At 35.1% G+C, this 144179-nt stretch overlaps 2 protein-coding genes across 4 annotated transcripts; one reads left to right on the top strand and one right to left on the bottom strand.

Moving 5' to 3' along the window:
• Positions 1–15731: 15731 nt before the first annotated feature.
• Positions 15732–92359, bottom strand: LOC131151708 (E3 ubiquitin-protein ligase UPL6). 3 transcript variants are annotated; one of them, XM_058103086.1, is made up of 26 exons: positions 91871–92359; positions 88042–88139; positions 87699–87826; positions 86063–86174; positions 83591–83771; positions 71340–71522; positions 70976–71158; positions 53387–53468; positions 53095–53213; positions 52619–52920; positions 52268–52364; positions 51784–51903; positions 51443–51526; positions 51274–51360; positions 50902–51042; positions 50610–50735; positions 27981–28079; positions 26848–26915; positions 23325–23391; positions 22089–22259; positions 21912–22001; positions 19091–19171; positions 17993–18066; positions 17065–17136; positions 16898–16987; positions 15732–16351 (listed from the first exon to the last, which is right to left on the bottom strand). In XM_058103086.1, the coding sequence occupies exons 1-26, from the start codon at positions 92027–92029 to the stop codon at positions 16285–16287; spliced, it is 3081 nt and encodes a 1026-aa protein (XP_057959069.1). In that variant the 5' UTR covers positions 92030–92359; the 3' UTR covers positions 15732–16284. The 3 variants fall into 3 exon arrangements, with proteins under 3 accessions (XP_057959069.1, XP_057959070.1, XP_057959071.1); XM_058103087.1 differs by having other exon boundaries at positions 88042–88225; positions 91871–92007; XM_058103088.1 differs by having other exon boundaries at positions 88042–88128; positions 91871–92001.
• On the top strand, positions 39795–42792 carry LOC131151709 (uncharacterized). The gene is made up of 5 exons (XM_058103089.1): positions 39795–40210; positions 40309–40989; positions 41092–41228; positions 41347–41422; positions 41541–42792. Exons 2-5 carry the CDS (start codon positions 40836–40838, stop codon positions 42104–42106), a joined length of 933 nt encoding a protein of 310 aa, XP_057959072.1. The 5' UTR covers positions 39795–40210; positions 40309–40835; the 3' UTR covers positions 42107–42792.
• Positions 92360–144179: the final 51820 nt, after the last annotated feature.

Here is a 144179-nt window from a genome sequence, read left to right on the forward strand (position 1 = left end):
GCTTAACCGTGGAGTTCTTATAGGAAAGCTCCCAAAAAGAAAGGTGCACCTTATTGATATGGGTAGTAACATATAATCTTTTAAGTCTTTTCATCCATGGGGTATCATAATGTGTCCCACTTGTATGCATATAAAAACCTTTTTTTTCTCCTTTCTCTCCCTCTTCCCTGTGCTCTGTGTAGACACCCTAATTTTTACCAAGTCGTTTTAATTGTAAAATAAAGGTCCTTAATCAAAATTTCAAAGGTTGGGATTATTCATCCTTAATTGACGGTTCTTAAGTGGATAGGATTACAATTGATACCTAACCGTGTTCCTAAGTATCCCCAACTAGGTTTTTCAAAATCATGTCATGAAAATTTAAATGGGGTTAGGAATTTTTAAAATCACAGTTTTAGCAAAAATTGGTTGATTAATTGAAGGACTTTGAATTCTTAATTCATATTTGTTTTCGACTAAGTCCCTAAGTTGATATGGGTACCAATAAATTACCCACCTAATCATGTTCTTAAGTGCCAATTATTGTAAGATTAGGTTGTGGAAATGTAAGTAAAATTAACTGAAATTTTTTTGAATTTTAATTCATGTTTATTTTTATACATAAGTAGGCCCAAGCATGAATTGAAATTCAAAAATTTTCAGTTAATTACCACTTATATTTCCACAACCTGGTCTTACAATAATTGGCACTTAAGAACATGATTAGGTGGGTAATTTATTGGTATCCATAAAATTTTTTGAATTTTAATTCCTGTTTATTTTCATACACAAGTAGTGGCCCAAGGATGAATTAAAATAGTTTAATGAGAGGGCACGTGCTTAAGTCATGAGGTACAAAGTGATACAGGGAAAATACAGTATAATATTGGAGGAATACAAGGAAATACGGCATAATAAATACAAAAATATAGGAAAATAATGTACAAATACACAAATTTACGAAGAAATACAAGTAAAATAAAAATTGGATCAAAATCTCCAAAGGTCTCATACAAGCATATCTTGAAGCATCTCGGGGGGGGGGGGGGGTCCTATTTGCCACATTAGAAAGAAAAATCAGAGTTGTTAAATGAAAATTCAAAATAAACATGTGTGTCCGAATCTCCATTAATTGGAGAATTAACCGAATTGCGAGAATAGGGGAACGAATTTCTATTGGAACGAATTTCTGTTGGATGGAAAGCCAGCAATCGTTCGCTGCTGGGAAGAAAAGACCGATTGGACCTTGCCTAGACTCCTTATAAATAGGGAGTCTCGCACAGAGCCGAAAAGGGGAAGGAGGATTGTGCAATTAACACACAATTAAGCAATTGAGAGACCGAGAGAAAAGGTGCAGACTGATAGTAAGGAGGATAGAAATCTGAGAGAAAGGGGTCTTTGGAGAAACCTTAAAGCCGCAGCAATCCCTCAAAGTCTCTCGATAGTTGGAGCCATTCCCTCGAGAGGCACACCACTAGTGCCGAACTGCCACATCTGAAGAAGACACTCCATAGTGCCCCCGATTCAGAACCAAGAAGCTATCTCAGAAGGATAACCTAGAAGGACGCCTTGAACTGACACCTACAGACTCACCAAGAGGAAAAGAAGATCGGAGAAGGGGAAGACTAGAGGTAAAACTAATAGGCCTTTCCTTCCTGTTTTTACAATCCATATGTTAAACTTTGTCTAAGACTTGGAATGCAAGAACTCAAACCCAAAGTCAGGTTCAACCTTGAACCTAGATCCCTACTGAATCGTACCCTAACCAGGTCCCAAACCAAATACCACTAAACCGATTGAACCCTGAACCAACCCCTCTATACTGAACCTGGTCAAGCCCCTTGAAACTTGTACCGAACTAAGCCTTGAAGCCCAACTCACTTTTAAAACTCACAAAGCCCATCAAACATTTTTAAAACCTCAAGCCCATACCTATTTTTAAAACCTCCAGCCCATTTGTTTTAAAACAAAACTAGCCCATTCTTTTTTAAAAGAAACCGAAACCATACCCATTTTTAAAACCTCAAGCCCATTTGTTTTAAGATAAGACCAGCCCATTCGTTTTTAAAAGAAAAAGATACCTGGGCCCATACCCATTTTTTAAAAAGCCGTAAGCCCACCTGTTTTAAAAAAGGCCTGAGCCCAATATGTGTCAGGAGCCCCTAAGCCCACTAAGCCCACCCGGAGTATCTCTGAGTCCACATAAACCCCCAGGTTGACTTGTGTGAGTCAACCCCACTGTAACTCATCGGGTTTGGACAAGTTAACTTGTTCCCCGAAGCCTAATAGACCTAAAACCCTAAACCTTCTGAACATGAACCCTAACTTTCCAAATATGAAACCCTAAATCACCAAAGCACACCATAGACAATGAGCACTCAATCCACAGGCAAGCATGATGCAGCATATATACAATCACACACAAAATGCACAAAAGAGTTTAAGAGGGGGGGGGGGGAGGGGGAATAGTACTTATCTATTGCACCTTCTGGAATCGAATGCATCTTTTGGGGGGGGGGTTGCATCGAACTCCATCAGTTGAACACCTTCAGGTGTTCCACAGTCTGCCATTAGGAAGGTGAACTGAGTTAAATATCAGTGCAAACCGAGAGAGAAGGGCCATCAAATAGGAATTAGGGTTTATGATACGAACAAAGAGGTGTAAGGTTAAGGGTTTTTCTAATCTTTGAAAGAATATCGAGGTTTAAGATTTGGGATCTTCTGATTTTTGAACGAATGGAGGGTTTTTCCATAGAGGTACAAGATGAAGATCTGATCATTCGAGAGTTGGAAAGAAGAGGGAGTTGCAAGAATCTGAAACCTTAGGGTTTTGAAAGCTTCATAGAGAGCAGAGAGAATCATCGTGAGAGAAAAAAAAGGGAGTAGAGAGAAAGAGAGAGCTTAGGGAGAAAGAGGCGAAAAATGAACGAAAAGGAAAAATCTCGGTTTTTATATGTTTGGTTTTGGGACCACAGGAACGCGACACGCGACATGCTATCCTCCAAGCGTTTAGGGTGTTACGCGGCCTCTCTTAAATTGTCATATGTGTGTTCCTTTGCAATGGCCGAGATCGCTTCACGTGAGGAATCTAGACCATACTAAACTAGCCTAATCGACAGTCAACACGTGTCCTGTGCTGACTCTGACCCGTTCTTTGCCAACCGGTTGACCCCCATTGAACCGGTTTGAACTGATTTTCCTGTATTTTATTTATTTATTTTCATATTACATTATTTATTTGAGTTAAAAAAATTCAGGAAAAAATATAGAAAAATCACAAAAAAAAATAGAATATATTTTAGGATAGAAAATTGTTTTTACACATTTTTCATCCAAATTGATAGAAAATAGTTCCCAAACTCTCCCAGAAAATTTTGGAAAATATTATTTAATATCTAGAAATATTCTATAAAATAAATCTGGAAGTTATTTTTATAAAATATTTTATCGATTTTTATCCCTATGGTTTCAAAAAAGAGGCATGAGCTTTTCAAGTTTCACGTGTTCTAGTTCTGAGGGATGTTTTATTATCAGTATACTATGTAAAAATGTGAATATTTATATGTATATTATCATTTTGTAAATTTACAGAGGGATAAAATTAAATAAAAAGGCTATTAAATTTAATTTGGGATAATTGTCAATTAATTTGGTACCATTCGTAGAACGGGTGTGTAGGGGGTGCTAGTACCTTCCCCTCACATAACCGAACTCTCGATCCCTATTTTGGTATACACAGATCAATTCTAGCCTTAATTGAGTAGTAATCATGTGTTCTAATCACACTCCAAAAGGTTAGTGGCGATTCCCCCATCCAATTTTCCCGAAAACCAAACATATTTTTTATTTGCCCTCCTTGGGGCACCCTCGTGCTCGGGACGTCGCGACACTCTTTTCTCCCACTTTCTATTCTTTGTTTTTTCTCCTTATTCTCTCTCTTTCTCTTATTCCCTCTCTACTTCTCACTTTCTCTTTCTCTTTGTTTCTCTCACTCCTCACATGAATCGCTCTTTGTCTCACACTTTCTCTTTCTCTCTACTTTCCTCTTTCTCTCGCACGTATCTCACTTTTTCTCTCACCCCTTCTCTCTCTCTCTCTCTCTCTCTCTCTCTCTCTCTCTCTCTCTCTCTCTCTCTCTCTCTCTCTCTCTCTCCTTCTATTCTTGCATGAATCCTCTCTCTTTCTCTTTTTCTATTCTTTCTCTCTCACGAATCTATCTCTCCGTTTCTCACTCTTCCTTTCTTTCGCAAGGATCTGTGTGTTTGTATCTCACTCTCTCTTTTCCTTTTTTTTGTTCTTTATGTTTCTCTAGTTCTCTCCCTAATTTTATTTTATGGGCCTTGATTTAGAAGCAGGGGTAGAGAACAACAAATCCAAGCCCCTTAACGATGCGTATCTACCCTTTTTTTAATTTTCTATTATTATGTGATTTTTTAATGAATTTTCTTGAGTTTTCCTACATTTTCCTATGATCCAAACGGGTTTTAGGGTTGATTGGGCTCAAGTTGGTTTTAGGGTAATATTAGGGTTTTGTTAAGCCCAATCGAATCTTGACTAACTTAATTGGGTTAGGCCTAATTTGGGCATAGTTTTTAATTTCAAGCTTGGGCTTTAGGCTTACTGGGCTCATATTGGTTTTGGCCTAGGCCTAGTTAGAATTAGGTTGGGCTTTGAGTTCATGGGCTTTGACAGAGTTTAAGTTTGGACTAAGCCTGTTTGGGCTGTAGGCTAATTAGGTGGGCCTATTTTTAAAGGCTTAGCGTTTGGGGTAAGGGTCAAAGGTCAATGGCAAAGCTCAATATTGACTCGAATATAGGGCATTAGAATCCATGTTACTGGATTCGGATATAAGTATGTGTATGGGTATTCAGGTCAAATGTTCGATTTTTATTTTGGAATATTTCAGGAAATTTTCTTGATTTGTTCATCCCTATTTTATTCAAATTTAAACTTAAATTACATAATTTTAAATTCAACATTCATACTAGAGATTTAAACAAGACTAATGTAGACTTTAAAAACACCAACCTTTTGTTCCTAAATTTTCCAATCTGTAACCTTTCCTTCCTTTGTCAGGGCCTTCTTGAACTCTTTCACTATTGCTCCTTCACTGATTACACAATTCAAACCTCTGAATTCTTTATCTTTCTTCCTTCTCAATTTCGAATCTTTAGACTTTTCTTCCTTATCCTTACAATTCTTTCTCAAAAACTCTTAATGAAAAATTTTCTCTCTGTATCTTGGTCAATGTCTGTTCCTTACCCCCCCCCCTTCTAAAATTCACTATTTATAAGCTTGAGGGTTCTAATTCAATTAATTTTGACAGCATTTAACTGATCAATCTAATTTAAATTGATATCTCAAATTATACTTCCATTAAACTCACATTTTACACACATGTTAAGTATGCAATCCCACATGTCTAACTCCTTTTTCCTTTTGCTTGCATGTTTAAAGATGCTAGCCCATTGGATTTTTTTTCCTTTCTTGTTTTTTTTTTTTAAAATTTTAATGTATTTAATTTTTTTTTCACTTTCTCTATATTCAAAATTTTTCTATATTTTTTCATTTTATTGAATTAATTTACGCAATTGTGCATGAACTATAAAAATTGGACTAAGGGAAAAAAAAAAAAAACCAAATGGGCTATATAAAGCCCCGAACAAATTGGGGTGTCTACACCAATCATGTCCATCTCCAATCATTTGAGTAACTTAGCATCTATGTACTTCCTCCTTAGCACCATAAATTGTCAAATCACTAAATGTCTCGTAACAAGCCATCTCATGTTGTTATCAAAGCATATAAGTTACTCAAGCCACATACACTAACATTGTCAAAGTAATCAACAGTCTAACAGTAGCTACCAAACAAATCTATTAGTATGAGAAACTCCTCTCCTCAATACCTTTTACTCTCTATAAAACTTTTGCCTTTTACAATTCTTAACTATGAAGACAATTACCTTAACTTTAGGAATCCATGAATTAGAACCAAGCTATTATTTTAATAGTTAAACACTTCCTTATAGTTGTTATAACCATCATCATACGAAAATCCATCAACCTTGAAATCCTCAATTTCACCAAGAAACCCGAATTTCATCGAAGAAAGATGGAGGTTGCTTTTCCTTTCAAGGACCTATGCCACCATATCCCGAACACCTATTAGGAGATGATCCACTTCTTGCCCAAAGTCGGTGCTGTCAGACTTCTTCTTACCCTTCATGGCCGTAAAGGACTTCTAGTAACAGCCAGGATCACTCTTCTCAACACAACATACACTCAGTATAAGCATGCAGCAATTGACACTTCGCTTACCACTCTTCAAGTTGGTAGCGTCTGTCTCACGTTCTTTCCCAACTTCAATATTCCTTTGAGAGACAAAAATCTAAGGAACTGCATCAAGGTTCAACTTCAGATTACTGGTGCTCCGCGAGTCTCTTTAGCCTACATGGCTACTCTTCATCATCAGCTCATCTACAGACTGCAAGATCATGCTGTTGATCTTCCCCTTCCGGGACAAGCTGAAGATACAATCCTGATCACTGCTAAAAGAGAAGATGATGTTCCCACTATTCTTCAAATTCCACGACAAATTTCCAGAGAAGAATTAAAGCAACTTATTCCTCTAGAGTGGATTTCCAGTTATGAACAACTTCATCAGCAAACGTCACCCATCCATCTCTCAGATTCCAAGTTTCAAAGACTTCCAGATGGAACGGTAAAGACGGTGTTCAAACCAAAAGATACAGCTTCATCAACCACTCCTCCGGTGTTCCAATCCTTGATGATAAAGCCTGTAACTTTTGAAAATGACATTCTTGTAAGTCACGTTGAATCAGACGGATCCCCCATCTATACTGATAAAATTGAAGGACATTTCATTTGGGATGTTGATCCTTCTATGTGCGATCCAGATCGCACTTGTTAGAGAGAAACCAAACCATCCTGTAAATCCTTTTCTCCTCAAAGAAAACCTGATAACCCAAGCAGCCCATGGATAGGAATCCAAAGTCCAAATCCTAAACCTAAGCCCTTATGGATCTATGACAGAGCCCTTGAAACTTTTCGTGAAGAAAAACTCCTTCCTCCAGAAGAACCTGACCCAGAACCTTGCCAAACTCCAATTTCTAAACTGCCTTATTCACAACCAATTCCCTGTTTCATGGCTTCTCTATATGACAAACAGTTCCCTCCCTTGGAACCAAGATCATATACAGACTCCAACCTTCATACTAGAACTTTTGTCCAACCCTCTGAAGTCCAACCAGATGGCTTCAGAAAGCTTCCCTCACAAGCCGAGCAAGTTCTAAATTGGCAAACACAAAATGCCAGATCACAGAATACAACTTTAATTGCCATTGATCACAAGGTTGATAAACTCATACATCATGGCACTCAGATGGACCAACGATTTGGCCACCTTGATTCTAGAATTGAAGCTTTGTACACTGATCTCAAAAGAAGAATTGATTGTCTTGATGCTAAGCTTAGGCAATTTATTTCTGTAGGATATTTTGGATCCATGTTTAATGATAAAGAAGCAGAAATTAGAAGGCTCAAAGTTCAATTATCTCAGATAGAACGAGATCATCGTCCAATTCCCTCACCTACCTCCATTCCTAAAGCCTTTCCATATACTCCACCGTACTCTTTCATTCCTCAGTCACCACCAACTCCATCCTACCAACAGCCAGATGAGATTCCAGCTCCTAAGCCACCTGACAAGAACAGCCCTACTCAGGATCCTATGGATACTGATGAAGACTATCTTTGGAAGCAAAAGACTTACTATCATCCAATCCATGGAGAAATCACAGAAGAGGATTATGTCAACCTCAACCTCTCGCCATCTCACCGAAGTCCATAATGGCAGGCTACTTTATGCATTATTATCTCCTAAGTCCACAATGGTGGACCGTGTTATGTTTGCGTGTATAATAAGCTTGTATGAAAATTCAAAAGTTGTTGCATGATTAAAGGGGGTGGGTCACTCCCGCACAAATGCGGCTGCCCATGTGCTGTCACCTTTTAATTATGTCTGTTGTCAGTTATTAGGTCACCTTTGTCAGTAAGTCAGTCGACGCCACAAAAGTCTTCACCCACTTTTACTTTATGTCTTTATCATGTTTACTTTATGTCCCTCTTAATGTTTGCTTAGCGTGTAAGCTTTGGGGTCTCAAACCTCTATATAAGGGACTGCCTTCCCTTTTGTAAGGCAGACTGGACAGAGAGCAGAATAAAAATTTCCTCTTTGTGTTCTTCCATGGCCTTCTAAGTTCTCTCTTCCCCTAAAGGCTATTTGTCCAAAGGGCTTCTATCTCTCACTTCTATGAACTTGTAATATCTTTATGATATTATAAGGGATATCTTTACAGTGGATACCCGTAACCTGCCGAGTCACGATGCTGGCGCAAGGCAAACCTTTGGTTTAACAAAACTGTAATGGGTTCCTTTGATGATCATTACATGGCACCAAGTATGCTCTGTGCTTGCCTCTAAGGAGGATCCTGCACATCAGAAAGGTTGTATGGTCCCCGAAGACCTCCTCTGGTAAAGCATTTGGTTGAAGGACCCGAGTTTTCCATTTGAGTTCCCCGAAGACCTCCTCTCGACGGGTTTGCGTCGGATCAGGAAATGGAAGGTGCCGTTGGATTTCTAATTCCGCTGCCGACATTTCTGCTGGAGCAGATTTGTCGTGGGAATGGCTTAGGCCCAATTCCTGGGGAAATGTAACTTTTCCCTATTTTCTCAATTTCTCTGTAAATATGCTGTTAAATTGACGATTAGACACCATTACGGGGTTCTAGTCATTGTCGTCGTCATTTTGGCGTAGGTAATTTTTCAATTGGGGTTTTCTAGGCCCCACTCTAAAGCGAGAGTCGGATTTGGAAAATTTGGAAAATTAGTTAAATTTGCGGGTATGACTGTTAATTTGAAAATTATGACCCTAGAAAATATTTAAATAGTATTTTATTTAGGAATAATTTAAATGGAACTAGGATTTTTGAATTAGTGTCTAGGTGAGTGCCGTGGGCATCGGTGTGGGATTCCTGTCAGTGTAATTCGAGAATTCAAGTAAGGAAAAATTATATATTAAATCAGATTTTATGAATTAAAGGTAATAATTTATGTTATATTATATGTATGTTTTGGTGTGAATTATTAAAATGCCAACCATGTAAAACTATGATTTTTGAGCTTAGGACCACTTAGTTAGTTATGTATTTGTGAAAATGAATTGAACAAAGTGCAAGGAATTTTCTGGATAATTATGTAAGAAATGGAAATTGTATTTTTAGTAATTAAATATTAAATGTGGGTTGACCTATTTTACAGAAATATGTATGAATTTTATTACTAAATTGTGTGACATGAGAATCTGTGCAAAGTATATGTTAAATGTATGAGATGCAGGCTAAGTAAGTAAAGCAATGAGAATAAAATATGATATGGACAATGTTGCCTGCATATGTTAAATGCAACCATGTAAAGATACGACAGCTAAAAGTCGAGTTAGCAGATTCTAACGCATTTCTATGTGGACTAACTGTAGCAGATTCTAGCGCATTTCTATATGGACTAACTAATGACGGCTAAAGAGCGGTTGCAGTACAAAGGAATGAAAAGAAAATGTTATACAATGGAATGACAAGGAATGACAATGCAATAAAATGAAATTTGAAATGTGAATGATACAAATGGGAAAGAGTCACTTAAAGTGAAACACAAGGAAATGTTAAGTTATGAACATGAAAGAATATGAATGATTGAATAACGATGGAAAGAATGATGTATTATGATATTAGAAGTATCTATGTATGTAAAACATGTTATGATTGGGCGAGACATACTCTTCGCCTGAAGGCTTGCTGAGTAAGGCGAGTGCACTAGTAGCTTCAGATGTGGCAGTAGCTGTATAACGCACTAGGGCAGAGGGAACCTACTTGTATGGGCGGGTAGAATTCCCTATTCTTAGGGTTTCTGCTGATAAACTGTTGTTGAATGCGTGAATACGAGATCAAGTTAACACTTGAGGGCTTACTGAGTAAGGTGGGTGCTTTGGTATGCTTCAGTAGTGACTTTCAGGTTACCTAAGTATCAGAGTAGATGGGTGCTACTTGTATGGGCGGGTAATCACCCCTATCCTTGGGTAATCTCGTGGGTAAACCTTTGCATATGATTGTTAGGTTTAGAAAATGACTTTCAGTATTATGTTAATGATTTGCAAATATTATAAAATGATATGTATAATCTCATGATGGCCACACGATGAGTTTAATATATTGTTTCTTCCCTTACTGAGATGTGTCTCACATGAATATAAATGTATTTCTTTTTCAAGACATCCTCAAGGTCGAACTTTTAGAGCTCGAGGTTTTTATAGCATTTTTTGAAAAAGAAAAGGGTATATTTCTATGTTAATTTTAGGGAATGTAAATATTTATGTTTTATGTCTTTATGTTTTAAGGCTATTGAGTAAGGAATGATTGTGAAAATACTGAATTGTTTTGGGAGTTATGTAGATTTATGGAAATGCAGGTGATGGATGATTTATTATAGATTATAGTTAGAATTAGTAAACTTTGGTATTATGTTATATGGTGATTATGTTATGTTTTCCGCTGCATATATATTGGTTTATGGATTATCAGGGATTTTATCAGGTATAACGCACCGGACCCCGGATTAAACGTAAAAACCCCTAAAAGGGATATAGAAGACTAGTAGAATGATTTCAAAAAAAAATAAAAATAAAAAATAATCGGATTAAAAAAAATAATAATTAAAATTTATTTTATTTTATTTTATTTTTCTTTTTATTAATAAAATATATTATTTTTAATATTAATTAAATATATTATTATTATTAACCTACCCGAAGCTAGAAGCTTCAGGTAGGATCTAAATTGAATAGCCGCCCCCCCCCCCTCTTCCTATCTTCTTCTTCTTCTTTCTTTTCTTTTCTTTTCTTTATTTATTCTCCTGCAGCTCTCAACTCTCTCTCTCTCTCTCTCTCTCTCTCTCTCTCTCTCTCTCTCTCTCTCTCTCTCTCTCTCTCTCTCTCTTCTCATGTTCTCTCTCCCTCTCTCCTTGATTTCGTGACGGATTTTCGTTTGATCGAAAATCCGAAAATACCATTGGACTCCATTCGCCGCTACCGTCATTTCTACCAGAGCGGATCAGTGGTTGGAGCAGCGTAGGCGTATTCCCTGGGGTAAGTCATTTTTCCCTTTTTCTTTAATTTCTTGCAAAATATAAGCCCAATTGACGAACAGATACCACCACGAGAATCTAGGGATGATTCACTACAAGTTTAGCTGGACGAAATTCTCGTGGGGGTGTCGGACCAAAACCCCAAATTTGGGGTGCGGGGGTTATTAAGGGGCTTATTTTTAATTAATTAGCATTAATTTAGAAATACTAAAATATTGAGCATCTGGGGTTGAAGTAGGATTTCTGGAATTTAGGGTCTCGGTGAGCGCCGTGGGTGTAATTTTGGGACCCGCAGGAAAAATTCAGGAAATTAAATGGGGGTGTTAAATAGTAGTTTAAATATTAATTTGAGGTATATGGAACCTAGGGAAGGCTAGATGAGTATCATTTTGGAGAAATAAATTAATTAATTTTGGGAAAATATAAATGGCAGAAGTTAAATTTTGGACGCCAAGGGCGTGAGATTTTGGGTTCTAGCGAGACTCTCAGTAAGCCAGGTAAGGGGAATAAATTATAGCAGTGTTTTTAGAATTATTATTTGAATTAATATGTGAAAATGAGCATATGATATGTTGTCTGAATTATTATTATGATATAAATATCAGATAAATTGTGTGGCATTTGTGTAATTTTAAATTGTGATATTTTGGAGTGTAAAATATAACGATGAGTAATTTCTGAGAAAATATTGAAATGAGAATTATTGATGTGAATAGTGAAAAATAATGAATTATGATATTTATATGTGAGTAGAAATGTTTTGCCTGAAAAATGAGATTTTGTGAATTATTGATATTGGAAAATAATGAAATGTGGTATTTATTTGTGAGTGGAAATTATTTGCATGAGAAATGAGTTTGTACAAATTACTAATATAAGTATTTTAGGAAAATGTGAAAAATACGTGAAATATGATATATGATATTACGAGATGATGAAATGTGCACAGAAAATGATGAGAATATTTATATTGAACTGAATTGTGATATACTGGAATATAATTAATGAAATGCCAATACCACATAATGATTGCGGGTATGTGGTGGTAACCCTGTTGGATGGTTATGATATTCAGCACGGTACCGTTGCGAGTGGTGTTAGTGCAACCACACAAACTCTTGAAGCGTGTGGCATGACAGTCGACTGTGCCATTGTATAGGGTTGTTGGGCCCCTTGAGTTCGGATCAGGGTATTAGGCTGGTCAGTCGTACTACAGACGCGATATGTGATATGATATTTGATTTAATCGGGTCGGCCAACTGCGGTTAGATCCAACTTTCGGGCCGCACAACCTTGATCATGGGGGGAAGCATGGCGTGTATAGAAAGATTTTCAGTGTGGCCATGAGTTATAGACGCGATGTTGGTATTTGATACCGAAGATACTCATTAGCCGGAAAGTAAAGTGGAAATGAAAAGTGAAAGAATGATAAAATTGGCTAAAATGAGAAATGAAAGAAAGAATGGAAATTGAGAAATAAAGAATGGTAAAATTGAGAAATGGAATCGCGTGAGTTAATAATATAAATAATTGAGGCGAAATGAAACTCTCCGCCTAAGGGCTTACTAAGTAAGGTGAGTGTCCTGATAGGTATAAGATGTGGTCATACGTGGTTGCATAACGTGTTAGGGCAGAGGGAAGCTACTCGTATGAGCGGGTAATCTTCCCTATTCTTAGGAACTTCGCGGATAATTATGTGTTGGATATCATTGAATTTGATAAATGGTTTTAAAGCTTATAAAAACTTGTGTTGTATATCCATATGATTATGAAAATGTGTATATCAGTGTATTTTCGCAGATGAAATGATGATTTGAAAAGTAAAGTGTATTATAATTGTACTCATATGACCACACATTGTAAATAATTTATTCCTTCTTACTAAGATGTGTCTTATCCAAATTATCTAAATTTTTCAGGGGACAGAGATAGGCCAGGTGGTAGAACTCCGTGATCATAGGGAGCTAGGACCCTGAGATATAGGGTGAGTTTGGATTAGGGAGGTGTGATTCCCTAGGGTTGTATTATTTTTGGGTATGAGATAGTATTGTGTATTTATGTACGTTGATACTCTAGGTATTGTATTCTGACTGATATGTATATACTGTCTTTCGCTATTAGGTTGTATAATAAAATAACTTTTTACCCGGTACCCAATGCGGGTTGGGTCCTATGAATAATAGTAGGATTGTTGACGTGACCAATTTGTGGGTGTTGTGGATGACATGTAATTATTTATTATTATTGGAAAAAAAATTGTATGAAAATCGGGGCGTTACATTAAGGGTTCGGGGCGTTACAGGGCAAGCTTTTTCACTTGGGGGCTAAGGATTTTCTCCCTCATAAAATGAAGAGGACCATTTTCTATCCATATATTTGTAAGATATGTATTTATTATGAACATTTAGAAGGATTTGGATCCTCTAAAATTTTCTAAATAATGTCAAATAAACCTATAAATCATAATGAAAATTTAAAAGCTTATCAATGGATTTAAAAGGCATATAAAGTCGGGCAATACAAGAATTTTTAAAAATATTCATGCTTTTATTAGAAACTTGTGTTTTTTCCCTAATATTTGGATTCAACAATTCACCTACTATCAGCTTCTATCAATTTAATTTTATTGATAAACCTTAAAGTTGATTCTTGTTAGATTAATAAAAATATTGTCCTATGTAATTTTGGAAAATGTTACTATTCTTGTATTGCTCAATTTTATTTTACGTCTTCTAATTTTATTCATCGACTTTTAAAGACTCATTGCAATTTTTAGATTTTGTCGATGTCATTTTGAAAAATTATAAGTTCTTTGTGGATGTGGTTAAATGTAAACTATTGATCATGTGTAATGACATGTAAAAATGCATAGGTTGTTGTCTCCATTCGAAGAGCGGATCAAAAGTCACATACACGAGTTATTATAATTGTCATCTTCATCTTCGTTTTCTTCTCACCCGTCATCTTAACGTATAGTAACATAATATAACAGATATCCATGTTGATTTTGTGGTATCCTCTCTCCACTAATCACCTTCTTAATAAGTGCCACAGGTTATTCTTTAAAAATATATTAACCCAATATTTGATACAATGTAATGGAATAGACTGGAATTGAAATGAAAACGAAAAATATTATGGCAAACATGTAAATTATAGAGATCAATTCCGTTCTATTCCATCCATTCCATTTCTTAACTTTGGACGAGAAGGGTCTCATCATGATTCCATAAGGTCTCATGTTAGGATCATCACATCTGCTCAAACTATACTATTAGATTTCAAGGAGCATGATTTATGTGGGGGAGGACCCAGTGTTAAATTGAGTGTGCATAGAGGTGAGAGACAAAAAGGAAGGGTAAAGAAAGGGTTGCAAGAAAAATGTGCATGCCAAGAAAGTGAATTGGCCGCTAAATCACCATTCCATCATGTTTAATGGATGTTTATGGATAGAAAAAAAATGCATTGGAGCATATTATTCTGATTTGGTGCTCCTTGCAACTTTTGAAATGGAACCAATGAAAAGGAATTCATTGAGATTGTTGTAAAATTGATTAGTCTTACATGAAAGAGTTGTTTGGAGTAAAAAAAAAAATCTTTTTACAAATATAATTAAAGGAAAAATTATTTTATAGTTTTTGAAGAAAAAAAAATTAAGGATGCTTGTGGAATAGAATAATTTATTAGAAAATCTAGGGTTTTCTTAGTTTTCATTCATTATTTATTTTTAGTTTCTAAACAATTACAATATTTTTCAATGCTACAACATTAGTACAAAAAAATTGGAAAGCAATAAATTTTAATTTACTTTGTATATCTAACTTTTCAAATAATTATACACATGTATTTTATAATCTTTCAAATTTATATAAAAAAGTTAAAATATATTTTTTCACTTTTTTTTTATATTTCCATTTTCTCATATAACTTTTGAAATTGAAAAACAAGGTGTAAGTTTGTAAGTAATAGAAAATCTAGAGATGAAATATAAAAATTGTGCAACTAAACAAACCATTTATTTTCTATCTTTTTAATATAAAAACAATACACTTACATATTTATAATTATTTTAGAAAAGTAAAGATAAAAAATACAAATTATTTCTCATAACTAAACGACCATTAGGTTTAATCTTTTAGAAGTTCTTAATCGAACGCCCAACTTTTCCTTACTATTCCTTAAACAAAAGTTCATGCAAGATAGAAGAAATTGAAAGACACTCATTAAGAACTTGAACTTATATCTAAGATCTATTGTTTAATCTTGAGCTTCGCTAGGTGCTTGTTAGGAGTCAAACCTTTCAAAGTCGAGCTCCTGAGCTAATTGAGTATTTGAGCCCAAAGTTGAGCTCTATCTTAATTTGAGCTCCTTCCAACTTGATTGAGCTTTTAAGAGTATCAATTTATGCAGCGAGTAACCAAAAAGTTTGGCGGTCAGATTTTCATATTCTCAAGCTTCTGCTAAAAATGGTCACTAACGAAAAATGCAAGTGCACTCCAAGAAAATTCTTTCGATCCATCAAAATGCAAGCGATTCAGATCCAACAAATAAACAGATCCAACTTACATTACCAAAATAAGGAGCCACTTCATTTTTAATTTACAGATTATCACGATGAAAATCAAGGATTTGGAAGAAGTGGGGGAAGAACACATCTACAACAAATTGGAGCTGTAGGGAATAACCTACACACAACAGGTCATTCCTCCCTCACAAGCGATAAAACGAGCCTGCTTGTTTTACAGGAAAAGGAAAAGCATAAAGAAAATACAATCTAGAGCTCAACCTTGAAAGGTGACCCCCACATTATTTACATGTGAACTCTATATCTATGAGCAGGCCGGCCGCTGGACAAGGATTTATATCTACATGCTTTACGGTACAGCCATTACTCTACAGACATTTGATAATCATCCTGTACTCTTTAGTAGTCCTGACACTGGGCATTTTTCAACCAAATAGAACATGAGCGCTGGTAATCTGATTTGGCGTTATGCCTGTCAAGACTGCAAGCTTGATTTTCTCACGTTGACAAATAAGCAGTTGAGCATGCGTTGGTTGTAGGGTCAGAATGCACGGTCTCCATTCAACTCAAATCAAATCCAGCATCTGCATTAATTGCGTACAAGAGTTTTGTTTCCAGTTGAAGTTTGCTGCATCATAAACCAGGTGCTTCAAGAGTAGGAACTGTTTGCAAACATTTCATCTCAACATAGAGAAATACTGTTGGTAAATATTTCATCTCAGCATTGGAGATATTTTTGTTCTTTTTTTGGTAGGAAGGCATGGACTTGATCCAAGCTATACTTTCACATCATTTTATAGAAACAAAAAGAGAAGAAAAGATGAGGCAAAGGTATTGTGTGTGTGCGCGCGCGTGTGTGAGAGAGAGAGAGAAGAATGTGACCCCGTGCTCAGAGAGAAGAAAAAGAGAACTAGGGACGGCCCTTCCATAACCACAATACTCATAAATTCACCAACCCCATGTTTCAGAGCTGGTAGTCACAGCTAGGATTCAAATTTGCGTGGATCCGGATAAACTACACTATAAAATTTTACTCTGCCTGAAATCCACGCTGCCAAACACAGCCTAATTCCATTTTACAGCGATTGTAGCCCCATATATATGCTGAAAAAGCTTTCTAGACAAGTAAAATGAGAGAGGCATTAATTGCAAAGGATGATAAACTGGGACAAACCTCCTGTAGGGTGGAAGCTTTAGAAGATTCATGCAAGTAGCCGATGTTGGTAATCGATCAAGAGCTTCTTCGGAAGCATTACCAGCAGCCCTACAAGAACCAGCAACAAAAAATTTATAAAACAATGGCCAATAATAATGCATTGCCAGCTTTGGTAACACTATTACCTTTGTATGCAAAATAAAGGCTCAAGGTATCTGAAACCAAGCAGTGGTCCTCGAGAGCACCCAGTCACAAACCTAAAATAAACCTCTTACTGTTATTTATCCATTCTGATAGCTCATAAGCCTTCAAAAATGACTATAAAGCAAAAGTGGTAAAAATGCAGGGTCATTTACACTGGCAGAAAGGAATGGATGTAACATTCATTCAAGCAAATGCAATGTGTAACTTACTTCATATTGATTTCTCTTACCCTATGTTTGGAGAGACATTTGATTTAGATTTGGATTTGTATTGGAGTTGGATAAGATGTAATATAAAATTATATTAAAATTTGTCCAAATCCACCCAAATCCAAATCCAAATCCAAATCCAAGGTCTAAAATTCATCATCCCAAATACCACCTTAGTGAACAAAAATGTTGAGGCTCCAAAAATAAGCATACTAAATAAAATAGAGGGGAAATATCTGTATTTGGAATTAAATATAAAAACAATATTAGTAATGGAAGCACATCGTGCATGTGCAGAGTTCTCAAAAGTTCATGTACATGGTTCCACAAACAATAGTCTATCTAGAGAAGTGATTAACAACTGTAACTACAAACTGCTCAGACACAATTAACCTTCCAATGAAAAGTAAAATCAACCTAGACAGCTCCTTTAAGACTCCAGAGACTTCCATCTTTTTCCAATTTTGGAAAAGAGACATCCGTTTAGTGTCTTGTGGGCAGCACATGCAGTGCTGATAACACATAATTCCAGATGTAATCCACAATAAATCTTATTTAGTGTATATTGTATACATGTGCTTGGCACATGCAATCTCTCTCAACCTATAAATCCAAAAGGAAATTGTATACTGCCTAATAAATCAGAAATTTCATAAAAAAAAATGGTCTATCTGAACCAACAATGGATTGTATAACTCACTTCAAAAATTTCATCTGATTTTCCAATGAAAAGCTTTTGAGAACTTCCCAGAACATCTCAATAACATAATGCTCCTGCAAAATGAATAAATAAATAAATAAATAATCTTGGAAACAAAATTTTAAAAAAAGACAACAACAATTCCTCAGGTAAAAGACTAAGGTTTAGAACATGATCAGACTTGGTGTTGAATAGCTTGATGCACATTGTTGGCCTACCATATAACAGTTTTAGTTTTTAAGTCCATCAGTGATCTAACACTATCAAAGCTTTGGTTTCACAACGTCCTTGGTTTGTTTTTTTGTCATCTGTGTTTTTCCCATTATATTAGTCATTTAGTCATAGTGCGTTTTGTTCTGTGTGCGCTTGTGGACCTGTTCAAGCTCATCTGTTTGCATCTCCATGTGCAAGCTAAGGTTGCACAGGAGGAGAAAAGTTGAATAGCTTAATATACAATGGTGGCCCACAGGTCAAGTGCTGATCTAATGTAAAAGCTAAAGCTGTTAGGTGATGAAGCTATAATTTACATCAAGCTAGCAAAAAATATTTAACAGTAGGCAACACATCCAAAGCTCTTTATATTACAGGGTTTTTTTTTTTTCCCCACCTTTAATCAACAAAATAAAATAATATTATTAAAGAAAGATGTGGAGTATCAAATCCCCAAATGATAAAGCTTTTTATCGTAGAAGAACCTCTAACAAATAAAAAACCAAAGACACAGAGCTTCAAAGGATCAGTTGGACCAAATAAAAGATAATGGTGCGTAGACGTAATCATAAACAAATATATAAGCTGTAAGCATATCTTGTCCTCAAGGCATTTTTATGAAAAAATCCCACACCCATTACACCCTGCCCTGGGGCTGGGTGTGGCGGGTGCCACCATGGTTGCAGGGACACCAGGAAAAAAGAAAAAGAAAAAAAGAGAGCCAAAACTCTTCATTATGATCCCCAACACAAAAGATAATCAAGAAACCCCTTAATACTGCAGCTATTATTGATGTCTCAGCTAAGACAATATAAATATAACACAAAACATTCCTGACTAGCCACATCCTAAGTATGCGAGAGAGAGAGAGAGAGAGAGAAGGCATACACTATGATAGCCGCCAGCATAATTGGTATGTGAACGTAGGTCATCAACATCCAAGCCATCAAGGGAGCCTGAAATCAGAAGCTAGGGGCAAAAAGACAAAGGAAAAGTCAAAGAAACAGATAAAATGATGAAAACACCTAATGCCAAGGGGCAATTGTATTCATTGTAGTTATGGCAGGAGGAGAAAGGGGGAGGGGGGGGGGGGACCAATGTCTGGCTTAGACACATAGCAATTAAAATCTATCAATTCATGATTTGAATCACATGATTCACTATGACTCAAAATCTTATAGCCCTAATCAAATATCTGAAAGAATGAAGGCTGAATTGAAAAATTCCCAAGGGTTCCTCTTGGTTCTTTGTTCACCGTTTTAGTTTATCTTAGTGCTTTTAAGCCTACAATATATACTAGCTATATTAATTAAACATATCTTGTTCGCGATTGGTTTTTCATTATATATGAAATATCAATACGTTTGAGAAAAAATCATGGTGGAATTTGGACCACATCCCTTACTTTAAAAGCAAGTCCAGCATGATCAATCAATCTTTTGCAAAAGGCCCAAAAAAGTTCTTTTTTCAATTTATTTTGATTTTGAGAATTTAAGCCAATTATTATGAATTGATTCGAGTCCTGATTCCCAAAAGTGGGATTTAAATTCATGTTCCTAACCTCAATTTGACAACTATGCTTCCACATAATAATGGAAGTATAATATCAGCCTATCAGACAAGACAGACACTACCATAGGCATGGGTTGCAAGAGGGAGCTCTTGATATGACAGAGTATCATGTGGATGTTATTTGTGGGTTGGGAAGGGTAGGGGGCCAATAATAGGAACTCCATTGGGCTGTGGAAACTAAATTTAAGCAGGTTCATCATTCTTTGACAGGAATGTACTCTCTTACAGCACATGCTTTCAAAAATTGGATCACTGCTACCAGTGGTTTCAGAAACCATTAGAGGGCTCTTAAGAGGTCCTTCAATTCACAACCTTGTTGTCTGTTACAGTATCATATTGGCCATTACTGTCTGCTACAGGCCTCTGCATTATTAGACTGGCTGTGAATGACTGAAATAGGTTTTTAGTTCTATTTGAAAAAAAGGATTCACTCTTTTCCTCTATTGAAGTTTAGAAACTCAATTTCACTTAGAATTTTTTTTTAATAAAAAAAATTCATTTTTGGGCTTATTTTATTTTGACATTTAGTACATATTTATTTAATAACTAGAATTCAGATAAACCTAAATTTTTCTCTCATTAAAATTACATATTTGCATATTATAAGTTCTTTCAATTTTATTTCTTTTTTCTGTTTTTCTTACACCTAATTTGGAGAAAAAAAATACATTCTATTGCAATGCATTTTTTTTCTTGTTTAAAATATGAACATTCTATATTTAATATTTTTTTTATATTTATGATTTCTATTGCTAATACATGATTCTTCTCATCAATAGCAACAAAAGCCACCAAGATGCAGGGCCGGCTCTTCCTTTAGGTGGCTGAGGTGCTCGGCTAAGACCTCAAAAATTTTAGGGCCCCCAAATTTTTTTTAATATAATAATATTTTTTTGGGGCCCCAATTTTTTTTTTAATTAAATAATGTTAACATTATTTATTATGCTCTCTTCCCATACATTGACTTCCCAACTAACAAATAAATGAAATTGTATTTTAAAATATAAAATAAATGCAATTTAAATTTTTTTTTTTTTTTTTCAAGTCTCATTGATTTCCCAACTAACAACTTTATTATATTTTTAACTATCTATTACTCTCATCTCTCTCTCTTAGCCTCTCTAAAAAAATCTTTCCCTCTCTCACGCTCTCTCACTCTCATCTCTCGGTTTCTCTATGATTTTTTCTCCGGCTTTTGTGTTCATCATCTTCGGGCCTCCGATTCTCTGTAATTTTCATCAACCCTAATTTTGATTTCAATATTTGTGCATTATTTTTCTATTATTTTCACTCTGAATTTTTTATTTCTTTCTATTTTTCTTAGATTTTGGAAGCTTTGAGGTTAGAGCGTTGTATCCGGCAAGAATCCGATATCTCTAAAGTCTCGCTCACCGATCAATTTGCAATAATAATAATAATCAAGTTATATTGTTTCAATCTATTATTTCTATAGATTTATTAAATTTATTTTTATTTGTTTACATAATTAGTCAATTTATAGTTAGTATTAATTTTGAAATTTAATTATGTCAACGAGAAAATATGAATCCGGATATGAAAAACGAAGAAAGAAAAAAAAATATTAAACAAAATATTAAGGGTCCCTAATTAAATCTCACCTAGGGCCCCATATTGTGAAGAGCCGGTCCTGCCAAGATGACATCTAATACTTGTAGTATATGTTACATCTAAATTGACTAAAATTTACTAAAATCATTTAAAGCATTAGTATATAGGATTCTGGGACCAAACTTGTGAATCTATATGTTTTTAACAAGTTTGCTGATGCAAAACATGAATCCATGCACAGAGAGTCCATTACAAGTTAGGTGGGAGTCCATTACAAGTTAGGTAACGTCCGCAGGACATTACTATTATGTGGAATGCTACCGTTCTTTAAAATAATGAATTTGATGCTCAAACAAATATGCAGTGTACCTCAGAGACTCACATTATCTACAATAAGATGTCCTAGACATGATACTGAGATTTCATTGTTCATAATCAAACCTTTTTTCACAGAAGTCTACAATCTCACAATTTTCCAAGAAGACAAGCAAAACAAAATAGTAATCCTGCCAAGCAACGTAAGCATAATCTATGTTTTCCACACATTATTCCAAAGAGATCACAATACCTGTAGTTCATGCTCATTGAACATTTCAATCCAGTCTTTCTGTATAAGCTGCTGAAATCCCCTCAAGAAATGTGAACTTTGTTGACGTATCTGAATGTGATAACAGCTGAAACATTAGCTACAAAAAGAAACATGCAATTCAGGATGATGAATTAATTAAAGAATAAACTGCATTACCTGAAAATTCAGACGATGGTTGGCCATAAGATGAATAAATGTAATTACATTTTCATTGGTAACACGTGTGTTTTTCCCTCCAGGAAGAAGTTCTTCTTCCATTTGCTCTCCATATTCATTATTTACAATAACAAAGTATAGTTCTAACTCCGAAAGGTCACCTTCAAAATGCTGTAGAGCACAAAGAAAATGAATGAGTGCCACAAAAAACAAGGATCCAAGAGGGTGCAAGATGATACATGCTTGGAAATAGAGTGATTTCCATTTGTTTCAGTGAGTATTAAGGACATAAATCATCCCCCAGTGTTGGAAACATAAAAAAAAGGAACCTGCAAGAGATAGAAAGTAATTTTTACATAAATCACATCATGGTGTCTTAAAACCAACTCCTATTGCTTCATGTGTAAGAAAGATTCATTTTGAATGCTAAGAGAAACTAAATGGGCTTCTTTCAAAAGCTTTCGAACCAGACTTGAAGGAAGATCTTATTTCCATGTGACATCCAAATGCCCCCATGAAGGTCAAAAAATTGAACAAACCTAAAAAAATAAACATTACTAGTAAAGAAAAAATAAAACCTGAAATTCAAGAAAACAATATGCATGAATAAAATTTTATGCTTTAATTCAAATCATGAAATATAACTGAAGGGATTAAAACCTGCACTTAGCTGTACAAATTCAACAAACAGAATCACATCTAGAAATGTCATTGGGCTCTTTTTGAACATGCTCCAAGCATGAAAGCCTTTTCTATTCCTATATCAAATATCATCTCCAGCAGCTAATATAACAAGGCACACTTAATGACAGGCAAAATTTTAGTCACGATACAGTGTCCTAGCTATCATCCATGCTGTTGATTCAATGTAGATGATGAATCTGTTCCTTCGGGAGGAAAAAAAGGTAATTGAGAATATCTCCATTTCCATGCACATCATACGCAATTCAATTCAGTGTTTTGTTGTGAATAGATGGAAGCCAAATAAACATATGGGGTCTTCCAACCATCTAGGCTTGAATGGAAATTTAAAATGTTAAAAGTATTTTCTTCTTTCCTTCTTTGGGGATTTTGGTTTGTTTGTTTTCCCCCATTTAAGTTTTAGGAAAAGGTTTTCAAGAGTTTCATGTCTGAAGTAAACATAAGCATTCCACATGAGCCATGAACCTATGACACATATAAGGATTTAGAGGGATTAAGAAACCATAAAGGAGAGGGAGATGGAGAAAAAATCACCTTTAAGAAAATAAGGTGGCGATATAATTCTGGGTCTAATGAAGGCAAATCATTTAGATAGTTGTACCTGAATAATAAATAAATAAATAAATAAATAAATAAATAAATAAGCAAATATTAGGTGAGAGAAGAAACAAATGGTCTTTATAATGTAAATTCCAAATGAAAAAAATGTAACTATTTAAGTATATACCAGCAGTATTATGCATGAATAGAACTGTATATACACAAAAGGAGACGCATAAATAGATGGACACACATTACAAACTTATATCATTGACAGTTGATCTTCTTTCACGATACTGTGGCTTTTATGAGAATGGCGATCAATAACAAATCTAGAAGAACCAAAAGATACTAATGGAGGGTTCACTGTTATAAAATTTAAAACTCTTCCATCTCACCCACGAAAAGACACTAGCATTCCATGTGTTCGACATCCATATGTTGGAAAATGTTTTGAAATCCAAGGCACTTGTTCGTCTGAGCTGTTAAGTGACACATATGCAGCACATATTTGTGCATCATCTTTTTTTGACAAATCATGCGTCAACATATGGCCCAATTTTGATATATTAGCCATGTCAGCTTTTTAAAAGCATTTACAATATTTTTAATTTTCAGTTAAAAGAACAAAAAGAGCAAAATCAAGCATATGGAATGAACATGTTTTATGAAAAGAGAGTATAAAGGATGATGCCAATGACCAGGGATATGGTCACCAGTGGCCAGGCAATCTTATCTTCTCTTTCTTCTCTGCAAATACTGATACATGGGGTGCCTTATTTTTTCTTCTCAGGCTTCAAAAGAACATATCAAAATTCATAAGAAATTATAACCAAATACTGAATATCAAGTTTCCAGCACAAAAAGCTAGCTTTTTTCTATTTGGTTCTGAAGAAAAGTTCCAGAAAATTTGTTCAGGGATTACTGTTACCATATTAACATATTTGGATTATTTTGTGCCAGATTTCTATGGCAGATCAATTAAGAAAGGGTGAAACAGTGGAGGTCCAAAGAGGATTAAATTTCTTCACTACTTTTTTAGGAAGTTCTATATAGTTTTTTTTCCCAAAAAAATTAATTTGTAAAGGTCAAAAGGGTCTTTGAATTTCACTGTAAGGGCAGACTGGCAAAGTAATAATTCCTTAAAAAAGGAATATTCAACTTTTACCCAGTAAATATGTGTGCAATGGATTCCAATCATAAACTCGAAAGCACTGCAAAAAATGCACATCTCAATAATGCTATAGCATCCTTGCTTCCAAAACCAGAAAAAGAGATGACCAACAAACTCTTTACTGCTTCTGGGAAAAATCAACTTTCTCCCAAAAGCTTACTCAAACCACTTCCAAGCAAAATCACAGTGCAAAAACAGGCTTAAAACAGTTTCTGAATAGTCAAAACATACATAGCACACATATGGAGAAAGTGCCTTCGAATGTCTCCTACTCCGCAACATATTGTTGTTAACTCTATCAAGCACAACCAACCAAATAAGAGCATTAACTTTTGAGGAACCTTGGCCTTCCAAATTATTTTATGGAGCAGAAAGGAGAAATTAGCACTAAAAGTTAAAAAAAAAATTACAAGAATAAAACCCCAAAGAATACAAAGACCAAGAACAGCTATCCACTCCAAAGGAGATACAGAGGGGAAAATTTCCCAACATCATCAACAAAGATTAAAGTTCCTCGACCACCCTCTCATTAAGAGATTTGAAAAAGTGGAAATCCAAGAAGGCACAGGACCATCAGAAACCAAAAAAGATGAAAGCATTATGCCCCAAAGTCAAGTGTTAAAGACAAGGAAATGAAATGGACAAAATAGCATTTTCCACCCAGATATCTTCCAAAAAACGAATTCAAGAACCCTCCAAGAACAAACTTGGTATGAGGAATGAAAAGGGGGTAAACTTGAGAGATGGACCTCCACGGACTTTCCTAAGAACATCTAGATGGGAAATTAGTACCCCAACCATTCACATGCAATCTAAACTTACTTTAATGACTGCCAAAGAAAGAAATCCTCTAAGAAGAACCATTTGGACAAAATGACATTCTTTTTAGACACCAGCTTTTGAAGACCCAACATCCCCTCCATTTTAGACCTACACACCACTTCCCAACTAAAAAAATGATCCCTCCTCCCCCCAACCTTAAACCAAAGAAAATCACTCATAATTTTCTCTATCTTACTAGTTATACCAACTGGAATCCTAAAAATAGGCAAGTAATATTAAGGAATATTAGCAAGAAAAGCCTGAATAAGAGTAATGTGGCCCACTAAGGAAAATAATGCGCCTTTCCATCCATCTAAACACTTACACCCTGTTCACCAATGGGTCCCAAAAGCCCATCGACCTAGGATTGTTACCCAAAGGACCTATAAATAAGGCAAGGGTCAATCCAAAATACCAAAACCTCCTAAAAAGGCCAACTTACCAGATCTACTGGCACTCGTAATAGCAGAAATTTCCACTATTACCCAAGTTATTTTCAGGTACAATGTTTTAAAAGGCTCAATCAAGGCTCGCCTCAAGGCAAGACATGCCTAAAACGCCTTAGAGGCTCAATCTAAAATACCAAATTCCAAAAAGGCTAACGCATTAGATGCTGAGGCTTATGCATTTGTAGCACAAGCATGCTTTTGCGCCTTTTTAATTGAGGCTTAAGCATTTTGGGCATGTGATCCGCAAGTTAGATTTGGCTAGAAAATTTTAACATGTTTATCAAAAAGGAATGTCATAATATGAGTTGGTTTCTAAAACTTTTAAACCTCAACCTTTCCAAAATAACTAAGAGTTGTATCTTGGACTACGAAATAATTTGAATTTTGTAATAGTATAGCTATCTCTTGTCATGATTTACATCATGAATTCAAGTTATCCATTTTTGAATGGCCAACAAGTAGTTTGTAAGTATATTTAACTTTTTTTTTTTAACATTATATCTGTGATTTTCTTAATTTTGTTCTTTAGTTTTAAAATCTATGTAACTTATTTACATATTTTTATCTAAAAATAAAATTCTAAAAATACTTATGCCCCAGTGCCTTAAGGCTTACGCCTCACCTCTTAAGAGCTAAACGCCTTGCCTAGCGCCTACGCCTTTTAAAACATTGTTTAAAGCACCAGACCAGCTCAAAAATATGAAGTAGACTCAAGAGTATTCAAAAAAGAAGAGCTATGATCACCTTAGAAGAATGTGGTATCATCAGCAAACTGGAGATGGGACACAAGCACCCCATCTCTATCCACTTCCAAACATTTGACCAACCCCTTCTCCACCCCTACTAGAGGAAAACAATATAGCTTTCTATTTTGCATAAATCGCAATATAGATTTTTTTTCATAATATCGCTGAAGACAAAGTACAAAACAGTTTCCCATCCGTAGATTGTCAAAAAGAACCTTAGATACAATACCATGATACATAATGCTTTGCAACTCTATAATCACAAATAAAATTAATATATACAAAAACTCCTTCAAACCAGAGTAGAAAGCCACATGAAACCTTACTTTTGCTTTAATTTGCTCAAGAAGAATGTTGCAAATGGTATGTCAACAAGAATCCCTTCAAACATGGCCTATCAGGAGGGGAAAAAAGTAAGTCCGCAACCCAACACAGAGCACCAAAACTGGATAAATTGAGATTGGTTAACAAATAAAGAAAACAAACAATACAAATTTAAATTGTGATGGACCAACAAAACGAAATAGCATTCTTTCCAACAACAGACGACATGAATGTGCAGATTTCAATTACATATGTAGTAACAGTGTGATAGAGGGAAAATTAGTACTGTAGTACCAAACACAAAAGGTACGGGGTGGGCTAACACTAATGAAATAAAAGAATAATAAAAAAAATAATAATAATGACGGTACAAAATAAATCTGTGACACATCGACTGCCAACAAGAAAAATTAACAACAAAGCAAAAGTCCAACTAAGAGAACACCCTCAGGAAGGTAATACATTATTTAGCCCCATCTCAACTCAACAAAAGCTTTGGCCAAATACTGTTATGCCATTCTCCCCTGTTCACAGCATTTCCTTACTAATAATAACCTACATGCACAAGTCAAAATACATGCACATATAATGACATGCATCAAGTGTTTACAGACCTTTTTCTAAAGTTAAAAGATTCTCTTTTTTCTGATAGCAAGATTCTTCAAAAAAGTTAGTCAGGTACAACTGAAACAGAAGCTAAAATTTCCCATGGAATCAAGCTACTTTATTGTTCTGTTGTATAAATGGTGGAATCAAGCTATTTTATTGTTCTGTTGTAAATGGTTATAGAATTCAAAAGTCACAAACATGTATTGAATGCTTCAAACCATTTACAAGTAAGACTGCAACTGTTTTTGTTTTCATAATCTATCAGACTATCAAGTTGCACAACTTGTAGTCATCCAGGTGAAAGTCAAGTAGTTCCTTTATCAAAATGAAATTCCACTATTGATACAGTGACAATAAAACAACCTTCATCTGCTAGTATTTAATTCACATGGCATGGCATGTGATCGGTTCATTTAAGATGAAGCATATGGGCAAAGAAGCTTCCAAAACCATGCCATTATTTTCAAACTTCAAAAGTCATGCCGATAAATTTTACATGCAAAAGGAAGAGGAAAAGACACCATACCTTTCCTAAAACAGTTCCAAGAAAATGAAAAAACTGGAGATGCTGTTCATGTATCATTCCTGATCCAGGATTAGGGTAAAGCATGTGATCAGCTGTTTCCTGGATATACGAAACCAACTAGCAAATTAATAAACATACTAAAGCATAAAATGATTATTTTAAAAAATAAATGAATAAACATCAATCAGTTTATTTTAAAAATAAATAAATAATAAAATGTAATTTATTTATTTAAAAAATAAAAATAAATGAAATTATAAGGGAAATATTTTATTTTTAAAAATAAATAAAAATATAAATTTTAAAAATATCATTTTCATGGGTCTCTTTAATGATAGGAGGTGTTGGAGCTTGCATCATTGTTATGTTTATTGGAGGGTAACTGTCCTGGGATTGACTATCGATCGTGGATCCTCAATTCTTCAACAGAGTATTCCCAAAAATCTTTTTTTGAGCATTTAACACATAAACATCTCTTTTCCGCTTTATCGTATCATTTAGAAGGACAAAGTACCCTATAAGATTAAGGATTTTTTTTGTTTTTTTTTATAACAAGGCTTTTATTTGGTTAGTAGTTCTCACTAAAGATTGTTCTATAACAGAATAGGAGGCCTTTTCAGGCTTTATCTCAAGATACATGTTGCTTATGTTTTAACAGCTCAGAATCTGTTTCTCACTTGTTTCTTCATAGCTCTTTTTCATGGAGGGTGTGGAATAATTTATTTGTTTTTTTTTTTGGGGGGGGGAAGAGGGGGGGGGGGGGGGTGGAGATAATTATGTGTCTGGAGTTGTTGGAGGATCTTTTGGCTATCTCTATTGCTGGATTTGGGAGTAGTAGAGATGGTTTGGCATTACGGAGGTGTGGGTTTATGCTGTTTTATGGGGGACTTGGTCAGAGCAAAATGCACATCTATTTTCAGGAGAAAGAAGATATCTTTGTCATTGCTTTGGGATAGATTCAGTGTTTGGCCTTGTTGAGGGTTTCTACTGCTGGTTGCTTCAAAGGATTATAGTTTTCAGAAATAAGGTGACTGGTGGGCATGGCTGTTTTGATTTTTATTTTTTTTAGTTATTTTATTTTCTAATAGGATTTCTTGGGCTCCTTTTTTATGTTCTTCTATTCACTTAATAAAATCTCTCTTTTTTTTCTATAAAAATGAATAATTAAATAAAAACGTAAATCAGTCAGGCTAGTACAATTATACATAAATATGTGCATCGAATATGGATGACATTTCAAATTAACCACATTATAACCTAAAAGAAACCTATATGCAATTCCTTGATGGATGCCTAGATATTAAGAAAAATATATATATTCATAAAATTCAAACAAATGTTCCCAGGAGTGATGTCACAGATGATAAGGAAAGCATTTGCTCAAAAATAAAGTCTCAGATTAAAGAATTCGAAGTTCAGAACCATTACTTAATATGCCAGACAAACACCACACCTTAACCTTTTTCATTTTCCCACAGCTTCCTAATCAACTGCCTAAGTTAAACAATACCTTTCTTCTAAATGAATCTTGACCAATACAAAGTAAATTAAATCAGTCAGGACAGACAATTTACAAGGCTTCCATGTGACCATCCATGAAGCAATTGCATCAGATATTGCATATTTCCTCTAAAAAGTACTTTGAAAGAATAAGCACTATAATCTAATACAAATTGATGAGACAGCACTAAAAATATTAACCATCTCAGCATCTAGCATCTAAATCCAACTCAACAGACAAAAATCATAAGTTAAGCTGGTTTCTTGAGCTACAAAAGCTATAATACCATCAGTCACATTTTTTTGTTCTAGTATTCCAGAATTTCATAACTAAAGCATCTGTTTTGGAGTACAGTTCATTCCCATCAAATAAGTAGGTTTAAACCTCTTTTCTTGGTTCTTAACATACAAATCATATGTGCTCACCTACTTTATTAAGTTTGCTAATGTCATAAATTCACCTGAAAGACCGTGATTGCGACACTGCAACCATCACCATCATGCCGACCGTCACCATCTTTTAAAACTATGCATTGACCTAAAGATAAGGTGCTACACTCAAAACCTGAATGTCAAGCTCATGTCACAGAAATAATCTCTCCAAAAAGTAGAGGTAAAACTGAGTACATCATGTCCTCCCTGTCCTCCCAATATGCTGTGAGAACCTTGTGCACTAGCAGTTATATTTATTCACTATTTTTTTTTTTGAAAGAAGCAAGCACTAGAATACATTAGCACAGGGAAAATTATAGAGCTAGAAGTAAGCATTTATTTGTGACTGATTATTGTGAATATTAGGTTTTAATTTTTTTAAAATAATAATCATTTAGGCTTATTATTAAATAATATTAACTGGAAAAATATGGAAAACTATAAAAGAGTTCAAAAAATAACTATCAGTTACCAATTTAATGAATAAAAGCAATATTAAGTTACATGATAAATTGTTTATAAAAACTAGGTCTAGCCTAGATTTACTTCAACAAATGATATATCATTACCCACAAAACTCAATGATTTTTTTCCCTGACAAAGTGAAAAACAAAAAAAAAAAACTCAAACAAACAAGAAAATCAAAAACAGAAAAATAAAAATAACAATACAAAGCTAATGAAGTTTCACTCCAGTCTTGCTATATCTCTACTATTAATGTAACAAACCCAATACAGTTTCGAACATCTTTTTCCATCAACCCTATTTTCAAACACTCTTTCAATACCCCTGAAAATTTATACATTTTCAAATAATAACTAACTTTTAAAATAAGGATAAATATTTAATGTATATTATGACTTAATCTTTTTTTTTTAAATAAAAGATGTATTGAGAGAGAGAGAGAGATTAAAGCGATATTAAGTTACATGATAAATTGTTTATAAAAACTAGGTCCAGCCTAGATATACTTCAACAAATGATATATCATTACCCACAAAACTCAATGAGTTTTTTCCCTGACAAAGAGACAAACAAAAATAATCTAATGAGAGAGAAGGAAGATAAAAAGTATAGGTTAAAACATCCTCCAAACAAACAAGAAAATCAAAAACAGAAAAATAAAAATAACAACAATACAAAGCTAATGAAGTTTCACTCCAGTCTTGCTATATCTCTACTATTAATGTAACAAACCCAAAACAGTTTTTGAACATCTTTTTCCATCAACCCTATTTTCAAAAAAACTCTTTCAATACCCCTGAAAATTTATACATTTTCAAATAATAACTAACTCTTTAAAATAAGGATAAATATTTAATGTATTTTATGACTTAATCTTTTCTTTTTTAAATAAAAGAAGATGTATTAAGAGAGAGAGAGAGAGAGAGAGAGAGAGATTACTTCATATGCGAGGACAATAATTCCTCAATAAAGCAAAAATAAACAATAAATAAATAAATAAAACAACACAAACATTACCCAAGAAAACCCCTCTTTAAACCCTTTCTGTCATAATTCACCGAACAATTCAATTTTGCTAATTCCCTCTGACCCTTCTTAACCTTAGATTTGCTAGCATCCATCCAAATTTCATTTCCTTTGTAATCTGACATGTGTAGAGCCAATTCATCCAACAAATGCTGAGTTTGAAGATTATCCTCAGAGACCTCTTCTATAGGTAAAAACAAAATTCCGTCTTTTCCCAATTGCTTTTCTTCCTTACCATCATTTTCAAAAATACTAATTCTCTCCAATCTTTCCAATGGAGGAGGTGGCACAAATGTAAAATCCCCAAGATTATCAGGTGAATCAGAAACATAACCACTGTTCCCAAATTTCATCCAAAAGCAAACCCCAATCATACTCAAAATCACTTATGTCCACACTGTCATTATCTGAAAAATCTCCCCAATTTTTTTTTCCCTTGCAGCTTCTCAACCCCTCAATGGTCCCATCCTTCTGGCCAAGTGATTCTTTGATTATGCTAAAACTACCTCCTGCATCTCTTCACAACACTTCTCTTGTTATCTCAGCAGAAATAGTTCGCTTTTCTTCAAAATTTTCCCTCATTTCAGCACCCATAAATTCTGCTCACCAACAAGTGTAAACCCTGACCATATCAGAATTTTCTTACTATTTGATTTATCCCCAAACCAACATTATTCCCCTGATTTTCGACCTCACAAGAATCATGAATTTTATTGAAACCCCTTTGTCAACCACACTAGAAGAACCACTGGAGGTCTTTTCTACTACTAGAATCCCTTTTCTCACTAAAATGAATAGAATCATCAACAAAAATTTCAGAATTGCTTGAAACAAGATTTTCCTTTATCACCACTTTCCCTCAAATCCTTTCGGTACTTTTGCTTCTTACTAATAAAGAATGAAAACTATCTTGATCATTATGATTCTGCTTAGGAAATGAGCATTGCACGATAGGGTTTGTACCTAGATTCTCCTTAGAATACAACATATTTGTGAAGTCCCTTGACTGTCTACACCAATTAATGAGTGAAAACACGTTCCAAAGAATTATGTTCTGAATGGATTCGCCACACTGTCAACACGTTCCGAAGGCTCACCTTTACTGAGGTGAATCTTCGAACCATCTTACATGAGCGGCAAACTCGAAATGTGAAATTGGGTGTTTGGGGATGAGATGTGGATCAAAAATATATCAATGGAGTCGCCACTACCCTACTTTGTCCTAAGTGAGGTTAGAACACCTATTTAATTACAACAGATTAATTTGGCCAACTAGCTATCTCTAGGGTCCAAATAACCGATGGTCAAAGTCTACAAACCAAAGAACCAACTTAGGGAGTACATTTATGCAGGGGGAAGGTTGCACCCTCTACTCACTTGTTCTACGGATAGTACCCACTAAGCCTCATGAGTACCAATCCAGCATTATTGTCCTTCCTTTTATCAAGACTATCTTTCTATTAGATATTGTTCCACCTTGCATTCCCACAGTATTCCGATTTAGAGTGCAAGGCTTCCTTCACCTAAAGAAAATCGATAGGGAGTGCTATTGTGCCCCCCAATGGAATCCATCGACAGATTCATTAATTAAATGTTTCCAGGTTTTTAAAAATTCAAATCATTCTTATATTTAGACAAGGGATCAAGCATCAACGTCACAAAATGGCAATACATATCATTGAAAGCATGCGTGAAACTCAAACTAATCATGGATTTCTCCAAATAAGCATCCAAAGAGTGTCGGACATTCCAGCATAATTAATCACCTAAACATTTGCAAATAGACAAATGTGTACAAAATGAGGTACCAGGGGCTGTCAAGGTTCAGTTTTCATATATTCCTTGATTTTATCACTCAAATTGGCATGTTTTTAAAATCTCAAAAATAGAATGAAAACCTCTCTGTAAATTTTTTATATTTTTTCAGGAATTTTTCGCAATTTAATGAATTTTTATCAATTTATAAAAAATGCAAGAAAAACTAATAATAAATATTTAAAAAAGAATAAAAAAACCAACCAACAATCCCTAATGCTGCAAAGGGGCTTCTTAAATTACCAAACAGAAAATTGAAGAAAAATCTACAAGAAAATATTTTTTTTTTAATTAGAAAAAGCCCAATTAAAAGAGAAACAATAAAAATAAAAAATAAATAAATAAAATAAATTAAGAAAACATTTTTAAAATAAAATATAATTTTTTTTAGGTTGTCTCCTATATTATCATAATTTTCTGAGATCAAAAAGTATTTTTTTACTGATTTTTTAAATGAAAACAAATTTTAAATTAAATTAAATCAAATAAATAAATAAAATGGTCAAACCAGTCAAATGGTTGGCCCAGACCCGTCGACCAATACAAGGGAGGCAGCACACATGCAGCACGTGTGGGGAGTTGTCGCCGGAGTTACTATTCCAGAGTCATCTGCGACGACAACACGGGAACCTAAAACTTTAAACAATCATACCTTTTTCGTTTGAACTCCAAATTGAGCATTGTTTCTTTTTTTTTCGACTCCTTTCGACCCTAGGAATCATTCCCAAGCAAAAAATACTAAAACCCCAACAAAATACAGCCTGTCTCAAGCTTGGCGACCATGGTGACTGCCGGATTTTGGGTACTCTGGGGCCTTTCTGACCTAGCTTTTTGTGTGTTTTACCCGTCTTTATGTGTTCATTGCCATAGAAGGTTCTGGTGACGTTCTATAGCAACGAACATGTTAAGATCCAGACACTAATTTTGGACTAAGATCATGACAAATAAAGACTCTGAGGCTAAAAGAGACCTAGTCAAGTATGCAAGTATTAATGGCAGTGCATGGGTTTTCAAAGATATGAATAACACATTATGGTGTCATAAATATAGAAGGATTGATTTATCTATTTATTTATAATTTTCTTTGAGAAAGACTATCAGAGATCTAGGTAACTTTACAACCGTATCCCTGATAGACACTGAGAGATAGTGAGCCTTTTGACATGGGCAATGAACCGTCATGTCGTTGGTGAGAAAAACACTCTAAGGTTTTCGGGGGGATAAGCCTCTGGCAAAGGCAACTAACTGATGTACCATTTGCGAGCAAACCAGCCTAGGTTTTCAAAGGATGAACCTCTCTAGTAGTGGAGAAGGATTGAAATAGTAGTTCTTATTATTTTAAAATAAGGTACAAACTGAATGTCTTATAAACTACAAGGATAATCTAAAAGGAAAGAATAATAAAGGAAAGAATGACAGTTGCTAACAAATCTCCTAGAATATCTCCTAAGAATATTTACATAATTACAGAAATTTCTCCTATAATCAAGGAGAGTTGACTGAATAAATTTGGAAACTTTCCAACACTCCCCCTCAAGCTGGTTTGAAGATGTCTTCCTTAGCCAGCTTGCCGATCAAATTTTCAAATTGCTTCTTCGGTAGTCCTTTTGTAAGTATATCTGCTACTTGTTCAATAGTAGAGATATAGGGTAAACAAATCAGTCCGCTGTCCAGTTTCTCCCTTATAAAATGCTTGTCGACCTCAACATGTTTTGTTCTATCATGAAGCACTGGATTGTGAGCAATGGCTGCGGCAAATTTGTTATCGCAATACAGTCTCATAGGTAATCGATTGGTGGCTTTCAATTCTTCCAATAATTTTTTAATCCACAACACTTAAATTTCATGAGCAACTGCTCTAAATTCTGCCTCTGCACTACTCCTAGCTACCACATTTTGCTTTTTGCTTCGCCATGTAACCAAATTGCCACCAACAAAGGCACAATAACCAGAAGTCGATCTTCTATCGGTTATACTCCCAGCCCAATCTGCATCAGTGTATACCTCAACTTGTAGATGTCTATGGTCTTCAAACATTTGTACCCTCTCTTACTGGGAGCATATCCAAGAAACACACATTTTTCAGCCCTAGGATCAAGTTTAGACCTAAGATGAGCTGGAATATGAACAAAAACAGTGCATCCAAATACTTTTAGAGGCAGGTCAGAAATTATCCTATTATCAGGAAAGGATTTTTTTAGGCATGCCAAAGGAGTGATATACTGCAGCACACGGGTAGGCATTCTATTAATAAGGTAACAAGCAGTTAGAATAGCATCCCTCCACAAATATTTTGGAATACGCATATAAAACATTATAGCCTGTCCAACCTCAAGTAAATGACGATTTTTTCTTTAAGCGATGCCATTTTGTTGTGGGATGTCATGACACATGGATTGATGTTGAATCCCTCTTTCTTTCAAAAAATTTCCTAGAACTTGGTTGAAATAGTTTGTACCATTATCTGTACGAAGTATGCTTATTTTTGTGTGAAATTGACTTTCGGTCATACTATAAAAATTCTCGAATAATATTTCAACTTCAGATTTTCCATTCATCCAATATACCCAACAAATTCAAGTATAATCATCTATAAAAGTCACAAACCATTTTTTTCTAGAAAAGGCAGTAACCTTAGGGACCCCCCAAACATCATTATGAATCGAATAAAAAGGTTTTGATGCACGGTAACCTTTTGAATTATAAGGAACTCGATGGCTTTTTGACAAATGACAAACGTCACAATGAAGAGAAGTACAATCCAAATTTTTAAACAGACTATGCAGAAAATATTTATAAATAAGAAAAACTAGGATGTCCTAATCTAAGATGCCAAAGCATTATTTGATCACACACAGGGATTGGACTAGTACTACCACTCAAGCCTTGAGCTTGTTTATTGCTAAATAGGGTATCATCAAAATAATAAAGGCCATCGATCATCCTAGCATTGCCAATCATCGCCCCTGAGTTCTAGTCCTAAAATTCACAGTGAGAATCAAAGAATATGATAGGACAGTTAGAATCGCGAGATAATCTACTAACAGATAGAAGATTGCAAGTAAGTTTAGGAACATGACAGACATATTTTAATTCTATTTTCCCAAAAATTCTAATTGAACCTGCTCCTGCAATGGATGAAAGACTCTCATCTGCAATCCTAACCTTTTTATTACCCGAACAAGGACAATAAGATTGAAACAATTGAGATATACTACTCATATGATCGAATGCACCTGAATCAATAATCCATGGTGCAAAGGCTAAAGAACTGGAATAGGCACTTGGCATATTACCTATTTGGGCAAAGGAACCAAGAGAAGTACCGGATATTGGATTGGATTTCCGCAATTGAAGAAGTTGATCCATCTGCTTTGAACTTAGAACATTGATCTAGGCTTCATTTGCTCTAGGAATCACTTGGTTGTTTCCAGGTCTAGGTTTGCTGCTCTTTCAATTTGCTAGTTTTCCACGTAGTTTCCAGGAGGTTTCTCTCGTATGATGTGGCTTACTACAATAGTCACACCATACTCGAGATTTTTGATTGGGATATGACTGCTGTACAGAGGCATTAGCAGCAGCCAAAACAATAGGATTAGCAGCAACCAAAGCCGAGTTCTCCACTGTTCCATCAACCCCTTTTTCTTTAGCATAACATTCCGACGATAATCTTCACGTCATGGTTTTAAATAACGGCCGTTACGTAGCGTAACGGCCGATACGTAACGGAAATCGGAAGCCCCGAAACCGATACGGGCCGATAATGCGGTTCGGAAAAAATTCACGGCCGTAACGGCCGTTACGGAGGCGTAACGGCACGTAACGGCCGATTCTCCAACGTTACACTTCGTAACGTCCGTTACGGACCGTTACATGGCCGACAGTCGCAGATTTGCTGAAGGATTTCTGCTGCAGGCAGCAGGCAGCAGCGCTGCTTTCCCCCTCCCCAGTCCCCACACTCATCTGCCATTCAAAGGGTAAAATGGAAAGTTACAAACTGACCTTGAAAATTTGTTGGCGCCTGGCGGAAGCAATAAGAAGGCTTCGAAGCCTGAGAGTGAGCACACCGAGGCTACCGAGCAGATCTACTCATCTTGCAGTTCCAGCAACTTGGCGAGTCACCAGCGACGGCGAAAGGTCTGCAGCAGCTCCGCCAGTCGTCGCAGTCGGCACCTTCCTCCGCCAGTCGTCGCAGTCGCCACCAGCCAGCCTCTCGTTTTAAGCTTCGGAGGCTCAGAGCTTGGCGTCATCTCTGCTTTGTGCTTCGCAGTTCGCAGCCTTCGCTCCTTCGAGCTCCTTCGAGTTCCCTCGAATCCCTCCCCTCTCTCAGTCTGAGTCGACTACCAGGCCCAGCGTATGAGACACTCTAACACTAACACTCAACACCCACAGCACTTTTCATTATGTTTTTTTTTTTTTAAATTATATTTTGTTGTTCACAACACTTTTCATTCTGTTTTTTTTTTTTAATTATATTTTGTTGTTCCCACAGCACTTTTCATTATGTTTTTTTTTTTTTTTAAATTATATTTTGTTGTTCCCACAGCACTTTTCATTCTGTTTTTTTTTTTAAATTATATTTTGTTGTAAAATAGGTTTGTTAAATTGAATTAAAAAAAAAAAAGTAATTTAATAGAGTAAAAAATTAGAAATCATTAATAATTATGTAAAATAAAATTTTCTTAATTTATAAATATTTTAATTGTATTATATTTTTTGAAAGATAATTATGAAAATTAATTCCATGACATAGCAAGCAATTATTAATAGTATATAATTAATATTTTTTAAGGTTAGTAAATAATTAATATTTACCAATAATAATTGAAGCCTTTTTTATAATAATATTTGAATATCAATAATCCACTACTGCATTCACCATCTAAACAAAGCATTAAAATAATGTATGTACACAAGACATCCATGTGATGGCATTTTATATTATCTAGGCTTAATTGAGCTATATTTTTCACCATTCTTAAAGAATTCTAAGGAATACTCTGCACAATTATTATAATATTTATTTGCCAAATTCTAAGGAATACTCTGCACAATTATTATAATATTTAGTCTTAGGATTTGCCAAACTTATAGAAATAAAATTAATTCATGGCACCAATTGGCTAACATACTATTTATGTCAGCTGGACAAAGTGGTTATTTTGATAAAGAAGATATCATATTCACTCCCATCTATTGAAAAAATATTGAATAATGTTCATATTATAAAATAAAAAAAAATTAAATAACATCTGTCACCCATTTTATGTTACATGTGTATCTACTTGCCATTTCTTGAGTAGGGTGACCCTGTTTATTAATATTTTTTAAGTTTTAATACATCATTTTGACCTTAAATTTAAAATTAGGTAAAATAAATGTTTACATCTATTTTTTGTTTTTAGTTATCAAATAAAGTAAAATTTGATAACTTAATAATAAAAAAATTAACCTAATAGTTAATACATTAATAAATCTGATTTTTACTAATTACTACTGGAATTTATAGAAAAATTTAATTTTAATCCATATACTGAGAAAATGCTTAAAAAATTAAATAGTCAATTTGTAATGTATGGATCTCTATTTGTGATGCTATGATGTATATGAAAGTAGAGCAAAAATCTTTTTCACCTGTTAATTTCTTATAGTTATAAATGAAAATAAAATCAAGCTATGAAAAATAATGAAAATATCTTTTTAAAGATAAAGGAATATATTTTTTTTGTAATAAAATATCTAATATTTTATAATTTTGTTTATTTAAATATAAAAATAATAAACATTACTTATTATTTTTAATCAAATATTATACTTTATTTTTACGTAATAAGTATTTAAAATTAGGACTATTTAGTACTTATTATTTAATATTTACTAAATTACTAATTATATTATTCCTGTCATTGTAGAAAGGTTGTAACTTTGTATTTTCTTTATATTTTGTGTAGAGATCATCAAATTAAGTCTATCAATATGTCACGTGATAGAGGAAATGAAAACTTACCTAGTGAGGATATTGGATGTCATTTTGGTACTGCGGTAGACGGTAATAGACATGTTATTATGTGTAAGTTATGTGGGAAGATAATCAAAGGGGGCATTACACGCTTGAAACAACACTTGGCACATAAAAAGGGTCAAGTAGCTGGATGCTCAAATGTGACCACACAAGTAAGAGAATAAATGATGAAACATCTACAACAGTATGCTGAGAAGAAAAGAGACAAACAAAAAAGGCAAGAAGAAGCAGAAGCCCAAATTAGAGGAGATTTTGAGAATTTGAGCGATGAAGAAGACTTAGAAGAAGAAAGTATGAGATTTGCTCGACAAGAAAGCATGCGATCACAACAACAATGGGAAGAAAGACAAAGATTTCGAGCAAGAACAACTGGAAGGGGTAATATTTATGAAGAGGGAGGTGGCTCTGGCAGTGGTACTACCAGTGGTTTCAATAGAGCAGGAGCTCGATCTTATAGTGGTCGAGAAGCTGGAGGTAGTGGACGACAATGGATCAATCCTGATGCCCCTGAAGCTAGACTAAAGGCAATGGATCCTATTTTAGAAAGAAGCAAGAGTGCGAAACAACCAAAACTCAACACAAAGTTACTGAAAGGTTTAAGAAGTAAATTAGGAAAAGCGGTTGGAAAATTCCTAATTTATAATCGGATTCCAGCGAATGTAGCTGACTCTCCATTTATGCAACCTATGCTTGATATTGCTGCAGAGGTTGGAAAGGGGGTGAAGGGTCCATCACCCTATGAGATATCTGAAATTTATTTGGAGCAAGAGTATCAAGAAATGAAAAATTATATAGCTTCTTTTGCTGGAATTTGGAAGGAAAGAGGTGTAACACTTATGTGTGATGGTTGGTCAGGACCAACTAGAAAACACATTATAAACTTTTTAGTTTATTGCGATAGAGGCACCGTGTTTCACAAATCAGTTGATGCCTCTGATGTGCCAAGCAGAACAGCTGAATATTATTTCAGGTAATTTTCTAATTTTAATTGTATATGCAAATAGTATTATGGACTTGCATGTTTTTAATTAAATAGTAGTAATTATTGAATCTATAATTTCATTTCAGATTAATGGATGAGGTGGTTGAAGAAATTGGAGAGGAGAATGTTGTTCAAGTAGTGACTGATAATGAAGCTGCAATGAAGGCAGGAGGAAAATTATTGATGCAGAAGAGGCCCAATCTCTATTGGACAGCATGTGCAGCTCATTGCATAGACCTTATTCTTGAAGATATTGGTAAGAAAAGTAACGTGAAGAAGGTCTTAGAAGATGCAAGAACAATAACCTCATTTATTTACAACCACACATGGACAGTGAATTTCATGAAGAAATTCACAAATAATAGAGAGTTACTTCGCCCTGCCATCACTCGATTTGCCACAAATTTCATTGCTTTGGAGACTATTGTCAGGCATAAACAAGCACTAAGGGAAATGTTTACATCTGATGCTTGGAAAAACTCAAGATTTGGAATGGCAAAATCAGGCCCAGCATATGATTCGAAGAAAATTATCTTAGGCAAAGAGTTTTGGCAAAAGGCCTCTGATATAATTAAAGTGCAAGAACCCTTGGTGAAAGTTCTTAAATTGGTTGATGGTGATGAAAAAACCAACCATGGGCTTCATATACGAGGCAATTGATAGGGCGAAGTTGGCCATTCAAAAAGATTGCCGGTTTTACAAAGATTATTGGAAAATTATTGACAACCGGTGGAGTTTTCAGTTGCACCAAGATTTGCACGCTGCTGGTAAGTGTAAATCAAATACAATTTCTTATTATTTTAACTTTTAAATTATGCATAGTTGCATTAGAAAACTATTGATTAATATGTTTCTAAATTTAATTTTAGGGTATTTTTTGAACCCACAATTTCTTTATGGTGCCCCACCCTCTCCTGAAGTTGCTAGAGAAGTCATGGATGGAGTTAAAAAAGTGATAACCAAGTTGGTACCCGATATAGATACTCAAATTCGGGCTATTAATCAAGTAAGTATTGGTTCCATTAAATTGAATAATGAATTGTTCTAGTATTCTGTAATACTTTCAAGAATAATTATTAATACATCTAATTACTTAATTTTATTTCACAATCATCCTTTTTTAGTTGTTGCTATATCGAGATAGGCAGGAGACTTTTGGAACCCCATTGGCTCAAAGGGCAGTGAAACAAACAAATCCTGGTAAATATGACTATATAGCTAAATAATGGAAAATTACTCTATTTTCTCTCTTTGTGTTCAAATTTGACTTTTGAAATACGCTATACTAATATAAAACTCTTTTTAATTATTAATGCAGCTGAATGGTGGATTCATTATGGCTTGTGTGCTCCTGAACTCCAAAGAATAGCAATTAGAGTTCTTAGCCAGACCACATCAGCTTCGAACTGTGAGCGTAATTGGAGCACCTTTAGCCTCATCCATACGAAAACAAGAAATAGATTAAAGTACATGAGACTACAAAAACTTGTTTTCGTACATTACAACATGAGGTTAAAGTTAAGACGTACAATGAGAAGAAGCCAACGAGAAATTGAAGAGGGTTTCAATCCTATCAATTTGGACTACATTTTCGAAGAAGATGATCCTTTAAGTCAATGGTTAGAGGAGAGAGAGACACCACTACTCGACGGTCAGGACAATTCAAATTGGTTAAATGAAGAGGTTGGTGGTACTACAGAAGGAGGTGATCAACCACCAATAAACGCGCATGATGATTCAAGTTCAAGCCCTGAACGTACACAAAGTGATGACAATCTTGGTTTGAGCCCACCAAGTGATGATGATGGTAATAGTGGTGCTGGAGCTGGGGTTGGGGGGGGGGGGTGGCAGTGGTGGTGGTGGAGGCGGCGGTGTAGAATATAATTATGGATATGATACAGGGACATCATTTGGAAGGGATATATATCCTTCTGATCCTTATGGACTACATGACATACCTGAAAATTATGACTTGGGTATTCCTCCAGGGAACCAATCTTCACAACCCAGGAGAAGGAGTGCTCGTGGTGACCCTAACGATTCTACTGAAGATTCATATGGTGTGGTTCGTAGTTTTGGCGACTTTGGTTTAGATGGTTCATCATCACAATCATATGGATCTCATCCAGCATATCCACATTATGCATCTCGTGACTCACATTTTTATCCCAGTGGATCAGGAATCTCAGGATCTAGTGAGTCTTCTTCTACACACTACCCAGAGCCAGCCCCTGCCCCAACTTATAGACATTATTCAGGAGAATTTTCATCACCAATACATTTTCAAGAGCAACAACAAAATGACGTAAACTTGGGTTCATTCAACTATGTATTTCCACAAGGATGGGGAGATAATTTCCCATCCCAATCCCAAGATACAGATGCAAATTATGAAGACCCTCCACGTCATTCTTTTTGGTGGTGACATGTGTTATGTTACAAATTTGTAATATTGTATTCATGTATTTTCAACTATTTATTGATATTTGATATTAATCACTTTTTAAATTCATGTATGTGTAATGTGTATATTGAGTATTAAGTCTATTGAGTATTGATTCATTTTTAGTAACTTTATGACTTTAATTAATTGATTCTTACATTTCTACATCTTTTTACTCATTAAAGTAATGTAAACTATAAAAAAAATATGCTTTTTTTTGTAAACAGCGCACTAAAATTAATATAAAAATCATAATGCCTATTAAAAAGCATTTGTAGGTTGAAAAAAGCCTTCAAAATTCATTAAAAATCATGTATTAATGGATTTCATGCTTATTTTTTAATTTTGGCATGGTTGTGCATGCGTGAAAAAAATTCACGACCGTTACGCCCGCTTCCCGTTACGTAACACCCGCGTCTCCCGCGACCCGCGACACCCGCGACCGTTTCGCGACGTTACCCGCGACCGCGATTTCGAACCATGCTTCACGTCTCACTTCAGAAAATACCTCTCTGATTGGAGACAAAGGTTGTCTACCAATAATCTTCCCCCTGACCTCATCAAACTCATCATTGAGTCTAGCCAAGAATTTAAAAATTCTTGCATTTTCCACCATCTTCTTGTTGTAGTTGCAATCATCAGGGCTCTTGCATTTATAATCATTGAATAGATCCAAGTCCTGCCACAGTTCCTTAAGGACATTAAAATACTTAGTCACATTGTCTTCCCCTTGTTGGGTCTTGCCAATTTTTTTACTGCAATTCATAAATCTGAGAATATTTTCCAAGGTCAGGATACATCTAACTAACATTATCCCAGAGTTCTTTTGCAGTAGGATAGCACATGCAATTAGCACTAATATCTTCATCCATTGCATTCACAAGCCAAGCCATAATCATGGAATTTTCAGCATCCCATATAGCATATGATGGGTCTACTCTGTCAACGACCTTGGTTTCACCAGTAAGGTACCCAAACTTACCTCTCCCGCGGATATACATTCGAACTGACTGAGAGAAGTTGGCTTCATTGAGATGGATATTTGTGATTTGGACTAAATGGGGGTTCGGTATGGGCTACTTTGGTTTCAATTTTGGTGTTGACCATAGGTTCAAGCCTAGCCATGGTGGAAGTTTCCGGAATTTCAAAGTAATAAAGGCTGAACAAGCTTAAGGCAATAAGGCCTAGGTTTTAGAGGCTATGATTGCTGAAAGGAAAATAACACCAAGCTTTGATACCATTTAGAAGTGGAGATGGATTGAAATAGAATTTCTTATTATTTTAAAATAAGGTACAATCTGAATGTCTTATAGACTACAAGGATAATCTAAAAGGAAATAATAAAAAAAGTAAAGAATGACAATTGCTAACAAATCTCCTAGAATATCTCTTAAGAATACTTACATAATTACAGAAATTTCTCCTATAATCAAGGAAAATTGACTGGATAAATTTGGAAACTTTCCAACAACCTAAGACATAAACAACGAACCGTTGTGTCATTGGTGAGAAAATGACTAGAGGTTTTTTGAGGGATAAACCTTTAGTATGGGCAACGAACTATTGTACCATCAGCGAGAAAACCAAACCACTCAAGGTTTTCGAAGGGTGAACCTCTGACATGGGCAATGAACAGCTGTGTCATTGATGAGTGAGGAACCACTCTAGGATTTCAGGGAGATAAACCTCTAACACGGGCAACAAACCTCTACACCATCAATGAGAAAACCATTCTAGGTTTTCAGGGAAGGGATAACTTTGACATGGGCAACAAACCATTGCGTCATTGGTGACAAAACCACTCTAAGTTTTTGGGGGATAAATAACCTCTAGCATAGGAAATGAACATTGTACCATTGGAGAGAAAACCACTCCAGGTTTCTAGGGAAGGGGTACCTTTGACATGGGTAATGAACCACTGCGTCATTGGTGAGAAACCCACTCTAGGTTTTCAAGGGTTGAACCTTTGACATGGGCAACAGACTGATATACCATCGGTAAGAAAACCAGTCAATGTTTTCAAAGAGTGAACCTCTAACATAGGCAACAAGCCATTGTGTCATCAGTGAGAAAACATGTTCCGAAGGTTCACCTCTACTAGGATGAATCTTCACACTTTCAAACAATCCACCTCCCTTTTCAAGTACCAATCCCTTTTTTTTTTCCCTGTAGAGCGAATTCTAAAATATTCCCACCATTACTCACCTTTTCCATAAAATATGAAATTTAAAAACTAATTTTAATTTTAAACTACTAAAATATTCCATAATTTATTAACTTTTCTAAATAATAAGACATTGAAGGGCATAGAGCGCACATATAGTCCGCTAGGCCTAGTGTTAATTAAAGAGATGAAGCCATGCTCAAAGCACCAAAGCACTGCAATTGATATTCAAACCAGCTTCTTCCAATCCAAAGTAGTAATACTACCCTTGAAGATTCTAGTATTCTGCTCCAATCAGATGCACCACACAACTCAAGAATATCATAATGTAATATTTCTAGTAAAAAAAAAAAAGAATAAATCATGGAGTTGCATTGACTCAACTATTTACTTGAACTCAAGAGTGAAGAATTATAAATAGCACATGTGAATTGTTGGCTTTATTTGTTAAGAGTTAAGTTACACTTAAGTCCATAAGAATTATTCTTCAAAGGTTATCTAGGTGCACATTCAGATACCAAAAATAATTATGGAAGTTTAAAGCTCAAAAGAATAATAACTATTACATTACATTTGGTTCATGAAATGGAATAGGGTATATATGGAAAAGCAATTGTACATGCATATAATAGTTCACTAACAAAAGCACTCCATATCTAACACTTATTGTCTTTATTCTTTCCACACACACATGGTCTAAAGCCCGAGTAAAGGAAGTTGCATAATAACTATTACATTACATTTGGTTCGTGAAATGGAAAACCAATTGTATATGCATATAATGGTTTTTCAAGGGAAAAAAAAAACTGCCTTTAATGCACCTATTGTCTTAATTCTTTTCACAAACATGTTGATTGGAGCCCGAGTAAAGGAGGTTTGCACCAGGTAGCTAACAGCGAGGATAAAACTTGTCAAATATATATAAAATGAATCCTTATCGATTATTTGTTGGGGCGTTCCAAACGAGCAACGCGTTGCAATTTTACCACCAAGATGTAGTCGCAAATTGGTAAGGGTTGGCTAGGTTGTTGTCCCAAAACAATGTGCCATGTTGGCACCCAAGTATGATATCAAATATGTGAGGGTTCCCACATCATTCTGACCGAGGCAGATATAGAAGCTAGTTGAGGAAACTAGGGTTAGATTTGAAAATTGGTACGAAGGGGCACTTAGCAGTAAAAAAATGGAGGTAGTTAGCACAGTTTTTAAGAAGAAAATTTAGCATAATCTACCTTCAAGAAACAAAAAGTGAGCAGGCAAAAAGGCTAGAGAAATTGAAAAATCAGGATTTGAACTTCGCACACTTGGAAAGAAAAATATAAGAATGTGATAGAAATAATTGTAGGCAAAGACCTAAAAGATGGTGTTGTATATGTTAAAAAAAGGTAGGAGACAGAATTACAAAAATCAAGATAGTATTAGGACAAAAGATAATAAATGTCATTAATGCTTATGCTCCTCAAAAGGCTTAGAGGAAAACTTAGAATACAATGTTGGGGAGATATAGATAATATCATACAAGAGATATTAGGGACTGAGAAAAAAATTCAATGAAGAGGATTCAAATGGTCACATGGAAAGAACATGTTATGAGAGGATAGATGGAGGACATGGATATGAAGACAACAATATGTTTGATGATATAATCTTAGACTACACGTCATATGATCTTATAACAATGAACCCATGCTTTAAGAAGGGAGAAGAACACTTTAACAACCTTCAAGAGAGGACAAAATAGAAGTCAAAAAAGATTTTTTTTTTTTTTTTCCCCATTTGCTAGGAAGGTAGATTTTTATCATGAGACTATAATCAGGTGAAAGTTTAAATCTACACACCATATATCTATATATATATATATATATATATAGATATAAAATGAGTCTGATGATATGATCTTAGACTATGCCACATTACATGATCTTATAACAATGAACACTTGCTTAAAGAAGAGAGAATAACACTTAAATAACCTTCAAGAGTGGATAAAATAAAAGTCAAATTGATTTTTTTCTAAATAGGGGGGCAGATAATTTATTATGAAGGATGGTCAGCTAGAAGTTTAGCTACACAACATAGACGGTATTATATATAATATAAATATATAAATGGTAGAGAAGGGGTAACATGGATCAATGTAAGATAAGTTTGTGGCAGAATATAAAGGGAGAAAATATAATAAAATACAAAGGTAAAATGATAAAAGATGATCGTGACTGCACTAAAGGAGATAGCTTTGACACAAACACTTTTGGAGTAGGATAGCTAGTCACTCATTCTAGTTCTATTAAGGAGATGGCAAAAGACCTTTTAGTGAATCCAGAGGAAGACGCTCAACTAGCAAAAATGGGGGTGGGTAAATACGTCCAAAAAGTCACCAAGACAAAAAGAAAGTGATTAAGGCATGTGAAAAGAATAGAAACATGGAAAACTTGGAAGAAGTATAAAGAGACGAGAAAAGATGCAAAAAGGTCATTGGTGAACTAAACATAGAGCATATAATAATTTATATGCTAGATTAGAAGCTAAAGAAGGAGCAAATGACATATTTAAACTTGCTAGAGCTAGAGAGAGAAAGAGCAAAGACTTAGATCGAATGCTCAAAAAAAGAGGATGACAATGTTTTTGTTAAAGAAGAAGATATAAAAGAAAGATGGAAAAGTCATTTTGATAAGCTATTTAATGAAAAGCAAGTAAAACTGCAGAAGGCTTAAACTTAGAATTGAAAAATAAGGAAAAAAGCTAAAAACTCGAGATTTATCTGGAAAATAAAAAGGTACTCCAGACATGTGCGATTGTAGAATATCCTTGAAATTAAAATGGAAGTTCTGTAGGACAGCTGAAATACCAGCTATGTTATATGGAAGCAACTAAGAAACAGCATATCCAAAATTTAAAAGTTACTGGAATGAGAGTTCTTAGATGGACTAGTATAACTCTAGATAAATTACAAAATGAACACATACCATTCGTTGTGAGTTAAGGATAGCACCCACAGAAGAAAAGAACTATTAGATAAAAGAGGGGCTGCAAGCAATTTAGGCCAAATAACACATCAAAGTACGGAGTGAGCATTTAGTGCATTAGGAAGGGGAGAGGTAGACCTAGAATAATTTAGACCGATGCACTAAGGATCTAACAACCCTCCATTTATCAAAGGATATTGCCTAAGATCATGCATATTGGCGGAAAAGGATACATGTAACTGAACCTTTTTAGTGAGACTAAGGCTTTCTTCTTGTTGTTGTTGCCATTCTAGATCAAATGACCATGCATAAAGATGGTGTCATTCTAATAAATTATTGGATCAAACGTTCCCATGATGAGATTTGAGAATAGTTATTCTTTGTCTATCCAAGGTTAATTTGTAACACCCAACTTCTGCAAGTTAATTCATATAATAGCAACTTTTGCATGATTTTTTTCTTTAAAACAGTACCACCTTCTCTTTTTAAAACTATTATTCTCCTTCGCAAAAGTTGTTCTACTCCAGCATCATTCCATACCGCGAATCAAACTTTACCTTATAAGCTTGAGTTCCTGAATGTAGGAGACGTAAATGGCATTACCTTGTCAAAAAATGTTTCATGTTTTGTAGATGAGGCAGATGATAGGTAGACAGAATGTGTTCTTTAAAAATAAAAAAAAGTTAATAAGAGAAAAAGAGAATACAAACTAAATAGGACAAGAAATCCTCAATAAAGAAACTAAGAAAAGAGCAGGGCAAGGACAGTTAAATTCCCAGTTTACCTAAAAGCTTAAGCTATTAGGTTGTGGGCCAACAATATATATTAAGCCTTAACACTCCCCTGCACGTGCAGCCCAATTGCATGTAGAGAAATAAATGCACGATAAACAACACCCGTTACAGGGAACAAGATAATTCTTAACAAACAAACAATAAACACAAACAAGACTAGAACCCAGCACCTCAACTGTGGCTCTGATACCATGTTAGATTATCACTTCACCTAAAAGCTTAAGTTGTTAGGTTGTGAGCCAACAATTTACATCAAGCCTTAACACGAACCCTACCATCTAAAAAATCAAACAAACGCTAACGAAGAAACCCCTTTTCAGTCACTCTCCATTGTTGTTAATAAAGCATTGCAAATTTGTCAATTCCCATTTTCAATTCTTTGCCTTGCTTTTACCATAGAAGTGAACTTCTTTTTCCTCCAAATTAGCTAACCAGAAACCCATTCTATCCAGCAAATATTGAAAACTAATAGAGCTACGGACAGGCTCAGTATGCTAAAACTTGTCTTTTTCATTGCTCATTCCAACATTCTCTGAACCAGAAACTCCCTCTAAAACATCAAATGGAGATGGAGGCTTAAAAGAAGAATCGCCCAATGTATCAGAAGAAACCCCATAAAAACCCCTGGAAAGCTCATCAGTTTTCAGAACTTCCCCTCCATAAGCACCCTGCCGACTAGGAACCCCTCATGCTGCCCAGTTGCAGAAACCACCATCACCAGAAAGGATGTACCATGAAGCTGTATCTCCTCCACCGGCTCATTTTGCCAAAACCAGACCTACGTATCCCTCCTTTTCAAATCCAACCCCCCCCCCCCCCTCCTCTGAATCACCAGCCTCACCTACATTCCCTATATGCTGAAACAAGTGTTCAGCTTGATGTCTGCTCATTTGTACAGCCTCTTTACTAGTTCGTTGGCCCCTGAAACACAGGCCTATGAAGAAGAAGCAGTCCCACTCTGGCCTGGTGAAATCCCTAGTGCATTAGAGAGCTCAAAAACCCTTAAAAGCTCCCTTAAAAGCCCAATGAATTGCAAATGGGCCGAATTTCCCTCAAAAGACCCTGGCTTATAATCCAACAGCTGAGCCATATGTATTGTAATGTCAAGAATCCCTGCCCAGATCATTAGAATCCCACTCTACTCTCTGGTGCGCTTGCAAATCCGCGATCATCCCCTTCCTCTTGCAAATCCTATTTTCCCCAAAACCTCCTGGACTGCTCCAGCACTCACTCTTTGGGCACCTCCACAATTCCGACATCCCCATCCATCCTTTGCTATATCTGAACAACTGGTCAGTACTCCCTTCCAGCTCCCACAATCAGGACTCCCTGACAGTTGACCCACAACTTTACTCATCTTCTCCGAACCCAAAATCGCCAGCAACACTCTCAAAAACCTCCACCAACCCTCCCCTTCCTGACCTCCAAGGATGAAGATCGAATAACCCTTGCCATTTGATCATAAACCCAACTCCATAAATCTGATTTGATTTAGTAGCTGCCCAAAATTTTACCTTACCAGACTTCCTGTGACAAGTGACCTTCTCCAGTTCTGATAAAAGCAAGGAAAACACTCACATACGCATCAAGCAACTCATAAAGTAATCCTAATCCACCACATGCATCTGATTTTTCTCCTTCGAACAAAACCCTCTACCCCTTTTTCAGTTGCAGATCAAAAGTTTTTTACACCGATCACTGGAGATTCTCTTCCATACTTATTTATGAATGAATCCATCAAGACAAACAAAATGGCAATGAGTGCAAGAGTGAAGGAGGTGTTCATTTTTCAGGAAAATACACAATGACAACTTAAATGTTACTGATGTGTAAAAAAAAAAATTGGAATGTTTAAATGCTTCCTTTCAATCATAAAGTAATCATCTAATAGAATAAAAGTTTTGTTGAAACCATAAATATGTAGATAGTTTTTGTATGCTCATGAATGTGTCCACCCACATGCAGAGAGAGAGAGAGAGAGAGAGAGAGAGAGAGATTTAAACATTTAGCAGATTATAACCTTAAATAACCCATACTGCACATTGAATGCTGCACGTGTAATGTTCTCCATGAAATCTTTGAAAATCCCACCACCATCTATACCAGCCTCCTCAACTCCAAATTCATTGACAAATGTTACACGAATCTGCAAGTAAAGAGCAGCAAACAATTATTTCATGGCTCTCAATAAAAACCAGGAAAAAATAATAATGATAATTTTCTCCCAAGGTTACCATCCTCAGAGAACTGAGCAGATTTTCTAAATGTCGAATGAAAATTTATAAGGACAAGCATGCAAATGCATTCATTACCAATCCTCGAAGATCATCTTCAGACAAGGCGCTCAACTGACTAAATGCGTCTTCCAAAATATGATCCCGCCGTATTCTGAATCTGTTTCTAGTAAAAACAGCATGAGAACCATTTCTTTGCCTTGCTGCTGTCAACTGTGACTGTTACATGGTTTCAACAATGCGGTCATGGAAAAAGAAACAAATAAGTGTAACAGAATTTCACTGAAATTTATTTGGCATGGACGAAAGATAAATAAGTAATTCCAATAATAACCAATCCAAACAATAGTACTGTTGATAACATTCGCAACCACTGTTACTTCCCACAATGAAGGACATGCAAGCACAAAAATTAATAGGTAAACTGTAATCAGCCTATCAAAAACTCACAGTGAATATCTTAACCCTGCTTGTGAATGGGACCAAAAATGGAGCTTGTTTCAAAACATCATTGGCTCTGGTGTTTTCCATCACAGCCTGGAGAAAGATTATGTTAGAAACAGCTAAAGCAGGAAAATGTTCTTCACTGTGACCAATGGCCAAACGAAGTGGCTATTACCTGAGAAATAAAGTGCTCATTGACACCATCAGCATGGAAGTCACTGGGAGATGTAAACTGTCGTCTGTTGTTCCAATCTTGCAACTACAATAATAAACAGAATCAAAAGATAAGGTAGACAAAATGGAGCATATTATTTCCAATATATCTTCAACTAATGAAATACACATTTCTCTTCAATGTGTAGATAAACAATAGTTAAACTCTTAGAGAAGCAAACCAGGAGCTATCTTAAATCAGAATATCATAAAAAATCAAAAAGCATTCACATATATTCTACTTTAAAAATAGGAATTTATCAAACTAGAACCTCAAAATTCACAACTTATCCTTGCACGTACCTGTGAGAGGAGCTCAGCAGCCACAATGCTAACCCTATGATAAATAAATTCTACAGGGCGTCGCTTATGGGCAGCGGCCCGTCCAGTCACAGGACTGACCCATAAAAGATGCCATAAGGCCTGCAGATAACAACAATTGTGTGAATTATGACAATATTAATTGGAATGAAATACTACTGTCTCGAGAAGCTATGTTTCCATAAGACATAAAACTGATAAAGCCATAACCATATATGGGTATCATCAGCCAAATTTGAAATAGCAGTACAGAACAAAATTGATTCTGGTTTTAGAAGTGCTGTAGGAAAGAATGGATTTGTGAGCTTTGGTAAAACCATTAAAGGATATGCATACTGCATTTCAACATTGAAGAGGCATCCAACTGTGCTGAATCTTCTCTCAGAAAAAAAAGATGTACAACAGATTCGTATGACATTTGCTCAGTTTTAATGACCTACAAAACTATAAATTAACAAGATGCTACCTGTCTCAGAATAATAACTAGGCTTCTGATATCCTTCAGTGACAATGGCTTCTCCTTTTCATAGAATTCCTCATTATCAACTATCATAAGGATGTGCCTGATTCACCACAAATTAGGATAGAGTTAGTTATGTCTTGAAACCTCAGATGGCTGCATACAGACTAAGCATCTTGTGGACATCTATATAATACAAAGAATAATTTAATCAATGAGGATAGACTTAGTTATGTCTTGAAACCTCAGATGGCTACATATAGACTAAGCATCCTGTGGACATATGTATAATACAAAGAAGAATGAAAAGATTAACAGTATTTAATGAACAGTCAGAATTCAAATAAGCAGTCTTACTTATACACAGGACAGAAAACAGCCAAAGGTAATAGCCAACCAGGAGTATCTCCAGACAGATATGGTAATAGCTCTGACAAGGATGACCATTTTTGATTCTCATGGCATCTCTTCATAAAGTTCCAAAGAACCGGAACAAGTTCAGTACGATAAGCTAGTACAGTCATAATACGCTCAAGGGGTAATGTGTTAAAAGTAACATGAAGAAAGGCACATGCAGCACCAACAGCTGCCGCCTCTTTATTGTCCGGTCCCTCTTTATGTGAACCATTGAAAGAAGATCCTCCAAATAAAACATTTGTCTGCTCAGAAAGCACAAAAATCAAGACTCTTTTTCAAGGTACGTCTTATTTATATATATATATATATAAGAAAGCACAAAAATCAAGACTCTTTTTCAAGGTTCATCTTATTTATATATATATATAAAAGAAAGGTTTCTAAAGACTGATATCGCATGTATTAGGGTATCATACCAATTGCAAAAGCAGGCGTGCATCTATTGCATTGAATATCTGCTGCTCCAAATCACTATTTAGACCTTTTTCCACGACTTCATCACCCACAGTCATTTCATCTTCAGCCACAGTGGAATCTGAAGTGCAGTTACATGATAATTCATTCAATTAAGCAGTTTTTCAAAAAAGTAAAAATCATAGAAAAATCATTTGGAACACAAAATCCCCCACAAAGGCACATAAAATAAAATAAATTAATAAAAAGAAAAGTACTAATGAACATAAATGGCTTGATCATCACAAAGCATACTTTCTCTGCTTTCTCTATTTGATGTTGTCATAGGAGGAAGTGCCTCCAATAAAAATGTCATAACAGCTGCAAAATCTTTGGCCTGATATAGATTTAAAAAATAGGTAAAATTAGCTTCAAACCTTACTAGATTGTTACAATTGAATATTCAACTTTTGCACACTCAACAACTTAAGACACATACATGGAAAACAGCAATCATTGGCAAGCACATAAGTAGGGGAAAAAATACCCAGATCTAGAAATCCTAGTCAATCAAAGAACTAGGAAAAAAATGAAGGTGGACTTGAAGAATGCCCCTCATTTAGGAAGCATTTGGCTCTGGTTATCCTAAATTCTGCCCTTCTAGAATCCCTTCCCTGGGTATCTTATGCCTGTAGGATTACTGTCTCACAGGAATAAATTTGTTTAGTTCATAATCCGGATCTTAGTAATACAAGTGTTTGGCATTACATGGGTATTATAATTTCTAATTTTATTAAAATGAGATTACTGGAATACCCCTAACTTATAATTAATAGTATTACATATATTCTTGTAATATGCATATACAACAACAACAAAACCAAGCCTTAATTCCCACTAGGTGCATATATATAACAATAATTGTAATAATATTTTTAAATAAAACATCATAATAAAGAAAATAATAATAAAAATATAATATAACAATAATAATAGCAACAACAACCAGAAAAAGCAACAAGTATTTAACAGAAATAATTTAAATAGATAACAATAATAATAATAATTATTATTATTATTATAATTATAATAACTTAACTATGCAGTTACTGTAGAGTAGCAGATCTACTGAAGTTCTGTTGCCAGACATGTCAAATGCGGTAATATTTCCTCACTTATTTACTCATTGTTCTTTTGCTTGGAACTCATGGGACCTCCTTCTGGAGTATTGGAGAATTATGGTTTAGACCAAATCCAGTGGAAGGTCTTTTGACTATATCTTTTCCGATTTACAAAAGTAAGGATGCTAAAAGGCTGTCGAGATGTGCTCTTGGGCTGTTTTGTGGGAATTTGATTGAGAAGAAATGCTAGAGTTTTTATCGGGAATATATTATCAAAGGGGTTTATTTGGGACAGGATTCAATACTTGACTTTTCTTTCAGTTTATAGTGCTGCATGCTTTAAGGATTGCTTTTTTCAAGGCATTGTCAGAGACAAGAATTCCTTATTAGGATGATGTTTTTTCTTTATTGTTCTGCTTGAGGACTTCTGATTCTCTTCCTTTGTATCTTTACCTAATACTTTTAAATAAAGTTTCTTTTTTGATCAAAATAAAAATAATAATTTTATGATAATAAAAGTTAAAGAATGTTAATTTAATTTTTTATATATTTTTTATGACAATAGTCATAATATTGAAAAAAAAAACAAATACTAATAATTTTTTATAATAATAATAATAATAACAATATGTGCCATTAAAAATAATAATTAAAATATTCAAAAACCACAACAATAAAAATATATAATGTTTAATAATATTTTGAATAATAATTTTTTTATGATAGCTGATTGGCTAGTTGGAAGGATTGCTTTCTGCCGCTCCTTCTTTATAGAAAAAAAAAATTTCATTAATAGGTAAGAATTTACTAGGGAGAATAAGATATCTCCCAAAGAAAATCTGGTTCAACCAGAAAAGGAACTGAAACAATAAAAAGAGAAACATCACACCAGCCAATTCCTCCAATCCCCATGCAACTCCTGAAAACTAGCTTCCCAAAACTTCCAAACCCAACACACAAGAAGCCAGTTACTGAAGCCATAAACCACATAAGACTGCAAATATGCCAATCTTCCACAGCATTGCCCTATCCTTCCTTCTTCCAAAGCCAGCGAATGAGATGGCTAACAAGTCTCCACTGAATGGGGGCAAACCCAGCTCTCTTCCATAATGCCAAACAGTTTGTTCCGTATCCTCAATGCAAAATTACAATGCAAAAAGGAGAACGGATGGTGTCTCGGAATTCCTATAACAGAGCACGCAAACATCTGGAGAGAGAGCCTTCAAAGGTCTCCCAATCTGCATCAAGTTATTGGTATTAATTTTGTTAAGTGCAACCAATCATGTAAAATATTTGATTCTTGGGGGGACTTTAACTTTCCAAACAATAGGATAGAGAGAAAAAGAAGAATCGGAAAAGGTCAAGAATTCATAGAATGATTTGCAAGTAAACAACACCCCCCCCCCCCCCCCGGGGGACCAAGATGTAACATCCCTTCCTAAATATAGGCAATTATTCAATAAAGACAACAAGGAAGATAACTCCACCATTGCCCTAACATTTAGAGGTCTCCTAAGATGGAGATTTCAAGAAACCAAAGAGCTACTCAAATTGTCAACAAAAAAAGGAATCACTGTATTCAATTCAAAACACACAAAAAAAAAAAAAAAAACACGAGTAAAAGAAGTGGGAAAAAAAAGGCCTTCCCAAGCCATGGGTCTTTCCAAAAACGAATCATAGAACCCCTTCCCACCTCAAATTTAGTGAAAGGAGTGAAAAGAGAATAAATCTGGCAAAAATAGACCCCCACGAACTCCCCAAATAACACCTCAAACAAGCATTGGTGTCCCACCCATTTTCATCCAACCCAAACTTACTTCGTATGACTCTATGCCACAGGGAATTTTCTTCTAAAGTGAAATGCCATAACCATTTAGCTAAAAGAGTGATGCTTTTATTTTTAGACACCAAATTACCAAGATCCAAACAACCCCCCCCCCCCTTTTCTCCTTTTTAGTCTAACAAATCTCTGCCCAGCTCACAAAATGGTCCTTATGACTCCCCACACCAAACCAGAAGAAATCTCTCATGGTTCTCTCAAGCTTACTAGCCATCCCCACTAGAATCTTAAAAAACGGACAAGAAATACAACGGAATGCTAGAAAGACGGGCCTGAATAAGCATAATTCTACCCCCAAGAGAGAAAAAGCCCCCTTTCCAACCACGTAATCTCTTCGTCATCCTTTACACTACCGAATTCCAAAAATCTGCCACATTAGGATTCCCTCCCAAAGGAACCCCTAAGCAAGTCAAGGACCAATCCCATAAACTACTCCCCACGTCTATAGCCCAATCACTAATTCTCTCGATGGATGTGTTTAAGGATGCTAACCCACTCTTCCCCATATTATTTTTGAGCCCTTAAGCCCTCTCAAAAACTTCAAGAATACCCAGAATTCTCCAAAACAAAGGGCTATGATCATCAAGGAAGAAAATGGCATCGCCAGCAAATTGAAGATGAGAAACCAAACCACACCTAACCCTTGCACCAACCCCCTATCTACCACAAATCCACCATCCTACGCAAGACATCAGCTGCAAGGACAAACAAAAAGGGAGATAACAGGTCTCCTTGTCTAATGCCCCTCAAAGCAATAAACCAAGATTTGGGTTCACCAATCACAATAACTGAGAGCCAAACATTAGACAAACAACCCCTATCCACCTACGACAATGTTCACCAAAACCTTTTTTTCACAAAAGCCTCATCCAAGAAGCTCCAACTCACTCTATCGTAAGCTTTATCAAAATCTATTTTGGAAGCAACTCCCTCTCCTTATTACAATGAATATCCTCCACAACCTCATTGGCCACTAGAATAGCCTCCCCTATTAGTCTCTCCCCCCCCCCCCCCAAAAAAAAAAAATCCACTCTAAGCACTCGAGATAATGTTGTTGAGCGCTGAACTCAACCTATTACCTAGCACTTTAGTGATAATCTTATATAATAATGAAATCAAATCATAATAATAATGATGATAATATTTTTTTCATAAGAAAACAAGATACATTAGGAAAACAATAAAAAAAAGATAACCTTAAGCAATGATGGGAAATCCTTAAAAATATGTTTAAACATAACGATAAAATTAAAAATAAATAAAACCTTAACAAGAATTGACCAAGAAAAACCTCTCTTTCAACCTATTACATTGTATTTATCAAATTTTCTAATTCTTTTGACCCTTCTTTACCTTACTTTTACCACCATCCAGTTGAATTTTGTCTCCTCCAAAATCAAATAGCAACAAGCCCATCTTACCCATCAAATGCTAAAGCTTCTAGATCCTTCTTAAAAATCTCCTCCACAGGGATGGGCAAAATTGCATCCTTTCACATTTGCTTCTCATCAATTCTGTCATTCTTAAAACTAGAAAGCCTCTCCACTCCTTCCATTGGAGGTGGCAGCATATAAGATAAATCCCCTAGTAAATCAAATGAATAAGAAACATATCCATATTCCTGAATCTCACCCCAAAGCAATCCCCAATCACAATCAAACTCACTAAGGACTTCACTATCATATGCAAAAGATCCCCCTTTTCTTCTTTTCCCTTCCTTCGTTAACCCTCACAATTGTATCATCCTTCTAAATATAAGGCTTTTCCACAACACTTAAATTTCCTCCTGTATCTCCCCTTAAAATCTTTTTCATCAATTCATCAAGAATTTTCTCACTTCACTTCAAATCTTTTCCTTATTTCAACAACCATCTATACTACCTTCTGACCAGCATAAACTTTCACCCGTAAACTTATCAAAGTTGATTGCTTCATCAACAGATTTTTACGCCAAAACAACATATTTCAATGAATCTCACCTAAACAAGATTTTTGGTTCATTATAAACCCCCCCCCCCCTTTTTTATCAGCCACCACCAAGGGCTCACTGTTCATTATCTCCTCTATGCAGATTCCCTCACCCACTAAAGGCACGGAATCATCAGCCAAACTCTCTGAAATGTTTGAGACAAATCTGGTTTTAACTGCCTCTTCCCCTTCAATACCTACTCAACTGATATCTCTTGTGAAGAGGAAGTAGCTTATTGCTCCAAATGCAAAAAACAGAGCTAAATTTGGCCCCAGCAAATTGCAATCTCTGAGATGGAAATTGGGTCTTCTTCGAAGAAGAAATTTCAGCCAAGTCCACGGGCTGCCCATAAAAATTACTAAATGAACTCTGGGCACAACTTGTAATTGAGTTGAGAACTAGGCATGCATCAGAGAAGTTAATTGAGATTGAATCCCCATCCTCAAGTTAAAATTGGGATGAATACCTAAAAAATTAATAATAGAACATTGGGCCTGAGATTCCAGGTCCATTTACCTCTACCTTATTCTGAGCTAAAAGGGCCTCATTACCAGCCAGCTGGCTGATACATGGGCCCAATCCAGGTCTAAACCAGAAGAAGCCAGACTATCCAACAATTATCTAACAAAACACACAGGCCCAGACCATCCCATCTACAACCCATAGATTGTTTCTTACAAAACCCTAGCCACTCAGCTGTAGGTAAATTACAATTGTTTGTCCAGAGTCGGTGGAGGATCTGTTGGTCATTTCATTTTCTGGTTTTGGTAAAAGGAAGGATGTACATGCTTTGTTGAGACATGTGTTTTACGTGGTTCTTACAAAACCCTAGCTGCCTCAGCTGTAGGTAAATTACAATCGTTCGCATCTTTTCTTATATATAACAAACGAAGATCAATTCATTAGATAAGGAAGAGTATACAAAAAGGAGAATAAGAAATCCTCCCAAACAAAAGAAGGGGAAAAAAAGAACAAAAAACAAAACAATAAGACAAGAAATGGCAATCAAACTAACAAAGCTAGCCAAACCCATTAAAAATCAGAAAGCTTCAGTCCTTTAAGCAACCATCAGCAGCACACCAAAGTGAGGCTAAATAATGAATATTCTCCCATAAAAAAGCGGAATTCATCTTTTCTACATAAATATACGAGCATTTCTTTCCAGCTATAAACCCCACAGAACAGCGAAAAACGCACAACTCAACAAAGCATGTGCATCCTTCCTTTTACCAAAACCAGAAAATGAAATGACCAACAGATCCTCCACCAACTCTGGACAAACCCAACTTTCTCCCAAAAGATCAAAAGGCTTCTTCCAAATATTCCAAGCAAAAGAGCAATGCAAAATCAGATGAGAAGCTGTTTCAGAACTATCAAGACATAAAAAACACATGTAGAGGTAAGTGCCTTCGAGGTCTCCTACTCTGCAACAGCTCATTGTTGTTAACTCTATTAAGAATGACCAACCGAATAACACATTGATTTTTTTAAAGAACTTTGGCACACCAAATCATTTTATGGAGCAGAAAGGATATATTAGCATTAAAAAATCAAAGAAGGATTAGCAGGAATAAAATAAACCCCCCAAAGAATCTAAAGGCCAAGAATGACTAACCCCGTAAATGGAGGACAACAATTATCCAACAGCATCAACAAGGAAGACAGCTCCTCCACCTTCCTATCATTTAGAGTTCTACAGAAGTGGAAGTCCCAAGAAAATGACTATCACAAGTCAAAAAGGAGAAAATAACCACTTTATGCCCTGAAATCAACTGGTAAAGACGAGGATAAGTATTGGACAAATCAGTATAACTCACCCAGATATCTTCCCAAAAACGAATTTGAGAACCATTACCAAAAACAAAATTAGTGTGAGGAAGGGTCGAATCTGAGAAATATACCTCCATGGACCTTCTAAAGAACATATAATTCCCAAATTAGCATTCCACCCATTCACATGCGAGCCAACTTTACTTTTAATGACTTTATGCCAAAGAGAACTACTCTAACGGAAGCCGCCATAAGCATTTAGCCAAAGGAGCAGTATCTTTAGAGACAGTAGATGCCAACTTACCAAGACCCAAACCCCATCCAACTTAGGCCTACATAAGTACAATCCTTTGCATCTTGTTGCTCCAATTGCCTCACATCATCTCCCATAGTTGTCACCACAATCTGCACAGAGTTGATTAATTTCTGGTGACACAACTTCCTTCAAAGACTGACTTTTTCGCAGCCCTGCCAAAAATATTTCCATCCTTACAACTATCTTCCTCGCCTAAATTCGGCACCAGCTCCTTAGAGAAACTCTGCCATCCTTCATCACAAAGACCACCCGGTAAAAAAAATAAAGAACCTTTTTTGATTCCACCCTAACCCCCACTCCACGTACGTATCCTGTCTCGTCAACCTAAGTACCTAACTATCATTCAATATTCACCCTTTTGGAATCTTATATTACAAGAGAAAATCTCCAACTGCCCAGACACTGAAGATAAATCATTGGCAATCCAGTGTGCCACCACTACAGAAACCCTAACCCATCGATTTTGAACAAGGTTTTTTTTAAAAAAAAAATTGATAGAAGACAATTTTATTAAAAACAAAGAAACATACAACATAATGGAGGAAAAGGAGTCCTCCCTAGATAACAAAAGATACAAAAAACTATATACTACTAAAAGAACTGGAAAGAAACAGTACAAGCAAGAATTAAATGAGCACAGCCCTCCAATCTCTCATGAGGTCAAACAGCAGTAATCCCCAAAAAAATCCAAATAGATGCTAAGAAACTCGTTGTATCCCACAAAGTAACCGTGAGCAGGTTGAGCAACATTTAAAAACCCTGATGTTCCTCTCAATCCACGAATGATGGCGAAGACAGCCGCAAACCAAAGAGCTCTGCCAGCTCTATTCTTTTTTAAAACCCCTGAAGTTGACACCAATGACAAGTCTCCCACCTTTCCTGGAGCCACCCACTCTTCCTCCGCAAGTGAAAAAAGGGCATTCTAGAGCTCCACTACTACCCTATAATGCACAAAAAGATGGGCATCTGTTTCGTTGCTTGCACAACACACAAAACACATGTTAGGACTGAGAGCTTTATGGGCCTTCTCCTCTGAAGCAAATCCTGTGTTCATCCTTTCTAGGATCACAGTCCAGCCAAAAGCCCGAATCTTCCCAAGGACCATAACCCTCCAAACAATGTGGTCCAAGGAAGGTAGGGGGAGGGAGGCTTTAAAAGGTGAAAGATAAAGGATTAAGAAGTGAAGGTACCCAAGGAATCACCCTCCCACACTCTCCCATCCTCATGAATGGTACATGATGGTCCAATAAAGAAAGAAGGATAGTGAGCTTGACCTCTCTTGCATTGAGATTCCACTCTCCCATCCTCATGAATGGTACATGATGGTCCAATAAAGAAAGAAGGATAGTGAGCTTGACCTCTCTTGCATTGAGATTCCTAAAGATATGGAAATCCCAATAAGGACCCTCTCAAAAGAAACGAATGAATTGATGGGAGCATTATGTAGCAATGAAAGATTGAACAAATAAGTAAATTTCAACACCAACGAAGACTCCCCCACCCACACATCCTCCCAGAAGCGAACTTTTTTTCTATTACGCACTTTGAACCAGATTAGAGAAAAGAGAAAAGAGCAAATGAGCTACCTGGATCTCATCTCGACAGTGATGAGAATCATGAGATCTTTCTTTCATGGCAAACAATGCCATGAGCAATCACAAACCATGATCAAGGACTTGGAGAGAGGAGAGAGGGGAGAGAGTATGTGCATCCATCCGAATCTAATCCACTTTGCATTTGTTATAATAATAATAATTATTATTATAACAATGTATTGTCATTATTATTATTAGTCAACAAAGAGATTTTCATCCAAGAGTTTGGTTCATGGAAAGCTTCATCGCCATCACGTCCCTCACCGCACATCGTCGACACTGGCGAATCCCAACAAATGTTGCCACTTCCTCTTGCCATTGTAGTTGTTCCGAGTTAGCTGCAAAATGGTTCCACACGCGGAGGAAGCGGCCCAGGCTGATTAGGGTGGCAGCTACGTGTCTTCTTGATCATTCATGCTGTCTTTGTCTCCCAGACCTGGTCAAGATCAAGCACCAAGAAGAAAAGAAAGACTCCCGCTCCCACTCTTGCATAGTGCCTCCATCTCCTGTGTACACGAAACAATGCCTCCTCCTCCATCAAACGCCCTCCTCCATCAAACGCCGCACAATGTCACTTTCTCCGATGCATCCTTGGCAGACAGCATATCAGTCCTGCGCTTCCTCTCATGGCCAGAAGCATCTCCTTCACATGCCTCCTGCACCGCAGCTGCTTCTCTTATGGCAGCCTCACACGGCCAGTGTGAGGGCCTCTTTCGCGATAGCCTCCCATGCTAGAAGGTCCAGAACTGTCATGAGGATTCAGGATCACTGAGGTCGTCAACGAGGACGAACAGATCTGACCCCAAATCTGTCATATCCAAGTTGTCAAGAACTGTGGTACCATCGGCTGCAGCGGCGCTCGATTGAAGGCCTTGCTGCTTCGACTTGGGAATAGATGACTTCTTCGCCGACACCTTCCGGTTCGTCACTCGGGGAGGCATCGTCGCAGATAGCTGGCGGCCACCTTTGGTTCTCTTTTCTCTGAACACTGAAGAAAGTGGTGTTTGCTAGTTTCCCACATCAGTCTTGTCGATAAGGAAATTCATTTAATTAAATCTAATAATTTCAGTTTCATATTAAATTTTGGATTCATTATATACAAAATAAATAAATACCTACCAACTAAATTACTCTTCTTTTCTTTTTTTTACTTTTACTTCTAAAGGTTTCTTTTCTTTTTTATATCTTTCATTTGCTGTATTCTACTCTCTTTTGGTTTTGTTTCTCACCAACCAAACAGATCCACTCTCTGAACTTCCTTTTTTTCCTGTCTTTTCCTTTCTTTTCTCCTAAAGACTCAAACAAATCCAAGGATTCTTGTTTCCTCAATCCTAAAATCATGAAGAAGAAATAAAGATTTATGGGTAGAGGAATTCTATTTCTTCAATATTCTTGGATGTGATTCTTGAATTTAGAGTTGAAGAATACTTGCAATCCCTCGTTGATTAAATATTCTTTGAATTGATTTTCATTAGCAGCATCAAAATTTATTGCGTCAGGTACTTGCGATAATATTTTTAAAGTGGCTGTCGTTACCTTTTTTAGTTTCAATCACCGGTGAGATAGTCTCCTCTCTTGTTATTTCTGTTCTTAATACAATTATTAAGAATTTTTCCAATATTTGGTTAGTGGTGAAGATTTTGTGTTTTTGATTTTTAGGATTAGTATATGCATTTTTGTGTTTTTTATTTGCAAGTTTTAGAATATACAAAATTTTTCAAAAAGTGCTATTGCATGATTTTTTAATTTTAGCCTGGCTTGGATTAACAAGCAAAATTGTATGCTTTAAAGTTTTTTAATGCATTGTATTGCGTGCGCAGTTTCTATTAGTTGTAGGGTGTGACTTAGAAAAATGTATAGGTGAAACAAGTTTGCAAAAAAAAAAAAAAAACGCAAACGTGTACTTTGCCTATGTAACACAAATCCTTTATACACACAGCCAGTCCCAAGTCCGAACAAAGGAGTAGGGTTGTGTTAAGTAGTAAGCAACTAGCATTAAATTTTGTCAGATCTTATTATCATGAGCTCTTACCAAATTCACCTAGGTCAAGGGAATAGACCAAGTCAGTATAAATGGGAGAGGGTTAATAAGTTAGCACAAGAAACTAAAAAAATTAGCAACTTGAAATATAGGGACTCTTCCAGGAAAAATTATGGAAATAGTGGAAATAATGTTTAGAAGAAAAATTAACTTAATCTACCTTCAAGAGACGAAATGGATAGGACAAAAAGCTAGAGAAATTGAAAAATCAAGATTTAAATTTTGGTACACTGGTAAAGAGAAACATAAAAATGGGGTGTGTATTATTTTATATAAATACCTAAAAGATAATGTAGTAGATGTTAAAAAAAAAATAAGGGATAGGATCATGAAAATCAAGATAGCTTTAGGCTGGGTCCTAGGAGATAGTGAATGTCATTAGTGCGTATGCTCCCCAAATAGGCTTAACAGAAAATCTGAAAAGACAAGGGATACCAATGCCTATAAATACGTTCATAGGAGCTGATTTGAATAGTCACATTGGCAAGGATAATATACAATATAAGAGGATACATAGAGGCCATGGTTATGGAGATAAAAATGAGGCCGGTGATACAATCTTAGATTTTGCTATGTCTTACGATTTGGTTATGTTGAATACTTGCTTTATAAGAAAAGAAAAACTTAATAACTTTCAAGAGTGGGTATAATAAAAGCCAAATAGATTTCTTCTTAACTAAGAACAGGGGTCGTCTATCTTGTAAAGATTGTAAAGTTATTCCAGGTGAAAGTTTGGCTACATAACAGTCTTAGTACTAGATATACATATTAAAAAATCAAAGAGTGAGTAATATAAATCAACACAAGAGGACTAGATGGTGGAACTTGAAGGTAAATAATATAGAAAAAATCAAAGATAAAATGAACAAAGAATGTGATTGGATTGGATAGTAGGAAATGAGGTTGATGCAAATACTGTTTGAAATAAAATGACAAATTCTATCATAAAGATAGCAAAAGAGGTTTTAGATGATCCAAAGGAAGATGCTTGGGTAGTAAAGAAAGTTGGTGGTGAGATCAAGAAGCCCAAAAAGTCATTAAGACAAAAGGATATTGGTATAAAATATGGCAAAATTGTAAAAATATAGAAAATCTTGAAAAATATAAAGAAGCAAGAAAAAATGCAAAAAAAAAAGACTATTAGTGAAACTAAACATTGAGCTTATGATACTTTATATACTAAACTAGATACAAAAGAAGGAGAAAAAGGCATTTATAGACTTGCTAGAACTAGAGAAAGAAAATGCACGGATTTAGGAGATGTAAAATGTATAAAGGACTAGAATGATAATGTCTTAATTAGAGAATAAGACATAAAAGGGAGGTGGCGGAGATACTTTGATAAGTTGCTTATTGAAAACCAAAATGAAATATTGAACTTGGAAGTGACAAAAGAGGAGAAGACTAAAAATAGGAGATTTATTTGCAAAATTAGAGTCCTTGAAGTTAAGATGACATTAACATAGCTGAAGAGTGAGAAATCTATAGGACCAGATAAAATACCAATTGAAGTTTGGAAATGTTTAGTGAATAAATGAACTATTTGGTTAACTAACCCATTCAACAATATTATAAAAACCAAGAAAATGTTAGAAGAATGGAGGAAAGGTTCGTTAGTACCTTTGTACAAAAATAAAGGCGATATTCAAAATTGTAATAACTATCATCGAATTAAGATGAGTCATACGATGAAATTATAGGAAAAGGTAATTAAACATAGAATAAGATTTGAAAAAAAGATTTCATAAAATCAATTTGGTTTTATGTTTGGGAGATCAACAACAGAAGTTATTTATCTTTTAAGAAGTTTAATGGAAAAGTTTAGGAAAAAGGACTTACAGTATTTATTGACCTAGAGAAAGCTTATGATAGAGTACCTAGGGAAGTTCTTTGATGGGTATAACAAAAGAAGAGAGTTTGCAGTAAATATACGGAGGTCATTAAGGATTGTATGATAGAGTAGTGACTAAAGTTAAGACTGTAGGAGGAGATTCTACAGTGTTTCCAATCAAAATAGGTGTACATCAAGGTTCTACTTTGAGTACTTATTTTTTACTTAAGTGATGAACTAACTAGGCATATCCAAAATGAGATCCCTTGATGTATGTTATTTGCAGATGATATCGTGTTGTTTGATGATAGTAGAAGCGGAGTAGAATCTAAGCTAGAACTTTGGAGAGCCATTTTAGAGTCTAAAGGGTTTAGGATAAGTAGGAATAATACAGAATATATGAAATGTAATTTCAGTAATATAAGGAGTAGCAATAAAGAGAAGATACTGGATAATCAAGAGATAAATGGCATTGATAGATTTAGATATCTTGAATCTATTATGCAAGCTAAAGGGAAAATTGAAGAAGATGTAGTTCATAGAATTAAGATAAGTTGGTTAAAATGGAGGAGTGCGTTAGGTGTATTGTGTGAACGTAGAATACCCTTAAAATTAAAAGGAAATTTTTATAAGACGGCTATAAGGCCAGCTATGCTTTATGGTTCAGAATGTTGGGCAACTAAGAAACAACATGTACAAAAAATGAAAGTTGCAGAGAGACATATGCTAATGTAGATGAGTGGTTTAACATTAAAAGATAAAGTAAGAAATGAGCATATACACAATAACTTAGGTATAGCACTGATAGAAAACTAGACAAGGAAGGGGCAACTTAGATGGTTTTGGCATTTGAAACGCAGGCCAAGTAGAGCACCTATGAGGAGGAGTGATTAAGTTAGTGTCTCTAGCATGAAAAGGGGTAGGGATAGGCCTAAAATAACTTGAATGAGGTAATGAGGAAGGATTTAATAGCCCTTAATCTAATAAAGGAAAAGGCTCTAGATCGGGTGAATTGGTGGGAAAGGATTCATGTAGTCGACTCCATATAGTGGGACTTAAGGCTTGTTGTTGTTGTTGTTGTATCCAAAAGCAATGAATGGTATGGATATTTTTGTCCATGAAGTTGGATCCTATGGGAATCCAAGATTATCTAGGCCCTAGGGAAGAGGCCTACATTGAATATCCAAGTTTTGATGGCATCTTGCATCCACAGGAACTCCAAGATGCCTGTGAAATAGGATCCCATCAGTTCTTAAATGCAGGCGACTATATTCCCAAGAATCAATACAAATGCTTTCTTCTTCAAACTCAACTTCTCTCTCTTATTGGAAATGAAAGGATTACATTGTTAATGAAAAATTTCAACCAAATGGTTAAGACAATATTTTTGAGATTTTATATAAATGCCCATGTTCATAATAAGTTCACAAGTAAGTGACAGCAAAGATCAATGTCACAATTGTCACAAGGTTAAGTATTTTATTAGTAATGGGGTTAACTATTAATTAATAACAGTAGGGAGATCATTCGTCAAATCATTATTCGTCCATGGCTCTGTAAATGTAATAGGCATTTTATTGTTATAAAAGGGTCAATCCAAAAGAGTAACAATCACTATGTTTGTTCTCCTTAGATTTGCCCAGCTCTCCTCTCTCTCCACTTTCTCTTCCCTTTCTTCTTCTTCTAACCTAAGCAACAATGATACTGGGAATCATTTTGTAGTTTCATTTACAAATAACTCACATTTCCAATCACATTCTTCATGAATTTCTCAAAAAAGTAATTGATATACCAAGATAACCATTGGTTTAATACCCTCCAGTAGCTTCATAAAAATGAATAGATTGAAATTTTAAAATCTTCAAGTTATGAGCCACAAGAATGAAAATAAAAAAATTGAACAAGTGAACACCCGCGCATCATGAAGAGAATACACAATACTAGCCACATATTATCATTTTGTAGTTTCATTTACAAATAACTCACGTTTCCAATCACATTCTTCATGCATTTCTCAAAAAAGTAATTGATATACCAAGATAACCATTGGTTTAATACCCTCCAGTAGCTTCATAAAAATGAATAAATTAAAATTTTAAAATCTTCAAGTTATGAGCCACAAGAATGGAAATAAAAAATTGAACAAGTGAACACCCACGTGTCATGAAGAGAATACACAATACTAGCCACATATTCAACAACTTCTTTATCTTCAATGATGATAATTAACCTTAGAAAGACCCAAAATGATGGCGATGCCAAGTGAATGTCAGTCATTCTCCCAGAGAATTACAAAAGACATTAAAGATGACAATTTTCTCCTCAAGTTGGCTTAGCAGAAAATCTTAAGAGACAATTTTGGGAAAATATGGATAGTATTATACAAGGCATACTAAGGACTGAGAAAATATTTATAGGAGGAGATCTGAATGGATACGTTGGAAGAGATAATAAAAATTATGAGAGAATACATAGAGGATATGGATATGAAGACAAAAATGAGCCTAGAGAGATGATCTTAGACTTTGCTATGTCATGATTTTAGTATAATGAATACTTGCTTTAAGAAGAGAGAAGAACACTTAATAACCTTTAAAAGTGGACAAAATAGAAGTCAAATAGAATTTTTTTTAACTAGGAGGGTAGATCATTTATCATGCAAGGATTGTAAAGTTATTCCAAGTGAAAGCCTAACCACACAATATAGAGTCTTAGTATTAGATATATGTATTAAAAATAGAAGAAAAAGGATAAAATAAACCAGTGTAAGAGAACTAGATGGTGGAACCTAAAAGGAGAAAATATAATAAAATTTAAAGATAAAATGATCAAAGATGGGGATTGGACCATAGACAATAGGATAGACACAAAAACTCTTTGGAACATATTAACTAGCTCTATTAAAAAGATAGCAAAAGAGATTTTAGGTGAATCAATGGGAAGATTCTCGAATAGCAAAGAGAGTTGGTGGTGCGATAAAGATGTACAAAAAATCATAAAGACAAAAAGAATTTCGTATAAAACTTAGCAAAAATGTAGAAACAAAGATAACTTTGAAAAATATAAAGAGGCAAAAACAGATGTAAAAAAGACCGTTAGTGAAGCTAACTACAGATCATTTAATAGTTTGTATGATAGATTAGGTACAAAAGAAGGGGAAAGAGATATATTTAAACTTGCTAAAGCTAAAGAAAGGAAGAGTAAGGACATAGGAAATGTAAAATGGATAAAAAGTGAGGATGATATTGTCTTGGTTAAGGACGAAAATATTAAAGAAAGATGGTGAAGTTACTTTAGTAAGTTGTTTAACGAAAACCAAATAGAAGGCTTAAACTTAGAATTGTCAAATGAGGAAAAGACTAAAAATATAAGATTTATTCGCAAAATTAGAGTTAACGAAGTTAAGTTTGCACTAAAAAATGAAAAATGGGAAAGCTATGAGACCAGATAACATCCCAATTGAAGTTTGGAAATGCTTGGGTAATAAAAGAATTATATGGTTAACTAATTTATTTAATACAATTGTAAAAACTAAGAAAATGCCAGATAAATGGAGGAAAAGCACTTTAATACCTATATACAAAAATAAAGGAGATATTCAAAATTGTAATAACTATCGTGGAATTAAACTTATGAGTTATACGATGAAACTATGGGAAAGGGTAGTTGAACAAAGATAAAGGTTAGAAATGAAGATCTCAGAAAATCAATTTGGTTCAATGCCTGGGAGATCTACCACAGAAGCTATTTATCTTTTAAGAAGATTAATAGAAAAGTTTAGGAAAAAGAAGAGAGACTTGCATATTATATTTATTGACCTTGAGAAAGCATATGATAGGATACCTAGGGAAGTTCTATGGTGGGTTTTAGAAAAAAAGGGTGTATGTTGTAGGTATACCAATGTCATTAAGGATATGTACAATGGAATAATGACTAGTGTAAGGACTATAGATGGAGAAACAAGAGAATTTCCAATTACCATAAGTGTACATCAAGGATCTGCTTTGAGTCCTTATCTTTTTGCTTTAGTGATGGACCAATTGACTAAGAGTATTCAAAAGGAGGTTCCATGGTGTATGTTGTTTGCAGATGATATTGTATTAATTGACGAAACTAGGGACGGAGTAGGGGCTGAGTTAGAATTATAGAAAGAAGCTTTGGAATATAGAGGCCTTAGGATAACTAGAAATAAAACAGAATATATGAAATGTAATTTTAGTATTGATAGGAGGAATACTGGAGACAAAATTAAACTTGATGATGAAAAAATAAATAGCACTTGTAGATTTCAATACCTTGGATCTATTATGCAAGCTGAAGGAGAAATTGAAGATGATATAATGCATAGAGTTAAAGCAGGTTGGGTAAAATGGAGAAGTGCTTCAAGTGTGCTATGTGATCGTAGAATACCCTTAAAATTGAAAGGGAAGTTTTATAGGACAGCTATAAGACCAGCTATGCTATATGGATTGGAATGTTGAGCGACGAAGAAACATAATATCCAAAAAGTAAAAGTTGCCGAGATGAGAATGCTTAGATGAATGAGTGGTATAACATTGAAAGATAAATTAAGGAATGAACATATTCGTGGTAAGTTAGGTGTAGTTCCTATAGAAGATAAGATAAAGGAGGGACGACTCAGATGGTATGGACACTTGCAACGTAGGCCACATAGTGCACCTGTGAGGAAGAGTAACTTAGTTACTGTGAGGGGTAGTAGAAGGGGTAGGGGTAGACCTAAAATAACTTGGGAGGAGATAATGAGTAAGGATTTAATATCCTTAAATTTATCAAAAGAAATGGTCCATGATCACATAAATTGGCAGAAAAGGATTCATATAGCCGACCTCACTTAGTGAGACTAAGGCTTGGTTTTGTTGTTGTTGTTGTTATTATTAAAGATGACAATTTTGACAGCACTCATATACATGCACGTGTGGACAGTCAGGTTACAGAGTGAAAGAAAGGATTCAATAAGAAAAGATGAAAAGCTTCATTCACTATGCCAAGCACAAAGTGATCTGTTCTTGCAGGTCCAAGTTATAGGTGCAAATATATATAAATATATCTATATATATATATATATATATATATATATATGGAAAGAGAGAGAGAGACCACCATCTTTTATGTTCCTAGAACCCATTAAATTCTGCAATAAAAAGCTGTGTATATGTGTGCTTTATGTATCTACAAACATGCACGCACATGCACCCCCCCCCCCAAAAAAAATATATATATATGTAAATAGAGAGAGACACAAAATTATAAGTAAACAGAAGCTCATACTTACAAACAACAATAGATAAGTCAGTCAAGAATTTCCTTGGTCCAGTATCAAAGATAAAAAATAATGGTGCCATAATCTAGTGACCATACAAATACCATAGAAATCTAATGAAATAATACACCGCCACTTACGGATTCAAATGAGCATTCAGGCTGGGATAAGGCAACAGAAACAGCTTCTAATATATTTCCAAGAAGGCAGGCATAACCAGGGAATTTGGGTGCCATATCATTAGGTAAAACATTGGTGTGATTCCGGGCACACAATGCCATTTGATGAATATAATGTTGACTTAGTCCCTGGGTTGCAAAAACCTGGTTAACAGAAAAAATTATTTGGCTTATTTTCATTGCATAGTAAAAAATCTTCACGATAAAACCTACAAAACCAAAATTTTAGTTGATGCCTATTAAAGCAATTTAAGCCACCATTATGTGGCCTACTCAGGTACTCTAATTTCTCCCCTAATCTCAATCCATAGTATAACATAATTACCTCTTTTAAATAAGGAAAAAACTGCCATAAGAAAGGAACTGTAAGAATCTGGGATGAGAAACTCCATCGCAAATCAATACTTGGGCAAATACATGGCTTCTGACCAACATGGCAAATAAGAAGTGCAAGCACACGCTCCAGAGAAGAATCTTTCACAATGGATTGATAAGTCTTCACACTTCCCTGCACAAGTTCAAGCAAATGATTAGACAGTTTCATCATTCGCATGAAAACAGCCATCAACACCAGGCCACAAGTTTTGAGTGCAACATCTTTGTGTGGCACATGGGGAAAAACTATACTGAAGGAAGTTAGGATAGAACTAGTTAAAAGCAAATGACCAAATGTGCAGCACGGGGTACACATGAATGATAAGACAGTGAATGTCCAAAAGAAATAAATGCAGCACCCAGCACACAAGGATTCCACACCACATTGAGGGTTTGAGGAGGGATGTACACAGCCATATCTCCATACTTGGAGAAGCTGTTGACTGGAATGTGTGACCTTCAGGTTTGCATGAAACATCCTTGCGCCATTGGACAGAATGAATATTCATAAATATAAAAAAGAGAACACTTGTAAATGGGACCATAAATCGACATTAAAGAATTCCATGCACAAGTTAAGTCCTGATAATTTGAACCCAAAAGCATATCACACGCAACAATCTTTGATATTTCAGCCAGTGAATCAAGGAAAAAAAATGGAGAAAAAACATGTAAATTGCCTTTAAACCCAAATCATTGCGCAAACTCATGAACTTTATATCATAGACAAAATCACAGAGCAGCAAAGTAGCAAACATTCTTCTTCATGAATAAAAACTTATTAAAAAAACAAAAGTCATCAAGCCCAAATAGGTTAGATTAAGAACAGAAAACTATTCTGTATATAATATAGTTATTCTTAAATCGAGTATAATATAGGTATTCTGAAATTGAGTTGAATCCTGACAAATTCATGATATCATCACATCTCTGAGTCTAGAATAAGAAAGAGAACAAGATTGAACTTCACATGACTAGGGGAACATCCCAAAATAAAGCTACAGTGCACACAGCTTTGCAATATCCTTCATTTCCAATTTGTAGGCAGCACTAAAAAGTCATACAATGGCTTACCATCCAAAAGTTACATAAACTTCTCAGTAGTGCAAAGATGCTCAAAAATCCATTTTTCACTTTCAACTCTATATAGAACCTTAATTTCTATTAAATCATAAACCATTAGTTTAAAGACACTAACGCATAGTTACCATATACTGCTAACAGTGTAGCAAAATAAAAATTGGTACAAATGTTATTTTCATTTTAGAATGCGAATTCTAGCCATCCAAAAATTCTTTTTAAGAGACAAAAAGCACAAATTAAATTAGAATAGAGAACAAGCAGTCCTCCTGAAACTGAAAGTAAAGCCAAAACAATATAAAATAACAAAGCCCACCTGTCATATGGCATGTCAATATGCCACACCCCAGAAACAAACCAAAGGCAGAACACCATAAGGAATCCAAAAGAAAAGAACCCTACTCCACACCAAATCTGGTTGCCTCACCCTATCCATAAAAATTTAGAGTTAAGCCCCAAACAAGTACTCCACACAACAGCAAAGTAGCACATATCCAAGGATCTTTTACCTCCTTACACTCCTCAACTCTTGTATATTTGAAAGAAGCCTTCTAAAGAGGAAGGGAACGCCCAGTTTTTCCCAAACACACCAAAAAAGCGGCTCCAAATTCCCCAACAAAGGACAATGCAAATATAACAGAAAGATAACAATAGAGACAAATTGCATTAAGAATCAAAACAATGTACAAAGGATGAGGACAAGATGTTCTCTAGATACAATGATCTGCAACCAGAAAGATTACAATAGAGCTTCTTTCCAATCCCTTCGAAGATCAAACAGCAATAAACCCCAAAAAATAAACCAAAAGAATAAACCCAAAACGAAGCCAAGAAGACCACTCTATTCCATAAGACTCCAGGGCAAGTTGTGTGGCCCTTAAAGATTCTCACATACCTCTCAATCCAAAGAGTACATAAGATAGCGAATACTGCTGCACTCCATGATACAGCACATTCTACTTGATCCAAAACCGTGATGCCACAACAAGAGATCTCCCACATTTCATGGCACCACCCAAGCTTTGCTAAAGTAAGAGAAAAGAGCATTCGAAAGGTGTGATGCCACCTTACAGTGCAGAAAAAGGAGGGCGTTCGTTGTTTTGAACTCATGGAACATCAAGCAAGTGTTGAGAGACATATAAGGCCTTCTTATCTGTAACATATCATGCATATTAATCCTATTCAGAGTCACAGTCCAGATAAAGGTCCAAATTTTCCAAGGACTTTTATCCTTCCAAATGATGTGGCTCCAAGGAAAAACTTTGGGAGAAAGGTTTTTAAGAGATGTGAGGAAAACGATTTTGAAGAGAAAGGCCCCAAAGGATCATGCTCCCAAACTCTCTCATCCTCCCTATTGGTCGCAACAAACCAGTCCAACAAAGAAAACACAGTGGTGAGCACATCCACCTCTCTTCCATTGAGATTCCTGAAAAAATGGAAGTCCCACCCAAATGAACTGGCTGTTAGGTGCATTACAGAGAGAACAAAGCTCAAACAAATGATGAACTTTCAGCTCCAAAGAAACCTCACTGGTCACCACCCAAATATCCTCCCATTGTGAACCCAATTTCCATTTCTCACTTTGAAGTGGCTGAGAGGAAAAAACTAACATGCATGAGAAATGATGCTACTTCCTCTTGTCTGTTATATATATATATATATATATATATATATATAACAAAAGAAGATGAATTCATTTTCAAATAGAAAGAATACACAAAGACAGGAAAAAGAAATGCTCCTAAGTCCTAAACAAAAGGAAGAAAACAACAGAAAAAAATAATAATAAATAATTTTTTAAAAATAAACAGAGAGAGAGAGAGAGAGAGAGAGAGAGAAAACAGCCATAAGACTAATAAAGCTAGCCAATCCTGTGGAATATCAGAAAACCTTACTCCTTCAAAACAACCAGCAACAGCAGAACAAAGAGACGCTAAGTAATGGATCTTCTCCCGTCACAAAGAGGAATTCAGCTTTTTCTCCATAAAAATTTAAGCATTATGTTCGAACCACAAACCCCACAAAACTGCCAAAACCGCACACCTCCACAAAACAGTTGCTTCTTTTCCTTCTTCCAAAATCAGACAAATAGATGTCCGATGATTCCTCCGACTCCAGATAAATCCAACTCTTTCACGGAAGACCAAAAAGCTTAATCATGGATTTGGGTCTACAAACAACCTCCCAACTTACTAAACAATCTTTCTCGTTCTCCCCATAACATGACCTGCCCAAAGAAATTCACGCAGCAACCTCTCTAAAGCCCTAGCAACTTTTGAGGGTACTCTAAGAAGAGAAAAGGAAATAAATAGGGATGTTGGAAAAAGAGGCACTAATGAGTGTGAAACAACCCCCAAGAGAAAAATACACCCTTTTCTAACCCTCCGATCACCTACCCACCTTCTCAATCATAGGGTTTCCAAAAGGCCATGGAGTTTGGATTGTCCCCAAGTGGGAGAATAAGATAAGAAAGCAGCCACTCAAGGGGAATACACTCCACCAATGATTTAAAATTCAAAGTCCGTAACACCCAAATTGATATAAGCTACTCCTCTCTTGGACAAGTTGATCTTTAAACCCAATAAAGTCTCCAAAGAATTTAAGCAAGACAATGGCTTTATGGAATTTCACAACATAGCCCACAAGAAACATGTTATCATCAGCAAACTAAAGCTGAGACACCTCCACTTCATCCCTCCCCACGTGAAGGCCTCTTAACCCCCAAGCACTAACGTTTATGAGCAACTACTCAAGGTATTCACAGCTAAAGTGAACAACTCCTGTCTTAATGTGTCCTTCAACTCCAGTTTGTCTAAATCTTTCAAGCAACACAAGATTTTTGACCGACTCTTAGTATCGTGTAGAGAAGATGATTGATTCTGTTCCTATGCTATTCGGTTCAATTTTCAGCGACATTTCTCTTAGAGTTGCACTTGGTTGACAGGAACTGAGATCCTTCATTCTTCCTTAACTCTCTGAATCACTACACGTTCTCTTTGCAGTTCAAAAATCATTCCTTACATCGGTTTATATGGTTGACTTATTTATGTCATCTTCAAAAAAAAAAATTGATGCTCTGCCTCTCTTCTGTTCTCGTCAGAGTCTCTGTTCTGTATTAACACTCCCCTTCTCTGTTCTGTCCTTTTCTTCTCCTCTTCCTCCTCCTTCTTCTACATTCTTCCTTCTCGTCTTTCCTCTCTCTCTATTTCCCTTTCAGCATTCTCTCTCTGATTTTTCTCTATTCTGATATTTCAGTTATTAAAAAAAAAAAAAAACCAAAACTCTCTTGTTTTCTCTCTTCCATCTTCTTTTGGTGAAATTAGGAATAACGTTTGGAAAAAGCATATCCGCAAGAACGAAGCTCAAGAGTTCGCCATGTTCATGGAGGACGATAATCCCAAAGGTTCCTGCAGTTTTTTGAGAAAGTTTGAAGATTAACTTAGAGTGGTTGATATATGCTCAAGAATGGGGGGTTCTATTTTCTTTTTCATAGAATCCAAGACTTTTGAATTCTCAGTTGAGGAGGGTGGTTCTTATTTTATGTTACGCATTTTTGAGCGAAATCGATACTCTCTCCGATCAGTTTGCATGGGCAAAGAGAGTGCCAAACGTTTGCTAGATAGTGTGGAGGAGTGAATGTCCAATGTAATTCCTGGTAATTTTGCACAAACATTCAAAGATGGTGAGAAAGTATTTATTTTGCAGTTGGGATCCAATGCACATGGTTGTTTTTTAATGATCTTGGAACTTATCCATGGCCGTCGAAAAGGATTTCTAGTGGTGCCAGAAGGAGAACTGGGCAGTGGGTGGGGAGGGTTTGGATTTCATCTTCGGAAAGCTATTGCTCCTGAGACGTTAGCCACCAAACAGTCCTTAGCCAGCAAAAAGACATCCAAAACTTTTCTGTTGGCAGCGGTGGAGGGGGGTCGGAGAGACGATGGTGGTAGCAAGAAAGGAAAGCAATTAATGCCATATTCTCAAAATTCAAAATTGAGAAATTATAGCCACGATATACGTGATTTGAGTACTAGGAAGGAACAAGCAAAATCAAAGGCTAATGTTTCAGTGGCACTTATTGAGAACGTTAGTGGTAAACACAAATGTATCTCTGAATATAAGCTTCAGATTACATAGTGGGCCGGATGGAGAATGGGAGGTAATATGGTCCAAATTTACTCAAGCTCAGGAAATGGGTTGTACAGAGAAGATCAAGGAAAACAATAAAAGTTTTAAGCCCAAAGCTCCCTTCAAGCCAAAGCCCATACCCAAGCCCAAGCCCATCTCAGTATGGCGGCCCAAACCAACACAAGCCCTTCAAAACAATATGACCCAGACTCCAAAATCGTCATCTTCAGCCTTGGGGAGTTTAGGGAGAAGGGACAATGCTGTGGTTTTCGATTCGAAGCAATCTGAAGTTGATCACCGAAGTGCGTCGATGCTAGCTCAGTCGATGAAATCTTCCAATGACATCGGGACTGACAATATCGGCATCGATGAGCCCGATAATGAGCTCTTAGGCTTCAACGAGATCGATAAGGAGCACTTAGGCTATGATGAGGCAGATAAAGAGTCCCTCGACACGATGAGTCAGCAAACACAGCCGATGGTGAGGAAAACTTGCAGCGAGACATCCAGTTGATTCTTCAAGAACATTATGCAAATATTTTCAAGAAGTGGGGAAATTCTAAGCAGTGGGTGCTTGAGCTGCAAGATGGAAGAAGATTTGCGGTTCCAATTCAAATTTCTTTGCCACCTGATGAAGTCATAGAGGGTTTGGAGGAGCAAAACCAAGTGTCGTTGGTTCCGTTGAAGTCTGTAGATATTTTGGAGGATTGGGCCTCGAACAATGACACAAAGGTTGCTGAGCTACCTAACGAGAGGGGTTTGTCACCTTTAGCAGTGGAACCACTAGCCTATTCTTTACCCTTGACCATGGAAGGACAGGAAGTTGTGGATGTGGAGAGTCTAGTGAGGGAAGTACCTTATTGCGAGTGGTTCCAAAGAAGATTTAAAGGGTTTGAAAAATTTCTGGGCAAGTCCTTACAAGGTTTGGAAAATCACGTAAACACTTTTTGCTGACGGTTGAACCGTAGGGCTACTTTGGGAAAAAATGCACGTGACTTGAAGAGAATTGGTGCGAAAGGTTTAAGAGAACTGAAAGGTTTATTCAGTTCAATTAATTATGGTTCTACTTCATCTAGGCGCAGTGAAATTAATAGGGAGCGGGCTCTCTTTGTTTCTAAATGAATCTGAAAATACTTTCTTGGAATGTCAGAGGATTGAATGAGGTTGAGAAGAGGCTTTAGATTCGTAATTTGTTGCGTACATGGAAACCTGATATTGTATGTTTGTAAGAGACTAAACTTGAATGGATTACTAGAGGAACTGTTCGAAGTATATGGAGTTGTCCTTATGTAGACTGGTTGTATTTGGGTCCAAAAGGTGCTTCTGGAGGTATTGTTCTGATGTGGGATCGAAGGGTAGTGGAAAAGGTGGAGGAAGCAGTGGGGTATTTTTCTGTTTCATAAAAATTTAAAAATGTTGGTGATCAATTTGAGTGAGCTTTCACAGGTGTTTATGGGCCAAATTTGAAGAAGAGGCGTAGGAAAATGTGGGAGGAGCAGGCAAGGCTGATTAGTTGGTGGGATTCGCCATGGTGCCTAGGAGGTGATTTTAATATTATTCGCTTCCCATAAAAAAGACTAGGGGCTCTAAGTTATACTCGGGCTATGCATGAATTTTCGGATTTTATCTCTTTTCATGGGCTGATGGATATATCTATGGAAGGAGGCCTTTACACCTGGTCCAATTCTTCCTCCGCTTCTAGAATAGATTGGTTTCTTTTCTCTCCGTTCCTGGCGGATCACTTCACTCAATTTTCACAGAGAAGGCTATCCAAAATACTTTCTGATCACTACCCAATTCTGTTGGAGGGGCAGAGTCATCGGAGAGGTAGAACTCCTTTTCGCTTTGAAAATATGTGGTTGAGGGTGGAGAACTTTGTTGATAAAGTGAAGGAGAGGTGGGCATCCTATTCATTCCAAGGAAATCCTAGTTTCATACTAGCTAAGAAATTGGCAGCATTGAAGTTGGATTTAAAAAAGTGGAACGAGGAGGAATTTGGGAATGTCACTGTTAAGATACAGCAACTTCGGAACAAATTGAATTACTTGGATGTTCGAGAGGAAACTCACCCTTTAACAGCTGAGGAAAAGTTAAAACAAGCTACTCTCCGCAACAATATTGAAAAGCTCACTCTTTTAGAAGAGATTAGTTGGAGGCAGAAGTCTACGGTGTTACATTTGAAGGAGGGGGATGCAAATACCAAATTTTTCCATAGAATGGCTAATTCTAATAGAAGAAATAATGGTATTGAGAGCCTTGTGGTTGATGGTGCCTTGTCTTCCGATCAAGGTATGATTGCTGATTACATCACTCAATTTTTCATGAATTTATACTTTGACCAACAAGTTAGTCGATCATTCCCAGAAATCTTAGTATTTCCAAAAACATCCAGTGATAATGCAGATTGGCTAGATAGACCATTAATTTTTTATGTCATACAAAATTTTAATGGTGATAAATCGCCTAGACCAAATGGATTTACATTGGCTTTCTTCCAAGCTTGCTGGGGAATTCTCAAACCTGACCTTATGGCCGTGTTCCATCATTTTTTTGCTAAAGGCCAATTTGAGAAAAGCCTGAATGCTACTTTCATGACTCTCTTTCCTAAAAAAATGAAGCAATTGAAGTAAAGGATTTTCACCCTATTAGTCTTGTTGGGGGGGTTTATAAGATCATTGCTAAGGTTTTAGCCACCAGACTTCGCACGGTTATGAAAGATATAATTTCAACTTCACAGAATGCTTTTGTGAGGAACAGGCAGATTCTTGACCCTGTACTTATTGCTAATGAATGCCATGATAGTAGATTGAAAACTAGGGTGCCAGGGCTACTTTGCAAAGTAGATGTTGAGAAGGCTTTTGATCATGTAAATTGGGGTTTTCTTATAAAGTAACTAGAACAGGATGGGTTCTCTGCCAAATGGAGGCAGTGGATTTTCTTTTGTATATCTACAGTTCGTTTCTCCATTCTGATAAATGGCACTCCTTGTGGGTTTTTCGAGAGCTCTAGGGGGTTAAGACAAGGTGACCCATTGTCTCCTTTGTTGTTTGTCTTGGTTATGGAAGCCCTGGGGAGAATGTTGGATAAAGCTGTCCATGATGGTCACATGTCAAGCTTTGGTGTGGGGCGTATAGAGGGAAGAGCTTCGGTGGTGTCTCATCTTCTCTTTGCAGACAATACTCTAATTTTTTGTGACGCTGATCTGGATCAGATTTTGTTTCTCCGTGTGATTCTTATGTGTTTGAGGCGGTCTCTGGTTTAAAGATAAATTTGGGCAAATCAGAGTTGGTTCCTGCCGGTACAGTGTTTAATTTTGATTTATTCTTGCACGTCCTTGGCTGTAAACAAGGTAATCTTCCTATGAAATATTTGGGTCTTCCTTTGGGAGCCAAATTCAAGGATAAGATAATATGGAATCCAATTTTGGAGGAGATAGAACGAAGGTTAGCAGGGTGGAAACGTTTGTACTTATCTAAGGGAGGTAGAGTTACGTTAATTGAAAGCACTCTATCTGATTTACCCACTTACTTTCTATCTTTATTTCCTATTCCAGCTGCTGTGGCTAACCGTATTGAGAAACTTCAAAGGAATTTTTTATTGGGTGGCATTGGTGATGAACCAAAATTCCATTTGGTTAAATGGGATACTGTTTGCTCTCCCATTTCTTCGGGTGGTTTGGGGATAAGGAAGGTAAGACAGTTTAATGAAGCTTCGCTTGGGAAGTGGTTTTGGAGATTTGGGATGGAGAAGGCTGCTTTTTGGAGGTAAGTGATAGAGGTGAAATATGGCTGTGAATGGAGTGGTTGGTGTACTAGGCTTGTTAATGGTCCACATGGTGTTGGCTTTAGGAAAAAATTAGTCAGGGATGGCCTTCTTTTTCTGGCCACGTTCTATACGATATTGGAAATGGGTCTAAGGTGAAATTTTGGCAAGACCATTGGTGTGGTGAGACGTCTCTTGCAGTCAGCTATCCTGATTTGTATAGATTTTGCCGAGATAAAGAAGCTAGCGTGGCTGAGCTTATGAAGTTTGATAATGGAGTCTTGTTTTGGGATGTAAGTTTCTTTAGAGGTATGCATCTTCAGGAATTAGAAGCCTTGACTGGTTTTATGGATACCATATATGGTGCATCGGTGAAGGGATTCGGTGAGTATAAGATGTGCTGGAAATCTGATAGAGAGAAGGGCTTCTTGGTTAAGGGTTATTATGGTATTTTAATGGGCTCCAAAGATTGTGGCTATCCTTGGAAAAGTATTTGGAAACAGAAAATTCCATCTAGAGTAGCTTTTTTCGTTTGGACTGCTGCTTTAGGGAAATGCTTAACGACTGACAATTTACGAAAAGAAAGGTTTGGATATTGGATTGGTGCTACGTGTGCAAGTGTAATAATGAGACGGTTGATCATCTTTTTATTCATTTTCCGGTTGCAATGGACTTGTGGGTTATGGTGTTGGGTTTGTTTGGAGTGAGCTGGGTTATGCCGCAATCTGTAGTGGGACTTCTAGCATGTTGGCAAGGCAGATTTGGTCGTTATCGAAATGGGTTTATTTGGTTGATAGTTCCTCATTGTTTATTGTGGTGTCTTTGGAGGGAGAGAAATAGTAGGTGTTTTGAAGATAAGGAAAGATCCATTTCAGACCTGAAGCTATTTTTCTTTACAACTTTGATGGATTGGTTGGCTGCTTTGTGAAACCAATCATTTTCTTCTGTTTTTGAGTTACTAGATTCTTGTAATTTCTGTTTTTGCGAAACCTATCATTTTTGCGACTATATCCCCCAAAACCACTGAAGTCTCTTTGCTAGGACCTTGGAGAGAATTTTGTACAAACTAGACAAGACTTATAAGTCTTAAGTCATTCAATCTCAAGAATCTCTACTTTTTTTGGGGTTTAGGTAAAATGGTACAATTCGCACTATAGCTCACCAGTCACCACCCTATTAGGATGAAACTTCTCAAAAAACTTCAAGGAATCTTCTTGCGAGGCCACCTAGTTCTCCATAAAGAAAGACATCACGAAACCATCAAGATTGAGAGCCTTATCCCTACTCAACTTGAACAATGCTTTTTATTTCCTCCTCAAAAGGTCTCTCAAGCCACTGAGTTGAACTTGCCTCAAAGGGGCTCCAATCGAGACCCTCCACAATTAATCTATTCGAGGACTCCCCACTAACATTTGTTTGTAAAAGTTAGTAATCACAGCCCCAACCTGAGAGTGGCCCCCTCACCACATGAATCTAACTCCAACCACTTGATATAGCCTTTTCTCCTCCCAAATGCCACCGAAAAAAGCCAGAGTTGCAACCCCCCTACTTTGAACCACTTCACCCTTGCTTTCTATCGCCAACTCATATCCTCCCTTGATAAGAGCACCACCAACTCATTACATCGAGTGGACCACCTAGCCCTAGCCTCCTCATCTAACAAACCACTCTCCTCAAGAATATCCAGCACAATAATTTATAAGATGATGTTGTTTTTCTTTCTCTTTTTTTTTATAACAAAAGAAGATATCATTAATAGATAAAGAATTTACAAGAGAGAGAGTGAGATATCTCCCAAGACAAACTGAGACACTCCAAAACTAAACAAATAAAAATACCAAAGAAAAAGAGATTATCAAGTCAGCGTGTTCCTCCAATCTCTTCGAAACTCCATAACAGTGAGGCCAAGTACTTAATTTTTTCCCAAACCAGCATCTGGTTTAGTTTTTTCCCAGAAAATATCTCTGAGTATTACGTTCCATCCATAAACCCCATAATACCGTGGAAAAACCACACTTCCATAAAGTTTCCGTAACCTTTCTACCAAAGCCTGAGAAGGATATTTCTAAAAAATCTTCCACCAAAGGAGGACAAACCCAGCTTTCTCCCATAATGCCAAAAATCATATCCTATATACCCCAAGCAAATTCACATTGCAAAAGAAGGTGAGAAGTTGTCTCAAAGTTCTCGTAACAGAGCACACAGACATCGGGAGAGAGAGCCTTCATAGGTTTTCTAATTGCAACAAGTTATTAGTATTTATCTTATTAAGCACAATCAACAAAGTGAAAGCCTTTATTTTTTTAAGGGGAACCTCAGCCTTTCAAAAAGTAGAGTAGAGTGGGAAAGAAGAGTTGGAACAAATCAAAAATTCAAAAAAAATATTTGCAAGAAAACACTCCTGACTGGTCTAAATACCAAGAACGAACATCCCTCCCTGAAGAAAGGTTACTCCAATTCAATAAAGATAATAAAGATGACAATTCCACCATCTCCCTATTGTTGAGAGGTCTCCTAAAGTGGAGATTCCAGGAAACCAAAGGACGGCTCAAGTCACCGAAAATAAAAAACAGAAATGGCTTTATTTTGCTCAGAACTTAGATGAAAGAGATGAGGGAAAGAAGTGGAAAATGGTATGTTTTCCAGCCAAGGGCCTTTACCGTTGAGAAGATGTTTTTGTCTCTAACATTTACAAAGATCTCTTTATTCCTCTCTTTCAATTTCACCTTGACATACTTCAGCTTTTTCATAAAAGTATAATTCTATTTTCAGTCATTATTAATCTGTTTCACAAAAGAAAATCTCTTCTAGATTTAGAAACATCTCAACATCCTCACTGAAATATGCAAGTGCAATTACACAATTTTCACCAATAAATCAACAAGTATATCCCTAATGTTCCACATTTTTTAGCAAGTGTTGTACCACAATCTTGTTCCATGAACCGGAATGTTGCACATTCTATGTAAGATAACACTAACACGATGTTTGGTAAGGAAGAATGGAATGGAATTTAGTCATTTGATTTCTATATATTCATCATACAATCTCATATTCCATTCTACTCCCAACCCATTCCATTACAACATATCAAGCATTATGAAACTGCAGAAAATGTGTGCCCATTGCCCATGAGAAAAAGAAAACAAAAATGCTGAAAAGATATAGCAGGTATGAAGTAAAAGGTATTGAGAAGCAAAAATTATGAAATGGACATTAGTACGGGATGAATACCTTGGCTGTAAGAACAATATCTCTCAACAGAGAAAACACATTTCTTTGCAAGAGATAGCCAACTATCTTACAAACCCATGGAAGTTTGGAATCTACCAACAAGACTACTGCCTCAAGCAAGATGACTGTTGGTGTGTTGGATTGGTCAAATGTCATCAGAAGTTGATCCTTCAACTTATCTCTGTCCAAGGAAACGGAATAGACAAATTCTGTCATTAAAAATTAAAACCTAAACAAAGAAAACATGAAGAATACACCCAAAAATATAACAAAGAAAATGTTTGCAACCCCACCCCCCCCCCCCCAAAAAAAAAGTTTTTCCTCCAAGAGAAAACAAAATGAAAAATGGAAAACAATAACATAAAAACCTCCTATCTTAACAAGTGGCAGTCAGTGGCAAATGGAAAAGAGAATGGTTCAGTTGAAGGTTCAGAATAAAAATGATCTACAATTTTCCTGATTTTTTAGGGAATCCAGAAACATATAGGCCTAGAAACTGCCAATGATACAAGGACACCAGCCAAAAACTTATATCAAGGGAGTCGCCCAGGATAAGCCAGGCATTGAAAGGAGTAATTTGTAAGTATCTGGAACATTGACACAAAATGTGCTCAAAATCAACAATCCTACCAAATCCCAGCATAGCAGCTACCTCTACCAACCACGTCAAATTTCACCAATGCCGGTCTATAATAGTATCTATGTCTCTATCTTAGCATAGAAGACCTCACTAATTGCATGGCTAGTCACAAGCCATTCCTCACCAACAGATTGATATGTCAACATAAGTGTGCTGATCCGTGCAATGCTTTAAAATGGCCATATTTCACAGTTACATAACAATTTTGATAACCATCCGAACTAAGATTTTGTACGGTTGAACCTACCAATACAAAATTTGCAAATCATTCCTTAACAACATAATGAAATATCAAAATAACTAAATACCACTGCTTTTAAAGTAACCACATTTTACAATTGCATAATATTATAAATTAACCATACCAAATAATAACTCTCAACAATTTTGACTACATTTTTTTTTTCATTCACAATGACAACAACAAAAAAATGACACACACAAACAAATTACTTCTTTTAGCTCTTAATGATGACAAACTCCACCATTAGCATGTCCAAAACCCAAAGAAGCAATAAAACATCCAAGCCTCACAAAGCACATCTTAATTTATGGGATAACAGGTTAAAGCTTTTCCCTCAAGAGGTTTCGCTCTAATTTAGAAGATCTCACCAAAGTATTTTCATTTTTCAACATTTAGACAATATGTGAGTGCAAGACAACAGAGTTTCTCAAATAATAAACGTTTGAGTTGCAAAAACTATATTATTGTTGCTAGCATCAGCACAGGTCAAGAAAGCAAGTGTCACTTGTTTAAACTCCAAACAACCACTGAAAAGGCTCCTCCACTTACCCATCCTAACTGAAAAATAAGAGTATTTTACATAGCAAGATACTGCTATAGAGGAATGGTGCGCCTGTGCTCATTTCATGTCTGTGTCTACTCTTCAGATACCTTTTAGCATATATCCAACACTTGATAAACATCTCCATAACTAAAACGCTTAAAGTTAATTTTGCCACTTCCTTGATGAGCTTGAAACAAAATAATGACATATTTTAGTATGACTTTTCTTTCACCCATGAAAGAATGATACAAATAAAAAAAAAAACATATAATAATTCATTTAAAGTTAGAATTAAATCAGGTGCATACTAGAATAAGTGTGTTTTAAGAATTCAAGTAGAAAGAAAAACAGGAAGGAAGATGCACATTTAGACCAGATGTTCTGAACGTGTAGTGCTAAAAAATGTTTAAAATTTTAATATTCATTATGCATATAATATATTTACAGATAGCTATGTATTTTTCCATTCCCTTGACATGTTACACCCTACATTATAGGGTTTGTTTTGTCGTTGTATCTATGAATCTGTGTCGTGCTGTACTAGTTTTCCATGTACACTATCCATCCTTCATTGCCACACATGAATAGATTGGAACAAATCCTTTCATCCTTAACTCCAAAAGTCCACACAGGTGTCCAATATGGCAATATCCATGCTTCATAACTGCATTGAGTAATTGGAACAAATACTTCATCTCCTAAGTCCATGCACTCTCCTAAAGGCAAAAGAGTCACCGTTCTAACCCATAAAGGACCATTCTTGTGGTCTACCAGATATCATGCCCTTCTGTCTCAAGTCACACATGAATCATATAAGGAGCAAAATTGATTCATATATAAAGAGCATTACTTGCTTACATTCTCCATTAAGCTACCATGTTCAAAACCACCAGATGATCAGCAAGGATGCAAGCTAATTTCCATTCAATGAAAACTTTATTTTTAAATTCTATGTGTTTCCTTCTCTGGACCTAAAACCAAGCTAAAAAGAAGATAAAAATGTGATACATCATACATTCAATTCAAGATGTGCATGCAACTGACCTGTTCTGATGAACAGCCTGAATGCAATCATATGCCAGTTGCTTTACCCTGTAGTCTACCAAAGCCTGCTTGTGTGAGTAATCCACACCTGCAAATATGCTTACAATATCCCCTGTTGCAAAGAAAAAATATATGAAACAAACCATTAAAGCCCTCAGAACCAATATGATAATATAAATATTGCACAATAGCTGATATTGACGCCACTGAATCTATGAAGCTTATGTATCTAGATCGCATTTCTTGCAATCAAGTACAGGAAAAGATATGATGCAGATGCAATTGAATACCTAGAAAGTATAACAATAATTTTAATGATGCAAACTCCACAATGGGGTGTACACGAATTTATTTACCAATGATAGTTTAATGACAAAAAGATGAGGATGCTTGCACATGCCAGCAAGTATATGTGCATCACAAATTCCATCACATCATATCATATTTACATGTCATGCATATAAATGTATCAAATGAGCACCAAACACAATTTTACCCCCACAAAGTTAAAAATGTATATTAGTGCTCCCAAACCTCTATCACACTGCTTAAACCAACAACTGGTTTCTGCAAAAACTAAACCTACACAGCGTATAAGCTAAATATATAAATCAATATTATAAACTTTATTTGTGCAATTAAAATAAGATAGAATAATTTTCATATTTTTTTAAAAAAATAAAATACAAATAATTTTCATAATCTTTACTCTGCTTTAAAAACACAATGACCTTGTGAAAGAGGGGGCTTTGATTGTGCAGTGGTGATTATGTGTGTACATGTTTGTGTGTGCGTGTGTGAGAGAGAGATAGAGACCGTGTGTAGCAATAAGGAAAAGAAGCACTTCAAACTCAATTCCAACACAAAATCTGCACAACAATTAAGCATGCTAGATATTAACAACAGTAATTAAGCCCCATTAACATGCCATTAGCCATGTGTAGTATTTAAACCAATGTTTTAAAAGGCTCAATCGACACTTACTATGAGGCTCGTGGCTGCCTAAAACTCCTTCAAGCTCAGTCTAAAATACCAAATCCTAATGAGGCCAATGCATTACTAACTGATGCTTATGCATTTGTATGAAAAATGCACCTTTTGCACCTCATTAGCGGAGGCTTACGCATCTGGGGTGTGAGAATCTCAAGTTAGACTTGGCTAGAAAATTCAAACTACATGTTTAAATGAAAAGAATGTCATAATATGAGATGATTTCCAAAACCCTTAAACCTCAAACCTTCCCAAATAATTAAAAGTTTTGCATCTTAGTTTTTAAAATAATTTGAATTTTGTAATGTTATAGCTATCTCTTGGCATGATTTACTAAATGATTTCAAGTTAGTAGGCCAACAAGTAGTTTACAAGTTATAAACCTCCTTTAGGCTTATGCCTCACCTTTTAAGGGTTAAAAAAGCATTGTCTTATGCCTCCGCCTTTTAACACATTGATTTAAACCTAAAGGTCAAGCCACAGGCTCAAGTCATGGAAACAACCTCTCCAAAAGTTCCTTGGACCAAACAAAAATATTAAACAGGTAGAATTTGCTATAAGGGGAACAAAAACAAAAAAAAGGTATCTTAGTCTGACAATTATTCAAAGGAAAAATTCATTGAAAAAGAGTAATGATCAAACACACCAGTATATTGAGCATACTGCCGAAATAATTGGCAAGTCTCCACAAGGGCTGAAAAATCACCAACATTTTGTGCATTAAAGAAAAAGAGCAACTGGCGGAAGAACTCTGAATCTGGACTGAAACAATTCCTAAAAATGAAAGATAATTGAACAAAATTAATATAATAAGTGCAAAACCCATCAAGAATATTAATGCAGCACGCATTTGCAGAGATATCATTATTAAAGCAAATAAAGGCATAGAAATTTGAGGAAACTAAAAGTGGAGAGAGAATTTTAAAAAATAAATGTAGGTGAGCCACACAGGTGTTATTGACTCAAGGTTAAAGATCTAATAATGCTACCTGTCTACATTTTGGCAATGCTTTCCATAAGTAATAAAAAATTCCTCTCGCACCTTAGAATGCTCAACTTCCACTGCCATTCTCCCTCTGAAGCATTTCTGTAACTAGTAATTAGTCAAATTCCACTCTTTGCCAAAAATAAAATACCAGCAAGGTTTTAAGATGCTTCTCCAGAAAATAAGCACTGTGAAAAAGAGATAATAATAAAATAGAATAATGCAATACCAAATACATAATCTTCCTATTTACAGCTTAAAAGGTTAAAACATTGATACGGACCAAAAGAATCAAAAATAGAATAAAAATATGCTGAAGGAATTACAAGATGCACACACAAAAACAAAGGATTAAAGCTCATAGCTTCCGGTTACCAGGATCGCTGCACCCCTGGATTGTGATCCAGATCACATGTACTGATTAAAGACATGTTTGCAATCTGGATTGCTTGGGGTCATGATAGATCACTGGAAGTGGTGCTGATGACCCAAATCGATGGACATTTAAACAAAAATCAGATGCAAAGATTTATTAAAAAAAAAAAGAAATGATTCATCTGACCTTATTTCTTGCTTTTGAACAGAAAACTACAGAGAAAGAGCATGGGGAAAGTGAGCTTTTGGAGCACAAGAAAAGTCATTCATGGCAATTTGTGCCCTGAGTCATTGGTTATTTGTCATTTGCATGCAACATACAACATGACACAGAACCTGATGCTAATCACAACTCACTGGATATTTATTTAATGGATTTTCTTAATAACCAAACATGGGCACTAAGATGAAATACTACAGACTGCATTTAAGCCAGTTTAACAAAATTTAATTTCATGAATCTCATTTTTTTCTGTTGCTATTGCTTATATCCATGAGTGTGCGTGTGTGAGATCCTGTCATAAGACAAGATCTTTCCTCATCTGCTCTCACTAAGATTCTTGCATACTTCTCCCACAATGAAAACACAAATAAGATTAATAAAATTATTTGAAAAAACTAAATAATACTTCGTACATATATAGGCAAAATGAGAGAATTTCATATAGTGTGTAGCAAGATGAAACTAAAAACAACCTTCCAAAATTGTTTTGTATGTTAAAATTGTAGTCTACAATTTTTTATTACAGGTTGTGCAATTTACAGCTGGACCACCTTAGCAAGTGGGCCAATGGCCCAGTCTAAGTCGACCAGCACCCACAAACCAACCTTGTTGCCTATAAAAAGAAACCCACCATGTATTTCATTCAAGTTGAATCCTATACAATAGCAATTGAAGTTTTCTGTTTTTAAAAGCCATCTCTGCCTTCACCTTGAACCAATGTGCTCCCTCAATTTTCAGCATTCTATTTTTATTATTTTTCATTTGAACCCAACAATTTAGTGATATCAGAGCCAAAATGAGCTTGCTTTCAATTATTCCCAACAAGTTCCAATCATTGTTGGGCAAAATTACAATTTATGGAGCACTCTTATTAAGACATTATATCTCCTAAGATCTTTGAGACATTATTGAAGAGGATGAAGAAGTACCATGCCCAAAGATTCCAGCAACTTGGTCCACTGCAAAGCCAAAAGAGCATAAAGAGAACAAACTGAAGGGGGCAAGAGCCTTGTCCTTTATGCACTAGGGGTAAGTAAAGCTAATTCTTCTTCAAATTACAGGCACACTTACATCTAAAGATACATCAGAAATTTCAGTTTGAGGGTTATGATAAGTTAATCCCCATTAGGCTTCAAAAATGCATAGCAAGAGTCCAATAACTTAACTATGAAGGAAATTTGCTAGAGTTTGTATGGTTATTAATCAGTATAGAGGCTGTGGACATACTATAGAAGATAAGAAAAATTGGTTAAAAAACTATGGGAAGCTTGCCAGGAAAATTTGAGCATGTAATTACTACAATAGAAAAAAAAAAACTGTCAAAGTTCACTCTAGATGAGCTCAGGGGAAGTCCTGAAGCCATGAAAAAGGAATGAACACATTTTCAAGCCAAAATCTAGAGCAAGCCTTTCAATCAAATATAAATATTCGAGAGCAAGATAATAAAGAAGACGATCAACTCAAAGAAATTCACGTGGAAGTGGATGTGGTAAAATTCCAAATTTTCAAGCTCAATGTAGAGGAAAAAGAAGCAATTTCAATCAAAAGAATTTTTACAGTGCAAAATCTGTAGATATTTATATATAAATAAATATGGGCATAAGACAAAATATTGTCGTTTTCAGGGTGGAAACAACCTCTTGCAAAAATGAAAGGTAAGGTTGTGTACAAAAGACCCTTTGTGATCTGCCCTTTCTTTGGATCCCGCATATGCAGAAGCTTTGTGCACTAGGATGTGCTTTTTCAAAGTAAATAATTGGAGGTGGGAAGCTGCATAAAATTGCCAAGGTAAGGAGCAATAGCAGTCCAAGCAAAGGGAGGTAACACTGCACTCATTGCTTTATGTTCCTATTTGATTCAAAATTTATTGTGTTCCACAACTGCTACAAAAAGGATACAAGTTACATTTTGATAATGGAGAATGCCTTAGCAACAACAATTCTAATTTACGGCATTTACATGAGGGTACCTACATTTTAAAGCCTTAAATTGTTGAAGGAGAAATATATGGCTGTTGGATTGCCTAATATTTCTAAACAGAATAAAATTTGTGAAGACTATATCATGAGAAAATGCATCGTTTTCCATTCCTGAAGACATCATGGAGAGCCAAAGCTCTATTAGAATTAGTATATGTAGATATTTGTGGACCTAAAAGAACGCCACCTCAACAGATATTTTATTTTATTGTTGACGATTATAGCAGAATGATTAGGTATATTTTTTGAAGCAAAATCCAGAAGCCTTCTCTACATTTCTTTAATTCAAAGCACTAATCAAGAAACAAAGTTGAAGAAAATTGAAGATTCTAGACAGATGGTGGCGGATAATCTCTTTCTACAGCATTTAATGATTGTTGCCAAAAAAGGAAGGCATAAGAAGACAACTAATGGTGCAATGTAGTCCCCAACAAAATGGAGTAGCAACATGAAAGAATCGGCTCGGAATATGTTAAAAGGTACTTCCAAATAGTTTTTGGACAAAGGCAGTTAATACAGCTATCTAATTCTTGAATAAATCCCCAACAAATGCAATTCAAAATAAGACTTCATATGAAAAATGGAATGGACACAAGCCATAGGTAAATATTCTGACAATTTTGTACTGCATAACTTATTGACGCATTCCCTCATTGTTTTGAGAAACGTTGGATGAAAAAGGAGAGAAGTACATTTCCATTGGATATAGTAACAAATCTAAAGGTTATAAACCCAATGACAAATTATCTTGTAATTTCACAAGATGTCATTTTTTTATGAAGTGCCATCATAGAGTTGGAAAGAAAATCCTACATACATATAGAATACGCATGTTCCACCAGCAAACTTAAATAATCAAAATCTTAAACCAACGAGAAGCCCAAATGCAAGTCCAAGTTCAAGTCCATCGCATGAACTGAATTTTCATTGCGTGACATCTTTCTAGGAACAGTGGAAACAACGAAATGCCCCTTGTAACAACCAATGCCGCAGTTGGTTGTGTGGTAGGGTTGGGGGAGAGGGGGAAGGAATCAAAACGAACATTAACACAGCCAATCTCCTCGCCATGTGATAGGTTTGAATTCAATAAAAAAATTTGAAGCAACAGCCACATATCGGTAATATTAACTGCACTACACAATTATTCCCAACATCACCACGCAATTCACTTCTTCACCAGAAAACACCTCGCATGCATTCATAAAAACCCAACCAATATCAACAACCCCAACACAGATACATGCACGGAATCGAACCTGAATTTTGAGAGCTGCAGAGTTTTGCTGGCGCAACCACAACCGGCGATTCCTCTCCAACCGAGTCTGTTCCAAAAGCTTCTGCCTGTCCCTCTCCTTCGAGCTTCGCCCGCCTAAATCTACCCGCTTCCGCGTCGAAGCATCGCCAGTGAAGAACATCCTCCCGCGCCAAACTCGCAATCCAACAGTTTCGCCCTAATTTCCACCGCAAGAGATATGGCACAAACAAAATGCCTCTCGAACCGCGGATTGAGGAACGATCGTAAGATAAGAAGATACAGGACTCTTTGCCCTAGAATTCGAGCACGGCGAGGGAGAAAATGAGACACCGTTGACGCTGCACAGATAGAGAGAGAGAGAGAGAGAGAGAGAGAGAGAGAGAGAGAGAGAGAGAGAGAGGGAGTGTAGGAACTAGGAAGCAGGAAGGAAGGGGGCTTCTCTTATTTTTTCACTTTTGTTTTGGGCTGTAGACTTGGAAAACCAAACCAGGAGGAGACAGGGAGAGGTGTAAAACTTTTATTTATGTTTTTGAAGGAGTGTTTGGTTGGGAAAAAATGACCCGCGAAAAAAAAATATTTATAAAGCTCAATTTATAAATTTATAAATTTTATAGAGCTCAGTAACCCCCGAAGAAATTTATAAAATTTACAAAACTTAATTTTATTTTATTCTTTTATATCAAACTAGTTAAATAAATTCTCCTACCTATATTCTCATAAGATTTACAACACTGAAAAATCGATCTTTTGTATCAGAATTTTTTTCACTTATTCACTTACATTACAACTTAAGGTTCTTTTTAAACTGATGATTTTATTTGAAGAAATGCATTATTTCATATTTTCTCTTTATTTTTATAATATATTTTTTTAAAATTTTAAGTGAGACCTAAAAATCTCATGCATGGAAGATATTACTTAAAGAACAAGACCCTCGAATGTCCATGAATATGAACTTAGAGGACAAAACAATCGATAATTCTGTGTGATGCCTTCAAGTAAAAATAGATGTGGACCGACACCTTAGTTATTAAAAAAATAAATAAAAAATCAAACTCCTTTCGATAATATACTAATTAGCCATTTAAAAAATAAAATTGAATTTGCATAAATTATCTCACAAATTTAATAAAACTTTATATTAAGCAATTTAAATCCATATAATTGCATACAAATTTAAACCTAAACATACAAATTAAAGCAAAGATAATTAAGATACCTTCCTTTGGTGTGTACCCCAAGCATAGTCACAAAATTGATTCCAAAAATCTTGTGTTGGGTTTGTGGGCTAACTCTACATGCCGCCCCTCAAGGTGGAGCCCAAAAGGTAAATGGATTTGCCCATGGGCCATGGCTGCGATGTTGACACCCTTGTCAATGATTTCTAGGAACCCCCGGGCCAATCCAACTAAAGCCCGGCCCACACGCTTTCGGCCTGATTAAAAGGCCCAATCCAAGCCAAGGCTTGAAGTCTCTTGAAGCCTTTACTCATCACATCTTACCCTTTTATTTTTTTTATTTTTTTTTCTCTCTGTCTCATTGATTTACTCCATACAATTTTTAATAAAAGGAATATTTTTGAAAATAATTATTAATTCATTATAATAGCCTCACGTCGAGTTTGAGTGACACGAAAGCAGCTAGTTTATGTTCCGAACCATATCCTTATACTTCCAAATTTTGAACGACTCAACATTTCAAAAATTCCAAATTCTAAAATTTCATTAATGGGTCTAGTGAAAACTTATTTTTCTAATAAAGTTAATCTCAAAAGTGTACAAACTGTCAGATAAAATGAATTATTATGTATTAAATGATTATATTATCCTTTCATTAAAATAAAAAATATATATAAAATACATCGTAATGACTTCGATCTTAATTAAATGATACGAACATATGAGTGTACAAATTCTAAGCTAGGCCAAGAAACTAATTAGTGGCTATGGCTTAATCAAATGCAACCATGGATGATAATTGGAAAGTTCCAACCCTAATGTCAAATGGTATTAGGGTTTTGCTGCGGATTGACAATTTTAATATTTTATTTATTTATTTTTTGAGTCATGGGTTCCAACTCAAGTACAGAATGACAACATTAAATTAGGGAAGACCATCCCACTACTACTACTACTAGAATTGCTTGTTGAGCTAACCATGCGCGGACAGTCTTGACCCCATAAGAGATAGGTTGATTTTTAAAAAAAAAAAAAAGAAAAAATAGAAAAACCCTTTTCACATTAATTGATGATTATTAGATTTAACACCGTTTTAAAGTATGATCCATCTCAAGTTAAAGCATATATATCTACAATTAATTATTTAACTACGACGAGAGTAATTTTTTTATTAGCTTTTTCTTGATTAATAATAAAGCGCCATGAGTCTTATAAGTTATTATTTAGTACTAGCTACCATTTATAGCAATTATACCATACGAATATATATATATATATATATATAAGTAATTTAATAAAAGGATAAGTCTTCTTATGATGAATCCCGTTTTTAAAATTTTTGACAAGTAGAGAAACAAGACAAACATATAACAGGAAGAAGCAAAAAGAAATAAGGAAATTCGAAATCTAACTGGCCCAAATACTTATCTCTAAGCACAATCATTAGACCACGCTTAGCACAAAATTAATTTTGAATTTATGAAATTCCTATGCAACCTCTTTTATTCGCATAATTTTAATTCCTTTATAAAATAGTAAATTTGAGACTAGAGACTGTTTCCTACACACGTAATGTCTACCTATAGCTGCTGTGTGTGTTTGATAAATAACTCGAAAAGGAAAAATGCTAAATTTTCTTGCAAAAAAATGATGAACAATTTTTAAAAATAAAATTTTAATTAAAAAATAGAATAGGAGGAAGCAAAAAGTGGAAAATGTCTTCGATCGAAAATGCCGGGAGAGGGATAGAAATATTACTTCGCTTGTTCAAATCATTGATAAATAACAAATGATTTATGACAGGATACTCTATTATTTGTGTGGGAGATGATAATAAATTTATGAAGGCGTGCGCACTCAATTCAATGGAGACTAAAGGAGGTTGACGTTAAAAAAAAAAAAGAAAATCAAGAGAACATTGGTTTCATTATTCACTCGGTGTGTTTTACTTCACCGAGTGAATAAGTTAGCATGACTAAGTGGGATATATAAGTAGTAGCATTATTATTTGTGACAATTGTTTTGAAGTGATCATCTAAGGGTAGCTTCATTCATAATCAACATACAATTAAACAAAAGACTCGGGAAGATAATTTTGCAATAAAATGTAATAAACTTTATATTGATAATTGTTCACTTTCTTCTCACTCTTATTCACAATAGTTTTTATTCTCCCGTTGTCATTTAAACAGTCACTCATCGATTCTCATGTGAGAAATTATTCATATATTTTTAGTTTATAAACATATGGAGCACATGCTTTTGACTTAGTATATATACTATATACAGTAAAAGCTAACGAGTCGAATATAAAAGTAATTTTTTTATATTTATATATAACATGCATTCACGTATGTCTTTTCTAACGTAAATGTGATAGTTGTCTCCTTTTAATGCACATAATTTTGTCATATTATGTTTTTTTTTGGCATACCCATGAATTTTTTTTCTTTTAATGTTTGTAATTTACTCAAACACGATCTTTCTTATTCATTATATTATAATTATTCTATATTTGATATGAACATGACAGTTGTCTTTTCAGTATATAATAAATATTCTGTATTTAACATGAACATGATAGTTGTCCTTTGCTAATGTACGAAATTTTGTCATACTATGTTTTTTTCATTTAATAAACACGACAATTCGCTACTTTTAATGTACGAGACTTCGGTTTCGGTCAATGCGTCAATTATGATTTCCTAAAAATAAAATTATTACATTAAACATAGTAAATTCAAACTTCACAAAGATATGATTAATATAATTATCACCACATTTGGAATGTTGTTGGAATTTTGTGGGGCCTTTGGGTTAAATAAAATTAAATACAAATTGGATTGTTTTTTTTTTGTTTATTAAACAATCCAATATATATATAAATGAATATTATAATTTCTTTGTTGACAAGGAAGGGGCACCAACGGTCAACTACAAGACAACCTATAAGTGGCTTTATAGCCTTGCCTAGGAGTGTAGGGTTTGAAATCTTGATGCTCAATGCACTTCCTAGGAAAGGCACCGCGGCTTGAGTTGCTTTATGCATTTCAAGTGTATGGACGTGCTTGATTAAAAAATAATTTTTTTTACAAGAAAAAAAAAATCTTTTTACGGCAGTAATCGCAACGGTAGGAATTAAGGTTGTAAACAAATAAAGTTACTTCCAAGGATTTAGAAACTCGACTGAGTGAGACTCGTTCAGATTTACTCATTATAAGTGGTTTCAAACTTAATTTTTAGGACTCATTTAGGGTGTGCTTAGTATTGTTGTTGTTTTCTATTTTATTTTTCTATTTATTTATAGTAAAAAAATAAATTATAAAAGCGTGCTTGCTTCTGTTTTCAGTTTTTGTTTCTGTTACCGATTTTCAGTTGTTTTGGCAACCGGTTGCCAGTAATTTTAATATTTAGAAGCAGTTTTTTTAAATTAAATTGTTCATTTCATACACTTTTAAATTTAAATTTAAATTTAAATTAAATAATTATATGAATTTAAACATAATTAAAATAAAAAGATGCATAAATTTTAAAAAATAATAATAAATCAAATCACAAAATACTTTTACTATTTTTCAATTGTCATGTCCAATAAAAAATTTATTGAAAAGTAAATTTTAAAAGTAGAACAATTAAGTAAAATAATTATAATAAATTTTATTTTTGTTATAGTAATTTTTTTAATGTGTATTATTATTTGTAATTTTATTATTTGTAAATATTTTGATTTAAAGATGAAAATGTGCATTTTTTTAATTAAGTTTTTGATTTGTATTAGTTTTATAAATGTCAACCAAACATGTTGTTGGTTGCTAGCTCTTAGCTTATGTTTTCTGATTTTTAGTTTTTATTTCTGGTTTTGGTTTCTTTAATTTTTCATGGTGATATCAAATGACCCCTGAATAAATGAGTCGAACTTAGAGACGTATAGGACTCGACTTGTTTCAACTATTGAGCAACTCGATTATAAGTTTGGTTTGAGCTCATATGGTAGGTTTGGATTAGGTTTACTCATCATCAGTTCATTTAGCAAAATTGAATTAGACTTGAAAGATTGCCATGTGCTTAAAGTAGGGAATTATCCACAACTAAACAAATATTTTATTATCTTATTTTCTAATACATGTTTTGGAAACTAAAAAATATGGTAGCATTTTATTAATTCATTGGAAAATTAAAATATAAAAAATAGAACTGACCTTAAAATTTTCAAAAATATTATAATAACACTATGCTCAAGCCCTTTTAGGTCCCTTATCCTACTGGTAAATCTGTTCATTTATTTGCAAACTTCGATCAGATCAAATGGGTTAATATTTTAAATATGAACCACAACCAAATAATAACCATGAAAACAACAATGAAAATTACTATAATAATAATTAATTAGTATAATAATTAATTAATTAGTCATCTCTTTTGATTTAACATTTCATGACAATGTGCTTATTTTGGTAAAATAAGAAAATTTAAAAGACACAATTGATAGAATTTAAATTGTTGGTTGAGTAAAAGTGAATATATATATATATATATATATATATATATATATATGTATCAATTAAAAAGGTACGAAATTTCCTATGAATATTTTTATTATTTTGCTAAAAATAAATATTTAAAATTAATGTAATAAATTCTAATAGGATAGGTGAGGTCTTGCTTCCGTTCGTCGTTAGTTCATCTCTAGAATTTTGTTTAGTATATTTCGTTTTATTTTTTATTATTTTTATGTTTTTATCTCCTCTATTAGTTATGTTTAATTTTGTTTGTCCTAAAAAAAAAAAAAAGTAGTTCATAACACTCATAGGGTCAGAGAAATACTAATGAGATAAGTTGGACACTAATAATATAAACCAAATTACGTACACGTAAATCAATATGTATCCATCACTTAACCTTATGACAACTTGTCTAATCCACTCTAACTTATGATTGAGTTTTTATTTATACCTCATTTATCAATGTGCAACGAGCACGCGTGGAAGGAAAAACAAGAGGGAAAAATAATTTAAATTCATTATTTGATTAAGAAAATATTAAATGTAAAAAATAATTACAAATTTTAAAAAATAAATTATTTTTAATCATTTTTAACTTTAAAGGATTAATTAGAATTGAAAAAATCATCGAATGTCCATTTTCATTTATTCTATTTTCCTTATTCAGTTCTCAATTATTTCAATTGTTAATTAAAAGAAGACAATATGATTTTCAATCAACAATTTTCTTTCTTATTATTCACAAAATACCATTGCCCTTAAAAAGTTATGTCATTTCTTTACAAGATCTATCTATGACCCACGAACACATAAATAATTTAATAAAATAAATACTATTTAAAATTTCAAAGTATTTTAAGACTCCCTTTTTATCTCCAATACAATATTATTATCTATATAATTTTTGCTCGTTCAAAAAAATTATAAAAATAAATGAGTAGTGCATATTATAAGCTAATATTATACAAACAAAACCCGATTAAGTTTATCACCAGTATTTCTCTTTCACATTTTTTCTTCACTCTTGGTTCTTATAGTTTTGCAATTTTTTAAACAACAAAAACTTTTAACATGAGAAGAACAAGGGGCTAGAGGCGTTCATATTTTGAATATAAAAAAATGGATTTCAATCTTATCTAAAGTGGGTAAGATAATGCTAATTAAATTAATTGTACCATTCAAAGCACAACAAGACCATGCGTGTGACACTAAAATAATATCTATATACATGGCTGCTAAGTAAAGAGAGTTCCAAGACCCAAAGTCTTGTTTGGTTGAGCTAAATGTGCATGATGGTGTTGGGGCTTTTCCCAACCAAATGTCTCCTTGTACCCATTCAATCCCCAAGAAATAATAATGCTTTCTAAGTAAGAACTATTGCCCGGCGGAAAAAAGGGAAGTAAAAGTTGAAAGGGCATGTTGATTATTATTTACTATACCAATGTTTTTAAATTAATAATTTTAATGCAAAGTAACTCAATTTATAGCATTTTTTGGGGTCCAAAAGATGCCCAAAAAAAAAAAAAAGATCTTATTTTTTGGAAGTATTTTCAATCTTAAAATTTACTTCTTGTTTATTTCTTCTCGAGTCTTTAGTACATTACGATAGCATTGGCATTCTTAATTTTTTAGGATAATTTCTCCTTTTTAAGAGTAAACGTTGGACTATAGGTATTGTTTAATAATGTTTTTAATAGGTTGCCAATTCAAATATCAAAATAAATTATCAATTTTTTTATGTAAAAGTTTTTAGTAAATCTATAATTTTATTTGACGGCCTCTACATGATTGGTTTTGGGTTCTAATCACAAAACTTATTCACTCCACTAATAATAATTCATTTTTAGTAAGAAATCACAAAGTTGTTGAAGAGTAAGAATGAGTCTGAGTGAATCAACCCAAGAGCAATATCATTAGTGGTGGATTGATCTAAGAAAACAACCGACTAGGTTAAGAACTTGACAAAAATTTGAAAGTATATTTGAACTTAGATTAGATGTTGTGATGAAATGACAATTTTATTGTGCAATCACGCCTTAAGGTTAGCCACACACATAGCAATTGCGAAAAAATAGAGAAAATCAAAAGTGAGAAGAATAATGAATGAATTTATATAGTTCGGTATTGCGTCTATGTTCATAGAACTATTACGCAATTTCTACTACCATCAAACAAGATGTGTCTTAGGGTTTCAACCTATAGCTACAATAAGTGTATATAACCTCACGCGAAAACTCCAAAATATTCTCATATAATAATACGCTTACACTGTGCCCTGACACAAATATATTATACCATACCATAAGGGAAAACCCTCTAATGTGCTCTTTTAGAACTTGGTTAAAATAGATAGGGATATTTTGCGTATGAAGTGGGCGAGCCCTTCCACTTGTAGCAGACTTCAAGTGGATAACATTTCTAAATATAAAACATAGATTAACAAATTTGGGAATCCAACACTTACCAACAAAGAAAAATTAGTTCTCTCTTTCTAAGTTTGATAGAATCGTTATATCCTTCAACAACTAAGCAATTAAGAAGCATTTGTAGCAAAAAGAAAAAAAGAAAAAAAATTTATTAAGAAGCAAAAAAAGAAAAAGAAAAAATGTTATTAAGAAGCATGAAAGGATATTCTATTTTGTAAACCTTTTCATTTCTATATAATAGCTAGGCAGTTTTTCTTTTTTTTTTGCCCTAATTTTGTAAGCCAATTGTGACTTTGCTTGCCACATGGATCATACTCTTAAATATTTTTTGACTTAAAAGAAGGCTAATCAATTAAATCCAGCTAGTTTCTCTGCAAAACTAATGGTTGTGGTTGATTGTACAAAATTTATGGTCTTGAGAAAAAAAAAAAAAAAAAAAAACCCTACTTATTAGGTATTAATTGCTTGATCCCACACATTATTTTCACATTAAAATTTCATGAATGACGAATTTTATGATCGGATTGCTTTAACTTAAATATCCGGTACATAAAAATAAAATAGAATGAAATGAAACTCATACTTCTATTTATATTTCAAAATGATTTCCAATTATATTCCACCCTTAGCTAATTCTGAAATTACTTTTATTTCATTAAATTACTTTCATTATAAATACCTAAATATTAAAAAATAATTATATATAAAAAAAACGCATAAGGGAATGAACACATCATGGCACGAAATGGTGCACTATATTTAATAGGGTCCATGCCCCCAAATAACTTATTCTATTACAATTATTGGTCACACATATCTTACATGGGTTAAATTTAATTAATTTATTTTTTTTAAGAAGACAAAATATCCCAAAGGGGCTAGAAAGTCTCTTTTTGGAATAGGTGCCATTGAATCTGGACCAGTGCATCACAATCTCCCCCACTTCCTTCTTCATATTCAGACGCCAATAATAATAAATAATAATAGAAATGTCATGTTTGGAACATCACCATCAAAACTCCTTTTGCTTTCCCTTCATTTCTCTAGTTTTCCTGTGGTTATCCAAACATGACCCATTGGTCGTTCTCCTCGTCATCACCATCGTTTCTCACATCGTCATCCTAGGTGTCATCGTCCCATGCTTAATGTTTGATATGGGGTGCTGTATTGCGCTGGTATTGTTTGTTGCCGAGTCCTTTACCCTGTGCAAACCAATTTGAGAAATTCGACATAATTTCGTTCTTAATTTATATAATTTTAAATTTAATGCTTATAATTCATATTTTCAAACATAGGATTAGTTTAAACTTGAGAATGAAAATGAATGGGATCGAAAATTTCAGTTTCCATTGATTGATGTGAAGGAGGGTGGTTCATTTTTATTCAAATGCTTGGATTGTTTAAATACCAATCAAAACTATTGTGCGAGATATGATATTTTTTTATTTTGTTATTCTAATTAATATAACGACCATATTAGTATTTTAACGCATAAAGACCCATTATTTTGTATTTTTGGGATTCTCAATCTGAAATACTTTACTTAGGGTTTTCAATTTGAAAGTTTAAGAACGATAATCTAGGTATATTGTGTTGAGAATTCCACTTATAAATTTGTCCCACATTGGAAAAATTGAGGGATGATGGATGCTTATATACATGGTTGGACCCAAAACCCAATAGGTTTAAACTTTTGGATCAAGTTGACACTCACTCATGTGTATTAAGCTCATTCATGGACTCCTCCAGTGCCCAACAAGTGGTATCAAAGCTGTGTTGGAAGGTGTCTGACAAGTGAAAATGACTTCAATAGGAGTGATACTCGGGTTGACGTTTTATGTTGATGACATGTTGATTGTTGGACAGGATGCAGGTATGATTACCAAACTAAAGCAAGAACTGTCCCAAGTTCTTTGACATGAAGGACCTAGGCCCAGCTCAGAAGATATTGGGCATGAAAATTGCTTGTGACAGTAAAACTAAGAAATTGTGGTTGTCCCAAGAAAATTATGTTGAACGGGTGCTTGAAAAGTTCAACATGAAGAATGCAAAGTTAGTCACTATTCCATTGACAAATCACTTCAAGTTAAGTAAAAGAACATGTCCTTCGAGGAAAGAAGTGGAAGAAATGAAAACAGTTCCATATTCGTAAGTAGTTCGTACTCTGATGCATGCAATGGTTTGCATAAGACCGAATATTGCCCATGCGGTAGGTGTTGTGAGTAGGTTTCTTTCAAATCTAGGAAAAGACCATTGGGAAGCACTTAAATGGATTTTTGGTTACTTGAAGTACACATCAAAGATGTGCTTGTGTTTTAGAGGAGCTGAACCAATCTTGGAAGGATACACTGATTTCGATATGGCCGACAAGTGATCTTGATAGTAGGAAATCTACACAGGATTTCTTTTCACTTTTGAAGGGGGAGCAGTCTCATGGCAATCCAAGTTGCAAGAGTGTGTTGCTTTATCTACAATAGAGGCAGAGTACATTGTCGCAACAGAAGCTAGTAAAGAAATGTTGTGGCTGAAGCGGTTTATCCAAGAATTGAGTGTAACACAGAAAGAGTACAAAGTACATTGTGATAGTTAGAGTGTTCTGGACTTGAGTAAGAATTCAATGTATCATTCCCGAACAAAGCATATCGACATTTGCTATCATTGGATATGCAAAGTGATGGAATAACAATTGTTAAAGCTAGTGAAGATTCACACAAACAAAAACCCTGTAGACATGTTGATAAAAGTAGCGACTCGTGAGAAGTTTAAGCTATGTAGAGACATAGCCAAGATGGATATCAATTGAAGAATGGTTGCATGCATTCTCCTCTAATAGGTATGGAGAGGGAGAATTGATTGGTCCATACCCTAATTAAAGTAGGAATTAAGGTTGGAATTATTTATGTGGCAGTTGAATTTCCATTACTCACCTGCGGGTTATTCTTCACAAAATCAGGAGAAAAATTCAAATGTGATTGTGACAGTTTTTCTTGAGTGTTTAATCCTCCTCTATGTATAAATAGGTGTGTGTTGTGAATGTAAGTGGATCATCAGAAAATAACAGAGTTAAGGGAAGTGAGTGGGAAGGTAGAGAGAGTTATGAGAGTTGAGAGAGTTTTGAGTGAGAATTTTATCTCCTCCTCTGTATTTTTCAGAAAATACACACGGTACCTATCTCTCCCGTGGACGTAGGCAGGAATCAGCCAAACCACATATATCTTGTTGTCCTTTTGTGTGTTTTTTTTATCTCTATTTTTGTTCAGGTTTCCTAACAAGTGGTATCAGAGCCAACGGTTTGTAACTCTAGGTGAGCGACATCGTAAAAGTGGAGACGTGAAACTAATTCTCCTGACGTGCTAATAGCTGGAGGATCAAGTGTGTGACTGAGGCCAATAAGGATCATTTAGGGCTAAGATGGATCCGAATAGGGTCAAGACGTGGGAAGTAGGATTGGTTCGGAGGCACGTGGAATGCAATACGAAGCACGTAAGACACTAGTGGTAAGGCCCACTTGAGCAACTGTTGGGGAATTGGGATTACTCCCATAAGGGAGATGTTTTCCGTTCAAGGGGGGAGTAATTGGAATTCACAAGTGAGGAAGAGATTATTGAGAATTCCACTTGTGAGTTTGTCCTACATTGGAAAAAATGAGTGGATGATTGGTGTTTATATACATGGTTGGGTCCAAGATTCAATAGGTTTAACTGTTTAAGCTTTTAGGTCAAATTGGTGCTCACTCATGTGTATTAAGCCCACCCATGGATTCCTCTGGTGCTAACATACTGATGAGACTCTTTAATATATGTAAAACACGAATATTAGATTGAATTTACTTTCATTGCAAGCGTTCTCCGTTTCAACGTATTAATTCTTTCATAATACATTATATTAAAAATAACTTTAAGTCGAAATATAAAACCTCGAAAACCTAAAATAGGGTATTGATAAAAACAAATGCATTTTTATATCTTAAAATGATAATATTTTTTTTCTTACCTATCTCATTGTAAGTTCCAAGGAAGGCTTAAGTGAAATTACACTTAAGTTAAAGACTAATTGAGATCATAGCCCAATATAGCAAGAAATTATTTATATGTTATAAACGAAATTGTAGATGAGGACTCTTCTTTTAAATAGAAATTAGATGCCGGAAATTTCTTTAATGAACATGATAAATTATATGTTTGGTTATATAGATTATGAGTTTTAGACCCTTTGACATATAGAATAGGATTGCGACTATATTAATTTACTCATTCTCACAAATTATATTATGATTGGCTTTTTAAAAATGAGACACTAATTATCATTTTCTTTATTTATTACAAATAAAAAGTGATTTTGTCTAATAATTGTCCTGCAAAATACACAACCTCAATGGGTTAAATTTAATTATTACTTGTCAATAAAAGTTAAGGTCTTTTTGCAATTGGAAAGAACTCAAAGAATTTAAGGGTCATTTTCAAAATCTCGGAAAGACATTTATAAGGAAGATCATAGTTTGACACAGAATAATCATTTAGTTATGTGTGTGAAACTTAAGTTTTAACAAATAATTTTGGAACGAACTTAGTATAATTTATATTATATTTTGTTCAAACCTAAATTATGTCTTTTGAACTTTCCCATTTCATCTTCCGACTCATTCTAATTACTTCATTCCATATTTTGAGTTTTTCTCATTATACACAAATCAGCATGTCTGTTTAACTTCTCCACTCCATCTCTTGAGTTCACTCAATACTTACAAATTCACAACACTTCTTCCCTCCCTCAGTAACTATCTTCTATTGACTAGCCTGCGATTTAAATGTGAACACGCGTCGGAGCATGTGGTGACCGGTGTCGAAACACGTGGTACCACCTAAGAGGTCCAAAAAACAAAAAAGGAAAGCAAAAAAGAAAAAGAAACCCAACTCAAGTGTGAACTCCATGAACAAGAAGGAGAGAGGAAAAAAAATATATATTAAACTCCCAGAACTTATCATAAACCTTGAACATGCATGCATGGGGGTGGCACTCTCTTTTTCCTAGGTTTGAAAATTTTGCCCAAAGTGGTGGTACTGAAACCACAAACAGCAGCAACACGCTCGTCCTGAAAAGCAGTGTCAAAATGGAAAAAGAAGAAAGGGTGTGTAATAATTGTAAGTGTAGAGTTAGAGACCAACACAATTACGCATTTATAGTTTTAAATATATATATATTTATAGATGGAAAGGACCAACACCCACGTACGAGAGAACACAAAATTAATGACCTACTTTAGTTGAATCAATCGAAAGTAAAGTTTTAAACAGGGAAAATTAAGAAAGAAGACATGGGCCGATAAAAGAAAGGGCGTGCTTTTGGGGGGGGGTGAAAGTCTTAAAAGGAGTCTCAGAAGGATGAGACATTGGTGCTTGTCCTCTTCTTGATTATATATACCCAATTGGCGGCTCCTCCATACTTAAAAAGAAAAGATGCATATAATAGAGTACCTTATGCGTGTGTGTGTGTGTGTGTGTGAGAGAGAGAGAGAGAGTTATATTGTTAATCTGAATTTAAAGTTTTAATTGAGTAGTATAATGTTACTGACTGATGTTTTAATTTTCGGGTATGTGGTTTAACTTGATAATCGGCTAATAATGTCATTCATAATTGTCAAAATTAGTTAAAACTTGTTGGTTCATTTGAGAAAATCATGGTCGGAGACTTTTTAATTATTTTATTTTTACATTAAGTTGCAAAAAAGTTACAAGTCTTTAGATTTTTAATCGCTTTTTGTTATTATTAGCACCTCAACTTCTATCATATCGGCGTGCTTTTTATTGTTTTTAGCTAGAGTCCAAATTAAAGTCCTTTATTAGTTAGAGGGGAAAACGGTAATTCAAAAGATTCTAGTTATGTGGTTGTCACATCACTTCGTTAATTTTTATTAGGATTGTTTATGGGTTGGGTCGGGTTCAAAATTTTAATTGAACGTAGTGGGTCAATTTGGACATATTACTTTGGATTGTTTTGGGTTCTTATGGGTTGGCTTCAGTTAGTTATTTAATTTTCATTTTTTTTTTTCTTTGAAGAAACAAATAACTTGGAAAATTATGAGTGGGATTAAAATTTTGTAGAATTATGTGCAAGATTAGTGAAAAATTAGAAAAGCAAAATGGTTAATGAATATTTCTTGTCAATTAGAGAAGCAATGGTCAAAAATAATAATGCAAAGAATGCAATCTTCACTATTGCTAACCAAGTTCATCTGTTTTGAAAATAAATATGATAAAACTCAATTGATAATGTTAACTTTCAAAATGACTTGTGTAAACACCCCATTTTGTCTGGCCATTATATCGCCAAACTTGAGAGTTTTTTGTTTTTTAATTTAGTCTTTCTAGTTGTTTTTTTAGTCATCTGAGGTCTTCACCTAGAGCGGTTCTCTCATTTTTCAATTCTCTCAACCTTACCCGGCAAAAATGAGATTTCATTAATTGAGTGTTTTGTACAAAAAATTTACATTTATTCATCTACGAATAGTACAAATACGTCATTCTAAACATAAAATGGGTCTTCAATCATGGGGTGCCTTCTCCATAGACCTATACACATGAGAGAAATTATGATGTTACTTCACATGCTGAGCCAATTGGACCCATTTTCGGCCAATTTTGCAAATAAAAATCTATATGGCATTACCAAAAAACAGGTTTTCAGTTACGAAATTATTAGTGACGAACTCAATTTCGTCACTAAAAGTAGGTATTAGTGACAGTTTCAGCAACCGTAACTAATAAAACACCATTAGTGACGGTTTTAAAACCATCACTAATACTTTCGTCACCAAAAAACGGTTTTTTTTCTCTTAAACTATCGCAAGAAACCATTTTTTGTGCTAAAATTATTTAAAAAAATATTAGTGACGATTAAGGGCTATCCACGACAAATTCAATCCGTCACTAAAAGTCACTTATTAGTGACGATTAAGCGTCACTAATAGTAGTTATTAATAAATAAAAATAATTTAGTTAACACTATTAGTGACGAATGGGGAGATTCGTCACTAAAAATAGGGTATTAGTGACGGTTTAAATTCGTCACTAATAGTGTTTTTATTTTTTAAAATGTAAAAATAATTTAATTAACACTATTATTGACGAATAGGGAGATTTGTGACTAATAATAGGGTATTAGTGATGGTTTAAATTCGTCACTAATAGTGTTTTATTAAAAAAATATAAAAATAATTTAGTTAACATTATTAGTGACGAATGGGAAGATTCGTTACTAATAATATGGTATTTGTAACGACCCCAACCCGCCATGTGGGCCCAGAGTGCTACTTTAGTGACGTCAGTGTATCTGATATTTTATTCATCAAACATAAAATACACATACGCAGCGGAAATAAAATATAAAATCTTCAAATTACATTACCAGAGTTTTAATTATCTTTATACACAAATATATCCATTTTCACATAATTATATCCGACAAAACTAAACAAAAATAAAATCTCCCCACAAAACTAAACAAAAATAAAATCTCTATCTACACACTACCTACATAAAATTCACACCACTAGCCCCGCTTCTCTAGCCCGCTAGACCCGATCTATAGGACTCCCTGAAAAGACAATTTGTAAAGTAGGGGTAAGGCACAACTAAGTAAAGGAAAGACTAAGTTAATATCAATGTGTGACCAACATGCATTTAGTGTACAGAAAATAACCAGTTTACTAAGCAAATAAACACATTTATGAAAACATTCTCATTTTACACTCACACGCACAATTAGCCGAGGATAGGGAAAATTACGCTCATACAAGTAGTTTCCCTCTGCTCTAGTACCATTACTGCTATCAAGACACTCACCTTTCTCTATAAGCCCTCAAAATTATCTTATTAATTAACCGTATTCACATAAATTAACAGATATGCATATAAGACACTCCCTGTGACAAACACGTCATTTACATCCCCATGGCACGGATTGTGCGGCCCGAAAGCTAGACTAATGTCTTAAGGGATCCACCCAGACAGTAGGCATCTATACTCTCCGCTAACATACTTCGCGGGTACATGCAGCTCCGACTGCTGGTCTGATTGCCCTCACCTAGGGGTGCATTCTCCTCACGTAGGCAAATCGGATAAGGCCACCCTACACCTCTTAGCACAGGTGTGGGTGCACACAGCCACATAACAAATCTCTAGTAATGGTACCGTGCTCACAATACACTGGTCTCCAGGGTTCCTAAAGCATATCATGCAATTTAGATAATAGAAATCACCATTTAAAACATTAATTCACATATATTTCCTGTTATTCCAAAAACCAAGCCCTAGACCACAAAATACAATTCGTCATATAGCCATCAATTAAAACTCGACCCTCGGCCATCAAATAATAATTCTGGCCCTTGTCCAATCAAACAATACCCGGCCACTAGCCATTAGTTCAAACACCTGTATTTCATAAACAATTTCAGTATTTTCACAAGCATTTCCAGTATTTCTCAAACAATTCAGTATTTCAAAATCCTAAATCCAGATATACAATAATCCATACAAATTAAATCATCTGCTATACAATTTTTCATATTTTAATATATTCATATAAACAAACAAGTTTTCCATCGTTCATTTTATTCAAAAATACCATATCATATATCCTAGGTTTGTAAAACCCATTTCGAAAGGTTGGTTTTCAAAATAGTCTTTAAATTCCCAAATGAATAAATAAATAAATAAATATATATATTTATATAAACATAACAATTAAATGAATTCAAATTTCATAAAATTACTGACTTAACTTAATCCTCTTACCTGATTCCCGAAAAAGTCCGATAACACCCCGGCCTACGTCCCAGGTGTTCAAAAACCCCTGAAATCCTGAAATTCCAATTTCACTAAATTATTCGTCACAATCCCTAAAGTAACTTTCCCTAAAATTTCCCTAAATTCTGATTACCCTAAATATCCTAATAAAAGCCTAAATTATTAAACTTACCCCTGATTTAGGATCGGTACCCCAAAGCTCCAATTCGAAAACCTGCTCCGGCTAGATTGTAGAGAATCTCCCCACGAATCTCCTGGTAATTTCCGTTCGTTAATTAGGCTTATGGTTTAAAAGAAATTGAGATAAGTTTGAGATTTGGCCTTACCCTAAGAGATATGCCTACACCGCTCCTACGACAGATCCGCCAGTAGAAATGTCGGTGGCGACGAGCAGAGTCTAATAGTATTTTTGGACTTCCGATCGGCCGAATATCGAAGACAAGATGGAGGAGAGTGGGAGAGAGAAGATGCGAAGACCAAGGACGCTGAGAGAGACTGAGAGAGAGCTGAGAACACATAAGCACAGGAAGTTGAAAAAGAAAATAAAAAGAAGTAGCTTCTAAAAGAAGCTTAATCTATTGTATATACATATATATAACGTAACTTATATAAATTACATATATATTATAATAACTTACTTATATATATATATATATATATATATATATATATCTTGTTTCAATATATTTTTTTCCTTATCATACTATTCATTTCACTGGCTATTTAATTAATTAATTTCATTTATTTATTTATTTTGGTTTTATTTCATTATTATTATTATTATTATTATTATTTTAATTAATTATTTTTTTCCTAGTTACTACATTCCTCCCCCCTTAAAAGAATTTCGTCCTCGAAATTTGTTAAATATTATCAATCACACTCTTAACTCACTATCCCTATCTACAAAAGAGTCGGTAGCCACCCACGTAGCAGCCCTGTCCCACGTTTATTAACTACCCTCACTTATGGCGGAGGAATACCGTGGTTACAATATTGCCTTTGGACAGTTACAATAATCATAACAAATTTTCCCAAATACTATCCATAGTTAAAACTATACACAACTAACCACACAACCTACTCTAATCCCTTTATATACAACCATACCCTTACCCATCTAGCACTACCCTCGCTGAACAGTTGCGGGTACTTCTGACGTATTTCTATTTCTAACTCCCAAGAAGTCTCATCAACTGCATGATTCTGCCACAAACCTTTACTAGCGGTATATCTTTAGCACGCAGTTCCTGTATTTTCCGATCCAAAATTTGAACCGGAGCCTCCTCGTATGCTAGAGTATCCCCGATTTCCAACAACTCATAACTGATCACATGTGAGGGGTCTGGAACGTACCTCCTCAACATGGACATGTGGAATACGTCGTGTATCCTGGACAGCGCTGGGGTAGCGTTATCCTATACGCTGCTGAACCAATCCTCTCCATAATCTCAAACGGTCCAATGTATCTAGGGCTCAGCTTGCCCTTCTTTCCATACCCCATCACCCCCTTCATCGGAGCAATCCTCAATAAAATCATATCACTTACTTCGAATTCTAGCTCCTGCCGACGAGTATCCACATAACTCTTCTGCCGACTCTGGGCTACCTTGATCCTTTCCCTCATAAGTTTGACCTTTGCAGAGGCCTACTGAACAAGTTTTGGCCCCAAAATCTGCCGCTTGCCTACTTCATCCCAGTACAACAGAGATCTGCACCGGTGACCATACAAAGCCTCATATGATGTCATTTCAATGCTGGCCTGGTGACTGTTATTGTATGCAAACTTAACCAACGGCAGATATCGAATCCAACCGCCTCCAAAATCTTACACACATGCTCGTAGCATATCCTTGAGAATCTGAATGGTTCTTTCAGACTGTCCATCCGTCTGAGGGTGAAATGCTATACTGAAAGTGAGTTGAGAACCCAACACTCCCTGCAAAATCTTCCCTGGAAGTGAACCGCGGATCCCGATATGAAACAATAGACACGGCCACGCCATGTATTCTGACTATCTCCTGAACATAGAGTCCTGCTTGCTTATCCATGGAATAACTGGTTCTAACCGGAATTAAATGGGCAGTCTTCGTCAATCTGTCAACCACTACCCATATGGTATTCTGCCTATGCAACGCTGAAGGCAATCTCGATACAGAGTCCATCGAGATATGCTCCCACTTTCACATAGGGATGTCCAGTGGTTGAAGTGGTTCCGCTGGCCTCTGGTGTTCAGCCTTCACCTACTGACATGTTAAGCACTGACCCACAAATTTAGCAATTTCCCTTTTCTTGTTTCACACAAGTTTCTATACATTTTCGTGCTACCTGGGTGAACAGTATAAAGAGAACGGTGAGCTTCCCCTAGAATCGCCCTCTTTATCTCTATGTCGTTTGGCACACACAATCGAGTGTGAAATCCGAGAACTCCATCCTCAGCAACATTAAAGTCTGCGTGCTGCTCATCCTGTATCTTCTCTACAATCTCCATTAACTCTGCATCTTTCAACTGAGCTATTTTGATTCTCTCCCGTAAAGTCGGTTGAACCACCATACTAGAAATGAACGTCTGATGATTCCCTTCTACCAACACCCAACCTCTCCAAGTCCATCACAATCTGGTGCGAAGCTATAATTGCTGAGGCTGACGTACCCCTAGATTTTCGGCCCAATGCATAGGCTATCTCGTTCGCCTTTCCTGAGTGATAACCAATGGTGCAGTTGTAATCCTTTATCAACTCGAGCCATCTGTGCTACCTCATATTCAACTCCTTTTAGGTGAAGAAATACTTGAGACTCTTATGGTCAGTAATGATCTCGCACATTACACCATAAAGGCAGCGTCGCCAAATCTTCAACGCAAACACAAGTGCTACCAGCTCCAAGCCGTGCGTAGGATAGTTCTTTTCGTACTCTTTCAACTGACGAGACACATATGCAATGACTTTCCCCTACTGCATTAGAACACAACGAAGTCCCTTCTGCGATGCGTCACTATAAATTACAAATCCACCCTCACCTGATGGAAGGGTTAACACTGGGACAGTGACTAGACGTTGCTTCAATCCCTGGAAGCTCTACTCACATTCGTCAGTCCAGCCAAACTTCACATTTTTCCTCGTGAGTCATGTCAAAGATCCTGATAATCTAGAGAACCTTGAAAAATCAACGGTAGTATCCGGAAAGACCTAGAAAACTTATGATTTCCTACACGTTCTTCGGCCTTGCCCAGTCAACTACAGCCTCTACTTTGCTCGAATCCACTGAAATCCCTTCCTTAGATACCACATGACCAAAAAATGTAGCCTGCTCTAGTCAGAATTCACATTTCTTAAGTTTAGTAAATAACTTATTTTCTCTAAGCACCTAAAGTACTATTCTCAGATGGGCTTCATGCACCTCAGGGCTCCTCGAATAGACCAAAATATCATCTATGAACACAATAATAAACTGGTCTAAGTACTCGTGGAATACCCTGTTCATCAGATCCATAAATACCGTTGGAGCATTTCGAACGACATAACTAAGAACTCATAATGGCCGAACTGAGTCCAAAAATCAGTCTTCGATACGTCATCTAATCTAACCTTCACCTGATGATATCCAGATCGCAGGTCGATTTTAGATAAAATTTGCGTACCCTGAAACTGATCAAACAGGTCGTCAATTCGGGGTAATGGATACTTGTTCTTCACTGTTACCTTATTAATCTCTTGGTAGTCGATGCACATCCTCATCGACTTTTCCTTCTTCTTCACAAACAACACCGGTGCACCCTAGGGTGATACATTCGGTCTGATAAACCCCCTGTCTAGAAGCTCCTGTAGTTGCTCCTTTAACTTCTTTAATTCAACTGGAGTCATTCTGTATAGGGCTCTGGAGATTGGTGCTGTCCCTAGGATCAAATCAATTGCAAATTCCACCTCACGATCAGGAGGCAACCCCAGTAAATCCTCTGGAAAAACATTAGAGAACTCTCTTATCACTGGGATATTTTCCAACTTAAGCTCCTCCTTCGGTGCTTCCTTCAACACTGTAAGGTAACCCTGGCATCCCCCCAAAAGTAACCTCTTCGCCTGAATAGCCGAAAGGATCCGTGGTGCCAAACGCACACACGACCCAACAAATACAAGCTCCTGCTCCCCAAGAGGTCTGAATACCACCTCCTTCCTGCGACATTCAATGCTTGCATAACTGGATGCTAGCCAATCCTTGCCTAGAATAATGTCAAAATCATACATATCAAGGACTATCAAACTAGCAAACAGCACTCTCCCCTGAATCTCTACCGGCTAATCCCAAATTACCTTACTATATATTAACACTGACCCTGTCGGTGTGCCCACTACTAACTCAGTTTCTAATAGTTAAGCTTCTAACCCACATAGTTTAACAAATCCATGAGACACAAACGAGTGGGTTGCACCTAAATCAAATAATACAATGGCACTATTTGACAGTATGTAAATAGGATATAACCCGACTTAGAAATTTTACCTTCAACATAATTATTGCAAATATGAAATAATGGATTTGATATAATATATAGGTTCCAATTTAATAATTCATATTCCAATTCTATCACCAACCCATTGAGATAAAAATCTCCATCCTAACATGAACTTCACACATATACCCACATCCTAACATTCCAACCTAAATTTTCTGAGTTCGAGTCCCTAAACCTAGAAACAAAACCATTGATGGATTTACCATGGTTTTCTGAAACTCGCGACTGATTCAGAAAAGCACAGAAGTCCGTCTATAGATTTTTTCCTCCAAGCTTCCAGAACAAAACCCATCTTAACCTACCCAATCCTATCCCTATCTTATCTCAACCTATACTCTAGTAATTATCAATCCTCAAATTCTGTAGAACCTAACAAACCTAGGCTCTGATACCACCTGTAACGACCCCGACCCACCACGTGAGCCTGGAGTGCAACTTTAGTAACGTCAGTGTACCTGATTCCTTATTCATCAAATATAAAATACACATACGCAGCGAAAATAAAATATAAAATCCTCAAATTACATTACTAGAGTTCTAATTATCTTTATACACAAATATATCTATTTTTACATAATTACATCCCACAAAACAAAACAAAAATAAAATATCTATCTACACACTACCTACATAAAATTCACACCACTAGCCCCGCTTCTCTAACCTACTAGACCTGATCTATAGGTGTCACGACCTGCTCATTTTTCCACGTATTTTTTTTTCAATAATAATACCATCATAAAATCAATACTACATATCACACAATCCAGCTCAGTAGCTCACCATTTACCTGGACCCGTGGGTACCAGGGATATAACAAAACATACAGCAGAAGCCTACGTAGCAGAAAGTATAAAATCATATACATCTCTTCATAATGTGCATAACATATACCAGAGTACTACAACCACTAATTCTCAGTATATACAACCCAAAAATAAATTTAGGGACAATTCCCTCAAAATCTAACTGTCCCTACCAAAACTTACCCTTCGCAGAGGGCAGATAAACAACACTAATTCTGTAGGGCTTTTCCCGCTCTCCTATCCGAGGCTCCTTCAAAGTTAATGAAATTTAGGGGTGAGACACCTCAGTAAGAGAAATAAACTAATACTAGTGTGTGGCAATATGAGTAATTTGTGTTCAACATATATCATATATAACACATTTAGTACTGTTTCATCAAATCTGGGAAAACATATATATATAAATCAACATGACAGAACATACTGCATTTTCATAACATATCTCAACTCATGTCATAATAATAATAATAACATAAAACAATTCTGGTAGGTTAGCTGACTGTTGTCATGCATTACCCCCACATGACTGGTTTGTATGGCCCTAAGGCGGGACCTGACAATGGTTGGCCGACCACTACCAAGTCGATAGTTTAGTTTGTAGGTCCGATGGGTCTACCCAGACTGGTCCGTACACCAGGGGCGATAACAGCACACTCCTAGAACATAACCACATCGACCATCTAATCTCACACCATTTCATACAGCGGCGTTAACACAAATATCATGATCACGAGGACCATGAACACGTAGCAACGGTACCATGTAAGTGCTAGCCTAAATCAAGCCAACCAGGTTCTGATATCATATACATATACTGAAACCGTGATACATAAATATCTTATTTCATTTATTTTCACATCAATCATATCATTTCACATATATACATGTATCATAAAAATCATCGGCTCGTATGCTGGTATTTCACATTTTATCATAGCTCGGCCCGTACGCCAGCTACACATAGCACAACTCGTATTCTGGCAAACAGTAATCACATAGCACAGCCCGTACGCTGGCAAATCACATAACACGGCCCGTACGCCAGCATATCACATAGCACGGCCCGTACGCTGGCAAATCACATAGCACGGCCCATACACCGGCAAACATATCCTCATATATATATACAAAAACATCTCGGCCCGTACGCCAGTTTTCCATCATAAAAATCCACATCATTCACATTCCCAAAAAACTGCATTTCACAACATTTTTACTCATGCCACATAGTAGATTTTCCACATATTCAACAGACGATTATTTTCACAGTATTTTGCAAATATAAGACATATATATATATATATATATATATATATATGTCTTATATTTAATCATATACATTTTCCATAAATCGAATGATAACTATATATATATAAGCATTTTCCAAAACAGTACTAGCATAGTTTATTCCCTTACCTAATCTCTGGAAAGCTCCTAATAAAACTGCCCCACACCCGCAGGGTTCCTAACTCAACACCCTAAAAATGAAAAATCTCAGAATTAAAGTTCAGTATTTCGAAGCATACAATATTTTCCTCAACTGCCAAAAACCAAAATATTGAGTAGAAAGTTTTTACTCAAAAGTATTCAAGTTTAACACCTGAGGGGTTCCTAAAACATATCATGCAATTTAGATAATAGAAATCACCATTTAAAACATTAATTCACATATATTTCCTGTTATTCCAAAAACCAAGCCCCCGGCCACAAAATACAATTCGTTATATAGCCATCAATTAAAACTCGGCCCTCAGCTGTCAAATAATAATCCCGGCCCTTGGCTAATCAAACAATACCCGGCCATTGGCTGTTAGTTTAAACACCTACATTTCATAAACATTTTCAATATTTTCATAAGCATTTCCAGTATTTCTCAGACTATTCAGTATTTCAAAATCCCAAATCCAGATATATGATATTCCATACAAATTAAATCATCTACCACACGATTTTCCATATTTTAATACATTCATATAAACAAACAAGTTTTCCACCATTCATTTTATTCAAAAATACCATACCATATATCCTACGTTTGTAAAACCCATTTCGAACGGTTGGTTTTCAAAATAGCCTTTAAATTCACAATTGAATAAATAAATAAATATATTTATATAAACATAACAATTAAATAGATTCAAATTTCATAAAATTACTGATTTAACTTAATCCCCTTACCTGATTCCTGAAAAAGCCTGATAACACCCCGACCTCGCCCAAGGTGTTCAAAACCCTTGAAATCCTGAAATTCAAATTTCACTACATTATTCGTCACAATCCCTAGAGTAACTTTCCCTAAAATTTTCCTAAATTCTGAATACCCTAAATAGCCTAATAAAAGTATAAATTATTAAACTTACCCCCGATTTAGGATTGGTACCTCAGAGCTCCAATTCGAAAACCTGCTCCTGTTAGATTGTAGAGAATCTCCCCACGAATCTCCTGGTAATTTCCGTTCGTTAATTAGGCTTATGGTTTAAAATAAATTGAGGTAAGTTTGAAATTTGACCTTATCCTAGGGGATATGCCTACGCCGCTCCCACGACAGATCCGCTCCTGTAGAAATGTCGGTAGCGACGAGTAGAGCCCAACGGTATTTTCGAATTTTCGATCGGCCGAATATGAAAGACGAGATGGAGGAGAGTGGGAGAGGGAAGACGCGGAGACCAGGGACGCTGAGAGGGACTGAGAGAGAGCTGAGAACACGCAGGCGTAAGAAGTTAAGAAAGAAAAGAAAAAGAAGTAGCTTCTAGAAGAAGCTTAATCTATTGTGTATATATATATATCTTGTTTCAGTATATTTTTTTTCCTCATCATACTATTCATTTTTTTGGCTAATTTAATTTATTTAATTTTTTAAGTTTTATTTCATTATCATTATTTTTATTTTATTTTAATTAAATTTTTTTTTGGTTACTACAATATTAGTGATAGTTTAGATTCATCACTAATAGTGTTTTTATTAAAAAAATGTAAAAACTATTTGGTTAACACTATTAGTAACGAATGAGGAGATTCGTTACTAATAATAGGGTATTAATGATGGTTTAGACTCATCACTGATAGTGTTTTTATTAAAAAAAAAAAAAAAGTAAAAATAATTTAGTTAACACTATTAGCTAGTGACGAATGGGTAGATTCCTTACTAATAATATGGTATTAGTGACGGTTTAGATTCGTCACTATTAGTGTTTTTATTTAAAAAAATACAAAAATATTTTACTCAAAACTATTAGTGACGAGTGAGGAGATTCATTACTAATAATAAGGTATTAGTGACCGTTTAGATTCGTTACTAATAGTGTTTTTATTTGAAAAAAAATGTAAAAATAATTTAGTTAACACTATTAGTGACAAATAAAGAGATTCGTCAATTGTGTTTTTATTAAAAAAAAACGTTAAAATAATTTAGTTAACACTATTAGTGACGAATGGGGAGATTTGCAATGCCCTGATTTTTCATACAATTTTTTATATATATATACAATATTCAATAAATTAATCATCTGTCACGTCACAAACTCTGATACAATATCAATATAACTTGACCCGAAACAGGGTACCGGTTGATGAGCTCATCATGTGATGCCCCGATTCTCGTAACTATTCTTTTTTTATATTATCAATAAAAATTAAATCATACACATCACGTCGGCCATATCAACACCTCTGATACCACTCACATGACCCGACCCGCATTAGGCACCAGGTAAATAGGCATTTCATTTATATTAACCTAATAGCGGAAGTCATAAAATACAAACTATTCAAAATACAATACCCAAGGTATCATTATACATAAACATATACATTTCTATCATACCCAAAACAACACAACCTTAGGGGCATTACACCTCCCAAGTCCAACACTCATCTTGTATATTAGGGTATCCGCTCCACACTATCTCGAAGCCCTATCACTTGGTCTGTCTCTGTTCCCTGAAAAGTTTAGATAATTTGGATTAGACACATCTCAGTAAGACGGAATAAATTATCTACAGTGTGTGGCATTATAAGTTCACATATATCGAAATACTCATTAAAATGATTTCCATCCAAGAAAGTATACGAGTTCATTTTCATACTCGTATAGATATACATCACAAGCTTTTAAAAGCTTTTAATTTTGTTTCCAAAATCATTCGTACACAACTCATGTTTACCAGCGAAGTTCTTGAGAATAGAGAAGCTTACTCGCCCATACAAGTAGCTTCCTTCTACCCTGATATCATTTGCAACCTTACCCGATTACTCGTGTTCAGCTGTAGCTGATAATTATCAGGGCACTCACCTTACTCAATGAGCCCTCAGGCGGAGAGTTTTACTTCGCCGCATTCATTTATATTATTAACTCACACTATTTCTTCCCTTATTTTCTTTCATTGCATTTCCATTTTCATTTCATTTCCATTTTCATCTAACTCATGAGTGTCCCTAATAACCAATATACTTGTGTCTGTAACTCATGGCTGCCCTAAGGATATTCACTACACCATACTTGTGATACCCCATGGATGAAAGGCTAAAAAGATTAGATGTTACTACCTATATCAACAAGGTGCACCTTTCTTTTCAGGAGACTTCCCATAAGAACTCCAAAGTTAAGCGTGCTTGATTTGGAGCAATCTTGAGATGGGTGACCACCTAAGAAGTTTTCTCAGGAAGTGTGTGAGTGAGGAATAAAACACACTGAAAAGGATATGTGTTGGTTTGTGGGGCCAATCATTAGTCCGATAAGGCCCGCACCCCTGTTGTCTGATTCAGGTGTTGGAGGAGAGACGCAGTGCTCTCTGGTAGACCCAGGTTGTGGCGTCACAATACTTCCCCCCATGGTCAAGGTTGTAGGGCCCAAAGGCTGGATCTAACCGCAGTTGGCCAACTCGGTTAAATCAAAATATCATATCACAAATCTCATATCTATAGTACGACTCGCTGACCTATAGCCCTGATCCAGACTTAGGGGGCACAACAACTTTATTATATAGCTCAGTCAACTGTCACGCCACATGCTCCACAAGTCCGTGTGATTGCACTAACACCATTCGTAACGGTATCGTGCTCAATATCACAATCTATCATTAGGGTTTCCACAACCATCCATCAGGGTTATCATTACCACACACCCGTAATCATTATGCGGTATTGACATTTCCTCAATCATATTTAAATAATCCCATTGTAGCTTTCGCACTTTGCAATGTTCACATTTCCCTAGTATTCACAATCAGTATTCTCATTTCAATCATCACATTTCAATTTCCATATTGCATTTCATATTTCCCATATTCACATTCCAGTATACACATTTTAGAATTCACGTTTCAATATTTTCATATCAATATACACATTTAATCTCATATCAGTATATCTCAATTCATCTCATATCAGTATATCTCAATTCATCTCAATAAAAATGTTCTCATCATTTTCTGTGCACATTTCATCTCCTCATAATAGTACATATCATGTTTCACGTATTTCAATATTTCTCAAAATACCCATATCAGTAATTCACACTTTCTCATTTTTATATAAATCATTTATATTCCCATATAAATACCACATTTCATCATTTTCCACTAACATATCAATAATTCTCATTTTATTATTTTCTCAGAAACTACCCATTATTATATTTTACATTTTCCAGTGTACGTCATATGCCACACAGTTTTCATCTAATATTCATATTATACTAATTTCACAGGGAAAATACCATAACTTTATTTTCCACATATTCATTCAATCAATAATATCAAAATACTGTTATAATTTATTCTCCTTACCTAACTTACTGAGAGTTTTGTTAAAACCCAGATCCTACAACCCTCGGCGCCCAAAATTCGAATCTTACGATTCGTGTTTTCCTAGATTAATTAACTCATTCCCCAAAATAATACCTATATAACCTTTCTTAGGCTCCATGTACTCCAAATTAACATTTAAACTAATATTTAACACCCTTACCTAGTTTCCTAAACTACGCCTGCAGGGTCCCAAAATTACACCCGCGGTGCTTATGTAAACCCTGAATTCCAAAAACCCTACTTCAATCTCAGAATGCCCAATATTCTAACATTTCTAAATCTACACTATTGTAGAGAATCTCCCCACGAATTTCCTGACAATTTTCATTCATTAATTGGGCCTATAGTTTAAGAGAAATTGAGGTAAGTTTGAAAATTGGCCTTACCTCAAAAGATATGCTTACGTTGCTCCCACAACAGATCCGCTTCAGTAGAAGTGTCAGTGGCAGAGAACAGAGTCCAACGGTATTTCCAGATTTCCGATAGGCTGAATATCGAACATAAGATTGAGGAGAGTGGGAGAGAAAAGACAGAGGAGACGTGACTGCGCAGCTTCAGTTGAAGATTTCTTGAAAACTTGTATACTTATCTTACCTTATAATATAAAACATTATATTAATATATTACATTATATAATTTAGTTCATAATAATTATTATTTAATTTATATTTTATTTATTTTTTGAATTTTTTTAAATTTTCATTTTCATTTTCATTTTTTTTAGATCACTACAGAAAAATACCATAACTTTATTTTCCACATATTCATTCAATCAATAATATCAAAATACTGCTATAATTTATTTGCCTTACCTGACTTACTGAGAGTCTCATTAAAACCTAGATCCTACACTCCCGGCGCCCGAAATTCAAATCCTACAATTCGCATTTTTCCCAGATTAATTAACACATTTTCCAAAATAATACTCATATAACCTTCCTTAGGCTTCATGTACTCCAAATTAACATTTAAACAAAAATTTAGTACCCTTACCTAGTTTCCTGAATTATGCCTGTAGGGTCCCAAAATTACACTTGCGGCGCTTACCCAAATCCTGAATTCCAAAAACCTTACTTCAACCTTAAAATGTCCAATATTTTAACATTTCTAAATCTACATTAATTAAATAATAATTAGCCCATTATCCTAATTTTGGAGTTATGCCTACGATGACCTCATGAGAAATTCGTTATGCTAGACTTGTAGAGAATCATCCCTAGATTCTCGTGATGGTATCCGAGTGTCAATTAGGCTTAAGATTTACGAAAAATTGAGGTACGAGTGAGAATTTAGCTTATTCCATGAGATATGTCTACGCTCTTATGACAATTCTTCTTCGGTAGAAATATCAATGGCGAAGAATGGAGTCTAGCGGTGTTTTCTAATTTTCGATCGACCGGGTATTCGTCGAGAAAATGAGGTGAGAAGGAGAGAGAAACTGAGGAACACGTAGGGAGGCGCCGCCCTCTGTAATTCAGAGATTTCACCTGAAGCTTCAACTTCTTTGAAGCTTGAGGTGATGTTATAACATATATATTATTATTATTATTATATTATATTTTATTATATTATTTAAATTAATTATTTTTTTAATTTTAATTTTAAATTAATTATTTTTTTTTATCACTACACCTAAATATTTTTGGGGTCATTACATATCATATACACACATTCCTAACAGCGGAAGTCAATATTTACAAACCATCGAGAATACAAATAACCAGAATTCTATACATCAATACACAACCCAAAAATTCATATCATTCACTAGGGGATTACATAAAAGATCCCAAACACAAAACACTTATCCTGACTGTAATAACCTCAAAAAGGGATATAGAATATTAGTGGAGTGATTCCAAAATAATAATAATTAATTAAATAATTAATTAATTAATCAAATTTATAAAAAAAGAGAAAAAATAAATAATTAAATTTATTTTTATTTCTATTAGTAAAATATATTATTATTAATATTAATTATTATTATTATAACACTCCTGGAGGTTTGAATTTTTTATTATTATTTTCGTTTGTTTCTTCTTCTTCTTTTCTTCTTCTTTTTACCGCGTGCACAGACTCTCTCTCTCCTCTCATTCTCTTTCACTCTCTCGATTTCGTAATGGATTTTCGCCCGATCGAAAATTGGAAGATACCGCTGGACTCCATTCTTCGTAGCCGTCATTTCTACCGGAGCGGATCGGTGGTAAGAGTGGCGTAAACGTATCTCTTAGGGTAATCTAATTTTTCCTCTTTCTTTAATTTCTTGCAAACTATAAGTCTGATTGACGAACGGACACCACCACGAGAATTTAGGGGTGATTCTCTACAAGTCTAGCACAACAGAATTCTCGTGGGGTCGTCGTGAGCAAAACCCCAAATTTGGGATACGCAGGTTATTAAGGGGTTTATTTTTAATTAATTAAAATTAATTTAAAAATACTAAAATGTTGAGCATCTGGAGTTGAAGTAAATTTTTTTGAAATTAGGGACCGGGTGAGTGCCGCAGGTATAATTTTTGGACCCATAAGTAAAATTCAAAAAATTTAATAGGGGTGTTAAATATTAGTTTAAATGTTAATTTGGGATATATGGAGCCTATGAAAGGTTAGATAGATACTATTTTGGGGAAATGAATTAATTAATTTGAGAAAAATGCAAATTGCAGGATTTGAATCTCGGGCGCCAAAGGCATAAGATTTGAGTCCTAACGAGGCTCTCAGCAAGCTAGGTAAGGGCAATAAATTATAACAGTATTTTTAGAATTACTGTGTGAATTAATATGTGAAATTGAATATATGAAATTTTGCTTGAAAATTATTATGATATAAATATTAGATAAATTGTATGGCATTTGAGTAATATTAAATTGGATGCTTTGCAGTGTGAAATTAACATATTATGAATATTAGATGAAAATTGTGTGGCTCATGACATGTGTTGAAAAATGTGAAATATAATGATGTGTATTTTCTGAGAAAATATTGAAATGAGAATTATTGATATGATATTTGTACATAAGTAGAAATTATTTGCATGAAAAATGAGTTTGTACAAATTACTAATATGAGTATTTTAGAAAATGTGAAAATACGTGAAATATGATATATATTATCATGAGATGATGAAATGTGTACAAAAAATGATGAGAATATATATATTAAATTGAATTGAGATATACTGAAATATAATTGACGATATGCCAATACAACATAATTGTTGCGGGTGGGTGGTATTCATTTCCTACTGATGTCGTTGTGGAGGTATGCTCAGTATGGAGACTGTGTGTGTGTGTAAGAAGTTCCTACTGATACCATTGGGGAGGTATGCTCAGTATGAAGACTATGTGTGTGTGTGTGTGTGTGTGAAGTTCCTACTGATGTCGTTGGGGAGGTATGCTCAGTATGGAGACTGTGTGTGTGTGTGTGTGTGTGTGTGTGTGTGAAGTTCCTACTGATGTCGTTGGGGAGGTATGCTCAGTATGGAGACTGTGTGTGTGTGTGTGTGAAGTTCCTACTGATGCCATTAGGGAGGTATGCTCAATATGGAGATTGTGTGTGTGTGGGTGTGTGAAGTTTCTACTGATGTCGTTGGGGAGGTATGATCAGTAGAGAGATTGTGTGTGTGAAGTTCCTACTGATGCCGTTGGGGAGGTATGCTCAGTATGGAAATTGTGTTGTGAAGTTCCTACTGATGTCGTTGGGGAGGTATGCTCAGTATGGAAATTGTGTTGTGAGATTCCTACTGATACCGTTGGGGAGGTATGCTTAGCATGGAAATGTGAATGTGTTGAGAATTGAAATTATGTGATCTAATGTATTATGTAAAGTACATAAATGTGAATTTATGTATACATAGATATGTAATGAGTTAAAATGGGAAATGATTATGAGAAATGAAAGAGTGTGTGTTTTATAAAATAAATAATTGAGGCGAAGTGAAACTCTCCGGCTGAGGGCTTACTGAGTAAGGTGAGTGCCCTGATAAGTATCAGATGTGGTCATTCCAGGCAGCATAACATGTTAGGGCAGAGGGAAGCTACCTGTATGGGCGGACAATCTTCCTTATTCTCAGGAACTTCGTGGGTAGTTATGTGTGTTGGAAATGAAAAAACTTGAGAAATGATTTTAAAGCTTATAAAAGCTTGTGTTATATATCTATATGATTATGAGAATGTGAATATCAGTGTATTTTCTCAGATGAAATGTTATTTTGAAAAAAAAAGTAAAGCATATTATAGCTGAACTCATATGACCACACACTATAAATAATTTATTCCTTCTTACTGAGATGTGTCTCACCCAAATTATCTTAATTTTTCAGGGAACAGGGATAGATCAAGTGATAGAGCTCCATGATCATAGGGAGCTGGGACCCTGATATACATGGTGAGCTTGGACTAGGGAAGTGTGATTCCCTAGGGTTGTATGGTTTTTGGATATGAGATAGTATGGTGTATATGTGTATGTTGATACTCTAAGTATTGTATTCTGGATGTTATAAATACACTGTCTTACGTTGTTCGGTTGTATAATGAAATAATTTTTAACTCGGTACCCAATGCAGGTCTGGTTGTATGAATGGTAGTAGGATTGTTGACATGACCAATTTGTGAATGTTGTTTATGACGAATGAATATTCATTTATTATTGGAAAAAAAATTTGTACGAAAATCGAGGCGTCACACTAACTATCAGGGTACCAGCTCCCCTCTATCACGGAGTTCTATCTTCTAGTCTATTACAGTTCCCTGAAATATTTAAATAATTGGGTGAGACAACTCTTCGTAATACAGAATAAATTATTTACAGTGTGTGGCATATGAGTTTAATTATATCATAATACACTCATTTTAATGATTATATCTTTTGAGAAAATATACAAATATTTACTCATAATCATATACTTATAAAACGAAACTTTAGAAGCTTTGATACCATATCTTATACTCATACATATACAACCAATATTTATAACGAAGTTCCTGAGGATAGGAGAGATTATATGCTCATACATGTAACACCCCTCCACTTTGATATCGTTTGTAACCTTACCCGATTAACTCGGGTGTGGTTACAATTGATACTTATCAGGTCACTCACCTTACTCAGTAAACTTTTAGGTGGAGAATTTTACTTCACCTTAATTACTTGTACCGTTAAATCCACACTCTTTCATTTCTCATTTTCCTTTGACAATTTAACTCATGAGTATCCATAGTAACCAATACACATTATGTCTGTAACTCATGATTGCCCTGAGAATATTCCCATCATCATGCTTCCCCCCATGACCGGGTTGTGCGGCCTAAAGGTTAAACCTAACCACAATTGGCCTACTCGATTATATCAAATAATGAAACCACGTGTCTGTAGTACGATTAGCCTACCCACTCCTGATCCGGACGCCAGGTGGCAAAACTACCCATCTCATTAGCTCAATCGACTGCCATACCACACTCTCCACGAGATTGTGTGGTTGCACTAACACTTCACTAGCAACAGTACCGTGCTCTCTATCAACAACAGTCTATTAGGGTTCTCATTTCCATATTTCCATATTCACATTTCAATATTCACAACTCAGAATTCACATTTCAGAATTCTCATTTCAATATTGTTGACCTTATCGGTAACGCCTGATTTTGATTATGACAAATACTCTTTGTATCTAATGGGTGTTTGGGGTTTTGTGTAAGAACTAAGATTGTTAAGATCAAGATAGGCACAAAGCAAGTAAAGCCTGAAGACCAACTATTGTTTTCAATTGTATTATATTTCATTTGTGAAAATTGGTCTTTAATAGTAATTAGGGGTTTGGTTTGTAATAAGCTCACACACATCACATGCATGATTTATTACGTAAGCTAAAAAAAAACCATAACCTAAAGTGACCTAGGACACTCACATTTGGACATAAATGACCCTAGGACACTCACATTTGCACATATGTTTGTTAGGCACTTGAATATGGTTCATAAGTTTCGAAATGGCACCGAAATGCACACTTGGTGCACTTTCGGTCGACCAAACCAGGCAGTTCATTCTGCGCTGGTCGACCGAACCAGGCCTGGGCCAACTGTTGACCAAGGCCCTGGTCGACCGAACCAAATAGTTCAAAAAGCCCTTGTCGACCGAAACCTCCCTGATTAACATTTTGACCATCTGATCGACTAAGCCAGTTTTGTACTCCAACTACTTGGTCGACCAAGGGTCCTCGGGAGAAATTGCAACGGTCTAGTCGACCGAACCAGCCAGCTCAAAATGGTCTGATCGACTGAACCTCAAAAATTTGAAAAATCGCCTTCTCCTCATCAACCGACCACTCAGTTCAAAATTTCTCTCTTCAACCGAACCATATAAAAACTGGTCAACTGTAACAGTTCTGGTCGACTAGACCTCTCGGGTTGCCCTGATTTTTATCGCAGTTAAATATTTTTTAAATAGGGTTAAAATACTTTAAACATCATTAAACTTCGCTAATAATACCCAATAGGTCCCCAACGGTCATATTTTCTCCCATGCCTATATATATGAGATCATTTGTGAAAATGAAATAGGATTAACTACTTTGATTAGGGGAGAATTCTCTGAAAACCTAAAATCCTATACTACTCATTTTTTAGCCTCATTCACTCATGCTTATTGTTTATTAGTGCCTACATCATTTGTAAGTGGATTGAGTATGTGTTTAAAAAGGTTTGCTCTCTCTTGTTTTATTTGCTTGACACAATTCTATTTGAGAGCAAAACCTAAGGATTCTTAGGGGACTTTGTTGATAAGTGTATCCTAAGAAGACTTTGTTTGATCTTCTAAGCTTGCACCTTCATTGTAATTTATTGAGAAGATCATATAGTATTTTGTTTGCAAAATCTTTTCAAATATCTAGTGTAATTTATATTGATAAATATATTTGAAGAGATATTTGTTTATGAGATAGTGGTCTTTGTTGCAATATTCTTTCACTCATATATTATTTGCTGAGTACAAAGATTACACATTTTTGCAAACCAAGCATATACTTTAATTGATACTCACATGCTTGAGATACCCTACTGATTGAAATACTTGAGACTTGACGTCTTTGTGTGAATTTATTGGCTGAACATCTTGTGATACAAAGATTGCTTGTTTGACACTCTCACGTATGCATTACACTGATAGAAAATACTTTTGAGAGTTGAACCATCTAGACCACATTGAGCTTATATATTAAATCATATTGTGGTGTATGTTATTGTGCGCATTTGGGTACATATCTGCTTTACATGAAAACACAATCACTGTACCACCTGATTATATACACATTTGTTGTATATCCAAGCACGGGCCTGAAGACGGAGACTAGCCCTGGAATAGTCCCAGATTGGCTTAAACCCGGTTAGGAAAGATAGGTGCGTCGTCCTGTTAAGGCGTGTAGGTTGAGGTCAGCCCCGCTAATTGACCTGGTTAAGGTTGAGGTCAGCCCTGTGTTAATTTGATCTGGTTGTAAACGGTGTTGCTCCACCCTTAAGTGAGCTATTAGTGGAATCCTCTGGCTTGCGTGTTAGAGGCGGGGACGTAGGCACAGTTGGCCGAACCTCGATAACATATCTTGTGCCTTGACCATATTTATGCATTTTACATTTACCGCACATGTATGTTATTGTGTAAATGATGCGCTTGATTTAAATTTCCGTATACTATATTTATTAGCGCATTTGGAATTGCATAATAAGACCCTAAGTTTGTGTAATACTGATTGTAAGATTAGTTGAACCTAGGAAGAAAGTTTAAAATTCCAATTCACCCCCCCTCTTGGGAATACACCTTTTCTAACAAATATTCACATTTCAGTATGTTCATTCATCTCATCACATCAATAATATTCTCATCATTTTCAGTTTCATTCTCATTATTTCAGTACACATTCCATTCTCATAATAATATATATCTCATCTCACATATTTCAATATTTCTTAGTAAAACTTATCAATATACCACATTTCATTATTTCCCCGTAAAAATATACCTCTATATATATATATATATATATATATATATATATATATTTCATAATCTTATTACCTCAGTGTAAATCATATATCCCAATTTAAATTACATTCCCAATAATAACATGTTATATCATATTTCTCATGTCACACAATTTTTATCTAATATTTATAACATAAGAACCACTGGCAAAATATCATATTTCATTTTCAGATACTTCAAATCAACAATTCATTTCCCAAAATAGTTGTTATAATTTATTCCTCTTACCTAACTTACTGAGAGGCCTGTTGAAATACCCAATCCCACGCTCGCGGCGTTCAAAACTCAAAACCCTAAAATTTACATTTCCTCAAAATCAATCAATTCAATTCCTAGCATAATAATTATTTTAATATTTCCTAGGCTCACACACTCCTAATACTAATTAAACCTTTAAAATAATTTATGGATATAATTCCATTATCCTACCCTAACCTTGTAGGGGTGCCTGGGAAACCCAAATTAAAAATCTGCTCCGTCTAAAATGACGAGGACCGGAGCCAGCACCCTGTGGTGGTGTCCGATTTTCAATTTGGAAAAAGATTTAAGGAATAATTGTGAAAAAAGTGAGAGTTTACTGTACCCCAGGAGTGGGGCCTACAACGCCCTAACCACGAATCCACTCCGATGAAAATGTTGGTGACCGAGATAGGAACCCAGTGGTATTTCTTGTTTTTCGATCAACCAAGTATTGGAGAAAAAATTGAGGAGAGGGTGAAGGAGGGACAGAGGAGAGAGAGAGAGAGAGAGAGAGAGAGAGAGAGAGAGAGAGAGAGAATGGAGATTAGCAAGTAGTGCTGTTCTGAAATTGAAATTTAAGATTGAAATTTCCTTAAGCTTCTTTTGAAGCTGCAAGCTACTACCTTATGTATATATTATATATAATGACCTAAAAGATGGTTATACAAGATTAGTGGGGTGATTTCAAATAAATAAATAAATTATTATTATTAATTAAACAATAATAATATAATATACATTAGATATATATACAACAACAACAACAAAACCAAGCCTTAGTCTCACTAAGTAGGGTCGACTATATGAATCCTTTTCTACCAATTTATGCGATCATGGACTATTTCTTTTGAAAGATTCAAGGATATTAAATCGTTACTCACTATCTCCTCCCAAGTTTTTTTAGGTATGCCCCAACCCCTTCTATTGCCTCCCAGAGTAACTAAGTCACTCTTCCTCACAGATGCACTATAAGGCCTACGTTGCAAGTGTCCATACCATCTGAGTCGTCCCTCCTTTATCTTATCTTTTATAGGAGCTACACCTAACCTACCACGAATATGTTCATTTTTTAATTTATCTTTCAATGTTATACCACTCATCCATCTAAGCATTCTCATCTCGGCAACTTTTACTTTTTGGATATTATGTTTCTTCGTTGCCCAACATTTTGATCCATATAGCATAGCTAGTCTTATAGTTGTCCTATAAAACTCCCTTTTCATTTTAAGGGTATTCTATGATCACATAGCACACTTGAAGCATTTTTTCATTTTACTCAACCTGCTTTAACTCTGTGCATTACATCATCTTCAATTTCTCCTTCACCTTGCATAATATATCCAAGGTATCGAAATCTACAAGTGCTATTTATTTCTTCATCATCAAGTTTAACTTTATCTCCAATATTCCTCCTATCATTACTAAAATTACATTTCATATATTTTGTTTTATTTCTACTTATCCTACAGCCTCTAGATTCCAAAGCTTCTTTCCATAATTCTAACTCAGCCTCTACTCCATCCCTTGTTTCGTCAAATAGTACAATATCATCTGCAAACGACATATACCATGGAACCTCTTTTTGAATACTCCTAGTCAATTGGTCCATTACTAAATAAAAAAGATAAGAACTTAAAGCAAATCCTTGATGTACACCTATGGTAATTGGAAATTCTTTAGTTTCTCCATCTATAGTCCTTACAATAGTCATTACTCCATCATACATATCCTTAATGACATGGGTATACCTACAACATACACCCTTTTTTTTTTCCTAAAACCCACCATAGAACTTCCCTAAGTATCATATCATATGTTTTCTCAAGGTCAATCAATATCATATGCAAGTCCCTCTTCTTTTCCCTAAACTTTTCCATTAATGTTCTTCAAAGATAAATAGCTTTTGGGGTAGATCTCCCAAGCATAAAATCAAATTGATTTTTCTGAGATCTTCGTTTCTAACCTTAATCTTTGTTCAACTACCCTTTCCCATAGTTTTATCGTATGATTCATAAGTTTAATTTCACGACAGTTATTACAATTTTCAATATCTTCTTTATTTTTGTATATCGGTATTAAAGTGCTTTTCCTCCATTCATTTGGCATTTTTTTAGTTTTTACAATTGTATTAAATAAATAGTTTACCATATAATTCCGTTATCACCCAAGCATTTCCAAACTTCAATTGGTATGTTATCTAGTCTCATAACTTTCCCATTTTTCATCTTTTTTAGTGCAAACTTAACTTTGTTAACTCTAATTTTGTGAATAAATCTTATACTTTTAGTTTTTTTCTCATTTGACAATTCTAAGTTTAAGTCTTCTATTTGGTTTTCGTTAAACTACTTACTAAAGTAACTTTGTCATCTTTCTTTAATATCTTCGTCCTTAACCAAGACAATATCATCCTCACTTTTTATACATTTTACATTTCCTAAGTCCTTGCTCTTCCTTTCTCTAGTTTTAGCAAGTTTAAATATATCACTTTCCCATTCTTTTGTACCTAATCTATTATACAAACTATTAAATGATCTATATTTAGTTTCACTAACGGCCCTTTTTTGCATCTTTTCTTACCTCCTTATATTTTTCAAAGCTATCTTTGTTTCTACATTTTCCCCACGTTTTATACCAAATTCTTTTTTTCTCTATGATTTTTTGTACATCATTATCCCACCACCAACTTTTCTTTGCTATTTGAGAATCTTCCCTTTGATTCACCTAAAATCTGTTTTGCTATCTTTTTTATAGAGCAAATTAATCTATTCCAAAGAGTATTTGTATCTATCTCATCCTTTAAGGTCCAATCCCCATCTTTGATAATTTTATCTTTAAATTTTATTATATTCTCTCCTTTTAGGTTCCACCATCTAGTTCCAACACTGGTTTATTTTATCTTTTTTCTTCCATTTTTTAATACATATATCTAACACTAAGACCCTATGTTGTGTGGTTAGGCTTTCACCTGGAATAACTTTACAATCCTTGCATGATAAATGATCTACCCTCCTAGTTAAAAAAAATATATTTGATTTCTATTTTGTCCACTTTTAAAGGTTATTAAGTGTTATTCTCTCTTCTTAAAACAAGTGTTCATTATACTAAAATCATATGACATAGCAAAGTCTAAGATCATCTCCCCCAGTAATGTACATATGATGAAGCAGATTAATGATAGGGGCCCTGAAATAGCAGAAATTCTTGTGGTTCAAGGAAAAGGGGATCATACAAGGCAAAACTCTGATATATCGCAAAGAGGATTGGAAAATAATGGGAATGAAGGTTCAACAAAGGGGAATGAAGGGGAGTGTGAGGAAGTCGGGTGTGATGATTGTAACGACTTGCTTAACTTATTCTATAATAAAACATAATAAATAAAATAGTCAACCCAAACCCGTGGATAGCGGGGACACTTGTCATACACAGCGGAACCTAAGCAGCAGTAAATGCAAATCATCATTCTCATAACCACAAAATATATATACTGGAGTTAACTATATTCCAAAACACTGTATTTATATACAATCTCCCAAAAATACAAAAATATTACTAGGATCCCACATCACAATCTCCTGATCTTAGTTCAAACTTACCCTCCTAACGGCGTAGCACAACAGACTCAACAAAGGCCACGACCCGCCGGTCCTTCTTGGGTTTCTTGAAAATTATTTAAGTTCGGGGGTGAGACACTTCTCAGTAAGAGAAAATAAACTAAATACAGTTGTGTGGTAACATAAATATTTGATGCAATTATATATATATATAGTACATTTCATATACCTGAAAACACTCATCATAACATACTACCATATATTTTCGTATTTTCTAATAAATCATACAGTTCATAAAATGTCTGATATAGCTAATAATACTGAAAATTTACCCAGGATATATTTTAACGACCTGACAATAAAATAAAATCTTTTTCCCTAATTTTAAATCCAAACATTAACCTAAACATCGAAAGCCAAACATATAAAATAAACCCACATGTAATACAATACTTGAGTGTCAAATCAACACAAGATATACAAACATCACTGTTCTCTCAAAACTACCCTTACTGATACCAAGGGTTACAAAAAAAATGCCACCCAAAAATACTCACCCTCAAAAGGGCAGTACAACAGCCCTTCTACCTACGAGCCTGCTCTGCTTAACTAGCTGGTTCACCTGAAAAACAATTCAACACTACGAAGAGCCAACACTTAGTAAGACGAAACATGCTATTATTAGTGTGTGGCCACTAAGCTATAGTTTGCTAAAAATAATCTAATTTAAGAATAATACGATTAACTGAACCTGAAAATGCTGATATTACATAACATATAATAAAACCATTAACTACATAACTTAACATGACAATTTGTATGAAATTACTTTTCATATTAATACTACTAGTCTTGAAAGTTTGATAGTACTCATAATATCTGAGAAATTTCCCTAGATGGCTGTATGTCATGATTTAACCTCTCATGACAGGGTTTTGCGGCCCAAAGGCGGGACCTATCCTGGCTGGCCTACCAGGGTAAGTCAACTGAACTTTGACAGTCTGATCGGGCCTCTCAATCCATATCTGATGGAGAGTCTGTCCCGACGTGGGCACGGTCGACCGCATATCACTTACTGTCTAAGTAAAGTGGTTGAACTCTTAACTGAATGTCTGTAGCTACGGTACTGTGCTCTGCTATCTAATCCATCAGGGTCTGATACTATATAGGTAGCTGATATCTATAATATACTGCTTTTATTATGGTTTCTAAAATAACCATAACCCTATAAAGTGTATCTGAAAATCTAAATAAATTGTCGGATACTCTAATTTAATATATATATATATATATATATATATATATATATATATATATGAGCTACTGTCTAAATAACTAATTTCAAGGCATTATGATACTATAAAACATAATATTCTGGAACCACTCAGAATGAATATTTCCATTGTATTTCCGTTAGCAAACTGTAAACATAGTGTTCATAATACATATTAGTACAATACTATTATATGAATAACTCATGCCACACTAATAAATATTAATATTATCAGGCTCTAAAAACTGGATATTTAGTTTGAATAATAAGCTAATACAAGCATATAATTTGTACTGAAATCATATAGAGTTGGCTAGTAAAACATGTTTCCCTTACCTGACTATTGAAAAGCCCCTATTGTATACTGGTCCAACACCCGCAGGGCTTCCTACTCAACACCCTGAAAATAACATTCATCATAACAGAATATCAATATTTCTTTGTCTCCATCATTTCTTATAACTGCTAGAAGGCCAAAAACTGAATAAAAGGTATTACCCTGATTCTAGGGAAAAATTCAACTCGATCCCACCAATGATCCGCCCCAGCAGACTTGAAGAGAACTCCGCCAGGAGCGTCGTGGTGGCCACAGATTATCAATCCAGCATCTAACGGGGCCAGAATCGAAGAAATAAGGGAGAGGAACCATAGGAGAGAGAAAGAGGGAAGTTTTAAAGGGTAAAAAAAAAATATATGAATTTGATATAGGGAAGGTTTAATAACCCGAAGAATAATAGTATTTAAATAATCAAGCAAAGGGAAAATGGGAAACAGTAATAGAAGGAGGCTTCACATTCGTCGACGACATTACATACTAGACTCGTCGACGAAGGTGTGTCTCGTCGACAAGAAGATACCAAGAGAAAGTTTTGGGCGACTTTAAATTTCGTCTACGAAGGGGAGAGTTCGTCGATGAATTTCCTCTTGACCTCATCGACGAGGTGACGTGGCTTGTCGACGAGGTTCATAGTATAAATAGCCTAAAACCTAGATTTTAACGCAAAAAATTCAAGAAAAAAAGATACTCTATCTCTCCTATACGGTTTCTCTCTTCTCTCTTTTTGATTTCGGCTCCGTCGCTTAATGGATCAACGATCTGAGACCACCACGACGCTCTTGGGGAAGTTCTCTCCAAATCTACAAGAGCGGATCGTTGGTGGGACAGAGTTGAAATTCATCCCTGATTTCAGCTAAGACTTTTTAAGCAAAATTTGGTCTTACCGTAGTTATAGGAAATGTTATTCACGGAAAAATACTAAAGTTTAGTTCCGAGAGTTGTCAATTTGAGGGTGTTGAATAGGGAACCCTGCTAGTGTAGGATCGGTATTTTAGGGGGGTTTCTTTTCAGTATTAGGAAAGGGAATAAACTAAAACAGTTATTTTCCATGCAAATTTTTTTATTATTATTATTTATCAGCAAGTTTATTTTCAGGAAGAATGTATAATATATATGAAGAGATTGGTAATAATGGATGTTTGGGAAAATATTGCTATTATGTTGAAATGTATATATATTAGTATGATAGGCCAAGAAATATGATTTTTAAAATGGAATGTATAGTTTATTCAGCATTGTATGGTATGAATATTATTTTACCTGAAAAGTATTATGTTATGAAAATTTTGCGAATAAAGCGTGTTTTTACAAATTATGAGATAATGCAGTATATTATGGTTTCAAAATATATAATAAATGAATTATTATCCAGAATGATATTTATGAAATGTTTGGCGCAAGGCCGTGTATGATATATGATTTCGGCGCAAGGTCGTATGTATGATTTTGGCGCAAGATAGATATGAAAGTAAACGGCGCAAAGCCGTATGTTTTTACATTATTACAGAACATGCTATCAATCTTTTTACATTAAACTGTATATTATGATGTATTATGTATTATTAAAACTTGGATGATAGTTCAGTTCAGTTACAAGAGCACGGTACCGTTGCTATACAAATCAGATATCTATGTTCAAACTTGTGCTAACCACCCCACAAGGGGGTGGGAGATGGATAGTTGGTGTGGCTTTCAGTGTAGGGTTGTATACGTCCACCTGGCAGTCTAGACCAAGGTGTGGCGGGCCCTTCGTACTTACAGACATTTTTGACTCGGCAACGGTCGACTAGCCATTGTCGGGTATCGCCTTCGGGCTGCACAACCTGTCATGGGGGGTAATACATGACATCAGCTAGCTATACATCCTGGGTGAATTTTTCAGTATTATCAGTTATATCAGACATTTTATGAACTGTATGATTTATTAGAAAATACAAAAGTATATAATTATTTAGTATGATATGATGAATGTTTTCAAGTATATGAAATGTACTGTATATGTATAATTGCATCAAATATTCATGTTGTCACGCATATGTATTTAGTTTATTTTCCCTTACTGAGAAGTGTCTCACCCTCGAACATTAAATAATTTTAAGGAAACCCAGAAGGACCGACGGGTCGAGACCGCCGTTGAGTCTGTTGTGCTACCCCGTTAGGAGGGTAAGTTTTTACTAGGATCAGGAGATTTTGATGTGGGATCCTAGATTTATTTTTTGTATTTTTGGGAGATTGTATATAAACACAGTGTTTTGAATTATAGTTAACTCTAGTATTATATATTTTGTGGTTATGAGAATGATGATTTTCATTTACTACTGCCTAGGTTTCGCTGTGTATGACAGGTGTCCCTGTTACCCATGGATTTCGAGTTGATTATTTATTTATTATGTTTTATTATATGATAAGATAAGCAGGTCGTTACAACAAGGATGGATTTCTGTTAAAAATTTTGTGAGGAAATCTCAGAGGGTTCTCATCCGACCACATAAATTAAATTTATGATGAATACAACTCTTTTATAGAATATTAGGGGATTGGGCATGTCTAGAGAAAGGTTAAAGAAGCTAATTAAAAAGTTTAATGTTGGGTTGTTTGCTATTTCAGAACCTTTCGCGGTTGAGAAGCGGATGGTAATGCTTGGTAATTTTCTGAATTATCACCATTTTATATCTAATGAAAATTAGGGCGGTAAATTGTGGTTGTTTTGGAAGGATATAAATACCTTTGAGGTGATTTCAATCACGACTTAGAAGATTTTCAGGTGGTTTTTTAAGGACGGACAAAGAATTTTGGTGAGTTTTATCTATGCCAAATTTTCTTATGTTGAAAGAAGAGAGTTATGGCGGCAATTAGAGGAGTGCCAATCAGATTATCCTTGGTAAGTCCCGGGTGATTTTAGTGTTATTCGAATGGATACCGAATTGGTGGAAATCCAAGACCTCTGTTACCTATGATGGAGTTTAATGACTGCTTACATAATTGTGGTCTCTTTGATTTATCAAACACAGGCTCACGAATGTCGTGGTGCAATGGCTATGAAGGGGTGGCTTGTAGTTGGACTAAGCTTGATCGTGTTCTTATTAATATTGGTTTTTCCAACCTATATGGTTCGGCTCATTTCAAATATCTTAGTTGAAAATCCTCAGATCATAACCCTATGGTGGTGTATACAAATACGTATTTCTCTTGGTATGGCCCTACCCTATTTTGGTTCTTGAATACGTGGAGCTCGCATGATATGTTTTTGTCATGCATTGAAGATGCATGGATTAGGAATAACTCGGCCTCGGGTCTTTTGAAACTTGCCATTCACCTTAAGAGAACTAAAGTTGCATTACGTGCGTGGAATAAAAATGTCTTTGGGAGAGTGGGAGAAAATTTAAAAGCTCTTGAGGAAAGGATGAAATATTTAGAAAATCGACTGCAAGTAGGTGTTTTTGAGGACATCGAAGTTGATTACTTGACTAATAAGTTGGAGATTCAGGTGTGGGAGAATAGGGAAGCATCTCGCCTAGGATAAATTGCGAAAAAAAAAAAATGGTTGATTGAGGGGGATCGAAATTCTAAATTCTTCCATTCAGTTATCAATCAAAAGCGGAATAAGAGTCGTATTTACCGTATGGTTTTGAACGACGAGAGGATATTAGAGGGTGCGAAAGCAATTCATAATGAAGCGGCTGTTTTTTTTCCAGAAATTTCTTTCAGAGTCTTTAGTGGTTGAACCATGCGATCTCTCCAAGTTAATTCAAAGGCAAATTTTAGATGTTGATAATGATTTCCTCTACACCGAACTGACCGAAGAAGAAGTTAAAAGAGAGGTGTTCTCTATCCTCAAAGAAAGCAGTCCGGGACCTGATGGCTTTGGCTCTAAATTTTATAAATCTTTCTTGGACATTGTAAAAAAAGATCTCTTGAATGTGGCAATGGATTTTTATCAGGGCACTACTCTTTCCAAGTTTTTTTCCTCTTAATTTATTATTTTAATTCAGAAGGTGGATTATCATTCTAACTTTGATAAATTCCGGCCTATTAGTTTATGCTCTGTGACTTATAAAATTCTTTCCAAGATTATTGTTTTTAGACTAACCAAGGTTGTTGATAAGTTGGTCTCGCAAGTACAAAGCCCTTTTATTCCTGGGTGTAGTATTTTTGAAAATATTACACTTGCTCAAGAATTGGTTCAGTCTTTGCACAAAAAAATGGCTGGCAGCAATGTGATGGTAAAACTCGATATGGTTAAGGCTTATGATAGAGTGAATTAGAATTTTCTTCTAGAGGGTCTTAAGGCTTTTGGTTTCTCTGAGAAGTTTTGCAAGCTCATAAAAAATTGTGTGGAGTCCCCATGGTTTTCTGTTTTGATAAATGAAACCTTTAAAGGGTTTTTTCAATCTACAAGAGGCTTGTGACAAGGGGATCCACTCTCTCCTTATTTATTCATCATAATGGAGCACGTTTTGACAAGGTTGCTTAGGAAAAACTATGAGACTGGTCGGATTGGTCAATTTAATCATCCTCCTTGGGTCCCATTGGTTTTGCATTTGTTATATGCGGATAATATTCTTATTTTTGCGAATGGTGGGAAGAGGTCTATTAGAAATTTAGTTTACACTCTGGAAATGTATGAGAAGTGGTCGGGTCAAAAAATCAACAAGACAAAGTCAACGTTATTCCTTTCGAAATACATCACTCCTGCTCATAAGCATGGTTTATTGAGAATCATGGGTTCATGGAAGGTAAATTCCTAGTTACATATTTGGGTGCGCCTTTGATGTCTGGAAAATTGTCTTCCAAAACATTGGAGCCTCTTGTGGAGAAGATTAGAAAGAAAATTGTAAGGTGAAAATCTAAATTGCTCTCGAAAGGTGGAAGACTGATTTTATTAAGACATGTGTTGTCTAGCATGCCTATTCATTTGATGTATGTTATTAAGGTTTCACAGGTCACATATTCTCGCATTAATTCTATTTTTTTTTTTTTATGGGGAGAGGTGAAAAATAAAAGGAAGATTCATTGGCGCTCTTAGGGGAAAATTTGTAAACCTACCTCGGAAGGGGGTCTAGGTCTGAGAGATCATAAAGAAGCTTAGAAATCTCTTCTCATGAAATTTGCCTTCAGATTGCTCACCCCTAACAATTTGTGGGCAGGTTTTTTCAGGGCTAAATATTGTATAAATGATCATTTATTAATAAGGAATGGGAGACCAAATGACTCTCGGTACTGGAAATCAATTATGGCCACCATTACAGAAGTTATGGATAATGTTAAAATTTTTGTAAGAGGTTGGAACTCTTCTTTTTGGTTCGACAAGTGGCTATCATCAGGCCCGTTATTTGTGAGCACTAGGGATATTTTGAACAAGGAATTGTGTATTAAGGATTGCTAGCTAAATAATAATTGGAACTCTGATTTAGTACTGGAATTGGTTGGTGCCGGTTAAACAAGGGGAATTTTGTACCAAGTGATGGCGGGTAAAAGTAGGCAGGATATTTTTGTCTGGAAGCCTACCCCTGACGGTAATTTCTCTACAAAAACAACTTAGGAGGCAGAGAGGAGCAGAAGTGATAATTTGTGTGGAATGACTGGTTTTGACATTCTTTATTTCCCAGAAAAATCTCAATGTGTTTTGTGATTTCTGTATTCAGAGAAGTCAAGAAAACATTGATCATATTCTTTCTTTAGGTGAGGTGGCTTCAAAGGTTTGGCGTCGGGCTAGTGTTGCGGTTGGCATTCCTTTCCAATGATCCCTTCCCTAGAAAAACAAAATGGCAAATTGGTTCCACTATGCTAAAAAATCATCTATTAAAGGTATTTTGATCGGGTTGATTCCGTGTTTGATTACGTGATGCCTCTGGAATTGAAGATGTAAAGCGAGAATGGAAGGAGTTTATCAAAGTGCAGATCAGATGTGGAGAAATGTTCGATTCTATGTAAGTTTTATTGCTCAGAGCAACAATTATTTTCAAAAATTGAAAAAGTCAGACATTAAGATTTTGAATGAGTTTCAAATTAAGCATCAGGGAGTTTGCGACAGGCCTGGAAAAATTATTTCGTGGGTTAAACCTCCAGTAAGGTGGATAAAACTTAATTGTGATAGGAGTTGTTAGGGCAATCCGGGTACTTCAGGAGGTGGAGGAATTATTTGGGATTGCCATGGCATGGTAAAGTAGCTTTTTCAAGTTATTTTGGCAATTGTACGAATAATAGTGCAGAATTAAAAGCAATCAGAGAAGGAATTCGTTTGTGCAAACGATTGCATTATTTTAATGTGATTAGTGAAAGTGACTCGCGAATTATAGTTGATTGGCTTTGGAAAGGTAGATGTATTTTGTGGTATCTTTGGAAGTTTTGAGAAGAGCTCGTGGTGGAGTTAGAAGGAGTGAACGTCATGGTGATGCATCAATATAGGGAAGGCAATAGTGTGGCTGATTTTCTTACTAAAGAAGGAGAAATGGGAAATAATGTAATCTACGAAAAACAACACCTTCTACCATGTTATCTAAAAGGTATTCTTCGGATGGATTGGTGGGGTCTCGTTTCTGTTTATCATTAGTTCAACTTTAGAGTTTCGTTTGGTGTATTTTGTTTTGTTTTTGGTTGTGTTTATATTTTTATTTTCTTTGTTAGTTATGTTTAGTTTTGTTATCCTAGTTTGGTTGGTTGTTGGTGTTGCTTGTTTGGGAGGGTTTTTCTGTACTCTCCCTTTTGTTTGATCTTGTAACCGCGATTTTCCTCCGCCAAAAGTGGGGGTATATTAATAAATAAATGGAGGCGTCGCCATCTTTTAGTAAAAAAAAAAAAAAAGGTTTAAGTTACTAATATATAACCTATAGCATCCAAGCTCCCTACAACCTTGGAACTACCTATATTTTGCTGGCTATTTGTAGTTGACTCCTTACTACCACTAGGTTATTTATGACCTTCAACCTATTTAGAGTGTGTAGCCTACTTATCGCGTCTAGGTTTCTTATAACTAACCTTAGTCAACTTATACTCACATAGGCCTCTATAGCTTCTAGGCAATTTATAGCTTTTCAACTTCCTAGCACTTTTGTAACTTACAATTTTTTAGGTCTCAAAAGCCTTTTGGATCCTAGTATACTCCAAACTATCAACAATATTCAAACTACTTCCAACCTCGAGATTACAATTGTAACCTCCTTTGCAACCTCTAGGCTCTTCAATACTTTTTGTTATTGATTGTATATTATGCAACTACAACTCTATTACTTTAGACCTTCTACAATCTCTGAGCTCTTTACAACCTCAAACCAACGTGTGATTCTCAAACTTATATAACTGTAGCCTATGGGTTTTGCATAGACTATTCTATTTATTGTCTCTGAGTCCCCTGCAATCTCTAAGCTACTTATATCATTTGAGTTATTTACATCACCACATAATTATTGCAATTTCTTATTCACTTCCTAACTTTATTTTATCTATATATAAACATATGCCCAACATCGGAATTATAACCCCTCAACATATGGTTCTTGTCTTACTCAAAATCCCTACACCCGGGAGGGGTGTAAGTGTCTTGGGTATATGATGAGAAAATTGGTAAGTAGGATTTGAAAAAAAAAGTTTGCAATAACATCTTAGGATTAGTTGTCTTATAATAAATAATGAAATCTTTAAAAACTCACAGAGTTATTACTCGATAGACCTATGCTACCCCTAAGTGATTTAAAGGAAATTTAGGGTTACATCATTCATTCAAAGAGCTTACCTCTAGGTAGGTGCTCCCTAGAAAACTTCCTGGCATCTAGAAGGTCAAGATCCTTGTGGAAAAACAATTATAATTAAAAGAGACCACCCTCATAAGTGAGACTTTTAAGGAGCACTCTAGATATAACTTCTACAAAAGCTTTTCTTAAAAGGAACATCTTTATATTTAATAAGATGTCATATGATGACCCAAACCTCTGTTCTCACTCTTCTTATGGTTCTCAATAAACATATTTTTCAATTAAAATTGCGCAACATAAAAAATAGCTAACTTAGTTGGCGATTTTTTTAACTTTTCATCCATCAATCCTTGAACCTGCTACTCTATGTAGCTTCTATTTCCTATTATAGTAAGATGATGCTCGCAATAGTCTCATTATAACTAGTCCAAACACTTAACCATGGTTTTAACAGTCCACATCATTAACATTTCTCCGTAGAGCCTCAAGGAGCGAGGACTCAGGCGAGGAGGAAGAAAAAAGAGACATAAAATGCATTATATTCTATGTCTTACCAATAATATTCATGCATAAACCCCTAATGACCTTATATTTCATTCCTAGGACATTAATTTGGGTCAACTACTATTTATGGATTTTCCTTCTTTCCTCCTCTTTAATTTCTACGAAATTGTCCCATTGTCATTATAAATTACGACTTAGCCTCCATGCTAACACAAAAACATTAGTGCTATTCATCCAAAATTTTCGTCTTGACTCCCCGAGTCCTAACATTTCGGGCGTTATTATAATAAAAAAATATTTTAATCAATGGTCATGGAGATCTTGCAACAAGTCCTGATATGCCAACTTGGATGAACTAATCAGCAAGCTAATCCAATAAATTGCAAGATTGAATTAAAAATTGAGCATATTAATTTATACAAAAGCTAGATTCAAATTGATAGAGATGGAAGGTTGAATGTGATGCCGTTTAAATAATTGAGTTGAAGAACACTGTTTGTTCAACCAAAAGTAACACTATCCATTGACAGGGAGGACTTACCATATCTGCTAATCCATATGTTCAAGTGGGATGAATTTTCCTTCACCATTTCCTCATAATTTTTCTTTGACAATTGACTGATCTGATCACAACACCTTGACATTGTTGTTTCACAACAGTAATTTTAGAAGAAAAAAAAAAAAAGGTATAGTGCAAGCCAAGTGAGTCAATTCTTCTTAATAAGTTCTTATGCGAGTAATTAAAAAAATTACTATTTATTTGATTTTATTGAGACCATAAAACGGGATTTGCACCGTTAAACGGGAAGTTCAATTTTCATCCACTACGACCCCAAAAAAGAAAAGTTAAAATTGAAACAGTCAAATTAAGTTACAATCTTTGTTTTGAAAAAAAAAAGAAGAAGAAATAATCGAGGACAATTTTAAGAGCTGCTTAATTTGACTACTTTAATTGACTCCCGCCCGTATTAAATGACGTTCAAAATCTATGAAGACATCTATCGTAACTTTCATAAATGCTTGCTTACATCGATAAAAATAACTTCCCAAGAAATAGAAACAAAAATGGGTAAAATTTAATTTTTCTTAATTTTTAATAATACTTTTTAAAAATTAATTTTTTTTTTATAACTCGTGAACTCCAGCCACCAACACACCACGAGGGTGAAAGTCGTCCGCCCATTAACGCACCCCAAGTAATTCATCGGAATAATGCCTCAAGGGGAAATCGAACCCACCAAAGTCTCGGGCTTACCCGTGACTTAGTTATTATATTAAGTATATAAAAAAAATCCAGTCCAATGTAGTATTGGTTTCTCCTCATTGTCCCTTTCTTTCGTTTTCCCAAACAAAAACTTGATCCACCAAACCGTGCGTGCGTGTGTGTATGTGTGTGTGGAGCGGGGGGGTTGCGTTGTTTGGGTCAAAGACGCTTCAGGCAGATCCATCTAGAGGAAGAAGAAGAAAGAAAAAGAATGGAATAATATAATTAATTAAATATTATTATAAATTAAATAAATAATTAATTAATAAGGAAAGCAATTTAAAAATATATAAAGAGAGGTGGGGAGTATGCAATGTGCATGAACAATGGAAGATTAGACACCGCCCATTTGCCATACTGTCAACGCCCAAAAGCCCTCTTAACCGGCCTTTTGACGGATGACCAGGAATTTTTGAACCTCTCTCTCTCTCTCTCTCTCTCTCTCTCTCTCTCTCTCTCTCTCTCTCTCTTCCCATTATAAAATATTTTATTCTATTTTATTACCCAGAAGTTAGCATTTGATTATTGATTAATTACGCCTGTTTAGATGTTAATTGGAGGCATGCAGCTATCTGTGTAAAGCTAGCTCCCTCCACCTTTGGTCAGTCGGTCCAAACTTAATCTTGTTGAAACTTCACCCCTATGAATATTTTAAATTAATTTCGTATTGTGACTACAAGATGTGTAGCTCCATTGATTCCCTTTCATCCATCTAATGTGTATTTGGTTTCTAGAATAAAATAGGATAGGATGAAAATGCAATTGCCATCCAATGAAAAAATAGATATTCCAATTAGGAGTGAGCATAATTCGGGTTTAACCCAATTAATCGATCGAGTTCGGTTGGTTCGGTTTGGTTAATATAGAGGTTCGGTTGCAAATTTAGATAATTTTGGGTATTCGATTTTCGATTTGGGAATGAGGAATTTTAATTCGGTGAACCGAATTACCCGAATTTCTAATTAATTAAAAATTGAATATAAATTAGTAATGTTAAACATAGTTGATATATTATATATTACATAATTGTTCGATTTTATTAATTAATTTATTAAATCAATGTCATTCTCCTAATTCGACTCTTACAATTAAAAGAAAGGGCAAACATTAATTTTATAATTAATTTAAAATTTGCAACCATATTTTGTTTTTATAATTAATTTTAAATTATTACGGTCAAATTTGGTTAACCGAATTACCTGAAAAGTTGGTTCGGTCGAGTACGATTCAGTTACAACACCTAATTTGGTCGGCTCGGTTAGAGATTATTGTTAACTAAAAATTTCGATTCATTAACTGAATTTGGCCGAACCGACCGTTTGCACACTCTTAATTCCAATGTTCAATCAAGAAACAGATATTGTTTGTGAGTTTAATATTA

This window comes from Malania oleifera, chromosome 3, assembly GCF_029873635.1.
Source record: "Malania oleifera isolate guangnan ecotype guangnan chromosome 3, ASM2987363v1, whole genome shotgun sequence".
NCBI lineage: Eukaryota > Viridiplantae > Streptophyta > Magnoliopsida > Santalales > Ximeniaceae > Malania > Malania oleifera.

Excerpts from the sequence above, each read along its gene's own strand:
- LOC131151709 (XM_058103089.1), top strand. The coding sequence starts at position 40,836 with ATGGTGATGAAAAAACCAACCATGGGCTTCATATACGAGGCAATTGAT. Across the intron at positions 40,990-41,091 it reads CCAAGATTTGCACGCTGCTG|GGTATTTTTTGAACCCACAA; the intron begins GTAAGTGTAAAT and ends ATTTAATTTTAG. Across the intron at positions 41,423-41,540 it reads AGTGAAACAAACAAATCCTG|CTGAATGGTGGATTCATTAT; the intron begins GTAAATATGACT and ends TTATTAATGCAG.
- LOC131151708 (XM_058103086.1), bottom strand. The coding sequence starts at position 92,029 with ATGTTCTTCACTGGCGATGCTTCGACGCGGAAGCGGGTAGATTTAGGC. Across the intron at positions 88,140-91,870 it reads CTGCAGCTCTCAAAATTCAG|AAATGCTTCAGAGGGAGAAT; the intron begins GTTCGATTCCGT and ends TACTAGTTACAG. Across the intron at positions 87,827-88,041 it reads CATTGCCAAAATGTAGACAG|GAATTGTTTCAGTCCAGATT; the intron begins GTAGCATTATTA and ends TTTCATTTTTAG.